Source organism: Bidens hawaiensis, unplaced genomic scaffold, assembly GCF_021521415.1.
Source record: "Bidens hawaiensis isolate Kalapana, Puna unplaced genomic scaffold, B.hawaiensis_p1.1 tig00025765_1, whole genome shotgun sequence".
Taxonomy (NCBI): domain Eukaryota; kingdom Viridiplantae; phylum Streptophyta; class Magnoliopsida; order Asterales; family Asteraceae; genus Bidens; species Bidens hawaiensis.
The window spans coordinates 200,390-321,734 of record NW_027494123.1 but is presented as its reverse complement, the minus strand read 5'-3'; the positions used below and the strand labels follow the sequence as shown (position 1 = coordinate 321,734).

At 35.6% G+C, this 121,345-nt stretch overlaps 11 protein-coding genes and 1 pseudogene across 13 annotated transcripts; 3 read left to right on the top strand and 9 right to left on the bottom strand.

Moving 5' to 3' along the window:
- Positions 1-1,297: 1,297 nt before the first annotated feature.
- LOC143572197 (GDSL esterase/lipase At5g45670-like) lies at positions 1,298-4,042 on the bottom strand. Its single transcript, XM_077057418.1, has 5 exons — positions 3,807-4,042; positions 3,578-3,702; positions 2,287-2,538; positions 1,967-2,192; positions 1,298-1,574 (listed from the first exon to the last, which is right to left on the bottom strand). The coding sequence occupies exons 1-5, from the start codon at positions 4,036-4,038 to the stop codon at positions 1,333-1,335; spliced, it is 1,077 nt and encodes a 358-aa protein (XP_076913533.1). The 5' UTR covers positions 4,039-4,042; the 3' UTR covers positions 1,298-1,332.
- A 13,173-nt stretch (positions 4,043-17,215) lies between these two features.
- LOC143572205 (uncharacterized) lies at positions 17,216-18,985 on the top strand. The gene is made up of 6 exons (XM_077057426.1): positions 17,216-17,364; positions 17,446-17,522; positions 17,635-17,674; positions 18,025-18,082; positions 18,172-18,241; positions 18,575-18,985. Exons 1-6 carry the CDS (start codon positions 17,256-17,258, stop codon positions 18,983-18,985), a joined length of 765 nt encoding a protein of 254 aa, XP_076913541.1. The 5' UTR covers positions 17,216-17,255.
- Positions 18,986-26,927: 7,942 nt separating this feature from the next.
- Positions 26,928-29,930, bottom strand: LOC143572204 (putative glycosyltransferase At5g03795; annotated as a pseudogene).
- A 6,169-nt stretch (positions 29,931-36,099) lies between these two features.
- On the bottom strand, positions 36,100-37,855 carry LOC143572203 (putative mannan endo-1,4-beta-mannosidase 9). The gene is made up of 5 exons (XM_077057424.1): positions 37,577-37,855; positions 37,209-37,406; positions 36,954-37,076; positions 36,642-36,844; positions 36,100-36,469 (listed from the first exon to the last, which is right to left on the bottom strand). Exons 1-5 carry the CDS (start codon positions 37,853-37,855, stop codon positions 36,100-36,102), a joined length of 1,173 nt encoding a protein of 390 aa, XP_076913539.1.
- Positions 37,856-41,784: 3,929 nt separating this feature from the next.
- On the bottom strand, positions 41,785-43,540 carry LOC143572202 (putative mannan endo-1,4-beta-mannosidase 9). The gene is made up of 5 exons (XM_077057423.1): positions 43,262-43,540; positions 42,894-43,091; positions 42,639-42,761; positions 42,327-42,529; positions 41,785-42,154 (listed from the first exon to the last, which is right to left on the bottom strand). Exons 1-5 carry the CDS (start codon positions 43,538-43,540, stop codon positions 41,785-41,787), a joined length of 1,173 nt encoding a protein of 390 aa, XP_076913538.1.
- A 3,799-nt stretch (positions 43,541-47,339) lies between these two features.
- On the bottom strand, positions 47,340-49,310 carry LOC143572196 (putative mannan endo-1,4-beta-mannosidase 9). Its single transcript, XM_077057417.1, has 5 exons — positions 48,951-49,310; positions 48,583-48,780; positions 48,332-48,454; positions 48,008-48,210; positions 47,340-47,835 (listed from the first exon to the last, which is right to left on the bottom strand). The coding sequence occupies exons 1-5, from the start codon at positions 49,227-49,229 to the stop codon at positions 47,466-47,468; spliced, it is 1,173 nt and encodes a 390-aa protein (XP_076913532.1). The 5' UTR covers positions 49,230-49,310; the 3' UTR covers positions 47,340-47,465.
- A 3,871-nt stretch (positions 49,311-53,181) lies between these two features.
- LOC143572195 (putative mannan endo-1,4-beta-mannosidase 9) lies at positions 53,182-55,267 on the bottom strand. The gene is made up of 5 exons (XM_077057416.1): positions 54,789-55,267; positions 54,421-54,618; positions 54,166-54,288; positions 53,850-54,052; positions 53,182-53,677 (listed from the first exon to the last, which is right to left on the bottom strand). The coding sequence occupies exons 1-5, from the start codon at positions 55,065-55,067 to the stop codon at positions 53,308-53,310; spliced, it is 1,173 nt and encodes a 390-aa protein (XP_076913531.1). The 5' UTR covers positions 55,068-55,267; the 3' UTR covers positions 53,182-53,307.
- Positions 55,268-59,151: 3,884 nt separating this feature from the next.
- Positions 59,152-60,911, bottom strand: LOC143572201 (putative mannan endo-1,4-beta-mannosidase 9). The gene is made up of 5 exons (XM_077057422.1): positions 60,633-60,911; positions 60,265-60,462; positions 60,010-60,132; positions 59,694-59,896; positions 59,152-59,521 (listed from the first exon to the last, which is right to left on the bottom strand). Exons 1-5 carry the CDS (start codon positions 60,909-60,911, stop codon positions 59,152-59,154), a joined length of 1,173 nt encoding a protein of 390 aa, XP_076913537.1.
- Positions 60,912-63,185: 2,274 nt separating this feature from the next.
- On the bottom strand, positions 63,186-74,990 carry LOC143572194 (protein SIEL-like). Its single transcript, XM_077057415.1, has 8 exons — positions 74,385-74,990; positions 73,934-74,014; positions 67,864-68,088; positions 67,058-67,249; positions 66,185-66,325; positions 66,005-66,094; positions 64,519-64,946; positions 63,186-64,105 (listed from the first exon to the last, which is right to left on the bottom strand). The coding sequence occupies exons 1-8, from the start codon at positions 74,988-74,990 to the stop codon at positions 63,226-63,228; spliced, it is 2,643 nt and encodes an 880-aa protein (XP_076913530.1). The 3' UTR covers positions 63,186-63,225.
- A 9,306-nt stretch (positions 74,991-84,296) lies between these two features.
- LOC143572193 (uncharacterized) lies at positions 84,297-93,345 on the top strand. Of its 3 annotated transcripts, none has more exons than XM_077057413.1 (11): positions 84,297-84,385; positions 85,291-85,432; positions 86,658-86,839; positions 87,957-88,397; positions 89,208-89,306; positions 89,389-89,773; positions 90,541-90,740; positions 90,846-90,922; positions 91,327-91,428; positions 92,100-92,286; positions 93,142-93,345. In XM_077057413.1, exons 2-11 carry the CDS (start codon positions 85,300-85,302, stop codon positions 93,232-93,234), a joined length of 1,899 nt encoding a protein of 632 aa, XP_076913528.1. In that variant the 5' UTR covers positions 84,297-84,385; positions 85,291-85,299; the 3' UTR covers positions 93,235-93,345. The 3 variants fall into 3 exon arrangements, with proteins under 3 accessions (XP_076913528.1, XP_076913527.1, XP_076913529.1); XM_077057412.1 differs by having other exon boundaries at positions 84,310-84,385; positions 85,287-85,432; XM_077057414.1 differs by lacking the exon at positions 93,142-93,345 and having other exon boundaries at positions 84,310-84,385; positions 85,287-85,432; positions 92,111-92,216.
- A 1,703-nt stretch (positions 93,346-95,048) lies between these two features.
- LOC143572192 (uncharacterized) lies at positions 95,049-96,606 on the bottom strand. The gene has a single exon (XM_077057411.1). It carries the CDS (start codon positions 96,601-96,603, stop codon positions 95,104-95,106), a length of 1,500 nt encoding a protein of 499 aa, XP_076913526.1. The 5' UTR covers positions 96,604-96,606; the 3' UTR covers positions 95,049-95,103.
- Positions 96,607-114,565: 17,959 nt separating this feature from the next.
- Positions 114,566-115,486, top strand: LOC143572200 (uncharacterized). The gene has a single exon (XM_077057421.1). It carries the CDS (start codon positions 114,566-114,568, stop codon positions 115,484-115,486), a length of 921 nt encoding a protein of 306 aa, XP_076913536.1.
- The last annotated feature ends 5,859 nt before the right edge of the window (positions 115,487-121,345 follow it).

The following is a 121,345-nucleotide window of genomic DNA, read 5'->3' as shown; positions in this document are numbered from 1 at the left end:
TGATCTTGTTTTGTTCCATAGCGGAACAGTGTTAGTACTGTCTCTGTTAGTCTATTTTGGCGCCATGGCCACTTAAGAACCATAGAAGTCTTATCCAAAATCTCACTCGGTTATAGATTAACTTTCTTCAGGTAAGCATTTTTAACATGTGAAATTCGTAGGGATATTATGATTTTTTTTCTTGAAACGACATTGTATTCCAGCCATGTACGTATAGGAGGAACCAATGATAGTCTGTATCTACCACTTGAAAAGTTTGAATGCTCATCATATTGTTATTTGATCCAAGAAACTGAGATGGCCTTATTAAAATTTTGGTAAAGTATTTGTATATGGGCTCATATTTTTTATTCGTACGGGGCATTCAAAATCATGGAGACCACCTTGTTTAGTAAAGACCTTGTATATAGCAATGCTTATGTGCAGCTTTTGATCTTTAAACAAACCTTATGCAAATAAAATTAAATAATTACCTTAAATTGTTTATTCCTATGTTTTAATGGTTTGTGTTAGTATAACAGTTGGGGTGAAGAGTTGCCGGCAACTCAAATGACTCTAATTCTCTCTACTACAGTTTTATTAAGAAACTTGATGATTGTTTAACTTGATTAATTACCGATTAAACAAGTTACTCATCACAAACAATCACTCGATCAAATTAGAGAATGTTGGAAATAACCCGTTAGTACGGCCTTATGACTTTAAACAAAACTTATGCAAATATAATTAAATAATTCCTAAAATTATTTATTCCTTTGTTTTAATGTTTTATGTTGGAATTTTAGTATAACTGTTGGGGGTCAAAGAGTTTCCAGCAACACGAATGATATCCAAAGATCATATTGATTCTCACAAGTATCCTAATTTATTGATCATGTTTATGCATGCGATTGGATAATTTTGATTGTAGTCTCAATTTGGCCCATGTTTAACGGACATCAAAATGTTTTATTTACTGGTTGAGGTTTAAAGGATATGTGAGCTAACCGCTCTAAATTTATATATATTAATAACGTTTTAAGGATATGTGAGCTAGCCGTTCTAAATTTATATATATTAATAAACAGTTAGCAAAAGAACATTTTACTAAACTTTTCAACAAACATCAAATACATAACCACACTCATATTACAAGATGATACGGCCCATTATATATCTCAATACTTACTAGTCCGGAAAGATTTATGAGGTGAAGGTTTTTATTACACAAGTTCACCTCAACCTGCCGCACATTAAATCTATACTACAACAATAAGTTCAGACTCTGCTTCATATATATATTTTTTATCCATATATGCAAATCAATACGAACCAATGCCTTTGATCGAACCCTTATGTATCACTGATGTAGCCAGTTTCTTTGTCATTCGATAATGCAATAGCCTTGGAACCGTAAAATGAAGAAAGTGTTTCATACGCCCTTTTCCCCGCAATAACATTAATCCTCTCTGTCGGATGAAACATGTCCCAGAAGTAATAGTTTTCCCTATTGCTACATGGAACTACATTTGGAGCACATTGACCTTTGCCAGCGGTGCTTGAAACCGGGCAACACGGTTCGATAATATTCATATCTGCAGATAAAGAAATTGTTTAACATGCCTAAAAACTTTAAACACTGATTTGAGATGATATATTAACGAAAATGATCATGGCGGCTCATCTATTTTGGAGGCTAAAAAAAATCAGGGATGCTTTTCCAAAAATTTGTATTTTTATTTAATAAAAAATGAACTTTTTATTAAAATTTGACCATAAACCATAACAAAATTATTTTTTAATTAAAAAGATCAAAGCAAACATAATATTTATTATTTATATATATTTTTTTAAACGAGTCACCTAAAATTTGAGGGCCCTTACTTTAGCCAATGGGCTGCGTACGGAGTACCCGGCGTTACTTAGTTGGTCGTTCCAAAAAAAAAATAAAAAATTGAGGGCCCTTAGCAATCATTTTTATACTTACCATTAGGATACTCTAGGGAAGTATCGAGGAAGATGAACTTTGCATCAAGGAGTTTATTGTTTAGATCATTTAGAGTGGCATTAAGACGGGAGTTAAATAATGTGACAACGCTATTAACCGAATCCACACAGGAATCCATGCCAAAATCGGCCATGATCCCTGGGGTACAACCCGAATAACCAGCTGCAAAAATCCCAAACATTCTAGCTCCACTTTTGTACAATTCCTATTGATCAATATTAGAGCTTGTTAATGTTGTTTTAATTTATGTTATGTTTTTATAAAACAACGATGTTTGTGATTGGGTATTGATGACGAACCTGAAGTTGTTGAGAATATTGTTTGACAAGAGCTTCGGCATATTGCTCAGGCGTGTAAACACTACTCGTGTTATAGTACGTAGGAAGGAAGTAGTTGTTAAGGTAGTCGTTGTTACCCATTCCAACCGTGTATATGCACTTTTTAAGGTACTTTTTTGTTTCAAAGAGGCTTCCCTTTCCAATCAAGTAAGAGAGCCGTAAAATTGTGATCCAGTGATTTTTGATTTGGTTATCCATGCTTATTCGAGCACCCTGCAATGACCAACCGTCGCTTATGTTTAGTATGATCATATGAGCAAATAATCAAGAACTGCATCCGGTGAACTTGGACCATTTTTTAAGGGTACGAACGAATTCAATGCATGGAGGGCCTAGGATGCAAGCACAACTGACCCGCTTTTAATTATTTTTTTATATGTAACATATAATTTATTTTCTATACGTTATGTGCATTATGGTTTTTCAACTGAACTAGAGGTTTTTGAAATTAGAAAACTTTAATCTATAGATATCATGCTAGAAAAACAAAGTGAAAAGCATAAAATAAAAATGAACATCTAATTTGCGCGATTACTTATTCAGTTATTCCTTTCTAAATGGTTATGGAAACATACATTACTTTTTCGTTGACCTAATTACCTCAAAAATCTAATTGTAGGTTTAGTGATACCAGTTGCAACTAGTTATTATTATTTATGTGACTAAACCGTCACGACCTAAAATTCCGGACTAATAATCAAGCATAATCAAGAAAAAAAAAGAAAAAATTATTAGCTAAACGGCTAAATTAAAATCTTAGTCTGTTAAATTGCTCAGATGAAATTTTTTTATACTTTGAAGATTATTCGAAGTATTATAATTAATAATACTAATATATATAAGTAAATAACAATATATGATATATCTCAGTTCACGTTAACTCGGGCATTGTTCGGTCATTGTCATACGTAATCAACTGTCCATTTGGTATTAGTGGTGGGTAGTCATACCCGTGTTTGCTCCTATTTATTAGAAAACGAGAAGTTTGTCCCACGTTATTATGTATTCTAAAATACATTTACCAAATGCTTGTATCTTGGGGTACGAATTGAAAAGGAAAAAAACTCTCTCTTGATTGGTTAAATTTTCTGTTTCCATTGTGACAAATGTTTTAAAAGTTGTTTTATAGCATAAGTTGGTCAGTTTTAACAATATAAATATACAAAGTAATTGTATAGAATCATATATAAAATTACTCATTTAGTCAATGTAGGGTCTATTTATTAAGATACCAAGAAAGAAAATTAAGTACCAAATGTTGTGCAGTTTCGGGTCGAATTCCGGCTGACCCAGACGCATAATTTACCCCGGTTACGATCTCCATGTCTTTTGCAGTTGCGAAAGGTGGGATGAAATTATCAAACCCAAGCAGTTGAGCTATTTAAAACAAAAGCATATAGTAACATGAAGTTAGCATACATGTAAATTGAATTTATATACACACTGAGGCTATAAGTATAATACAATACAATATAATATACCAATAACATCGGCAGTATTCCGGCCATTGGTAAACCGGCCGGTTGGACCGTCGGGGAAGTCGATCCCGTACGGTGGAAAGTTAACTTTTGCTTGAGTAAAAAGGTGGTTGTTGTTGCCGTTGTCCATTAAAGAATCACCGAAAATGAAGTAACAAGGGACTTGAGGGTTGCCATTGGCTAGTACTGTCGTGGTGAGCATCAACACCACCAAGGTTTGAGTGGTAGCCAACATGTTCACAGTCCTGCATAAGGCTCCAAGAGCGGTGGTAATTGTAGATGACTCACCACCTACCTTTTTTAATGTGTATGGTCCACTCATGTTGAAATGTGTATAATGTGACTGAGAAAACTGGTTTGTAATTTTGTGTAGTTGCATAATGTGATTGATAAAAAAAAAAAAAAAGAAGCAATTTGTATGGCTGGTAGTAATAATCCTGCCTGCCTGATAATATTTTTGCAGAAAGCTTTACATTTTAAACATTTTTGTTTCATTATTAAAAAAATTTTAAGTTTTATTCAAATTTTAGACTGATGTTTTAAGACTATTGATCGGAAAGAGGATACAAGTCGATTGATATAAAACCTACTTTCGGAAGGAGGATAGGATACATATTAGTGTAACAGCCCAGCTACCGCCGCACCATAATATTGTCTGCTTTGGCCGGGACGTACCGCCATCGCCTTACGAATTTGCTTTTGGTTGTCCAGGTGAAGACTTCCCAGGAGGTCACCCATCCTGATACTACTCCCACCTAAGCACGCTTAACTGTGGAATTCTCCTCTCATCTACTACCGTTAAGCGCCCAAAACGCGTTATGATGGGGAAGGTATCCACCTCCTTATAAAGAAGGCTTAGTTCTCCTCCCCAACTGATGTGGGATGTCACAATCCACCCCACTTAAGGGTCCAGCGTCCTCGCAGGACCTGGCACCACTGGTCCGGCCCTGGCTCTGATACCATCTGTAAGGCCCCCGACCCGGGAACCCTACTTTCGTGCTGGTTGGATTTACTCATTCACATAATTCATAAAATCAAAGTTAATTAAAACATTTCACGGAATTAAAAGTCATTCGTTCATACATAACATAAACATCTTGTCCTAAAATAACATAACATAAATCCATAAAACATAAAACATAAAACATAAAACGACACGGGTGTCTTCTTCATAGCGATGCCAATCTTCCTTTTATTGCCACGTTTCCTCATTAAGCAACTTGCCTCATTCTACTTGCCTGCGTGCATATTAAAAGTCAGCTACGCTGAGTGAGTTCTAGTTAATTAACATACATTACATTCACTTACTAATACGCGTCCGAAGATACGTATTAATACTTGCATGTTCGTCTATCATTCAACCATACATACATACTTCTTACTGAACACATACCTCGGATACTATAAAGATTCGGTCCTCACTTACCTTGGATATTATAAAGGTCCAGACCCTACATACCTCGGATACTAATAAGATCTTGTCCCCACATACCTTGGATATTATAAGGGTCCAGTGCCCTACATACCTCGGTTATTATTAGGGCCCAGTGCCCTCTAACATACCATACCATTCTAACTTCGTTACATTTCCTTTCTAATTCCTTCAATCATAATTAATATAACATTACGTGCATACTAGTTAAACAATCCATATCATTCACATTCATACGCAAACATGTATCTAATATACACTTACCATTTAAGTTAAGTGTATAAATCTAAACACATCGTAGTATGCACACAGCCCTGAAAACTCACCTGGATCCTGTTGCGTTCATCGTTAATAGTAATTCCTTTCTTCAATTGTGCCCGACTAACTCTAAGTGAAATCCGGTTTAGGGTTTAGTCTTGACACGAGCTAGATCTTGGTTCTTCTTGTTGTTTGGATGCGAGAATCACTAAAACAACTTGGATCTCGTTCTCGGGTTTCACGGTAGGGAGAGTGTGTGTTGGTAAAAATGGAAAGGTATGGAATTATGAGATCTATATATAGTTGATCAATAATATAATATACCTCACGGAGTTTTCATTATTTTACATTGTATCAGAGCCTTAGGGTTCTGCCCTGTTTCTCTCTTCTTCTCATTTTCGTCCTGCCCGGAGGACATTTACACACACACACACACATATATATAACGGTCTTCTCGTTGCTTCTTTTTCAGTTAGCCAAGTGTTGATTACGATCTACTCGATTAGCACCAAGTTTTTCATTTAATTTTCTCATCGTTTCATCTCTTATATGTTAAGAGTGGAATAGCGTGAGGGAGAAGAAATCTAAAAGGATGTTTGGGATTTCTTATTTTTGTCTTCTTGACTTATGAAAAAGTCATAAGTTACAATGTTGTAACTTATCCAACTTTCAACTTCCAACTTCTCACACCATAAACGCTTCCAAACTTCATTTAACATTTTAAAAAATAAAAAGTCACAAGATGGCAAATATAAGGAGTTCCAAACACCCTCTAAAAGTCTATTAACAATCTCCAAGACCATGAGAATGCGTTAACCCAATACACAAAGCTGTTTTTTACTTCCTCTCTCTCTTTTTTCTTTTATATATTTTGTCTTCTTATTTCATCTTATTCAAACTTAAAAAAGTAGTTTTTTTTTATTTAGTTTTATTCTTCGGAATATAAAAAAAATAAATTTGATGTCATGTGCCACCAAGTCGTTGCATTCTATAATATTTTCTAATAATACATGTAGGGATGAGATCGGTAATATACTGGTGCTGACCGGTCCCGGTCCCGAAAATTGCAAATTTTTGGTACCGTATCGAAAACTTTGGTTTGGTACCGGGACGGTACCGATACCAAAGGTAAAAAATTCGAGAAATACCGGTACCGGTCCTGGTACCGAAACTCAAAACTTTGGCAATGATTTGGTGCGGACGGGGCCAAACTGGTACCTGGTACCAGTACCGAATTTAGTCATCCCTAAATACATGTGTTTAAATTTCCAATTAACCAAGTCGATCATCGTTTGGAGCATCGTTTCGAGATAAATTTTACATCAATCGACTATAGTCTTTCCGATCAAAATCTCTAAAATATCAGTTTCAAATTCGGATAAAATTTAACACCATTAATTTTTTTTAATTGAGGTCCAGTGAGACAAAATTGTTTAAAAGGTGAGCTTTCAGCAGCAACATTCTTATGTGAGATTATTGTTGGTTAGCTGTAAAAATGTGAGATTATTAAATCTAATTTATCTAAAAAATAGTTTATAATTTTGTGTATTAATATTATGGGTCCTATTAGGGGCACCCTTATGTCCCATGTAGGGCCTATGTTGGGTGGGATATAGCATCCCATATAGTCCTATGCGGGGCGGCGTATAAGGGTTTTTTGTGTTTCTAGAAAGCCTGATATTTTATAGGCTTGGTTGACGTACTAGAAATTGAAAAATTGTGTGAAACTTACGGGTGAAGAGAGAAAATGCCGTGACGACAATTTGGTAATAATGTGAATAGAGTAATTTTATGACTGTAAAAATATATTTTCATTTACTTTTTATTTTTTAAATTTTATTTCTTTTGAATGACCGGCCACTCAAATATTAGAAAGAAACAAGAGGGTATGGTTAGGTTGGCCACTTGGCTGGCCTGTCTATGCCTTGTCTAATCAGATTACTTTGTTTTGTGTATATATATTTTTTGAACGGTAACAAAAATAGAAAGACTAGACGAGGTATTCCGTAACAGGTGGCCCAATAACAAAAGGTCACCGTCAGCTAACTTAATCCAGTTATATGAAGCTCTTAGCGCTTTCAAGTTATCTTTAGTTTTATAGAAAACCCATCTACTTGAAAACCCACTGATGGTAAAACTCAAACGTTCTCAGCATCAAACTAGGAATTACAAAGACCCCAAAGTCCGTTTGTCTTTTTGCATATCCAAGCTGAAGAGATAAATTAATTTCCATAGCGATTTGGCACCCGAAAATATGTATGGAAGATTACTGGAATTTGGCACCCGATAACATGTTGTGAAAATTACTAGAATGAATATCTTGGCCTAAAAATTTTTAAAATCATTTTCCATAGCAATTTGGCACCCGAAAATATATAGGGAAAATTACTAGAATTTGGCAAACATAAACTGAAATTACTAGACTGAATATCTTAGCCTAAAAATTTTAAAAATTAGACATTATTTTAGCCAACATCTTTTCAATCATTGAGTTTTGATACAACAAACAAGCAACACATCAGGGTAGCCAGTTAAATCTTAGCCAACACTTTTTAGACGCTAACATGTTTTAACATGTAAATAAGACTCACTTTCAACCAATACAAATTTGACACGTTTCAAACACCACTACATGACTAAACTTAGCCTACAACTCTAGGTTTTTAGCCGTCATCATTGACTCTTAGTCGGCTTCAGGATATGTGTTTATTCACTTAGTCGGCTCATTATTTTCCCTCTTTGCTGGTTTCAACTCGGCTCTAGCTCAACTCGCAGGCTAAACCACAAATAACGAAACAAAAAGGGTTATTTGCTTTTAATACTCACAATTTTCACTTATTAGCCAATAACACTTCAGGTAACTATTTGTTTCCATTGTCTCCAAACTTGTGACTTGTTTGCTTTATCACTTTTAATCCTAACAGACACTATCTCTGATAGTTTTTCTTGTTGACGTAGCTAGAATTGTAATTTTAAACCCCTTCTTATAACATACTAGAGAGTAAAACACCACCACCACCTTTGCAAACACCGTTGAAACCCCTACCCACCACCACGTTCATCCCCTTCAGCCACCGGCAGAACCCACAGCCTCAACGATTGTCTTCTTCTTCGGCCACGATTAACTTTCAGTGTGGTCTCCCATTCGTCTCTTTTATCCCGCTTCCAAATAAAAACCTTAATCAATGAAACTAAAGAGGAGTTTTGAATAAATATTGAAGCTCACCTAGAAGACCTCCTCCATCCATTCCTCTCTCTGTTTCCTTCATTGAAATTAATCAAAGCTTCAAGATTTTGGGGAAACCCTAAGGGTGGAATGAGTGGTCACCTAATGGTATTGAAAATATCAAAATATCCTTAGTATTGACCAATCCTGCACTGTCACATCATTTTTACCCTTAACTACCCGGACTATCCTAAGGGCTGGCAATGGTAGACGCAAACTAGCCTAAATAACTTTATTTTTTAATTTACAATAACTCAAAACTTATAATTTAAAAACTCAAAAATAGATAAAAATGCCAACGTCACGTTATATACCCTCGTCAGTCATGACGTCAACGGAGCATCAGTTTTCTCGTCGATTTTTGGACCGTTTCACCGATTTAATTTCATCTCTTTTGTTGCATATGGATATTTAACACATTTCAAGGTTCACAAATTTAATTTCTCTTAGTTCGCAAACTTTTAAAAAGAAAGACTAGTAATGTTGAGATTAAGGTTTTTTTTTTTTTTTTTTTTTTTTCTGGATATAAGATTTATTAAAAATGTAATTGTATTTGAAATAAATCATTTTTTACTATTGTGAATTGTATCGGGTGCTGAACCAACGGTTCCATGACAAACAAGACCACATTGACTGAAAAATGCATATGTGTCGTATAATTAAAAGCGATATTGGTACCATATTTTATGTTTTTTGACAATGATGACATACATCGATATCATTTTATTTTCGATATATCATAACTTTATTTTATGGTCGACGGTACACAACTTTTGCCTAATCAACTTTCCTTTAGATATAATTTTGTAAGAAATCAATATCTTTTCATCACCTCAATGCAATAACTCACAATTTTGTATTTCTAACATTCGTTTGATTGTGTTTTATAAGTATATTGAATTCTCCTTTGTAGCGAATTCCCGCAGCCAGTGCGCCAAAAAATCTTATTAGGGGGATGAGGTACTCCCCCATGAACCAATAACAATCTACAACACTAAACAATCAACATGTGCCACTTCATCTCAACCCTGTTACAATAATTAAATTTTTTTAAAAATAACCGAAAGTTGCATTCTCGACCATTTTTGTCGCTATGATTTTAATCGCAACTTTCGCCTCTACTTAATTTTGTTTCGGCTATCTATTGCAGAAACGTGTCTGTTTCCGTTTGCCAACACTTTATTTGTCTTGGATAAAAATTTATTTGATTTTTTTTGGAAATAAATGATAATCAAATAAAATATTCTTAAAAATATTCACTTTTAAACTAATATCATGTATCAATGATGTGGTGCTGCCCGTCAATTGACAAATATAAATTCTTTAGATATATGCGTCTTTAAACATTTACGTTTTGGAGAGCGAGATCTTAGATTCAAGTTTTACACACGATAATACTTAAAAAGAATTTTACCGTTAAAATCAAAAAAAGTTAGAAGCAATATGTAAAATAAAAAATAAAAATAATAAAATAATCACATTTCATTCTACCCATTCAACCAAATTTAATATCAAAAGAAGAAAATAAAACATATCATAATCATCATCACCATTCACCATCACCGTGTACCATCCATGGACCCATTTGAAGCTCTTTTCGATCTCATGTGAATTGTCCATTCCCAAAAAAAAAAAATATATCAGTGAACAGTACAATTACAACTTCAAAGCCCCTTCGCAACCGACAGCTACTGCCACTGTTCATAAATAGCATATTCTTTTAAATTATAGTAAAATAAAAGAATTCAACCGATAATTCCGATCAACAACCGCCATCACTTTTTTCTTATTTTATTATCTTTACTAGGTTAAAAACTCGTGTATACACGGGTTAAGTAAATAGAATACTTAAAAAACGTGTATTACACGAACTGAATAATGAACACGATATAATTTATAAATCTTAAAATACTTCATACAATTGAAATTAAGTTTAAGAATGAAAAAAGAAAAATAATCAATACTATATACAAGATTCAAATATAGATACACACAAATTAAATCAACAAAGATTTAGACTCTCAATAGCAAGCATGTCATATATCCGTTAAAACTCGAAAAACTAATCAATCATCGTTAGTAATCATCCTTGTCTAAGTAGTTAAATAAATTAGTCAATTATAGTTATAATAATTAAAAACAAAACAATTGAGTTCATGGCAAGTTAACAAGATGAACCCGTTAACTGAATGCGATCACCTAATCTAATGAGCTTGAATTGCCAATCCTTACTCCAAAACTACTCCCTTGATCCCTGGTAAAATCCTAGCCATCAACCTTCTTGTTCGCGAACCTCAAAAAGCCGTCTTCCTCTGATTCTTTCTTTTATGCGTTTTCTTCATACTCTTGTCGTCACCATCTTTTATTCTGTTATGTTTGCCTACTTTATTTGTGACGTGCTTAATATAGTATGTTTTACCTACATTATTTGTGACATGCTTAATATACCCCAACTTAATTACAACATTTGATAGCCCAGTGAATCATTCCTTTTATTTTTACCCTGTTGGAAATATTTGTGTGGCTTTTCACTTTTGATCATTTAGCATTTATATGGACTAAAAGTGTGCAGCTTCATAATTATGGTATCTAATTTGATGGAAGTTAATACCATAAGGGATCAATATGCAATGAATGGGATCAATCCATATTCAAGATTCGCGAAATGCAAACTCGAATACCTAGATCTCGATCTCGTATCAAGAAAGAAAAGGAGACAAGTAGAGAGACACAAAAAGTGTAAAATGAAAGATGTTATTTTCAAAAGCTTGGGTTTGTTTCATGGATACCTCCAAGGTATTTATAGCCCATGGTCCAAAATACACTAAAAAGTCCATAAAGGCGGCCCGTAGGGCGTTACAAAAGATAAACTGAAATGTGACAAAGTTAAACGAGTTCAATGCTAAACATAAATACATACACAAGCCTATTACAATATATTTTAACCTTACAATCTCTTTCTAGGCTTGAGTATGTCAATGCACCCTCATCAATCCAATCGTATCTTCTCTATGTCTTGAGGTAAAATAGATGTCTTTGTATCCAAGTTTTGAAATTACCGCCTTTAATGAACCAATTATTGTTACCTGCTTTTGTAATGAAGTTATTGAAGGCTATGAGCCTATGACAGTTCCTACGAAGCTTGACCGAGGCTCAACTCTGGGAAAGGGTAATGGATTTCGATATAGCTTCATAAGATCCTCTTTGTTGAATCGTATCAACTTAAACTCATCAAAGAAATGATATTCTCTTTCATCACACTTTATAATAACATTCACCGGTTGTTGTGTCAAGTTCCCATTCTTTAAACTCTACCAGGGTGTTATTTTGATATGACTTCATAAGATCCCCTTTGTTGTAAAGATTGACACAACACATGCAGTAACTCATTAAATTGTTCCATGGTTCATGGTTGCTATGGGTGCCCTTCTAGGCGGTGTTGGGGCGCGGAGGGCGCCGTACACCGCCGCGGGGGGGGGGGGGGGGAGTGGGTGGGGGCGCGGAGAGGGGGTGTGCGGAACTAACGACCGACGCCTTCTCTCTCGTTTTCTCTTCCTGTCATACACACACATACACATATACATATGCTTTTATATATATAATGGGACGCCCAAGGGGCTTTAAACCATAGTGGAGCGTTATGGAGAAGGGCTTTGAAGCCCCCGGTGCCCACGTGATGCTGATATGACATTGTGGAGGGGCTTTGATGCCCCCTACCATAGCGGAAAGTTTAATAGCCTCTTTTTTACCATCTTGTATGAATTAAAATTACTTAGCAAGAAATTTCTTACTTAATGCACTCTCTATCATGTATTTTGACTCAAGTGAGTCCCAAAGTTCCTTAGTAGATGCAGCCTCCTAGTAGTACACATCAATGTATAATCATCCCATCGCATTCATAATATGCCATCTATAGATATAATCATCATTTTCCACTTAAGTCTCCTCTGTTGATTTAAGTTTCGTTTTTCACTTCTTCCAGCATTAGTGTTGACGGAACATAAACAACTTTCAAAGTTGTTATCAGAATATGCATCTTTTTCTTCCAATGTCTAAAATCGTGACAATCAAATTTCTCTAACTTTGCAAACTTACTTGACATATCACAAACCGATTCTCCCGTTGGCATCTTCAATTAATTGCTTTTATCTTTGTTGATCTGTATCGCACTCTCAGATCAAAATTATTTGTGGTTCCCAAATGTTTTGATGTTAGATTGAATTTGTCAAGAATCATGTATAGATATTGAGAGAGTTTTTGAACTAGAGAGAAACATACGCATGATCAAGATGCAGTTATTAGGGTTAGGGTCAGTAACTTCAATTCCCGGGAGTATCTAAGGGTCGTGTTGGTAAATGTAAGGCCCCGGGGGCTGTTATGATTGAGTTTGATGGGGTCGAGGCTTTAGGTAACTCGAACCATGTTAGAACATCTCGTAGGGTAAAGGAGTCGATTCGAAACCGCTAGTAATTATTGTTCGTAATCCGGCAGGCTTTTGAGTTGTGGGAGTACTTAAGGGTCCTCTAGCCCGTTCTGATTGTGTGCCTCGTGTCAGGTGAGTTCATGATGCCCCTTTTCACTCTTTTCAAGTTTTGGGCTAGCATACACACCATATTACAACTTTACCCGACTTTACTCAGTTAAACTAATTGGATGGTATTACATGGCCTTGTGTTTGTGGGTTCATGAAAATATATGTGAATTATATTCTATGCCTTAGGATATTTGAGACTCGTTTATGGTCATATTTGAATTTCAAATCACACAAAATGCGCTCTTATTTTTGACACCAAAAATACATACGGAATTTAATAAAAAGGGGGTTGTAGCCCCTTGAACCCCAACTAGGGGCTCTGTCCGTCGACCCTTGAACCCTACTTCCAGGGGCGCTGCCTCTGCACCCTCGCCAAGAGGGCATTGCCTCATTGGAACCCTTATTGCTTAGGGGCTGTACCAATACGATTATTAAATCATAATAATATCAAATAAGTGTGCATGTCGCGTCCAACTTTTTTCGCTTTATATTACAATTAACTTGATTAACAAGTTATCAGTTACACTAAAATAGCCAACAATTTATTGATATATGATGTCTAACAAAATATTAGACTATGATTTTGGGAATATTGAATTAGATAATTCATGAGAGTGAAATGTGTGCAGTGTGTAGGGCTGTCATAACATGTCGGACACGACACGATAAGACACGATGACCTGTTGTGCTAAACACGAACACGACACGATAACTAACCGTGTCATTTTTTCCACACACGAACACAAACCTGTTTAGCAATAGGTTAACCTATTAAGATCTGTTAATGGACTTGTTTAAAGACACGATGAATAATACATGTGTAACGAAACCAAAATATTCAAAACGAGCATAAAAGTCTTAATTAAAAGATTATTCATAACATATTTGAATAAAAAAACCACAAATCCATAAGATACTTGAAACAAAAGACGACAAATTCATAGCATACTTGAAACAAAAAACCATATAAGCAAAGCATAACATTCATAAAAAACATAATATCGGGTTCTGACGGACATTAATGAAATTTCGTTTGTAAGTATGACTTTAGGTTTAAGAATTTAAGAGTGTATATATATTTATTTTTTAAAATAAAAATCTACACATGTTACTAACAGGTTAACAGGTCTTTAACCTGTTAGGACATGAATTTAAACATGTCTTAAACATGTCGACATGTTTAAGACACGAAACCTGTTAAACTCAAACCCAAACCTGTTAAAACCCGTGTCGTGTCATGTTAAAAGGTCCGTGTCATAAATTGACAGCCCTAATAGTGTGTTCCATATTTTAACCTTGTTTTGCTGGTTTCCTATTCGTCGACCGTCTCTCAAAACTGCCATTTAAGTTGGACTGGTTTTTTATTTTATCTCCATACCCTATGTATCTATAAATTGCAAACAAATCCTGATATAGTGAGATCCAGTTATCTCTATTAATTCTAATTGCAATGCTTTAACCGGCCCAAGCCCAAGCCCAAGTCCATGTCTATTAAATAAAAAACGCAACTAAAATATATAGCCCAAGTAGAGATATACTAAACTAACAAAACACGAAAAATTATAATTAAAGGAGCTTGCACTCTCGCATCTCTTAAATCGTTAACAATTAATAATATTTACCAGATTATCAAGTTAATCCAATAACATCAAAATCATGTCTTTAAATTTGTCCGATACGTATTCAGCTTGTTGTAAGCTTGGCATTATCATTCAATAATATAAAGGGAAGAAAATTCCAAAAATTTAATTTTAGCAAATACAAATTGTGAAATTTCTCCAAAAACCTTCTCTATTTTAACAAAGGAACACCTAATCAATATTGGTATACTTCATGTTAATTCACCGAATACATCTTCTAAATATTATCCTTGATCCAGAAATTTTTGTGAGTAGGAGGAAAATCGACAGGGTGAAAACAAGTCAGGTCTAAAATCTAAATGGATGAAGTCAAAATAAGTCGGATCTAAATGCTTTGGGTAAAAACAATTCATTAGTATTTATTTAACAATATTAAAAAAACTGTATAGGTGTACGCATATAATGCATATGTATGTGGGCCCTTAGGGGCAAAAATAAAATTGCACTAATTTTAAAGTTATTAGACTAACTTTGTGAAAATAACGTTAAAAGTGATGGAAAGTTAATCGTGCATCATGTGATGACGTTGATAGCCGAAATACAAAGGTACATGCACCAATTGGTTAAGATGGTTGAGTGTTATATGCTTTATGTCCAAGGCTTGACGCAAAACTGTTATCGAGCCAGGGGTCTCACTGGAAGCAGTCTCTCTATTCTTACAGGATAGAGGTAAGGTTGTTTACATCTTACCCTCCTCAGACTCTTCCATAGCTTTGCTATTGGTGGGATTTACTTGGTACGATGATGATGAAAATTGGATGATTAACGAATCGTCGTTGGTGTTTACTCGTTTTAATTTTATCCGCTAGTTTAAAAGTTATTTTAAGAAATACGGGCCGCAAACAAATATCAAAAAACTCTTGGGTTGAAAATCGGTATTTTTAAAAAAACGGGCAGTACAATGTTTAACAAACCGTCCAAAATACCGGGCTTTAAATACTGGTTGTCTCACCGAAATCCGGTATAACCGGTTCAACCGGTCAGCACGTACTGATTTTTAAAACACTGATTTGTTGTATAAGTTGTGTAATATATAACCCAAAATCAATCAATTAAACAAACAAACTTGGTAATCTTGTATGACATTGTAGATGAAGAAATTGCAACCTGGATTATTCTCTGAATCGTGTAATCACTTTCAGATAAACCAATTTGTGGGTTACACACAATAATTTATCGGATAAGACAGAGAATTTCTGCAGACGGAATTGGTTTTTGATGATTATGTGAATGTGATGAAGAACCAAAGAAGAAGTAACCGTCCTCTTCTGTTCTGTGTATTCGATAGAGTCACAAAAAATTCAGGGAATGAAAAGTATAGACTAATATAATCCAAATTCAATTCCCTTATGAGCCCAAATAAATTAATTAAAAGCCCATTTATCATTACACTTAAGCTCAAGTATAAAACCAAATAACAAAGCCCAAATAACATTATTGTTAAACAAGCCCAAATAACATTATTGTTAAACAAGCCCGCACTCCCGCGCCACCTAACTCGTTTAATCTCTAACGTTATTTCCTCCATCGGCAAGTTAATCCAGTAACACTAAAATAACCAACATGATTAATATGATTCAAGCACATCTTAACTTTTCCTTAACTTTTCTTTGAACTTGCAGCTCAAAATTTTTGAATAGTGATGCAGAATTTTGGGAGGGCGGCTTACAAGAAACTTTTATTAAAATTACCCATGCTTTGATTTATCCGGGGGAGCCTAGCCACCCCGTGGTGCATAAAAAACTGCCGCAATTTTACCCGATGCAAAACTGTTGCAACCTGGTGAGACCCCTTCGTGCCGCCAAAACCCCTTAACGTAATCACGAATTATTATCCTTCACAAAAGACCGTTACTAAACGAAAGAAAAATAATATTAATTATAACAAGAAAAAACATTAATTTATATTATAAAGAAAGGAAAATCTCAACTATTTAGTACGCAGGCTATAATGCAAGTCTCGAAATGGACAATAAGAGGAATATTTTTGTTAATGTGATTACAAGTCCATTTTATAAACCCAAGACATAATAGTCCACTTTTCACAAGGTCAACAACATCTGCATATTTATATTCACAAAGAAAACGACACTCAAGAAAAAAAACTAAAAACCATTTATAGCTTGTTTAGGTGGTCCATTAAGCTAATTAAACTGAAGCTTTTCATACATGTAATTATTGGGCAAGTCGCCAGTTGATGTAAACCAAGACCATGAATTTTACAACTTTCTGACATTACCAAAAATTGCGCTTAGTTTAATCCGAACTTTTACAATATTCAGACGATATATAGCATCTTCCTCCTTAGCCCAAAACATCTCCTTATTACATCCTTTGAACCACCTGTGTTTGGCTGGTGAAGCATGGGTTCGACTCGGTGTGATCAAGGGTCTGGGAAAGAGCGGTTAAAGTGGACTCAGGAACTCCATGATTTGTTTGAAAAGGCAGTTAATCAGCTTGGTGGTCCTGATAGTAAGTAAATAGATGTGTTATCTTATTATGTTCATCGGTCTCGGCTAGCCCGTCTTTGTTTAATGAAACTTGAAATCTCAGGGGCGACACCGAAAGGTATATTGAAGGCCATGGGGATTGACGGACTTACTATCTACCATGTTAAAAGCCACTTACAGGTACTGTGCGTGTATTGAACGATTTTATTAACGATTTTGTGTACATATGAATTGATATAATCATTCTAATCTGCGAAAATTAAATGTCTAATATTTTGTGTTTGTTATGCAGAAATACAGAATGTCCAAATTTATCCCTGAATCATCAAGAAGTAAAGCTCCAAAACTTTTAATCCTAGTACCAAAGATAGTTCATATATATCAATATTTTTCAGTAATAACTATAAATTAAGGGGCCTACTATTCTGTATGCACCGAAAGGCCGTTTGAAGGTTAGGGCTTAAATCATAGTCCCTAACATTTAAAACAGCCGTTTAAGGATTCGTGGAAGGCTTGAGTTTGAGGGTGGGGTATTTGAGTTTGGGGTGGCATAGAATAGCATGCTTCTGAATTAATTAATATTGTAATAGAACAATTTGATTGCTAAAATTAGTGTTTTTTTTTCTTTGCCTTTGCATGGAATTATTTATACTTGCCAACTGATGTTACATGTGACAAACAGGAGACAAGTTTGAGAAAAGAAGCATGTCCGACATGTTTCCAAACTTCAGTGTAACATCGTGAGTAATTTCGTGACAACTTTTAACGTCCATCATTAAAGTTTATTCAGTTTCACGTTTTAATCTTCTTATTATATTAACATTTTCAGCGGCGCTCAGCTAAATGAAGCATTACAAATGCAAATGGAAGTTCAAAAGAGATTAAATGATCAACTTGAGGTACGCTATTTCAACATACATAATTAGTTCCTAGCCCTGGAGGCTATGGAGTTTCTTAATAGGGTTCAGCGGATCAGGTGTATAGTAATTTTTCCACCCCTAACATGAAAGCTTTGTTTCTAGTATGATCGGTTTTGTTATCCAAAAGGGGTTGCAGTACAGCTTATTGCTCGATTACCCGTCATTTATTGTAATCGTTTGAATGGTTATAAGAAAGGGGAAAAAACCGGTTATTTTTTATAATTTTATTTTTATGATAAGAACAAAACATAAAAGATACTTAATTTATGAATTATAACAATGATCAATATAAAAATATTGTATATGTAACAGGTACAGAAGAACTTGAAGCTGAAAATTGAAGCACAATCAAAATTTCTTGAGAAACTCACAGAGGATCAAAAATTCAGGACGCACATTACCAAAACCAACAAGATGTCTCCAATATCTCTACCATCTCTGTGTGATGTGTCTGAATCAATCATGAAGGACTTCGAATCCGATTCTGAAGTTGACACAAACGAGATGAGATATCGACAAGATCAACGGTTGCCAAAGAGGGCTAGAATAGATGAACATGATCTTGCATCCACTCAGATATTTAAGCATCCTTCACTCGACACTCAAAGCATTCTCATTCCAAAAGGTGGCGATTCGTTTCCTTCACAAGACAACATATTTCCATGGGGTTTAGCCTTTTGCCAGTCGCCGCTGATTCCCACTACGTTTAATTCTTTTGGATAGAAGCAATTGCTCGTTCGCTCTTAAGAATTTGTGCATGTTGTATGGTATTGCACTTTAAATAAACTATCTTATAAATTTTGTTAATAAGCATGAATTTCAACAAGTCTTAGTTACCGATCAAGATGTGGTTTTTTTAGTACTTGCTATACTATTTTAAATAATGCAAATATGCAATATACTGGTGATATTGTGCTCACTGAGATTGGATGTAAACAAATTGGATTAGAATCGATGGACGCCGTTTTCAGACTCAACTATGTTGGCAAATAAGCAATTTTTTAGGTGTTTAAAGTGATGGTTGAGAGAATGCAAGAAAGGACATCATCATCATCATCATCATCATCGTACTCAGTATATCCCACCAATAGCAAAGCTATAGTAGGGTCTGAGGAGGGTAAGATGTAGACAGCCTTACCTCTACCCCATAAGGATAGAGAATGCAAGAAAGGACGTGAGTCAAAAACTTTTATTGTATACATTATTAGCGAATAAGGTTAATTCTATATAGCATGACAAATAAGGGTGAAGTGGTAGCATATTATCATGTGAGTTCTTGCCAGCTCACCCTTATTTGCGGAGACAGATATAGGGCTTTAAGAGGGTGAGCACTGGCCCATCATTCAGCCCATATCTATAGTCTAACTAATGGCCAGTTTTTCTTTTTTTGTCCAAGGCCCAAGGGGCAAACCATTTAAAGCATAATTCAATTTTAGTTTTAATTGTATACTGAACTAGTTTTTCACCCGGCGCAACGCCCAAGCAGGTCGGTAAAACTTGGACGGTAGTAAAAACCAAGCGTTGTCGGTCTCAAGCGTTGAGCCGGTAAGTCGACACGAATTCGGTCGGTTTCGATGACATGCGTTATTGTACCGTTTTCCCGTTGCAAAGCGCGTGCTCTTCCGCTAGTAATTATAAAAGCACCTTAAAAGTAAAAAACTAAAAAGGGAAGGAAAAAAATGGAATAAGAGGGATAAGTTTTGCTAATGGAAAGGCTTGAACTTGGATTGCAAGTATAGAACATGATCCTCTTACTATCAAAGCAAATCAAACTATGTTAGCAACTTCTATTTCTAATTTATTTAACAAAGAAAAACTAATTAAAAACAATAAACAAATAAGTCTTGTGACACCAAACTTCTCTTTTATACTTATTAGATAATAGATAATAAGAATTGTTCCCCAGTCTTCGGCAATCGCCTCCCATCGCCACAGCTGCTGCCCACCTGCCGCCGCTGCCTGAGTGCCCGCCAGTCGCTACAGTCGCCTACTTGCCCAAACCCGTCTACCCGTACTTAGAATTATTATGTTTACATAATCTTTCTTGTTTCAATTACCTACTCTCCATACATTTCGACTCTGCAATTACCATAAGAACTATGATAAAGGAACTTACATAACTTTGAGAATGTAAATTATATGTGACCAATTTTGATCTCTTGACATGTTGATTGCTTATAAGTTTGTTAAAGCTTAGGAAGGAAATTAGATAAAAGTATGTCGGTTCGAGGCATCTCGGAAGCAAAATTTCATTATATATATATAGGGGTGGGTTATTGTACAATAATGGCTTATCATACATTACGTACGCAACCTTCCAGAACGTTGGATTAAAAAACACGCGGTAGTAGTTTCGTAAAATAACCCAAACTAGTTCATGATCATATTCATCGATTACAAATCCATTCTGATCCAAATTCGATCTAAACTCATCGCTCTATCTCATCCAATTTCTAAACCCTAATAAGAGCTTCTAAAGTCAAAAACCAAAATTAAAATGAAACGTCGTTGAACATCAAGAATCTTCAAATTTGATAAAAAAAATTGATGATTTAATCAATCAAATTGTTGTGTAGAAGGATTTAGATTCATCAATCGATTATGAAATTGCATAATATTATACACAATTGAGCTCTTATTACGATTCAAAATATTACGCTTATACGCTCTGAACAAAAACTGAAGACGCTAAAACACTCTGACCAAAACGAACACCTTTAAACGTTCAAGTTAAACGTTCTGACAAAAAACGAACACCTTTAAACGTTCTAAACAAAACTGAAGACACTAAAACGTTCTGACCAAAACGAACACCTTTAAACGTTCAAGTTAAATGTTTAAGTTAAACATTCAAGTTCAGAACAAAAAGTTTAGAAGTTTAGAACCCTAATCAGAGCTCATGTATGAAATTAAACATTCTTCACAAACCTTTAAACGTTCAGAAGCTCATATCTGAAATTAAACTATCTGTAACATGAAATTGAACGCTGAAATCACTTCATATAATCTTGTAATCATCAAGAAATCATCAATCGACCATCGATTTCATCATATGAACAAATCTGGAACGCATTTATTTAGACTTCTATCAGTTGAAATCAATTTTCAGTTCAATTGAAGTGAAGACTGCAATGAAGTCAGTGACGATGGTTGAATGATCGTAACGGTTAATGATGTAAATGAATTGAAAGAATTTACAATATTGCCATCGCGTGTTTTTTGAAATCAAGGGTGTAAGGGTGTCGCGTACGTAATATACGATAAGATATTATTATATTGGATATTCTCTCTCTCTCTTTCTCTCTCTCTCTCTATATATATATAGGGTGGAGTTATAATAAGAAGTGTAAGAAGTAATCTAGTGCGTTAGATTTGACGATCTGATGGTCTAGATGGAAAATGTGTTTTTTAGGCGATGTGTTTTTTTTAATTCTTGTTTTATAACACTCTAAGGGCATATTCGTCTAGTGTGTTATATTATATATGGTAACAAAATTTAATTACAACACCAAAAACACATCGTAATCTATATTACAGTGTGTTAAAACAAAACACCAAATATTAATCCATATTTATAACACAACACCAAGAACAAAAACACACTTATATATATACCCATAAAAGATTAAAAAAACACGCACACACACACACACTCTCTCTCTCCCGTCAAACCCACCACCATTGTTACCACCCACCTCCACATTACCAGCCGCCACCGACCTCTAGCAACCATCATCACCAGGGTATTCACCGCCTATCACCACCCCTCACGCCTATCACCACCACCACCGCCACCACGTAAGTAACACACTGAAACCCATCAATTAACATATTATAACACATCACATCCCACGTCACTCCTCTCTCGGACATTTCATCGAACACCTGGCATGCACGACCCGTCTCACCGTTCTTCACCAACCCATTAATCAAAGTCCCATAACTAAACTCATCCAGTAGCATCCCTTTCCGAAACATCCAGTCCACCGTCTCCTTCGCCCGCACAAACTCCTTTCGTTTACACAAACCCTTAATCATAACATTATACGTTTCCAAATTCGGAACAGCCACCATAAAACCCATCGATTAACATATTATAACACATCACGTCCGGCGTCACTCCTCTCTCGGACATTTCATCGAACACCTGGCGTGCACGATCCGTCTCACTGTTCTTCGCCAACCCATTAATCAAAGTCCCATAACTAAAATTATCCAGTAGCATCCCTTTCCGAAACATCCAATCCACCGTCTCCTTCGCCCGCACAAACTCCTTCCGTTTACACAAACCCTTAATCATAACATTATACGTTTCCAAATTCGGAACAACCACCATAAGCCGCCACAGGTGAAGTAGCCGGCCACCGCCACCACAAAACACCTTACAACACAAATCCCATATTGCCACTGCCTTCGCCCTCACACGATACGACAGCCGCAACGGCCTTAGCGCAACCCATCAGATCCAAGATCTTGTCGCCGTCGCTGGTGCTGATGCTACCACAAACAACCGTTGCTCCTCCCTACGTCTAGCGGGTGAATGGTATTACGGAGGTGGTTCAAGAGAAAGAGTATTAAGGCATGATGGTGGTGATAGCCGGTGATTATGATGGTAAATGGATGAACACATAATTAAGAGAAAGAGAGAAGATATTTATAATAATTTCTAACTTATTTCCAAAAATAATAAAAAAAGATATGGACGAAAGTGCCCTTGTGTGTTATAATTAATCCAACGGTCCAGATCCCTTCCTACACTTATTAGGAAAAACTAACTTCTTATTCTAACCTTGCTATATATATGTATATATATATATGTGTGTGTGTGTGTGACATTTGTCAATTTCGGGTTATTTTATACTTGTATTCTTAATGTAAACCCGACCCGTTTTGTATCCCGAACCTTTCGATATTATCAAAATGATGAATTGCATGTTAAATATTTGTTTTATAGTTGTTGGATAAAAAAAACACCCTTTTCGGTTCTTAAAATTCCCCGAAAACGCTCAAAACAAACTCCATGGACTAAAACTACCAAAATGGAGACTTGAAGGACCCATTTGTAGTTTGTGCTTTCTTGGGTCTATAACCAACCCATTTTCATGAAACACCCTTTATGAAAGACCCATTCAACTTACCCTATATATACACACCCATCTTCTTCATTTGTGCTTGCTCATTTCTTCATTTCTCTCTCAAATTCTTGAATTCTAAGGTTGTTCTTCATAAGCTAATCTTTCATTTTAACTAACTTCTCAATACTTAAAGCTTGATGTTACAACATATATATAATATACACTCCTTGTTTACCTTCGGTCTTTCATTTCTCCGGTCTCGGCCGGTTGAAATGTCGGGCTAGTAAGGCAAGGTTACATGGAGGACTTTGTAGTCCTTGTTTATATATTTAACAAATCTAACCATATAACTTGTTATACTTGCTTAACTTCTACATATTTTAGTTTATTGTTCATATTTGTCAAGTTCCATGGTATTGGGTATGTGGTGACTAGCCTCGGTTTCATCCCGAGTTGAGAACCGAACCAAAAACCGAACTTTTGTTTAAAAGCGTTATTGTTAACTTTTTGAATGTAAAACTGGAGTATTATTATTTATAAGTTATTTTACAAGTTCCATGGTAATTGGGTATGTGGTAACCATCCTCGGTCTTATTCCGAGTCAAGGACCGAACCAAAAACCGAACTTTTGTTTAAAAGCTTTATTGTTAACTTTTTGAATGTAAAACTTGAGTATTATTATTTATAAGTTATTTTACAAGTTCCATGGTAATTGAGTATGTGGTAACCATCCTCGGTCTTATTCCGAGTCAAGGACCGAACCAAAAACCGAACTAAACCGAGTTCACTCGCTTAAGACACACAAGTGTGTTTTTAGCCACCAAAACTCATATTTTTCTTCAAGATTATATTTTAAATCAATTTTAGTTAATTTCTAAACATACTTGGCATGTCGGTAACCAACTTGATCTTATAACAAGTTCGAACCGATAAGGTCGTATACTCGCTTAACGAACGTTAAGGTTCTTCACAATAGAACTACATACTTGGTTAAGTCTATGTTGATTTTATTGAGTTATCTCATAACATTTGTTATTTTGGGAAGTTAACTGTGAGCTTGGTCAATTATCAAGTCTCGAACCGACAAACCCGAACACTCGTTTAAACCTCGTTTTGGTATTCTTATAACCAAGGGTTTTGCAATATCGCATTTTAACCCACATTATTACTTAACATAGGTTGAGTAAAAAAAAAGAAAAAAGACTAATGAATAGAATACCGAGACCCGGTTTCGAGTAAACTTATTTTACAAAACTCGTTTCTTTAGTTTCTCAAATATTTACATTTTAAATCCTAAACTTTATTTATTTACTTTATTTGTCATGTATTTTATTTTAAACTCTTCCAAGACTACCTACTAACACAAGACCTGCTTAATATAGGTCTTGCTCGTTAAACCGATCTCTCCGATTATTCACGACATTATCTTTCAAGTTACTTGTTAATGTGAGTACTTTTTCATCCCCCGTTTTCCATCTTTTGTTTTGGGGGTGGCATTGCATACTTATTCAAATTCAAATGATTTATACTTGGGTCTTAAACCACAACACGTATTGTATATGTTTACTTAAATAAATGCTCGATTTGGTGTTATATGCTTTACATGATTATGTGCAAATTCTTGAATGCTAAGGCGGGTAGCCTCTTGAATGCTAAGGCGGGTCGCCTCATCAAAGTATGATCACACGTTAATTCCGAGTATATATGGTATCCCCATATAGAAAGGTGTCGTCAATGTATTCTTATTGACGATTTCATTATTGTCGTCAATGTATTCTTATTGATGGTTCGTCAATGTATTCTTATTGACGGTTTTATTATCTAAATTGTTGCTATTATTTATTGTTTTCATATACTAGTTGTGGATTTCATACTATATAGTTATTGTCCAAAACAATGAAAATATTGCTCACCAACCTTCGTGTTGACAAACTCTATTTTATGCAATGTTACAGGTTTGATGTTAGCTTGATTGGATTACTTGAAGAAACTTATTATCTTGGCTTTAGGATATTAAAAAATAAAAAAACAAATTATTTGTTTATCTATCTATTTGGCATTTTGTATGAACAATTGTTGTGTTATTTATGATGATATGGATTTAAATGAGTTGTTTAAATATTGTAACTTTATAGTGTCATTGTGCAATGAGCAATCATATCGCGCCTCGACGTTTCCGCCTTCATTGGTCGGGTTGTGACAATATATATATATATATAGGGAGACCTCCATTCCAATATATTTCTTCTTTTTTATTTTGCCTTTTGTTTTTATTTGTTCTTTTGTTTAAATATGTTAATTTGTCGAAATATTCTTTAGGTTTATTTCATATACCGAAACGAACCTATTCGATACCTATCGAATTTACGTCGATTCGCTGTCGTAACGTCCGTACTTTATCGACCAAATAAACGTTGTTTTAAATACGCTATTTTTCGTATCGAATTCTATAGGAGTGCCACTATTATACATAATTGACGTAGGTTCGCCGCCTCGATGCATGTTTTTTTAAATAGGGGCATTTATATATTTCTCCTTCCTAAACTTTGAAATTACATATTTCCCCAAACCATGCTTAAAGAGCGTTGTACATTGTGCATTAAAAATTTGTATTTTGAGGAAATATGTAATTTCAAAGGTTTAAGAAGGGGAAATATATAAAAATCCCTTTTAAATATGTTAATTGGATGTATTTGGATGTTGAGGAACTAAATTTTCTTTTTGTTTAGTTCCAATAACATAACCCGATACTGATCGAATTCGCGTTGGCTCGCTGCTGCAACGCGTTTAGACGCCAACTGCATTCGCTACATATAACAGCCACCTAGTGTTTATATAAAATCAATTTAGTATGTTTGTTGAAATTAACAACAATTGAAAACCGCCACCCATCAAACCAATTTGTTCCACATATTAATTACTTAGTATATTCTTATGTTTAATATATACAAACCGGTTTTTTCTTTAGCTAATTTTTTATCTTTCCATTTGACCGGTAATACAAAATACAACCGAACTGAGTTGTTAGTAAGTTAAACGACCAAAATGTCTCATCACCTTATGCATGCAGATGAAGTTACGAATCAAATTTGCTTTGAACAATACTACTACAACATAAATATTAATATATATATATATATATATATATATATATATAAAGGTTCAAATAAGAATAAAGAGTTTTCTAGGAATGGTAAGAACCAATAGATTTTTGACATTTGGCATTAAAATCTATGGTAAAAGAATAATTCTAGAAAACTATGTTGGTTATAATGGTGAAAAAGTAATTCTAGGAAACTATGTCGGTTTTTTGTAATTTTAAATCTGAACCCTTGGATCCCCTAATCTAATGGCCCACAATTATTCTTACCATTCCTAGAAAACATTGTCTTTTTACAATAACTTATCCCTATATATATATATATATATATATATATATATTTGAAATGGCATAGATATTATTAAGCAAAACCCGCTAGTAAGAAACTAGATTGGACGAGACATATACATACCAACCTCTAAATGGTAAGTTGTTTCTCACTCATAAATACATAAAAATTTATCTTAAGCTTAATAGTTGATGATCATGGTTAGTGAGGATCATGATCATTAATACGAGTGTTCAATCTTCTTAGCCACATTGAGTGTAGAATCATATGAAAAACATCATATCTCTTGGGAGGATAATTCACCACAAAATGCTTTCTAACTTGAACACCATTTCTTTGCAATCTAATGTAGTTTCTTTGAGAAATTCCCTTTAGAATGGTTTTCAAATTAGGGATGTTTTCAAGTCCAATATCAAACGAAAACTTACGCCAATCCAATACGTCGTTGAGAGGCTTTGCATAATGACTCTTTATAAGGACGGGCACACAACCCATGTATAGCGCTTCCACCATTCTTGGGCTCGCCACTTCCCACCCACTCGCGCAAATGCAATACTTGCTTTTTCTTATCTGAAAACATATAGGGTCTTAGAAATAAAAACAAATTAACTTATTTGCATTATTAAAAAACAATTGTAATTGGTCACATGACTCATGTAACCAATTAGGACAAAAAGGATAGCCCGATTTTATTTATTTATTAATAAATATAGATTAAAGTTGTCACGTCTAAGTTTTAAATATAAAGCACTATGATTTTATTAAAACTTACATCGTCATAATAATTCTCGCCCTTTGGAAGGTATTTTTGAATTTTGACCCCATCTTCAGTCTTGTTTTCCCAATGATCAAGAAGCACTTGACGAATGTAGCCATGAACACCACCGGAGAAGAAGACTAGGGTGGTTCGTTTAGATGGGGATGGACCACCTAGCAACCCTTCGGTTGTACCATGAGGAAGATATATTTCTGGGATGGAGACGTCTCTTGTTAGGTTGAATCCTTCTGAGGTATTCGCGTTACAAAGAGCTCGAATTGAGTTCTTGTATAAGGTAGGAATCGCAGATGAGATGATAGGTCCCAACATCATGCCAAAATTAGGGTCATATTTAGTGTATGCAACATACTTATATTCAGCGATAAAAATATCTTAACCCCCCCTCCATCCGTCATGCTATTAGTGAGACTTTATCGAATATGTTGACTTGTTGGCATTAGCCAACTCTATATAAAATTATATACATATATTTTCGCTATGTTAATCAATAGAATCAATAAAATGTATTTAAAAATACCCAATCATGACAGGCAAGCATGAAGTGGTCAGCTCCAAGACTTCGATTCCAATATGGATGTTTCTCGGCGATGACATTGACATAGTCGACAACCGTGTTCATCATGTCACTCCAAAGTCGTGTTTCTCTAACAAAAACATACTGAACAATCGACACAATGCTAAACGGGAGGAAGAAAAGATGAGCATCTTCAGGATCTCTCGTGCGAAACCGGCTAATTTCTATGTCGTTTATGAAGATTCCTTCCATTCCCAGAATCCCATCGCTAAGGTGCATTGTGGAAAACTGGTGGGTCGCCTTCTTCATAAACATATATTTTCAATTCTTTCTCCATCACTAGGTAACTCCTGTGGTAAAAGAATTAGCAAAATAAAATCGCTATTTTTAATTACCATTGTATAAAATATATGTAACAATATCAAATATTTAATTAATTAAGAGTAAAAGATTCAATAATTAATACATATTTTTTTCCCTAAAAATTTAAGGGTTAATTAGACTCTTGAAATTGTTATTGCGTCCATTATATATATATTTTTTATTTTTTGAATGGCAGGCGGTGTTCGAGTAATGTGGTAGTTTTAAAATTTTAATTATATTTATACCCTTTTGTTACAGACATAATTTGTTTTTAGCATATTATCATTATCATATAATAGGTCGCGTAGACTCGAATGTTCTTGGGTGGATTGAAGCGGATTTCAAGTGAAGCGAAAGTGTGTAGTGGCCGGTTTTTTTGGGTCTTGGCCATTCTGTTTAGGCTAGCTGTTTGTGTTTATTTTTGTTTGTTGGCCATGCTTTTGTGTTTTTTGCTTGATGCTGTAGTTTTGTGGTGGTGTATTGGTGAATCTAGCATTTTGTTAGCATTTCTTGTTATGATATTTCTTTCTTTGTTTTTCAAAAACAAAATATAATAATAAATAAACTTAACTACACCGTCGGGATTTGATAAAACGTTACATTAATATGTGTGCAAAAGTACTTTTATGATACCTAAAATCTAGCATTAAAATACTATCTTTGAAAACATCTAAACACCAACATTTAATCTTACTAGGAGAAGTAGTTAATACATGTATTTCTTGTTTGTACATATTTTTAAAATATTTTTAACAGCCATTCGAATAATTGACGGACCATACCGACCTATCCATTCATCTTTATTCCACAATTATGAGGAAGACCATCATGGATGGGAAAAAACCCTGACCCGGCCAACATGAAACTCATTATTACAAGTGAGACTTGAATATAATATCTTCTTTTTTTAATGAAGTCTTTGAGTGTCGTGATCGTTTGAAAATATGTAACTTTATTTAATGATTCTTTTAATTTTATTTAATAATACAATAACCGAGTTATATAAACTCAGTGACTTACACCATACTTATTTGCTGTTTTATCTTTACCACATATAAACTACTTTTATTACTTACCAAAATTGCAATAAGCAATGATTCCTTAAAAGATTTAAAGGCACAAAAGGAAAATATATCAGAATTTTTTTTCTTTTCTTTAAGTAAGACAATTATTATTTTCTAATATTAGTATGAAAATAACAACCTTTCTTTTATCATAAATTATTGCTTTCCGCCAATTCAAGCAATGATTCATCAGAAACGAATAATCTACAGAAGAATACCAAAACTGAAATTAAAAGTTACCTATGAAATGAATTTGGGTTCCAATAAACTGAACCAGAAGGCACATCATCATCATCATCATCATCTTCCATCGTCTGATTTGCGTAGTTTTTGATCAAAGCTTGAGATTTGGCTAACCGAGCTTCAATTTTCTCCAAATTGCTAGTTTTTTTCATCTTAGTTTCAATATCAGCAACAACATGATCAATTGAGATGATCAAGGATAGGATAATAATAATAATAAGTGCTCTATTCTGCATTTTCATTGTCTCTTGTTGAAACCTGTGTGTATGTTCTCTCTCAATAAAATGTAGTTTCTATTACTGGAATTTGGCTATATTGATTTACAATATGTGATTTGCTTCCATAGCAATTCTTTCTTAAACTAGGGGAATCTATTTGGTTACTGTTTTACATAGATGCATTGTCACTTGTACTTTGTAGATATAAAGATGAATTTGTGGGATTTTAGAGAAAAAAACGTACAATTTTCATGTTACAAGATTTATATCTTTATAGGGTCTTCAAAGTAGGGATTTTACGCAATAATTTGTGATTGCTATTTTGTATTTTAAATATATTACAAATATGGAAAAACTACATACATAAATTAAATAGATAATAGTTTAAATTACGTACACAGAGAGTTTCAAATTCTGCTGACTTAACCGTTAAAACCATCACCATCAAACTGAAACTTCAGAATTAAACCATATAAATATCTAACCAGCATACTTACTTTAAGTTTTGACTTCGGTCAGATTTAGTAGTTTATAATGTCGTTTATACATTGTATATACATCAATTTAGTTTTTTTTTGAAAATTGACTTTCATTAAAAACAAACACAACCAACGACTATCACCAAGACGGAGAAAGACGCTGAAATCCAAAAACCAAAACCAACAACCACGTTACATCAAATAAACACCAACTTTTCCAATTCACTACCCCTATCTTAGATCTATTTTTGTACCAAAGAAAACCCAAAGATTTTATATCCGCAACCATTTCTGCCACCTTAGTGTTCTTGCCCGAAAAAATCTTTTCATTCCTAGCCCGCCAAATCCTCCAACAAGTAATGATGACAATTCCATGAATAATCAATCTCTTATTCCCCGTCGCACCACAAACCTTATGCACCACAAACCTTATACATCAATTTAGTTAACGGAGTGAATTGCATTTTTTTGTTCTATTGTCGTTTAAATAAGGGATTTAAAGTGATCGGCCTTTATGTTTTGGTTTCTAGAGTTAGGTTTAAATAAGAAGTATTAATTTTCTAAGAAGGAGGGCAATTTGGTCCACACCGTACATTTTCAAAAACCCATTTCTTATATCTCAAAGTCCTATATCTCAAAAAACCATCACCAATCAACAGCCCAGCGCCACCACCATAGCCACAACCAGTTTCGACACCCACCGTCGCCGGAAAAAAGAAAATTTCAATAACTGCCACCACCCGACCTCCGCCGCCCAGTGTCGCCTCGTCATTCCGACCACCTGCAACCACCACACATCAACCATTGTTGCCGCTACCTGCAACCATCGCCAGCTGTAACTACCGGCACCGCCACTGTCCACCGCCGGTGTCGGCTCTCCTCCGTCATCATCTACTGCCATCATTCCACCGCTCACCGCCATGACAACCGCCGTCACCGAGCTCCTACATCTCCACACACTCGCCCCGTTTTTCCGGCGAAATCACTAACACCAATGTGCAGATATGTATCTACACCTCCACGACGACCATTATTTCTGGTGGCCGCCCTTTTCTCCACCTGTAACCATCGCTGCCCACATTTATATGTTGAATTTGATATGATATTTAAGGTCCATATAATAAAAGACAAACTTTGTAAAACACAATGGAAAAAAAAAGAGCAACACAAAACACAGTGAAGATAGAAGAAACATATAAAACACAATGAAAAAAATATGATTCGTAAAACACAATGAAAAACATAAAGTAAAAAACTAAAATTGTAAAACACAATGGAAAAACACAATTTGTTAAAACATAATGATCAAGCACTTGGATAAAACACAATTTGGTAAAACACAATGGTCATACCTATAACACAATGTATTAAAGAACCCACTAATTTTTTTTAATTTTTATATAACAATAGGGTACTCAAATTAAAGATAAAAAAACGCTCGTTATTAAGGTGCTTTATTTAGTAAAAAAAGATATCGTATAAAAAGGTTATGAGCGTTTTAAAACAATGGGGGAATTGACATTTGCCTTGCATATGAGGAGAGAAAGACAACATTTATGTGTTCTTCCTTTTTTTCCCTTCCCTTTGTTTTTTACCTAATCTTTCCCCAAATTAATCTCAATCCTTCAAATTCAAAATGAATGATCTAGATTACTTCTTAACCTTCTTATAAAGTTCATACTTCTTATTTTAACTTGACCATTTGGTTTCTATACATGCGATCTCCTTTTGCCCCACCCTCATTTACTTTTTTTGTTAAGTTTGTTCATGTGCATGGTATATGAAGGCATTTTGATCATTTTGTTCACATAAAAAATGTAAGGACAAGACAAAAGGTAGATTTTGTAGAAGTTCACCAAAAGCGATTCATTTTGATAAATTTAGTTCACATAAAAAATTTAAGGACAAGGCAAAAGGTGGATTTTGTGAGAAGTTCACCAAAAGCGAAAACTTCATCGAGACAAAAGGAAAAGAGATAAATTTAATGAAGTTTTCGCAAAAGCTTGTTTTAGTATAAATAGTAGTTTCTTTGTAAGAGTTTCGTATGTGTGTTCATTTGTGTGTGTTTCGAGAGGTGTGAGATTAGTCATGAGGGGAGCTCACTTTGGGTTGGGATTTGTATTCGATTATAATATACTACATGCAAGTTCTTATTCGTTTGTTGTTTGATGTATCACAAATGCACATCCGTCTCAAAGTAATTCACTAACAATCCAGATCCATTAGGATTCTAGGCCCCGTTTTATTATATAGTTTTTTGTACCTTCTATTCACGATGTAACTTATTAGCTTTTGTTTTGTTGTAATAACGTTTGGGTCTGAGGCCATTTACTGTGAGCCCAATGGGCCGGTTCTAATGAAAGAAGGCATGGCATGCTCACACGTATATAAGGTGGAGCATATCCATGCACAAACAATCTTTTAGCAATATCTTATCCATACTTTCTCACCAACTCTCTCTTTTCTCTCTTTCTTTACCAGAACCAAAAATAAACCAAACACCAACAAGATCTGAGATCTCGGTTAATTATAAGTAGTTTCCGCTAGCTTTCAAGAAGATTGATTGAAGAACATTGTTGTTTGATCCCGTCTCTAGGACCTAGAAGGACTTTATAAGTGGTATTAGAGCCCGACTTGATTAAGAGTCGCTCAGCTCGATCAAGAAGCATTTGTGATCAACGGAACAAAATTGATTCAAATCATATCAAACATGGTTTTCGGACTTTTGGTTGAGTTTGGGAGCAATTTGATGGGTTTGGAGAACATATTGGAGTTTTATTTTATAAAAGTGTGCTATTGGAGTGTGTAGACTGATTCGGTGATCAATTTGATGGATTATTCATGTAATTTTATTTGATTTTCTGTTTTGAGGTTTGAAGATCAACAATGGTCGCTTGAAGGTTTCCCCGCGAACTTGGGATTCGACCTGTTGAATTTGTGAAAACTGTCTGATAGTTTTCGCTTTATTAGTGGGATATTAGAATGGCTTTCACTTCTGAATATTATTATACTAGTTTTTTCATTCAGTACATCTTTTAGATAGTTTTGTTTTTTTTCAAATGAAAACTCTGTCCGCTTGTATCTTGAAAAGCGACAACTTAGTATTTGTTATTTATAGATGGTTTCGTTTTCCATTTGCAAAAACTTGTTGGCTTATACAGAAAAGCGAAAACTTGCTGAGGTTAGATATTTGCACATTGTGTGCGAAGACTTGGTAATTTGCAAAAACTCTCTATTTTTGCTTTAAGTATTGGTATTTGCGACTGAAACATTGTTTGATAATTTTTAGATGGCTATTCAACCACACATAAAAATTCTATGCATTATTGTATGGGCGAACCTTGAATAAACGGCAAGATCGTTTCCTTGTGACCCCCAGAGGTCATAGGTTTGAGTCGTGAAATCCTACTTTTACATAAATTCTTGGCAAGAATGTGTAAATTATTAGGCCCAAGTAACATCCTTGGACCCGCGTATACGGAGACTTGTGCACAAGCTTTCTCTTCCCCGTCAATGTCAATTCACCCACTGCTAAATGAAAAGTAGAAACCACATAAATAAGATAAACTGTTTTTTGAGATTAAACATTCTACCCTAGGGGAGCTCACCTTAGGTGGGGTCGGTTCGTTTATTATATTAATATTTTTACCGATTACGGGATCATTCGTTATCTATATTATCATTGTATTATTCATTCGATCGTATGATTTCACCACACCCGTCTCGATCGTTTATCAGGAACAGATCCGTTCGTTTGTAGGATCCGGTTTCGGGACCTAAACTTTTTTTTTCAGTAAAGTAATTGCTACGGTACTCGACTCGATTTGCTAAAGTAACACGTCTCGATTTGCTACAGTACTCGATTAGATTTGCTAAAGTAACTCGATTCGATTAGCTACAGTAACCCGACTCGATTTGCTACAGTACTCCACTCGATTGCTACAGTACTCGGCTCGATTTGCTACAGTGATTTTTTTAAGATGGCGCCTAAACTACCAATAGAGTAAAAAAGACTGTAGTCTAACAACCACTAAATCGGCCTAGATCTAAGTTTTTCAACCAAATCTGAACCAGACTAAAAAACTCAAAAACACAGATTTGATGATTTTCGTGTAGATCAAAGGTGTAAGGTACTCCAAAAGTAGTTGATAACACGAAAAACAACCTCAAATCCAACAAAAACTAAGATCAAAATCCGAAAACTACGATCTGAAAACCACAAAAGGTTGAACCGAAAGCTCTGATAGCAATTGTAGGTACCTAGAACGGATCAAACAACAATGTTCTTTGATAAATCTCACTCGTGAGCTAGCGGAAATCACTCACAAGGAACCGAGATCTCTGATCTTGTTGTGTTCGGTTCACTGTCGAAAAGGGAAAGAAAAGAGAGAGTTGGTAGAAAGATAAGATAGAGTTTTCAAAAGGTTGGTTTAGCATGTGCATGCTTTACCTTTTATAGGTGAAGCAATATCATGCTCCCATCTATTATACCAGCCAGTGTTTAAAAACTCGCTAGGCGATCCCTAGGCAGCTGTCCCGGCCCCTTGTAGGGAGTACTCGGGGAGAACTCGGCCTGTACTCGAACAAGATAAATATAACATAAAATAATTATTGGATATTATATATATGTGTTAAGACAAGCGTAATTCACGTCAAAATAAACATTATTTATATGAAAAAAAAACTTAATTCAAAATATTCATCTTTTGTTGTTATTTTTAACTTTTTAATAAAAAGAAATGGTGGCCGGGTTGACCTTGGAGGCCGAGTAATCCCGGGTACTCCGACTTTTGACGGAGTTGGACCTTGGCAAGTAATGGTGGCCGAGTTGGGAAAACGACGGCAAGGTTGATGTCCGAGGACCTTGGAATCGACATGGCCTTGTAATCCGACTTTTACAACACAATGTCAGCCCAAAGGGCTCTAAAATACAAGGTCTAGGGCTCAAACATACAGAAATGAAACCGAAAGCTAATAAATTACATCGTGAGCTGTATGAGTTAATACAAAAGACTACATCACAAAATAGGGCCCAACATATATTCTCCGATCTCTAGTTTCGCGACATTGTTAAGTTGTTTACGCGGTATTTGTTGAAGCTCTATATAAATTTATTTATTTTTTGTCAAAAACATTATTATTTTTTACTTTTATTTGCCTTGTTGGTGGTTGTAAAGGTACACAAGCTGCTATCGTTTTAGGCGGAGAATATTTGGGAGATCACTGCGCATGTAAAGTTTTTTGTTTTTTGTTTTTTTTTTTTTAATTTCTAACTTGAATCATTAGTATTTCTTTGGGTGTAAGTGTCAGGTTACAATTTGTTTAAGACAACGTGTTTTAAATGGACAACGGATTTTAGTCTTTGTTATCAAGGTGTTGAATTTTCAACCTGTTTGGTTAGCAAAAGTACTCAATAAATATAAACGGATAGTGTCATATTATTTAGATTTAAAATAATATTCATTACTTATCATGCATTAATCCAACCAGCAAATTCATTCATCCATCCATGGTTTAGGGATGTTGCATTACACTGTGAATTTCAGTCTTTAAATAATAAAGTGTTCCTAGATTCAACTTATTTTTAAATTCAAATTTTAAAGGTATGTAAGCTTCAAATCAAAGGTGGCGGCTAGTGTTGCCGCACAAAGATATTTATTTTAAACGAATCCAATTTCATCGGCCATCGCTCTTCTTGTGTGGTAAGCATAGAACTATATGTTCATCGTCGAGTTGAGTGAAGAAATCTTTTGTGATTGTTGTGCAATCACGGCAGCAGTTGAGGGGCTTTGCTCCAACACAACTTGGTATCCGTCGCCCCAATTATCCATTCCTTCAGCCATGACTTGCCAAAACGTTGTGCCCGAACAAGACCCGTCGTTTCTTGCACTTTCGTAAGCCATGTTGAATATGTTTTGAAAGTAATCGTCCCTTGCCTTGACGGTGTAGCCTGATGACCACGAGGACTTACCAAATTCCGCAATGAGTAATGGTTTTCGCAGGACGACTTTACTATCCTCAATATGGGCTTTAATCCATTTTTCTACAAACTCGGCTTGAGCTTCAGCGCTTCCTCCCGAAACCCTGTGAATCAGAATACGTGTATGTATGTCAATCAATCTAACAAAATGACATAAAAACGCTATAACTATAGCCAGGTGTTGGAGTTGGCTGGTGGTGTACGTTTCAGATTATATACATGACAAAATGAACAAACTTGTGTTTGAGTTAGATGGCGGTAAGGAACAGATGGTACCATTGATCCGGATAGAGATGGATGGTAGCGAAATCTACGTCATTGATCTTGTTGTTTGAAATAAAGTCAGTCCCAACTTCATAGCCTGGATTGATTTGTTTCCTATCAGGCATCGACTCTCCATAAAACCCTTCCAGCCCAATTTCAAGAAGATGATTCCTGTCAATTGATTTGACTTCAGCGGCCATTTCTACGGTCCATTCCTACAGGAAGAAGAGCGATCGAGGCGTTATTTATATATGTGTGTGCGTGCGTGCGTGCGTGTGTGTGTTAGCGGTTAGCTAGCTGGAGAACAAGCTAGCATAGATGAACCTGAAGCGTCTTTCCCGACAGATCAGACTGGCAACGGGGCTCATTCATCAGCTCCCATGCGAAGATGGTGGGATCGTCCTTATAGGCAACACCGGTGATTGAGTTGAGTCTCGTAAGAATGCTCTGTAAGTAAGTTGCACATATTAATTAGCATGCTCAAGAATAGCAACAACATATATACAACCAATTATGGATGCTGTAGAAAATATATAATTAATGTGACTGAAGACCAACATGCAGATCATATGTATATACCTTCACATGATTCTTATAATATCCTTTAACGACAGCGTTAGAAAAGAATTCGTCGTCGCTGTTAACGTACTGCCCTCCATGATCCCTGGCCCATTGAACGTATTGTTTTTTACCTCCAAAATCGTCCCAGTTATTGACCAAGCTTAGAATTAAGCGAAGGTTATGTTTTTTGGCTTCTGATATCACAAAATCCAGCCCCTGTAAAGACAATGAAGCCAGGATTAGATGTTTGATATCCTAGCTACTCCTAGGAGTATATATATTTGTTTGATATCTGATTATAGTTGAGTTTAAATAAAATCAATGACAAGCACATATAAAAAAAACTGAAAGAAATGAAATTGATATCCATCAGATTATTGGAGAACCTTAAACATGTCCTCATTGTAAACACCGGGAGAGGTTTGTAGGGGTTTGCTGCCACCATCACTAAAAGCCCAGGTCCTAACGATGTTCATTCCAACTTTTGAAGCTTCTTGAAAAGCATCTGAGACCTTGGTTTTCGTGGATGGATCAGCAGCCATACACATTAGCCAGTAGGCGTTAAACCCGTTAAAATACATCGGCTTTCCATTAACCTCGAAACGATGTTTCCTTGTCTCTGCAAAACTGCCATTAACGGAATGATCTCCATTGGGTGATGACATGGTTGATTAGATTTCAGTAGAAGTTGATATACGAAATGAGTATGAGCAATGGATGGAATGCAGAGTGTGTGTTCCGGTGTCCTAACTCCCTCTGTATTTATACTACGGATCGGTAACTAACTGGAAACGAGACCTCTTCATCTTGCTTGTGTAACTCAAGAACGCCCATGCATGGCTCCATACGGTTGGTTGCATGAACAGCTTTAACTCCAAACATAAAGTAGTTGCATAAGGCGTCATCACAATTCAGTTGGTGTCAACTGCGAAACACAAAGCGTTTGGTAGTCGTTTGCTAGCTTGTGTGCAATTTGTTCGTTTGAAGCTTCTATTTCTGGTCAATATATATTATTTCTCTATGTGCGTGGATCTTGTAAGTAACATCTGGTGAGGTGAGGTGACGCATGTTGCATGAGCTTCAATTTGCATGTGATGTCACTTTCTGTTTCATCTTAGAAGCATATAACATCAAGTGGATCGATATATATATATAGCAAATTACATATGACTAGCTGATGACTTTTTTACCTTGCCTGATTTGTGGCCGGATTAACATCACGCAAGACAAACACGACCGTCGTACTCTTTAATGATTAGAAAACTCATTCCACGGTTCCGATTCTAGCTAGTTACAGGATTTTTGTATTAGGTACTTGTACATAATGTTGGAAAACATGGTGAATGGATATTTGGTGGTTTTATTATACGTGACTCTTTAAGCGGTAAATTGAATTATGTCTCTTAACTAAGGTGAAGGACACATAGAGAGACCGTTAGATATTAAAACAGTGGATATTTGCATTTTATTTAAATTTGGATTATTATTGTCATATATTGAAACTTGTGCACTTTATTTGAATTTTGAAATAAATAAATTAATTAGATATTGCCATATTTTATATTGCATGATAGTACCTTGTGAGCTGTGAACCACGGTTCGCGTCCCGGCATTTCCGCCTTAGGTTTGACAGTTGGGCTAATATAATATATCAAGAAATGGCCCGGCAAGAATGTTCACTATTGGGCTGCCTGTTTTATTTCAGTTTTGGGCCAGAATGATGGATCAGTCTCATATTTTAATTAGGCCTGCTCGCACAAATTTGATTCAACTACAAGAAATAATGAGCCAAGCCACATGTTTGCAAGATGTTTTTGGGCCGAGAAATAATTATATGTTCTCATTGACCAAACTTAAGAAAGTCAAAATTGGTCGGGTTTTCGTCATTGTTTAACCGTGTTCAAAGCTTTTTATTTTTATATTGTTTTCAAGGTGTTCGAGAAGTTGGATCCGTGTGGTGAACTTTGAACAAATTGGATACGGATTTGGATTTAAAGAAGAAATAATAAGTTTTGTTATTTGATCATTGAACCCGGTAATTCGAAATCGATTTGTGGATATTCGAGCTCTTCTCAACCTATATTGCTTAATACCTAAGAGAATGGATAAAGAAGCGAGAACTCCTCCATGAATGAAATTAGGCGGGTCATACCTTGAGGGGGTGAATTGAAACGAAGAGGCTTCGGTTTATCGGGTGATTTGTGAAGATGCGAGACACGGGTTGTCAAACTTTTGATATCACAGGCCGAGGGGGTGATTGTTTTGCCAATAATTTGTGACTTGCGATATAAATACGGCGAAACACGTAATATATTTATGGTCAGGCTAATAATTAAAGTGGGCGTGAATTCCGGATCCGAGATGAGAGCTTCGGTGCACGCGTTTAGATTCAACGGGAAAAATGCTTCTAAAATATTGTTTTTTTTTCTCTATATATGTCACATGTTGTCTTTTTATGTGTGTGTTTTTATGGTGTTTTCACCCACCCTAGGGGAACTCACCTTGGGTGGGGTCGGTTCGTTTATTATATTAATATTTTTACCGATTACGGGATCATTCGTTATCTATATTATCATTGTATTATTCATTCGATCGTATGATTTCACCACACCCGTCTCGATCGTTTATCAGGAACAGATCCGTTCGTTTGTCGGATCCGGTTTCGGGACCTAAACTTTTTTTTCAGTAAAGTAATTGCGACGGTACTCGACTCGATTTGCTAAAGTAACTCGTCTCGATTTGCTACAGTACTCGACTAGATTTGCTAAAGTAACCCGACTCGATTTGCTACAGTACTCCACTCGATTTGCTACAGTAACTCTGCTCGATTTGCTACAGTGATTTTTTTAAGATGGCGCCTAAACTACCAATAGAGTAAAAAAGACTGTAGTCTAACAACCACTAAATCGGCCTAGATCTAAGTTTTTCAACCAAATCTGAACCAGACTAAAAAACTCAAAAACACAAAAAACACAGATTTGATGATTTTCGTGTAGATCAAAGGTGTAAGGTACTCCAAAAGTAGTTGATAACACGAAAAACAACCTCAAATCCAACAAAAACTAAGATCAAAATCCGAAAACTACGATCTGAAAACCACAAAAGGTTGAACCGAAAGCTCTGATAGCAATTGTAGGTACCTAGAACGGATCAAACAACAATGTTCTTTGATAAATCTCACTCGTGAGCTAGCGGAAATCACTCACAAGGACCCGAGATCTCTGATCTTGTTGTGTTCGGTTCACTGTCGAAAAGGGAAAGAAAAGAGAGAGTTGGTAGAAAGATAAGATAGAGTTTTCAAAAGGTTGGTTTAGCTTGTGCATGCTTCACCTTTTATAGGTGAAGCCATGCCATGCTCCCATCTATTATACCAGCCAGTGTTTAAAAACTCGCTAGGCGATCCCTAGGCAGCTGTCCCGGCCCCTTGTAGGGAGTACTCGGGGAGAACTCGGCCTGTACTCGAACAAGATAAATATAACATAAAATAATTATTGGATATTATATATATGTGTTAAGACAAGCGTAATTCACGTCAAAATAAACATTATTTATTTGAAAAAAAAACTTAATTCAAAATATTCATCTTTTGTTGTTATTTTTAACTTTTTAATAAAAAGAAATGGTGGCCGGGTTGACCTTGGAGGCCGAGTAATCCCGGGTACTCCGACTTTTGACGGAGTTGGACCTTGGCAAGTAATGGTGGCCGAGTTGGGAAAACGACGGCAAGGTTGATGTCCGAGGACCTTGGAATCGACATGGCCTTGTAATCCGACTTTTACAACACAATGTCAGCCCAAAGGGCTCTAAAATACAAGGTCTCGGGCTCAAACATACAGAAATGAAACCGAAAGCTAATAAATTACATCGTGAGCTGTATGAGTTAATACAAAAGACTACATCACAAAATAGGGCCCAACATATATTCTCCGATCTCTAGTTTCGCGACATTGTTAAGTTGTTTACGCGGTATTTGTTGAAGCTCTATATAAATTTATTTATTTTTTGTCAAAAACATTATTATTTTTTACTTTTATTTGCCTTGTTGGTGGTTGTAAAGGTACACAAGCTGCTATCGTTTTAGGCGGAGAATATTTGGGAGATCACTGCGCATGTAAAGTTTTTTGTTTTTTGTTTTTTTTTTTTTAATTTCTAACTTGAATCATTAGTATTTCTTTGGGTGTAAGTGTCAGGTTACAATTTGTTTAAGACAACGTGTTTTAAATGGACAACGGATTTTAGTCTTTGTTATCAAGGTGTTGAATTTTCAACCTGTTTGGTTAGCAAAAGTACTCAATAAATATAAACGGATAGTGTCATATTATTTAGATTTAAAATAATATTCATTACTTATCATGCATTAATCCAACCAGCAAATTCATTCATCCATCCATGGTTTAGGGATGTTGCATTACACTGTGAATTTCAGTCTTTAAATAATAAAGTGTTCCTAGATTCAACTTATTTTTAAATTCAAATTTTAAAGGTATGTAAGCTTCAAATCAAAGGTGGCGGCTAGTGTTGCCGCACAAAGATATTTATTTTAAACGAATCCAATTTCATCGGCCATCGCTCTTCTTGTGTGGTAAGCATAGAACTATATGTTCATCGTCGAGTTGAGTGAAGAAATCTTTTGTGATTGTTGTGCAATCACGGCAGCAGTTGAGGGGCTTTGCTCCAACACAACTTGGTATCCGTCGCCCCAATTATCCATTCCTTCAGCCATGACTTGCCAAAACGTTGTGCCCGAACAAGACCCGTCGTTTCTTGCACTTTCGTAAGCCATGTTGAATATGTTTTGAAAGTAATCGTCCCTTGCCTTGACGGTGTAGCCTGATGACCACGAGGACTTACCAAATTCCGCAATGAGTAATGGTTTTCGCAGGACGACTTTACTATCCTCAATATGGGCTTTAATCCATTTTTCTACAAACTCGGCTTGAGCTTCAGCGCTTCCTCCCGAAACCCTGTGAATCAGAATACGTGTATGTATGTCAATCAATCTAACAAAATGACATAAAAACGCTATAACTATAGCCAGGTGTTGGAGTTGGCTGGTGGTGTACGTTTCAGATTATATACATGACAAAATGAACAAACTTGTGTTTGAGTTAGATGGCGGTAAGGAACAGATGGTACCATTGATCCGGATAGAGATGGATGGTAGCGAAATCTACGTCATTGATCTTGTTGTTTGAAATAAAGTCAGTCCCAACTTCATAGCCTGGATTGATTTGTTTCCTATCAGGCATCGACTCTCCATAAAACCCTTCCAGCCCAATTTCAAGAAGATGATTCCTGTCAATTGATTTGACTTCAGCGGCCATTTCTACGGTCCATTCCTACAGGAAGAAGAGCGATCGAGGCGTTATTTATATATGTGTGTGCGTGCGTGCGTGCGTGTGTGTGTTAGCGGTTAGCTAGCTGGAGAACAAGCTAGCATAGATGAACCTGAAGCGTCTTTCCCGACAGATCAGACTGGCAACGGGGCTCATTCATCAGCTCCCATGCGAAGATGGTGGGATCGTCCTTATAGGCAACACCGGTGATTGAGTTGAGTCTCGTAAGAATGCTCTGTAAGTAAGTTGCACATATTAATTAGCATGCTCAAGAATAGCAACAACATATATACAACCAATTATGGATGCTGTAGAAAATATATAATTAATGTGACTGAAGACCAACATGCAGATCATATGTATATACCTTCACATGATTCTTATAATATCCTTTAACGACAGCGTTAGAAAAGAATTCGTCGTCGCTGTTAACGTACTGCCCTCCATGATCCCTGGCCCATTGAACGTATTGTTTTTTACCTCCAAAATCGTCCCAGTTATTGACCAAGCTTAGAATTAAGCGAAGGTTATGTTTTTTGGCTTCTGATATCACAAAATCCAGCCCCTGTAAAGACAATGAAGCCAGGATTAGATGTTTGATATCCTAGCTACTCCTAGGAGTATATATATTTGTTTGATATCTGATTATAGTTGAGTTTAAATAAAATCAATGACAAGCACATATAAAAAAAACTGAAAGAAATGAAATTGATATCCATCAGATTATTGGAGAACCTTAAACATGTCCTCATTGTAAACACCGGGAGAGGTTTGTAGGGGTTTGCTGCCACCATCACTAAAAGCCCAGGTCCTAACGATGTTCATTCCAACTTTTGAAGCTTCTTGAAAAGCATCTGAGACCTTGGTTTTCGTGGATGGATCAGCAGCCATACACATTAGCCAGTAGGCGTTAAACCCGTTAAAATACATCGGCTTTCCATTAACCTCGAAACGATGTTTCCTTGTCTCTGCAAAACTGCCATTAACGGAATGATCTCCATTGGGTGATGACATGGTTGATTAGATTTCAGTAGAAGTTGATATACGAAATGAGTATGAGCAATGGATGGAATGCAGAGTGTGTGTTCCGGTGTCCTAACTCCCTCTGTATTTATACTACGGATCTGTAACTAACTGGAAACGAGACCTCTTCATCTTGCTTGTGTAACTCAAGAACGCCCATGCATGGCTCCATACGGTTGGTTGCATGAACAGCTTTAACTCCAAACATAAAGTAGTTGCATAAGGCGTCATCACAATTCAGTTGGTGTCAACTGCGAAACACAAAGCGTTTGGTAGTCGTTTGCTAGCTTGTGTGCAATTTGTTCGTTTGAAGCTTCTATTTCTGGTCAATATATATTATTTCTCTATGTGCGTGGATCTTGTAAGTAACATCTGTTGAGGTGAGGTGAGGTGACGCATGTTGCATGAGCTTCAATTTGCATGTGATGTCACTTTCTGTTTCATCTTAGAAGCATATAACATCAAGTGGATCGATATATATATATAGCAAATTACATATGACTAGCTGATGACTTTTTTACCTTGCCTGATTTGTGGCCGGATTAACATCACGCAAGACAAACACGACCGTCGTACTCTTTAATGATTAGAAAACTCATTCCACGGTTCCGATTCTAGCTAGTTACAGGATTTTTGTATTAGGTACTTGTACATAATGTTGGAAAACATGGTGAATGGATATTTGGTGGTTTTATTATACGTGACTCTTTAAGCGGTAAATTGAATTATGTCTCTTAACTAAGGTGAAGGACACATAGAGAGACCGTTAGATATTAAAACAGTGGATATTTGCATTTTATTTAAATTTGGATTATTATTGTCATATATTGAAACTTGTGCACTTTATTTGAATTTTGAAATAAATAAATTAATTAGATATTGCCATATTTTATATTGCATGATTGTACCTTGTGAGCTGTGAACCACGGTTCGCGTCCCGGCATTTCCGCCTTAGGTTTGACAGTTGGGCTGATATAATATATCAAGAAATGGCCCGGCAAGAATGTTCACTATTGGGCTGCCTGTTTTATTTCAGTTTTGGGCCAGAATGATGGATCAGTCTCATATTTTAATTAGGCCTGCTCGCACAAATTTGATTCAACTACAAGAAATAATGAGCCAAGCCACATGTTTGCAAGATGTTTTTGGGCCGAGAAATAATTATATGTTCTCATTGACCAAACTTAAGAAAGTCAAAATTGGTCGGGTTTTCGTCATTGTTTAACCGTGTTCAAAGCTTTTTATTTTTATATTGTTTTCAAGGTGTTCGAGAAGTTGGATCCGTGTGGTGAACTTTGAACAAATTGGATACGGATTTGGATTTAAAGAAGAAATAATAAGTTTTGTTATTTGATCATTGAACCCGGTAATTCGAAATCGATTTGTGGATATTCGAGCTCTTCTCAACCTATATTGCTTAATACCTAAGAGAATGGATAAAGAAGCGAGAACTCCTCCATGAATGAAATTAGGCGGGTCATACCTTGAGGGGGTGAATTGAAACGAAGAGGCTTCGGTTTATCGGGTGATTTGTGAAGATGCGAGACACGGGTTGTCAAACTTTTGATATCACAGGCCGAGGGGGTGATTGTTTTGCCAATAATTTGTGACTTGCGATATAAATACGGCGAAACTCGTAATATATTTATGGTCAGGCTAATAATTAAAGTGGGCGTGAATTCCGGATCCGAGATGAGAGCTTCGGTGCACGCGTTTAGATTCAACGGGAAAAATGCTTCTAAAATATTATTGTTTTTTCTCTATATATGTCACATGTTGTCTTTTTATGTGTGTGTTTTTATGGTGTTTTCACCCACCCTAGGGGAACTCACCTTGGGTGGGGTCGGTTCGTTTATTATATTAATATTTTTACCGATTACGGGATCATTCGTTATCTATATTATCATTGTATTATTCATTCGATCGTATGATTTCACCACACCCGTCTCGATCGTTTATCAGGAACAGATCCGTTCGTTTGTCGGATCCGGTTTCGGGACCTAAACTTTTTTTTCAGTAAAGTAATTGCGACGGTACTCGACTCGATTTGCTAAAGTAACTCGTCTCGATTTGCTACAGTACTCGACTAGATTTGCTAAAGTAACCCGACTCGATTTGCTACAGTACTCCACTCGATTTGCTACAGTAACTCGGCTCGATTTGCTACAGTGATTTTTTTAAGATGGCGCCTAAACTACCAATAGAGTAAAAAAGACTGTAGTCTAACAACCACTAAATCGGCCTAGATCTAAGTTTTTCAACCAAATCTGAACCAGACTAAAAAACTCAAAAACACAGATTTGATGATTTTCGTGTAGATCAAAGGTGTAAGGTACTCCAAAAGTAGTTGATAACACGAAAAACAACCTCAAATCCAACAAAAACTAAGATCAAAATCCGAAAACTACGATCTGAAAACCACAAAAGGTTGAACCGAAAGCTCTGATAGCAATTGTAGGTACCTAGAACGGATCAAACAACAATGTTCTTTGATAAATCTCACTCGTGAGCTAGCGGAAATCACTCACAAGGAACCGAGATCTCTGATCTTGTTGTGTTCGGTTCACTGTCGAAAAGGGAAAGAAAAGAGAGAGTTGGTAGAAAGATAAGATAGAGTTTTCAAAAGGTTGGTTTAGCATGTGCATGCTTGACCTTTTATAGGTGAAGCCATGCCATGCTCCCATCTATTATACCAGCCAGTGTTTAAAAACTCGCTAGGCGATCCCTAGGCAGCTGTCCCGGCCCCTTGTAGGGAGTACTCGGGGAGAACTCGGCCTGTACTCGAACAAGATAAATATAACATAAAATAATTATTGGATATTATATATATGTGTTAAGACAAGCGTAATTCACGTCAAAATAAACATTATTTATATGAAAAAAAAACTTAATTCAAAATATTCATCTTTTGTTGTTATTTTTAACTTTTTAATAAAAAGAAATGGTGGCCGGGTTGACCTTGGAGGCCGAGTAATCCCGGGTACTCCGACTTTTGACGGAGTTGGACCTTGGCAAGTAATGGTGGCCGAGTTGGGAAAACGACGGCAAGGTTGATGTCCGAGGACCTTGGAATCGACATGGCCTTGTAATCCGACTTTTACAACACAATGTCAGCCCAAAGGGCTCTAAAATACAAGGTCTAGGGCTCAAACATACAGAAATGAAACCGAAAGCTAATAAATTACATCGTGAGCTGTATGAGTTAATACAAAAGACTACATCACAAAATAGGGCCCAACATATATTCTCCGATCTCTAGTTTCGCGACATTGTTAAGTTGTTTACGCGGTATTTGTTGAAGCTCTATATAAATTTATTTATTTTTTGTCAAAAACATTATTATTTTTTACTTTTATTTGCCTTGTTGGTGGTTGTAAAGGTACACAAGCTGCTATCGTTTTAGGCGGAGAATATTTGGGAGATCACTGCGCATGTAAAGTTTTTTGTTTTTTGTTTTTTTTTTTTTAATTTCTAACTTGAATCATTAGTATTTCTTTGGGTGTAAGTGTCAGGTTACAATTTGTTTAAGACAACGTGTTTTAAATGGACAACGGATTTTAGTCTTTGTTATCAAGGTGTTGAATTTTCAACCTGTTTGGTTAGCAAAAGTACTCAATAAATATAAACGGATAGTGTCATATTATTTAGATTTAAAATAATATTCATTACTTATCATGCATTAATCCAACCAGCAAATTCATTCATCCATCCATGGTTTAGGGATGTTGCATTACACTGTGAATTTCAGTCTTTAAATAATAAAGTGTTCCTAGATTCAACTTATTTTTAAATTCAAATTTTAAAGGTATGTAAGCTTCAAATCAAAGGTGGCGGCTAGTGTTGCCGCACAAAGATATTTATTTTAAACGAATCCAATTTCATCGGCCATCGCTCTTCTTGTGTGGTAAGCATAGAACTATATGTTCATCGTCGAGTTGAGTGAAGAAATCTTTTGTGATTGTTGTGCAATCACGGCAGCAGTTGAGGGGCTTTGCTCCAACACAACTTGGTATCCGTCGCCCCAATTATCCATTCCTTCAGCCATGACTTGCCAAAACGTTGTGCCCGAACAAGACCCGTCGTTTCTTGCACTTTCGTAAGCCATGTTGAATATGTTTTGAAAGTAATCGTCCCTTGCCTTGACGGTGTAGCCTGATGACCACGAGGACTTACCAAATTCCGCAATGAGTAATGGTTTTCGCAGGACGACTTTACTATCCTCAATATGGGCTTTAATCCATTTTTCTACAAACTCGGCTTGAGCTTCAGCGCTTCCTCCCGAAACCCTGTGAATCAGAATACGTGTATGTATGTCAATCAATCTAACAAAATGACATAAAAACGCTATAACTATAGCCAGGTGTTGGAGTTGGCTGGTGGTGTACGTTTCAGATTATATACATGACAAAATGAACAAACTTGTGTTTGAGTTAGATGGCGGTAAGGAACAGATGGTACCATTGATCCGGATAGAGATGGATGGTAGCGAAATCTACGTCATTGATCTTGTTGTTTGAAATAAAGTCAGTCCCAACTTCATAGCCTGGATTGATTTGTTTCCTATCAGGCATCGACTCTCCATAAAACCCTTCAAGCCCAATTTCAAGAAGATGATTCCTGTCAATTGATTTGACTTCAGCGGCCATTTCTACGGTCCATTCCTACAGGAAGAAGAGCGATCGAGGCGTTATTTATATATGTGTGTGCGTGCGTGCGTGCGTGCGCGTGTGTGTGTGTGTGTTAGCGGTTAGCTAGCTGGAGAACAAGCTAGCATAGATGAACCTGAAGCGTCTTTCCCGTCAGATCAGACTGGCAACGGGGCTCATTCATCAGCTCCCATGCGAAGATGGTGGGACCGTCCTTATAGGCAACACCGGTGATTGAGTTGAGTCTCGTAAGAATGCTCTGTAAGTTGCACATATTAATTAGCATGCTCAAGAATAGCAACAACATATATACAACCAATTATGGATGCTGTAGAAAATATATAATTAATGTGACTGAAGACCAACACGCAGATCATATGTATATACCTTCACATGATTCTTATAATATCCTTTAACGACAGCGTTAGAAAAGAATTCGTCGTCGCTGTTAACGTACTGCCCTCCATGATCCCTGGCCCATTGAACGTATTGTTTTTTACCTCCAAAATCGTCCCAGTTATTGACCAAGCTTAGAATTAAGGGAAGGTTATGTTTTTTGGCTTCTGATATCACAAAATCCAGCCCCTGTAAAGACAATGAAGCCAGGATTAGATGTTTGATATCCTAGCTACTCCTAGGAGTATATATATTTGTTTGATATCTGATTATAGTTGAGTTTAAATAAAATCAATGACAAGCACATATAAAAAAAACTGAAAGAAATGAAATTGATATCCATCAGATTATTGGAGAACCTTAAACATGTCCTCATTGTAAACACCGGGAGAGGTTTGTAGGGGTTTGCTGCCACCATCACTAAAAGCCCAGGTCCTAACGATGTTCATTCCAACTTTTGAAGCTTCTTGAAATGCATCTGAGACCTTGGTTTTCGTGGATGGATCAGCAGCCATACACATTAGCCAGTAGGCGTTAAACCCGTTAAAATACATCGGCTTTCCATTAACCTCGAAACGATGTTTCCTTGTCTCTGCAAAACTGCCATTAACGGAATGATCTCCATTGGGTGATGACATGGTTGATTAGATTTCAGTAGAAGTTGATATACGAAATGAGTATGAGCAATGGATGGAATGCAGAGTGTGTGTTCCGGTGTCCTAACTCCCTCTGTATTTATACTACGGATCGGTAACTAACTGGAAACGAGACCTCTTCATCTTGCTTGTGTAACTCAAGAACGCCCATGCATGGCTCCATACGGTTGGTTGCATGAACAGCTTTAACTCCAAACATAAAGTAGTTGCATAAGGCGTCATCACAATTCAGTTGGTGTCAACTGCGAAACACAAAGCGTTTGGTAGTCGTTTGCTAGCTTGTGTGCAATTTGTTCGTTTGAAGCTTCTATTTCTGGTCAATATATATTATTTCTCTATGTGCGTGGATCTTGTAAGTAACATCTGGTGAGGTGAGGTGACGCATGTTGCATGAGCTTCAATTTGCATGTGATGTCACTTTCTGTTTCATCTTAGAAGCATATAACATCAAGTGGATCGATATATATATATAGCAAATTACATATGACTAGCTGATGACTTTTTTACCTTGCCTGATTTGTGGCCGGATTAACATCACGCAAGACAAACACGACCGTCGTACTCTTTAATGATTAGAAAACTCATTCCACGGTTCCGATTCTAGCTAGTTATAGGATTTTTGTATTAGGTACTTGTACATAATGTTGGAAAACATGGTGAATGGATATTTGGTGGTTTTATTATACGTGACTCTTTAAGCGGTAAATTGAATTATGTCTCTTAACTAAGGTGAAGGACACATAGAGAGACCGTTAGATATTAAAACAGTACCCATGACCTAATGGTCTAGTGGTATGGTGTCCACCTTTTAAAGTGGAGGTGGTGGGTTCAAATCCTTGCAAGTGCAAGGTTAGAGGGATTTTAGGTGAAAAAATTTGTTGTTTCAAAAAAAAAAAAAAAAAAAGATATTAAAACAGTGGATATTTGCATTTTATTTAAATTTGGATTATTATTGTCATATATTGAAACTTGTGCACTTTATTTGAATTTTGAAATAAATAAATTAATTAGATATTGCCATATTTTATATTGCATGATAGTACCTTGTGAGCTGTGAACCACGGTTCGCGTCCCGGCATTTCCGCCTTAGGTTTAACAGTTGGGCTGATATAATATATCAAGAAATGGCCCGGCAAGAATGTTCACTATTGGGCTGCCTGTTTTATTTCAGTTTTGGGCCAGAATGATGGATCAGTCTCATATTTTAATTAGGCCTGCTCGCACAAATTTGATTCAACTACAAGAAATAATGAGCCAAGCCACATGTTTGCAAGATGTTTTTGGGCCGAGAAATAATTATATGTTCTCATTGACCAAACTTAAGAAAGTCAAAATTGGTCGGGTTTTCATCATTGTTTAACCGTGTTCAAAGCTTTTTATTTTTATATTGTTTTCAAGGTGTTCGAGAAGTTGGATCCGTGTGGTGAACTTTGAACAAATTGGATACGGATTTGGATTTAAAGAAGAAATAATAAGTTTTGTTATTTGATCATTGAACCCGGTAATTCGAAATCGATTTGTGGATATTCGAGCTCTTCTCAACCTATATTGCTTAATACCTAAGAGAATGGATAAAGAAGCGAGAACTCCTCCATGAATGAAATTAGGCGGGTCATACCTTGAGGGGGTGAATTGAAACGAAGAGGCTTCGGTTTATCGGGTGATTTGTGAAGATGCGAGACACGGGTTGTCAAACTTTTGATATCACAGGCCGAGGGGGTGATTGTTTTGCCAATAATTTGTGACTTGCGATATAAATACGGCAAAACTCGTAATATATTTATGGTCAGGCTAATAATTAAAGTGGGCGTGAATTCCGGATCCGAGATGAGAGCTTCGGTGCACGCGTTTAGATTCAACGGGAAAAATGCTTCTAAAATATTGTTGTTTTTTCTCTGTATATGTCACATGTTGTCTTTTTATCTGTGTGTTTTTATGGTGTTTTCACCCACCCTAGGGGAACTCACCTTGGGTGGGGTCGGTTCGTTTATTATATTAATATTTTTACCGATTACGGGATCATTCGTTATCTATATTATCATTGTATTATTCATTCGATCGTATGATTTCACCACACCCGTCTCGATCGTTTATCAGGAACAGATCCGTTCGTTTGTCGGATCCGGTTTCGGGACCTAAACTTTTTTTTCAGTAAAGTAATTGCGACGGTACTCGACTCGATTTGCTAAAGTAACTCGTCTCGATTTGCTACAGTACTCGACTAGATTTGCTAAAGTAACCCGACTCGATTTGCTACAGTACTCCACTCGATTTGCTACAGTAACTCTGCTCGATTTGCTACAGTGATTTTTTTAAGATGGCGCCTAAACTACCAATAGAGTAAAAAAGACTGTAGTCTAACAACCACTAAATCGGCCTAGATCTAAGTTTTTCAACCAAATCTGAACCAGACTAAAAAACTCAAAAACACAAAAAACACAGATTTGATGATTTTCGTGTAGATCAAAGGTGTAAGGTACTCCAAAAGTAGTTGATAACACGAAAAACAACCTCAAATCCAACAAAAACTAAGATCAAAATCCGAAAACTACGATCTGAAAACCACAAAAGGTTGAACCGAAAGCTCTGATAGCAATTGTAGGTACCTAGAACGGATCAAACAACAATGTTCTTTGATAAATCTCACTCGTGAGCTAGCGGAAATCACTCACAAGGACCCGAGATCTCTGATCTTGTTGTGTTCGGTTCACTGTCGAAAAGGGAAAGAAAAGAGAGAGTTGGTAGAAAGATAAGATAGAGTTTTCAAAAGGTTGGTTTAGCTTGTGCATGCTTCACCTTTTATAGGTGAAGCCATGCCATGCTCCCATCTATTATACCAGCCAGTGTTTAAAAACTCGCTAGGCGATTCCTAGGCAGCTGTCCCGGCCCCTTGTAGGGAGTACTCGGGGAGAACTCGGCCTGTACTCGAACAAGATAAATATAACATAAAATAATTATTGGATATTATATATATGTGTTAAGACAAGCGTAATTCACGTCAAAATAAACATTATTTATTTGAAAAAAAAACTTAATTCAAAATATTCATCTTTTGTTGTTATTTTTAACTTTTTAATAAAAAGAAATGGTGGCCGGGTTGACCTTGGAGGCCGAGTAATCCCGGGTACTCCGACTTTTGACGGAGTTGGACCTTGGCAAGTAATGGTGGCCGAGTTGGGAAAACGACGGCAAGGTTGATGTCCGAGGACCTTGGAATCGACATGGCCTTGTAATCCGACTTTTACAACACAATGTCAGCCCAAAGGGCTCTAAAATACAAGGTCTCGGGCTCAAACATACAGAAATGAAACCGAAAGCTAATAAATTACATCGTGAGCTGTATGAGTTAATACAAAAGACTACATCACAAAATAGGGCCCAACATATATTCTCCGATCTCTAGTTTCGCGACATTGTTAAGTTGTTTACGCGGTATTTGTTGAAGCTCTATATAAATTTATTTATTTTTTGTCAAAAACATTATTATTTTTTACTTTTATTTGCCTTGTTGGTGGTTGTAAAGGTACACAAGCTGCTATCGTTTTAGGCGGAGAATATTTGGGAGATCACTGCGCATGTAAAGTTTTTTGTTTTTTGTTTTTTTTTTTTTAATTTCTAACTTGATTCATTAGTATTTCTTTGGGTGTAAGTGTCAGGTTACAATTTGTTTAAGACAACGTGTTTTAAATGGACAACGGATTTTAGTCTTTGTTATCAAGGTGTTGAATTTTCAACCTGTTTGGTTAGCAAAAGTACTCAATAAATATAAACGGATAGTGTCATATTATTTAGATTTAAAATAATATTCATTACTTATCATGCATTAATCCAACCAGCAAATTCATTCATCCATCCATGGTTTAGGGATGTTGCATTACACTGTGAATTTCAGTCTTTAAATAATAAAGTGTTCCTAGATTCAACTTATTTTTAAATTCAAATTTTAAAGGTATGTAAGCTTCAAATCAAAGGTGGCGGCTAGTGTTGCCGCACAAAGATATTTATTTTAAACGAATCCAATTTCATCGGCCATCGCTCTTCTTGTGTGGTAAGCATAGAACTATATGTTCATCGTCGAGTTGAGTGAAGAAATCTTTTGTGATTGTTGTGCAATCACGGCAGCAGTTGAGGGGCTTTGCTCCAACACAACTTGGTATCCGTCGCCCCAATTATCCATTCCTTCAGCCATGACTTGCCAAAACGTTGTGCCCGAACAAGACCCGTCGTTTCTTGCACTTTCGTAAGCCATGTTGAATATGTTTTGAAAGTAATCGTCCCTTGCCTTGACGGTGTAGCCTGATGACCACGAGGACTTACCAAATTCCGTAATGAGTAATGGTTTTCGCAGGACGACTTTACTATCCTCAATATGGGCTTTAATCCATTTTTCTACAAACTCGGCTTGAGCTTCAGCGCTTCCTCCCGAAACCCTGTGAATCAGAATACGTGTATGTATGTCAATCAATCTAACAAAATGACATAAAAACGCTATAACTATAGCCAGGTGTTGGAGTTGGCTGGTGGTGTACGTTTCAGATTATATACATGACAAAATGAACAAACTTGTGTTTGAGTTAGATGGCGGTAAGGAACAGATGGTACCATTGATCCGGATAGAGATGGATGGTAGCGAAATCTACGTCATTGATCTTGTTGTTTGAAATAAAGTCAGTCCCAACTTCATAGCCTGGATTGATTTGTTTCCTATCAGGCATCGACTCTCCATAAAACCCTTCAAGCCCAATTTCAAGAAGATGATTCCTGTCAATTGATTTGACTTCAGCGGCCATTTCTACGGTCCATTCCTACAGGAAGAAGAGCGATCGAGGCGTTATTTATATATGTGCGTGCGTGCGTGCGTGTGTGTGTGTGTGTGTTAGCGGTTAGCTAGCTGGAGAACAAGCTAGCATAGATGAACCTGAAGCGTCTTTCCCGACAGATCAGACTGGCAACGGGGCTCATTCATCAGCTCCCATGCGAAGATGGTGGGATCGTCCTTATAGGCAACACCGGTGATTGAGTTGAGTCTCGTAAGAATGCTCTGTAAGTAAGTTGCGCATATTAATTAGCATGCTCAAGAATAGCAACAACATATATACAACCAATTATGGATGCTGTAGAAAATATATAATTAATGTGACTGAAGACCAACATGCAGATCATATGTATATACCTTCACATGATTCTTATAATATCCTTTAACGACAGCGTTAGAAAAGAATTCGTCGTCGCTGTTAACGTACTGCCCTCCATGATCCCTGGCCCATTGAACGTATTGTTTTTTACCTCCAAAATCGTCCCAGTTATTGACCAAGCTTAGAATTAAGCGAAGGTTATGTTTTTTGGCTTCTGATATCACAAAATCCAGCCCCTGTAAAGACAATGAAGCCAGGATTAGATGTTTGATATCCTAGCTACTCCTAGGAGTATATATATTTGTTTGATATCTGATTATAGTTGAGTTTAAATAAAATCAATGACAAGCACATATAAAAAAAACGGAAAGAAATGAAATTGATATCCATCAGATTATTGGAGAACCTTAAACATGTCCTCATTGTAAACACCGGGAGAGGTTTGTAGGGGTTTGCTGCCACCATCACTAAAAGCCCAGGTCCTAACGATGTTCATTCCAACTTTTGAAGCTTCTTGAAAAGCATCTGAGACCTTGGTTTTCGTGGATGGATCAGCAGCCATACACATTAGCCAGTAGGCGTTAAACCCGTTAAAATACATCGGCTTTCCATTAACCTCGAAACGATGTTTCCTTGTCTCTGCAAAACTGCCATTAACGGAATGATCTCCATTGGGTGATGACATGGTTGATTAGATTTCAGTAGAAGTTGATATACGAAATGAGTATGAGCAATGGATGGAATGCAGAGTGTGTGTTCCGGTGTCCTAACTCCCTCTGTATTTATACTACGGATCAGTAACTAACTGGAAACGAGACCTCTTCATCTTGCTTGTGTAACTCAAGAACGCCCATGCATGGCTCCATACGGTTGGTTGCATGAACAGCTTTAACTCCAAACATAAAGTAGTTGCATAAGGCGTCATCACAATTCAGTTGGTGTCAACTGCGAAACACAAAGCGTTTGGTAGTCGTTTGCTAGCTTGTGTGCAATTTGTTCGTTTGAAGCTTCTATTTCTGGTCAATATATATTATTTCTCTATGTGCGTGGATCTTGTAAGTAACATCTGGTGAGGTGAGGTGACGCATGTTGCATGAGCTTCAATTTGCATGTGATGTCACTTTCTGTTTCATCTTAGAAGCATATAACATCAAGTGGATCGATATATATATATATATATAGCAAATTACATATGACTAGCTGATGACTTTTTTACCTTGCCTGATTTGTGGCCGGATTAACATCACGCAAGACAAACACGACCGTCGTACTCTTTAATGATTAGAAAACTCATTCCACGGTTCCGATTCTAGCTAGTTATAGGATTTTTGTATTAGGTACTTGTACATAATGTTGGAAAACATGGTGAATGGATATTTGGTGGTTTTATTATACGTGACTCTTTAAGCGGTAAATTGAATTATGTCTCTTAACTAAGGTGAAGGACACATAGAGAGACCGTTAGATATTAAAACAGTACCCATGACCTAATGGTCTAGTGGTATGGTGTCCACCTTTTAAAGTGGAGGTGGTGGGTTCAAATCCTTGCAAGTGCAAGGTTAGAGGGATTTTAGGTGAAAAATTTGTTGTTTCAAAAAAAAAAAAAAAAAAAAGATATTAAAACAGTGGATATTTGCATTTTATTTAAATTTGGATTATTATTGTCATATATTGAAACTTGTGCACTTTATTTGAATTTTGAAATAAATAAATTAATTAGATATTGCCATATTTTATATTGCATGATAGTACCTTGTGAGCTGTGAACCACGGTTCGCGTCCCGGCATTTCCGCCTTAGGTTTGACAGTTGGGCTGATATAATATATCAAGAAATGGCCCGGCAAGAATGTTCACTATTGGGCTGCCTGTTTTATTTCAGTTTTGGGCCAGAATGATGGATCAGTCTCATATTTTAATTAGGCCTGCTCGCACAAATTTGATTCAACTACAAGAAATAATGAGCCAAGCCACATGTTTGCAAGATGTTTTTGGGCCGAGAAATAATTATATGTTCTCATTGACCAAACTTAAGAAAGTCAAAATTGGTCGGGTTTTCGTCATTGTTTAACCGTGTTCAAAGCTTTTTATTTTTATATTGTTTTCAAGGTGTTCGAGAAGTTGGATCCGTGTGGTGAACTTTGAACAAATTGGATACGGATTTGGATTTAAAGAAGAAATAATAAGTTTTGTTATTTGATCATTGAACCCGGTAATTCGAAATCGATTTGTGGATATTCGAGCTCTTCTCAACCTATATTGCTTAATACCTAAGAGAATGGATAAAGAAGCGAGAACTCCTCCATGAATGAAATTAGGCGGGTCATACCTTGAGGGGGTGAATTGAAACGAAGAGGCTTCGGTTTATCGGGTGATTTGTGAAGATGCGAGACACGGGTTGTCAAACTTTTGATATCACAGGCCGAGGGGGTGATTGTTTTGCCAATAATTTGTGACTTGCGATATAAATACGGCAAAACTCGTAATATATTTATGGTCAGGCTAATAATTAAAGTGGGCGTGAATTCCGGATCCGAGATGAGAGCTTCGGTGCACGCGTTTAGATTCAACGGGAAAAATGCTTCTAAAATATTGTTGTTTTTTCTCTGTATATGTCACATGTTGTCTTTTTATCTGTGTGTTTTTATGGTGTTTTCACCCACCCTAGGGGAACTCACCTTGGGTGGGGTCGGTTCGTTTATTATATTAATATTTTTACCGATTACGGGATCATTCGTTATCTATATTATCATTGTATTATTCATTCGATCGTATGATTTCACCACACCCGTCTCGATCGTTTATCAGGAACAGATCCGTTCGTTTGTCGGATCCGGTTTCGGGACCTAAACTTTTTTTTCAGTAAAGTAATTGCGACGGTACTCGACTCGATTTGCTAAAGTAACTCGTCTCGATTTGCTACAGTACTCGACTAGATTTGCTAAAGTAACCCGACTCGATTTGCTACAGTACTCCACTCGATTTGCTACAGTAACTCGGCTCGATTTGCTACAGTGATTTTTTTAAGATGGCGCCTAAACTACCAATAGAGTAAAAAAGACTGTAGTCTAACAACCACTAAATCGGCCTAGATCTAAGTTTTTCAACCAAATCTGAACCAGACTAAAAAACTCAAAAACACAAAAAACACAGATTTGATGATTTTCGTGTAGATCAAAGGTGTAAGGTACTCCAAAAGTAGTTGATAACACGAAAAACAACCTCAAATCCAACAAAAACTAAGATCAAAATCCGAAAACTACGATCTGAAAACCACAAAAGGTTGAACCGAAAGCTCTGATAGCAATTGTAGGTACCTAGAACGGATCAAACAACAATGTTCTTTGATAAATCTCACTCGTGAGCTAGTGGAAATCACTCACAAGGAACCGAGATCTCTGATCTTGTTGTGTTCGGTTCACTGTCGAAAAGGGAAAGAAAAGAGAGAGTTGGTAGAAAGATAAGATAGAGTTTTCAAAAGGTTGGTTTAGCATGTGCATGCTTCACCTTTTATAGGTGAAGCCATGCCATGCTCCCATCTATTATACCAGCCAGTGTTTAAAAACTCGCTAGTCGATCCCTAGGCAGCTGTCCCGGCCCCTTGTAGGGAGTACTCGGGGAGAACTCGGCCTGTACTCGAACAAGATAAATATAACATAAAATAATTATTGGATATTATATATATGTGTTAAGACAAGCGTAATTCACGTCAAAATAAACATTATTTATATGAAAAAAAAACTTAATTCAAAATATTCATCTTTTGTTGTTATTTTTAACTTTTTAATAAAAAGAAATGGTGGCCGGGTTGACCTTGGAGGCCGAGTAATCCCGGGTACTCCGACTTTTGACGGAGTTGGACCTTGGCAAGTAATGGTGGCCGAGTTGGGAAAACGACGGCAAGGTTGATGTCCGAGGACCTTGGAATCGACATGGCCTTGTAATCCGACTTTTACAACACAATGTCAGCCCAAAGGGCTCTAAAATACAAGGTCTAGGGCTCAAACATACAGAAATGAAACCGAAAGCTAATAAATTACATCGTGAGCTGTATGAGTTAATACAAAAGACTACATCACAAAATAGGGCCCAACATATATTCTCCGATCTCTAGTTTCGCGACATTGTTAAGTTGTTTACGCGGTATTTGTTGAAGCTCTATATAAATTTATTTATTTTTTGTCAAAAACATTATTATTTTTTACTTTTATTTGCCTTGTTGGTGGTTGTAAAGGTACACAAGCTGCTATCGTTTTAGGCGGAGAATATTTGGGAGATCACTGCGCATGTAAAGTTTTTTGTTTTTTGTTTTTTTTTTTTTAATTTCTAACTTGAATCATTAGTATTTCTTTGGGTGTAAGTGTCAGGTTACAATTTGTTTAAGACAACGTGTTTTAAATGGACAACGGATTTTAGTCTTTGTTATCAAGGTGTTGAATTTTCAACCTGTTTGGTTAGCAAAAGTACTCAATAAATATAAACGGATAGTGTCATATTATTTAGATTTAAAATAATATTCATTACTTATCATGCATTAATCCAACCAGCAAATTCATTCATCCATCCATGGTTTAGGGATGTTGCATTACACTGTGAATTTCAGTCTTTAAATAATAAAGTGTTCCTAGATTCAACTTATTTTTAAATTCAAATTTTAAAGGTATGTAAGCTTCAAATCAAAGGTGGCGGCTAGTGTTGCCGCACAAAGATATTTATTTTAAACGAATCCAATTTCATCGGCCATCGCTCTTCTTGTGTGGTAAGCATAGAACTATATGTTCATCGTCGAGTTGAGTGAAGAAATCTTTTGTGATTGTTGTGCAATCACGGCAGCAGTTGAGGGGCTTTGCTCCAACACAACTTGGTATCCGTCGCCCCAATTATCCATTCCTTCAGCCATGACTTGCCAAAACGTTGTGCCCGAACAAGACCCGTCGTTTCTTGCACTTTCGTAAGCCATGTTGAATATGTTTTGAAAGTAATCGTCCCTTGCCTTGACGGTGTAGCCTGATGACCACGAGGACTTACCAAATTCCGCAATGAGTAATGGTTTTCGCAGGACGACTTTACTATCCTCAATATGGGCTTTAATCCATTTTTCTACAAACTCGGCTTGAGCTTCAGCGCTTCCTCCCGAAACCCTGTGAATCAGAATACGTGTATGTATGTCAATCAATCTAACAAAATGACATAAAAACGCTATAACTATAGCCAGGTGTTGGAGTTGGCTGGTGGTGTACGTTTCAGATTATATACATGACAAAATGAACAAACTTGTGTTTGAGTTAGATGGCGGTAAGGAACAGATGGTACCATTGATCCGGATAGAGATGGATGGTAGCGAAATCTACGTCATTGATCTTGTTGTTTGAAATAAAGTCAGTCCCAACTTCATAGCCTGGATTGATTTGTTTCCTATCAGGCATCGACTCTCCATAAAACCCTTCCAGCCCAATTTCAAGAAGATGATTCCTGTCAATTGATTTGACTTCAGCGGCCATTTCTACGGTCCATTCCTACAGGAAGAAGAGCGATCGAGGCGTTATTTATATATGTGTGTGCGTGCGTGCGTGCGTGCGTGTGTGTGTTAGCGGTTAGCTAGCTGGAGAACAAGCTAGCATAGATGAACCTGAAGCGTCTTTCCCGACAGATCAGACTGGCAACGGGGCTCATTCATCAGCTCCCATGCGAAGATGGTGGGATCGTCCTTATAGGCAACACCGGTGATTGAGTTGAGTCTCGTAAGAATGCTCTGTAAGTAAGTTGCACATATTAATTAGCATGCTCAAGAATAGCAACAACATATATACAACCAATTATGGATGCTGTAGAAAATATATAATTAATGTGACTGAAGACCAACATGCAGATCATATGTATATACCTTCACATGATTCTTATAATATCCTTTAACGACAGCGTTAGAAAAGAATTCGTCGTCGCTGTTAACGTACTGCCCTCCATGATCCCTGGCCCATTGAACGTATTGTTTTTTACCTCCAAAATCGTCCCAGTTATTGACCAAGCTTAGAATTAAGCGAAGGTTATGTTTTTTGGCTTCTGATATCACAAAATCCAGCCCCTGTAAAGACAATGAAGCCAGGATTAGATGTTTGATATCCTAGCTACTCCTAGGAGTATATATATTTGTTTGATATCTGATTATAGTTGAGTTTAAATAAAATCAATGACAAGCACATATAAAAAAAACTGAAAGAAATGAAATTGATATCCATCAGATTATTGGAGAACCTTAAACATGTCCTCATTGTAAACACCGGGAGAGGTTTGTAGGGGTTTGCTGCCACCATCACTAAAAGCCCAGGTCCTAACGATGTTCATTCCAACTTTTGAAGCTTCTTGAAAAGCATCTGAGACCTTGGTTTTCGTGGATGGATCAGCAGCCATACACATTAGCCAGTAGGCGTTAAACCCGTTAAAATACATCGGCTTTCCATTAACCTCGAAACGATGTTTCCTTGTCTCTGCAAAACTGCCATTAACGGAATGATCTCCATTGGGTGATGACATGGTTGATTAGATTTCAGTAGAAGTTGATATACGAAATGAGTATGAGCAATGGATGGAATGCAGAGTGTGTGTTCCGGTGTCCTAACTCCCTCTGTATTTATACTACGGATCGGTAACTAACTGGAAACGAGACCTCTTCATCTTGCTTGTGTAACTCAAGAACGCCCATGCATGGCTCCATACGGTTGGTTGCATGAACAGCTTTAACTCCAAACATAAAGTAGTTGCATAAGGCGTCATCACAATTCAGTTGGTGTCAACTGCGAAACACAAAGCGTTTGGTAGTCGTTTGCTAGCTTGTGTGCAATTTGTTCGTTTGAAGCTTCTATTTCTGGTCAATATATATTATTTCTCTATGTGCGTGGATCTTGTAAGTAACATCTGGTGAGGTGAGGTGACGCATGTTGCATGAGCTTCAATTTGCATGTGATGTCACTTTCTGTTTCATCTTAGAAGCATATAACATCAAGTGGATCGATATATATATATAGCAAATTACATATGACTAGCTGATGACTTTTTTACCTTGCCTGATTTGTGGCCGGATTAACATCACGCAAGACAAACACGACCGTCGTACTCTTTAATGATTAGAAAACTCATTCCACGGTTCCGATTCTAGCTAGTTACAGGATTTTTGTATTAGGTACTTGTACATAATGTTGGAAAACATGGTGAATGGATATTTGGTGGTTTTATTATACGTGACTCTTTAAGCGGTAAATTGAATTATGTCTCTTAACTAAGGTGAAGGACACATAGAGAGACCGTTAGATATTAAAACAGTGGATATTTGCATTTTATTTAAATTTGGATTATTATTGTCATATATTGAAACTTGTGCACTTTATTTGAATTTTGAAATAAATAAATTAATTAGATATTGCCATATTTTATATTGCATGATAGTACCTTGTGAGCTGTGAACCACGGTTCGCGTCCCGGCATTTCCGCCTTAGGTTTGACAGTTGGGCTAATATAATATATCAAGAAATGGCCCGGCAAGAATGTTCACTATTGGGCTGCCTGTTTTATTTCAGTTTTGGGCCAGAATGATGGATCAGTCTCATATTTTAATTAGGCCTGCTCGCACAAATTTGATTCAACTACAAGAAATAATGAGCCAAGCCACATGTTTGCAAGATGTTTTTTGGCCGAGAAATAATTATATGTTCTGATTGACCAAACTTAAGAAAGTCAAAATTGGTCGGGTTTTCGTCATTGTTTAACCGTGTTCAAAGCTTGTTATTTTTATATTGTTTTCAAGGTGTTCGAGAAGTTGGATCCGTGTGGTGAACTTTGAACAAATTGGATACGGATTTGGATTTAAAGAAGAAATAATAAGTTTTGTCATTTGATCATTGAACCCGGTAATTCGAAATCGATTTGTGGATATTCGAGCTCTTCTCAACCTATATTGCTTAATACCTAAGAGAATGGATAAAGAAGCGAGAACTCCTCCATGAATGAAATTAGGCGGGTCATATATTTGTATAATTAATATGTTGTTTTGAAATTCAAGATCTTGCACAAAGGGCATCCTGATGTGAAAGCTGTTTTCTCCTTTAAGTGATTGCGGGTTGAATCCTGTTAAATGCATGTGTGAAGGTTTTAGCAATAAAGTCGGTTTAAGCTCAGAGTGTATTTCTTCGCCGATAAAAAGCATATGTTGGTCTCATGCGGTCATGCCAAATTAATTAGTGCATCAGTTTTGTCTTTGTTGGATTGTTGTTGCGAATCAGAAAATAGTTTTTGTATGAATGTTGTAGAAAGTTTGAGACGGTGTATTTTTGTAGCAATTTTGTAAGAAAAGTTGTTGGAAAACGGTTGAAAACAATTTTCAAGCATGTGTTTTTTCAACACAACTTTTTTGTTGGAAAATTGTTAGAAAGTGGGTTTTCCAACAAATTTCCTACAAAAGCAGTCCTAGAAAAATGTCTCTTTTTCTAGTAGTGTCGCCTTTCCTCACTTGTAATTCGGTAAACGATATTCTATTTGTTCCGAATCAAACCCATTTGTCTTCAATAAACAATATTACAAACCATCTTCTTGAGAGTTATTTGACTATAATGGTTCACTTGAATTAATTTTAATTTCTTATCCCTCCTTGAATTACATGCATCTTTTTACCTCTAGCTTATGGTAGACAAACATATAATATAATTCGTTCAAATTAAAAACAATAAAAAATAAAAATAAAAAGCACTCTTCATAGGTCATAGCTTTTCCTTTAGAAAGAACTTTGAAATTACTTTCCCAAAACTTAACCATAAAATATTGCATCTCCTTGTTCATATTAGTATAACCAAATAATTTAATATTGTTTACCTTTAGACAAGAACACTTGTTTTTCTTTGCAAAGGTAAACAAGGTCATGATTTGGCCCACCATAGCCATGACCTCTAATACATGACACTTCCTCACATTCTATACCTATACATAACAACAATACAAAAGAATCAACTTTTGGGGTCTTATAGAAAGGGGCTATAACTCTAAACTCTCTCATCTCATCACAACCTTCAAACTCTTTCAAATCAATAAACACATAATCAACAGCGTCTTTCGATCGCGACATCGTTAGCCACAACTTGGCATCAAACGGCGTGTTATGTAGCTTCATCTTTAACGGTATTCCAGCGGGTAGTCCCGCCACAAAAGGAACAGGTTTTAACCAAGCATTGTCATCAATTTCAAGTTCCGCCCTCATGTATCTCAACTCTCTAGATGACACAAGTTGTGTTAACGAGAACAACTTGAGTGGTTCACGAAAACTGAATATATCACTCTCGTCTTTTTGCAATGTTTTCATTAGTTCAGTCAAGAATCTAGAAGGTTCCATTGATGTTTCTTTGTAAGCCAGCAATTTCTTTAAAGCAAGTTCGTGAATACGGGGATCAAAAGTGGATAATTTGAGGGTACACGCGACGAGTGCGAGCTCAATAATATGCTGCTCGCCTTCTTCACTCAGCCCGATAAAACGGTATCTTAATTCTTTGAGTTTTGTGTCTAATTTCTGTAAAATATATCCCAAGTCCCCGACCTCGTTGTACATGAAGTCTAACGGGCACATAACGTGGCACCATGCTTTTGAAAGCAGTTTAATGGCGTCAAGATACTGTAAAGTAAACGTTAAAACAGAATCGGATTGCCGTGAGTCGGTAATATGGGCTGCTAGCTCTTCCTTCCAGCGCCTGTGTAAACATATTAATAGATTTAGTGTAGCAATATTAAGTCATGATATAAATAATATGAAATAGACGAAATAAGATTTTACAATTATATGGTTAGTGGATAAGATATAAGAAACTAATCTACAAATAAATTATGAAACTTAAGATGGACATATTTTAAAACTAATACGTGATATTAATGTTTTAAATAATACTTTTTTATTAACCTATGGTCTTAGTCCTTGTGGTTTGGCTAAAATAACCATTTCAGACCACAAGTTAAAATTTATCTTTTTCAATCAATGTAATTTCATTCTTGTTTCAATTAACTATATGTTTCTAACATGGTCTGTTTTTCTATCAATCTTTGTTAATTGACCATATTACCCTTATAAATAAAAATAAAATTTAAAAAGGAATAAACGCAAACTAACCTTAAAGCCGTAAGCAATTCACTGATGCATCCGAGCTTCATCAAAGGCTGCCATATTTCTGCAACATTAGCGAGAACAAACTTCACACAGTTATATTCTTTATCATGTAGTTCAAGCGGATCAACCACACGGGAAACCGATATTTGACCGCTGACCTCTGTTGCCACATCATCTTCGATCTCTATATGGTGGGGCCCAGTTGACATACTACAATGTGACAAATAAGACAAAAGTGTGGCCCAGTCCATTACTTCAGTCAACCCATTAGATATTCTTCCGAGCATTGTAGCCGCGTAAGAAAATATTGTTGATGGTATTATGTGAAAATGTTGTCTTTCATGGGAGAGTGGAGCAGAGATCGCTAACGTGATCATTGAAGCAGTTTTTGAGCTGTTGAAGTCCCAGTCGCTTGCGGAACAAGGTTCCATCTAAAACACGTTTACAGATTAAAAGACATATGGATTTACTCATTTAAGAAAAAGGGGGTGGGTTAAAGTAAAAAAGACAGTTTTCTATGAAGAGTAAGGATAGATCTAGGCCCTTAGATCTAGGATCTTGTGGTTGGTTGAGATTAGTAGTTTCCAAATTACAAAATAGTTTCTTAAGTCTTAACTAACCCACCCCTACATAGTTTCAAGCCCACATAGTTTTCTAACTCCAAATTTTATGCCCTTCTTATCATTCTTGGGAAACTATTTATTTTTATTTGAATCCTCCTCTTAAGAAAAGAAAAGTTTAAAAGGCAAGTAATAAAAAATGATGCGTAGATAGTCCCTGTAGTTTGACCATATTGAAACTTTAGTACCCAAGTTTCAAAAATCACAACTTCAGACAACTAAGCTCGGCTCATTTATTATTTATTTATCAGTTTATATATATATTTTTGAAATATTTTTTACGTATATTTATAATTATATTTATATATATTTAGATATACAAACTTTTATTACAACACATGTATAAATTATTTAGTTATTTTTGTTATAATTTGATATATAATAATAAATATTGTGTAAATATATATTTGATATGTTAATAAACTATATAACAGAAAAGATCGTTTGGGCTCACTAGCCTACTTGAGCTCGATAAGTGAAACTCGGGCTCATTTAATAAACGAGCTTACTTTTAGGCTCGGGCTTGGGCTCATTTAAGCTCAGCTCGATTCGAGCTTTTAGTGAGCCAAGTAGCTCGCACGGACGATAAGTTTTTTATTTAAGTGCATGTAAAATGACCAAGCTACCCTTTAGTAATAGAATGGTGGGGTCTATTATATTCTTTTAAAAAACTACAACTTTAGATCTTTTACTTTTTTTATACTAAAGGGTAATTTTGTCAATTTACATGTACACTTAGCGTCCATCACTTTTAAGGTCAATGGTGTTACGTTCATGCATCTAAAGTTGTACTTTTTGAAACTTGAGGACTAACGTTGCAACTCCGTGTTAAAAATTCTGATAGATAAAAAAGAATAAAAGTATTCAACCTCTAAAAAGGTTTCCTCTGTGATGCTTACAGCAAAATTTCCATGATTTCGGCCAATTTCAAATATAACAGAGAGAACATCTGGTTCATCCTGAAACAACCAGAATCAAAATCTTGATCAACAAAAAAATTACTTTTTGTAAAAAACAAAATTAAAATGAGAAGAATTATAGCACCTTACCTGTGGATAGATTTCTAGACTGTTGATTAGACTGTCAGCAGCTAATTTAAACATAGGCATCTTATCAAACTTGGTTAATCGAAGAACTTTTCTTGCTGTGAATCTTACAGATGAGTTCATGTCAACTAGAGTTCCAAGAAACTGCATATCAAAACAATAAAAAAAACAGTGAGCTTGATATAATTACAACATCTAAATTATTCCAATAACATTTTTTGATAAAAATGATCTGGCGAGTCTTTTGCATAGTTGTAAACGATCAAAGCCGCTTATGAGCTACTTGAGATCGGCTCGCAAAAAGCTCGAATAAGGCCCATCTTAAAAGAGCTCAAGCATAAACGAGCCCGAGCACAAGCTTCACCTATCTAGTAAGCTCACGAGTCTAAACAAACCTGTTATTTATATAAATCTATTTAATATTAAATACGCACACACACACACATAATAAATATCATGCATAAATTTATGATAAAATAACTAAACAATATATATTTTGTTTATATACAAAAGTTATGATTGTAAATATATATATAAAATAAATGTATATAAAAATAATAATTAATAAAAAACGAGTCGAACTCAAACACCCTTAAGTTAAACATGCCGAGCTCGAAATTTGACAAGCTCAGGCTCAGGAAAAACACTTTCAACGCATTTGGCCTGTTTCTTTTCAAGCTAACTCCTTTTATTTCACCTGTTTGGTTACAGCACATAACCCAAACCAAATCATTCATATTTTAGTGTGTTGAAATCGCCAATTCTACTGAGAATTCACATTGAATCATTCATTTTTTAAACTATTTTTAATCAGAATCCAGATTCTATCAAACATGATTATCAATACAATATATCAATCAACGAACAGAAACTTACCATGTGCATGTGCATGTCTTGCACTTTTAGGTGACCAAAAACCGCCATGTGATGCATGGTTTCCAAAGCTTTCAATCTAACGACTGTTGAATCATCATTCAACACATCCATCAATAAACCTAAAACTTTTTCAGCTAAATCACCACAAAGAATGGCAGGGATCCTCAAAGAATAACACGCAGAACTCCGTACCTTCAAATTAAAAACAAGCGTATGCAGTTAAATATATGATAAAAAAATAAATAAACTATTTTAATAATAATAAATCATTTTAATCTAAAAAGATCTGGGAGGCTTTCGGCATTAGAAAACACCCTTTTGGGAGACTTATAACTCGTTTCACCCTTTTAATCTGATTCCTAAATGAACTAATTTGTTTAGTTTTACCTAGGGCTGTGCATGAAACCAAAAAAAAAAAAACCGATACGTAACCGGAAAAAATGACTCGTAATCGAAAAAACCGAGCCCAAACAAAAACCAACAGTTTTGATTTTAAGTTTTCATACAACCTGAACTTTCAGTTTGGTTTCAGCTTTGCATGTAATTGAAACTGAATTTATGGATAGTCATATTTAGTTATGAATATCAAGTAAGTTTAAACAATATTATTAAAAGATGGTACCCGAATATTTTCGCCCAAATGAATAATAATCAATCAATAATTAATTAACAAAAGATTAAGACCCATTTTACCCATACACACCCGTTTGAGATAAAACCATAATCCAAATTGACTCATTCTTAAGTAAATGGATGGAAATTGTGACATCTAGAATATAATAATAATTGCAGTGCGTCAGGGGTACCTCATAAAACTCATCTTCTAGCCCATGTAAAAAGGCACCAGCAGCGGTTAATGCTCTTAAACGAAGATGTTTGACTGAGGGTTGACCATTAAATTTATTTTCCTCTAGAACTCTCTTAGAAAGTGTTTGCATCAGAAGATATTGGGACACTTTTCCTGCTTTACCGAGGGCGTTAAAAGCTTCCATTCTAACTTTCATACTCATGTCTCTCACCATTGAACAGAGCTGAAAATACATTCAAATCAATTGATACCGGAAAATCAAAATGCGATGGGATACACTAGAGAGTTATAGAATAACTCGTTTCAGTTGTGCTTTTTTGCTGTTAATCAGTTATTACTCATGTACAATAGTTTTGACATGACATTGTTTTTTCTATACACATTCTTAAATTAATGTTTTTTTCAGTTATAATGTTTTGTATTGAATATGTAATATTATTTATTTTATTATCATTAACATATTATCAATTCAGTCAAGTAGAGAAGAAAGAGAGAGAGAAAATGGTGGTGGTTGTCAAATTACCACCGAAAAAAAAAAGAGGTAGGTCGCACATCCGTTTGATTTTTGTCTAATAAGGGTATTTTGGGAATATGCAGCTTGTGAATCACATATCAGCACCCATTTCATAGCAGAATAATAGTACCAAAAAAACCTTAAGTTTATTGCTATTCTACAGCAGGGGCGGACCTGCTTAACAAGCAGGGGTAGCCTCCGCTACCCCTCAACTTTTAGCCGCAAATGCAAATTTTATTTATTTTTTGAAGGTTTTTGTATTTCGCTACCTCTAAAAAAAATATATGTTACCCCTCATCAATATCCAAACACCTTATACTCTCAAAGTTTAATTAAAAGCCCAAGCACATTAAAGCTTAAACTAATTAAAAGCCCACACCTACTCCAATTAAAAGCCCAAACTAATTCAAAGGTCCACTGCCACACCATTTGTTCTTTGTTTTTTGAAGGCCCGACAATGAAACAAAACAACAACAATCTCCACTGTTAGAAAAACCATCGACGCACACGCATACCCTATTATACCCTCCGACCTCCACTGCTGCAGTCGTCCAGCCGCTGCTCTGGCCTCCGACAGTTACACTTTAGGTATTTTTCCACTTCTATTAGAAAAATCAAATCAATCAATCATGCCCAGTAAAATCCCACAGACAGCAAAGCTATAAGTAGGGTCTGGGGAGGGTGGGATGTAGGCACACCGTACCTCTATCCAAAGGAATAAAGAGGTGGCTTCCAGAGAGACCCTCGGCTCTAAGTACATGTGTATGAAGCAAAATAAAGGAAATCAAAGTTTAACAGTTATATAAAAACTACTACTAATTATAATAATATTAATAATAAGATCACAGTTTAACAGCTATATAAAAGCTAATAATAATTATAATAATAATAATTATAATAATAATAATAATATATGTAAGGGAAATACCATTATGGTATGTGACCTAAATAAGTTAAGTCTAAGCCCTAAGGTATTCAATTCTCTCTAAAAATCCTTAACTTTAATTCTACTTCTCCACAAATTCCTATCCTCAACCATGTCCTCGGAGAGGTTTAGCTCTATCAAATCATGCCTAATCCTCTCATCCCAAGTCAATTTCGGTCGTCCTCTACCCCTCCTCCCCTCTATAGTAATGTTTTCTACGGATCTAACAGGATTCGTCGTCTGTCTTCTCTTTACATGTCCAAACCATCTCAATCTCCACTCTCTTATCTTGTCTGCTATGTTCGCCACCCCTAATCTCTCGCGAAACACAACGTTTCTTATTCGGTCTAGCCTTGTGTGCCCACACATCCAACGTAGCATTCTCATTTCTGCTACCTCCATCTTCCGCACTTGTGCCTTCTTGATGGCCCAACAATCTGTTCCATATAGCATTGCAGGTCTAACTGCCACCCTATAGAATTTTCCCTTTAGTTTAGTCGGGAAACTCTTGTCGCACAATATACCTGTGGCTGCTTTCCATCTACACCATCCTACCTGAACTCGGTGGGTCACATCACTGTCTAATTCCCCATCGCTCTGTACAAATGATCTTAAATACTTGAACTTCGTTACCTGCGGGACCACCTGCCCTTCAATTGTGATCTGTGCGTCTTCATTGTCGTTTATCCCACCAAAATCACAGTGGAGGTACTCCGTCTTAGATCGGCTAATCTTTAAACCTTTTGTCTCTAAGGTTGTTCGCCACTCCTCAAGCCTCATGTTTAGATCTTGTTTTTTCTCAGCAAGTAACACAATATCGTCTGCGAACATCATGCACCACGGGAGAGTCCCCTGAATCGACTTTGACAACTCATCCAAAACTACCGCAAAAAGAAACGGGCTCAACGCTGACCCCTGGTGAAGACTTATCTCTACAGGAAAGAATTCAGTATCCCCCACTGGCGCACGGACACTTGTTTCACTCCTGGTATACATATCCATAATTATCTCTATGTATTTCCTGGGCACTCTTCTACCCTCCAAGCACTCCCAGAGCACCTGTCGTGGCACACTGTCGTAGGCCTTTTCTAGGTCAATAAACACCATATGTAGATCACGCTTCTTCTCCCTATACTTTTCCATTAATCTTCTTATAAGGTGTATTGCCTCTGTGGTGGAACGCCCCGGCATGAAGCCAAATTGGTTGGCCGTAACCTGAGTTTCTCGTCTAAGTCTAACCTCAATCACTCTTTCCCATAGCTTCATAGTATGACTTAGTAGTTTGATTCCTCGGTAGTTACCACAACATTGGGCGTCTCCTTTGTTCTTATAGATAGGAACTACAACGCTGCTCCTCCACTGGTCTGGCATCTTACCTGATTTGAGAATACTATTGAACAGAGTAGTTAACCACATGACTCCTTCCTCCCCCAGACACTTCCACACCTCGATGGGTATGTTGTCTGGGCCAACCGCCTTAGACCTTCCCATCCTCCTAAGTGCATCCTTCACCTCTTCTCGTGTGATCCGTCGGCAGTAGCAGTTATTCGATTGTTGTCGTTGAAAGTTTGTGTTGTCATGTTCTTCTTGGTAAGCTCTCCCATTGTTAAAAAGATTGTGGAAGTAGGTTTGCCATCTTAGTTTGATGTCCTGCTCCTTGACCAGTACATGCCCATCTGTATCCTTTATGAACTTCACCGGTCCTAGATCTTGCCTTCTACGCTCCCTGGCTTTGGCAATCTTAAACATAGCATGTTCCCCCTCTTTTGTTTCTAGACTTTCATACATCCGTTTAAAGGCCGCCTTCTTTGCTTCCGCCAACTGCCTTCTTCGCCTCTATCTTGGCCGTTTTGTAGTTGTCCCTCAATTCCACTCGCTCCTCCTCATTCGTGCACCTCATTAGCTCCCTAAAACATCCTTGTTTGTCCCTTATCTTGTCTTGCACTGCGTCATTCCACCACCAAGACTCCTTATGCCCACTTGTCTTTCCTGTTGTGACCCCGAGAGTCTCCTTTGCTACTTGGATGATCTTTGTCTCCATAGCTTCCCATATATGAGTTGAGTCCCCATTTAGTCGAGCCCGCGTATGCAGTATGAGTTTATCCTTAAACAGTAGGAGATTTTCGTCCTTCAAATTTCCCCATCGAATTCTCGGTGTACCTTTCTTCTCTCGAACAGTCAGCTTATTTCTGAAGGCTATATCTGTCACTAGTAGTCGATGTTGAGTCACAACTGCCTCCTCAGGTATGACTTTGCAGTCCTTCCACCAACGTCGGTCTCCTTGCCTCATCAAAAGGTAGTCAATTTGCGTGTCGCGTCCGCCACTGCTAAAAGTGATTAAATGAGAATCTTGTTTCCTAAAATAAGAATTTATAATACCTAGGTCATGTGCCACAGCAAACTCTAGAAGATCTGTTCCGGTCTCATTCCTATCACCAAAACCGAAACCCCCATGTACGGCTTGAAAACCATCGTTAGCCTTACCAATGTGTCCATTAAAATCACCTCCTATGCAAATCCTCTCCCCCCTAGGTATGCCCCCTACCACTGCGTCTAGACAATCTCAAAATTCTCTCTTTTCCTGATCCCCTAGGCCTACATGAGGCGCGTAGGCGGAGACTACTGCCACTACTTCCTCTCCTAGTACTAATTTCAACACCATAATCCTGTCATTATGTCTTATCACCTCCACCACACTAGTGTGTATTTCCTTAGCCACTAGAAACCCCACTCCATTTCTAGCTCCATCAGACCCCGAGTACCACAGCTTATACCCATTACACTCAGCCCCTCTATGTCCTTTCCACTTAGTCTCCTGGAGGCATGCTATCTGAACCCTACGTCTTTTAAGCACATCTACCAATTCTAGCAACTTACCATTTAATGTTCCTACATTCCAAGAAGCCAAACGCAATATACGCTCCCTATCTTTACTCTTTCCTACACCCCTCGTTTCAGGACATGGTCTCAAGTAATAGTCATGGTTCCTACGCTCTATGGTTGCAACTAATCACACAAACACAAGCAATAGAACACCAAATCAATAATAATAATAATAATAGTAACAAAAACTAATAATAATAATAATAATAATAATAATAATGTGTAGCAATAACAATAATAGTCGAGAGATCTTAAAATGAAAATAAACTCCAAAGATCCGGATCACGTATGTTCTAATGATAATAATAATAATAATACTAATAATAATAATAATAGTGAGAAAGGAACGAGTATACCGTGAAGATGATGAAGGCAGATACAGCTCAACGGCAGCCAGGTTACAAGAAGCTCACTCTTTTGCTTTGGGACCCCCAATGGCAGCAAAAAATAATAATAATTGCGCACACAAAAATAATAATAATAATAATAATAATACCAACAATGATAATAATAATAATAATACCCACAATAATAATAATAATAATGCTACAAGTTACAGATCTGGTTTATTCAATATTAACAAAAAAAACGAAAATTAATAAAAAAATCTTAATTAAACAAATTTTCGGAGAAAACAATAAAAATAAATTAAAAGATCAATAATAAAACTGTTTAAAAAAATCTAAAATTGGCTGCAAAATGGGTGTATGTACACTGTACAGTATGTGAAATTTTGTCTACAATCAAAGTGGTTTTAGGGGAAAAACGAAAATCAAACCTTTCTGATATGGAGGAGCACAACGGTGGAGAAGAGTGACGGTGGTGGAGGAGAGTGACGGTGGTGGAGCACGGCGACGGAGGATGGTGGTGAAGGAGAGTGACGGGTGGTGGAGCACGGCGGCGACGGAGGATGACGGTGGAGGCGGATCTTGTAGCAGATCGCTTGAAAATCAATGTGAGCCGCACAAACTGCGAAGTGAGATCAATCCGTCGATCGAGCTTGGAGACGATCAGATCGGAACTTGGTTGATAAATTGTTAAATTAAGGAACTTGGTTGATAAAAAACCAGTCTTATTAACAATCTTTTTTAAACGAGAATTTCAAAAACATGATGATATCATCTCAAACCGTTGAAAGATGTTTTTTATAAAATGAAGCTTATCGAAACGGATTTGTGCAATCAAGCTTGGAAATACCGAAGTTGTGAAATCTATTAGGTATGTGCATAAATTTATTTAGTATCGTGTTTCGTTTACATTATATGAAACACGGTAAAAAAAAATTAAACGTTACCCCTAAAATTTTGTTCTAGATCCGCCACTGTTCTACAGCATTTGCCAATGTCACTAAAGCGAAGTGATGGTGAACCATCAGCTTTTTAAATGTATGTGCTCTCATTAAAGCTAATTCACAGTATAAACTTGGCTATTAAAACCATTCTTTATACAAAAACAACGATTATGAACCATAGTACCAGAAAGAAGGTAACTTTTTCAATAATATCCATAATTTGGTATGAATGAACCTTGAGCTCGTTTAACTCGGTTTGATTCGAGCTTTTAGCGAGCCAATTTTGAGTTGCTCACGAGCGGCTTGCCTCATTTACACCCCTAGTTCTACCATTACCATGCCTCGCAACTACAAGACTAACTGTCATATAGGTGCATTGTCAAAGAACATTCTAATATCCATATTGCATCTTCACGACTAATAATTCAATTAAAAATGACATTTGAAATTGATACCTGTACATACAATGCATCTGACAAGTCTCTTTTGCTTTCATCGTCACTATTTTCCACAAGCAGTTTCCCCCACTCACTCACCTGCAACACATTTGCACTGGTGGTGAGCAATAATCGATTCAAAATTAACCGAAAAACAAATTAGCCGAAAATCGGCTATCAGCTATTTTATGCACCCCCGGTTAAGCGAATTTAATCTAACCGAACCATCCATATTTTCACATAATTCTAGCTTTTGTGCCTCCGTTTCATGTATTTATACATCCATATCATGTAATTTTAAGTAAAAATTTCATAGCCAAAATTTGATTATGGTTATTAACCGAATAAACCGAACCAATTAGCCGAAAACCGTTTAGCTACTTTAGTTTTGGCTGATAACCGAACCGTACACACCCCTAATTTGCACACATGAACTCAATTCAATTAACAAAAATCCCCAAACAATTACCATATTCACAGCTGAGCATCTCACACATTCATCCGCATCACTCAACAAATCAACACCACGCAAGTAACATCCTTCAATCACACCACGATCCTCAGCAACAACTTGATCACACAACCGAATCAACCCATCCAACGCCGCTTTCCGCACATACGGATACGGATCCTTCGTAAACCCTAAATACACCGTCAGCAGAACCGACGGCCAGACGTTAAACTTCTCAGCCTCCGGTAGCAGCCTCTGACGGACCGCCACGGATGAACCAAAGCATAGAGATAAAAACAATCCCTCCGAGTGTTCAGAGAGTGTGGAGAGTGAGAGTGTGAGTGCGGCGGCACGTGGTGGCGCGTGGGGGAGGAGAGAGTGGAGTGCGGTGGTGACGGTGGGTGATAATTGGGGGCGGATGGTGGAGATTTCGGTTAAGAGAGTGATGATGTGGTGAAGGTGGGATTGGGGGTTGGATGTTAGGGTTTGGATGATGGTGGAGATTGTTTGATCGGTGGTGGCGGGGTTTATGATTAGAGACCTAGCGATGGAGAAGGGTTTTAAGGAAGGTGTTGTTTGGGTTTTGAGGGTTTCGTTGAAATCGGAGACGAGGTTTTGTTCCATGGAAATGAAAGTGAAGAAACGGTTACTAACGGTTTGGTTTCACGGTTTAGAATTGTTAAACATCTGTAAAAGATTATAAACTATCAGAAACCATATAACACAAGTATTAAACCAGCATACAATCTAGAAACCCAGAAAGAAACATACAACCGGAAATACAAGGCAATTCTATTCATTACCAATTCTAAATTCGCATCAAATTCGGGTTTACGTTGACTAAGGCATGATCTTGATTTAGTTACAAAATATCAACATAGAAATTCGGACAGCATCATCTGGGTTTCAGTTAAGTCAGGTATTGTTGACTCAGGTTTTGGGTCGGTTTTAGTAATTGATTACGGTTGAAAACAGCACCCCTAATACAGTGAATGCGTACATACCACCAAGAGTTATAATGCAATTTTACTCGGTGAAGCCTTTATTGTATTAGGGGTTTTGTTTTAAACCGTAATCGATTACTGAAACAACCCGACCCGAACTCAATTACCGAACCCAACCCAAAGCCACCCGAAACCTGTATAAACAACAGCCAACAAGTTACCCGAAGCAACCTGAACACCGATTAAACATATAAAACGGATACCATTCGGTTAATGAATGGTTGGGTTATTAAATTGGGGAAAAGTTGTAAAATAAAAAAAAAAAATAGGGTGAACTCATCAGCTACCAATTATCAGAATATATACAAGTAATTAAGAATAAATCCGGTTGAGATTGAATGCAAAACCATTATCAAGTCAAATTAAGATAAATGGTTTTGGCCTAAATACACTCAAAGCTGACAGATGTTTAAAGCAGCAGGCATATGAAATTGAAAATGAAAAGGATGATGATGATGTACCGATTGTGTCAAGGAGAATAAGCAGCTGATTATTATTAAAATTAATCAAACGCATTTCCATCGGAGGAGTTGAGGGGTTAGAAGCAGAGACTATGTCCGGCGAGACGGTTAAATTGGTCGTGGAAGCCAAAACTCGTTTCAAGCACGGCCCGCAGCCATCTCTAGAAAAAAAGGTTATTGGGCCGGCCCTAAGAGCATTCTCATCCCGTCCGTACGGCCTTGGCTTCGAACCAAAAATTACACTAAACGTCACTTTATTTTCTTTATTTATTTTAAGTAAATAATATTTTTTATACCTTTTATCATTACATTTTCTCTTTTTTTTACTCTCAACCAATTTCAAAATATATTAAAAAATTATAGGTGATGAACAGTAACTTTTTAAATATACAGAAAAATCACTACTTTTTCTAAAATATAAAAACTTTTCACTCACAGCACCCTGAATCACTCTCTAATTTATAAAAACACCCCTCACATAACATAAGGGGTTGGATGAGAATGCTCTAATATATCATACTCATATAATATAAATGAGCATCACCTCATTTGGCCCGTATAAACATTATGGTGCGTATCATGTGTTATTACAACACGTCATACAAGCTCGTAGTTACCAACTTTTGCCTTTCATACAGTTGTATGACCATACAGCCCATATGGCACGTTAGTGTGTGTGGGTACTACGTCAATATTGTTATTTAGCTTTGTCCAACTTAATTTTTTCTAAAGTTTTGACTAAGAATTGTAATACGCTCAAAATATCGTCGTCATTTTGTTAAGGACTAAGTAGAGTATCTTGGTATCTTTATAAAGAAGTTGATCTGTCTCATTTACTTTGGGAAATATTGAAGATTAATGTACTAAATACCAAAGATAAAGACCTGTGTGAAAGATACGAATAATGACGAAGTTATTTATGTATGTACTTATTAAGGATATTGGCATATTGTTTCGATTTGATTGGTCGTGTCCTTAGGTATCTTTGTAATTGTGTATCTTTTGCATAATTGTCGCCTGGTTTGGTCAGTTGGATAGGTACATTTAGTATATCATTGTAAATATCACTTGCATTACCAATTGTTTGTGTGTATTTGAATATACATAGGTTGATAGATTCTTATTCGTGATTCATTTGTTGTGTGTGGTATGTGATTAAATCATTTCCGTTGGTTTGTCATATTCTTATGAACCATCTTAATCATCCTAGCATGTACTATTCTGTTGTTCTACCACTTTAAAGATTTAGAAAAAAAAGTTCGGAGTCCGTAAAAAATAATTGATACGCAACGCAAAGAACATGGATACTTTTTTTCTAACTGATTATGGCCCTAAATGTTTGCATTCCTTAACCAAGCATGGTAGCATGACCGTTTGAAAACGTCTAAGTCATGTCATGCCTTTTATAGCACTACAATGAGAGTTTTTCCTATATGCTTGTATTCTTTTCCCCTAGCGGTGTTACCCGAAAGTTCATATGCTTTGAAAATAGAGTTTGTTTAAGTAATAAGGCAAAAGTTGAAAGCCATAAAAGAAACAAAACTTTTTACTATGACCATTTCTAGGGAAGCTCAGAAGCTCATGATCGGTTACTACAATAACGAGTCGTATTATGATTGAGCCTCATGAGTTCACACATTTACGACTCCATGAGGCGAAAACGTTATGTTATCACATGGAAACATGCTACCAGCTAAAGGACACACCGTCACCCTCCCCCCCCCCTCTCTCTCTCATTTACTATCAGTGATGGATCTCGACCAAAACCTCAGGGGCAACATTCAAAAAAAAAATTTACCGTATCTCATATAATGTAAATGAAATTTTTTCTTGTCGGATTTCATACAATAATTGGTTTTTTTATCGTATTTCATACAATAATTTTTTTTTGTTACTATCATTATTTTCTTAGAATTTTCATTTAAAAATATCGCTAATATGACTTTGTCGTTTCATCTTCCAAATTCCCTAATTTTAGAAGAAACAAGATTTAAACCACAAACTTATAATTCCACTTTACACATAAACTATAAATCCCTAGTCAATTATAGTTTAGACATAAACCTAAATCCCTGATCAATACAATTTCCAATTTACATTATATATCCAAATATCCAATAGATCATAATCAATCATTCAAATATTTAATTGTCCAAAAAACAATTCCAAATTAATAACTTATATAAACAAATTAACAATTACATTTTAGATAAAAGCAGAAGAATACCTAAATTGAACAAATAGAAATCGAACTATGGAAGAGGGACTGGGTGAATGAATACCAACCGGTAGCTACTTGGCTACAGCGTGGAGGTCCGGTGACTGAGGGAACAATGAACAATGGTTTTATTTGGTTTGGGCTTTAATCTGGTCAGGCTTTAATTGATTTTAGCTTTTAATTTGGTTGGGTTTTAAACAAACATGGGTAGCGTTATATTTTTCCAGGGGTAGCAAAATACGAAAACCGATTAAAAAATAATTTTGAACTACCGATGAAAAGTTGAGAAGTTGCGAAGACTACCCTAATTACTAACTGCGTCCGTCCCTAACATTTAGCTTTCATGCATGTTCAATTCATCATCGTTCACAATTAAATAGAATCTCTCATCGTCACGATCTAAAAAAAACTAGGTTCTAACAAAAAAAACATACGTAAAAACATTAAACCACAAACGTGCTACGAGATGACGCGAAATCATCATGTATCAGGTTACAACATCGGAACTAAACAAAAGAAATAAACCTGTCAATGCCAAAATACAACAAATAATCATATGTAAAATAAAAAGAAGGCATATTATAGTTGCTAATCGATGCAAATTCTGTTAGTAGGCGGCAACGACACAAATTCGTAAACATATATACTAACTAACTTTTGGACTCGTGTATTACACAGGATTTGTCAGATGAAAAATAAATGAAAGTCCATTATTTAAAAAAAATAACCACAAAATTAAAGGCAAAAAAGAAATTATTAAATATATAATACAAAGAAATGAAGAATCTCAAATTTACATTAATATGGAAAACATAGAAATAGATTAAATATTGCTATGAGTTTAATATTTCTATGAGTTTGAAGAAGCAGTAAAAACCGATTTAAATAGACTCATAACAATAATAAACCAAAAATAGAAGTACATATAATGATTTGATGCATGTCATATGAAAGTAATTGCGAGGAAACGTTTTTTTATATGATCCTATTTCTTTTGTTGAAATTGAATATATGATAAAAGTTTATAAAATCAAAAAACCGGAATTGACGGTTTCCAAAAAAACAAACAACTCGCATTTATAATTTTTCATCAAAAAACATGAATTGAATTATGGTTTTAATGTTTAGAAGGTTTTTAGAAATTATGTTTAGAAAATTAAATTAAAGATTGAAAATTAAATAATCATATTAATTGAAAATTTAAATTAAATAGTATGTATGGGTATTGCTAAACTTTTCTTCGGTTTGAGAACATGCCAACCTGTACACATGATGGAGGCAGCGGTGTTTTTTGACAAGGGATTGCGTGAGGCGATCGAGGACATTGTAGTTTGTGGAGGTCCTTTCTTCGGAGACCTCCAATGGCGACTTGCTTCCTTACCCATTAAGAATGGGGGTTTGGGGTTGTATTCGGCAGTAGAGGCTTCCTCTTATGCGTTTGTGGCCTCGAGAGCCCAATCGTGGGTGCTTCAGGATCACATTTTGCGAGACAGTGGTATATGTGGGATGGATTCTGATTATTCTTGTGCTCTGGCTTGTCTTCGTGATATGATTCCAAGCTTCTATTTTAGCAGTTTCTCTAACAAAGAGACCGCCCCCTCTAAAGCCCAGCATGCATTGGCGAGCACTCTTTTTAGTAAAATTGTTCACGATATGGAGTCACGCTTTAACATGACAAGCAGACAAAAAGCCATTTTTGAGTGTCTACAAGCACCACATGCTCAAGATTTTCTTCTTGCTATCCCTATAGATGGGTTAGGTCAGCATATGTCTCCAGTGGAGTATCGTAGTATCCTTAAGTATCGCCTTATGATTCCTCTATTTCCGGTTGATGAGATATGTCCTGTTTGTCGTAAAGCGTGTTTAGACTCATATGGGGAGCACGCGGTGCACTGTAAAGAGCTCACGGGGTTCAAGTACCGACACAATCTGGTTAGGGATGTGCTCTTTGATATATTCAGGCGAGCTGGAATTTCTGTTAAGAAAGAAGCACCTGTGAATTTCCTGACTGACCCGTCGGAGGGAAGATCATCTCTTCGACCGGCTGACATTTTGGTGTTTGGATGGATAGGAGGGAAACACGTGTGTGTGGATTTAACAGGGGTTTCTCCTTTGGTGGGCTTAGGGAGTAGTGGTTTCGCGGTCGGTCAAGCCGCATTAAAAGCTGCTTCAGGTAAGGTGGCAAAACATGAAAAGGCATGTCTTGACAACCAACATGTATTTATTCCTTTTGCTTTTGACACTTTTGGTTTCCTCGCGCCTGAAGCTGTGGAGCTACTTACCCGTGTTCAACGAGTCATGTATAGTAATGTTATGACTCCAAGATCAGCAAATATAGTTTTTAAAAGATTGGGTTTTGCGATTCAAAAAGGGGTAGCGGCGCAGCTTGTTGCCCGCTTGCCTTCTGTTTCGATGTAATCCAATAAACAATTTATAAAAATAATTTTGTGATGTCAAAAAAAAATAGCATAGTTAAAACTTTATATACAAAGAAGAAACTCTACATAATTCAAATTGAATTCACAAGTTCTTATTATTAAAAAAATGTTCGACTTCTTTAATAAAAAGTAAGATATACATTCAGCACTATTATATTTTAAGCATTAAACTGTTGTAAATTGTCATTAATGTTTACATAATATCTTGAAATATATTTAAAATGTTGTAACTAATAGCTCAAATCATTTTCATCCATAGCCCATGGATAGCATGGATTAAGGAGAAGAAAGATTAGAAAGAAATTATGCTATGATTGAATGTGGTTAGGATAATTAAATATCATTATTTTTTTTAACGATACAGTAAGATTAGCATGGAGGTTTATTTTGGGCTTTTGATTACTATATTGATTTTCATTCTTATTCATATACATTTTTCCTTTCAAACTTTTTATTGGTTTTCTTGTAAAATGAACTTCAATGGTTTAATGGATTTTGATACATGGGTATGTTTGGTAAGGAGTTTTTAGGAGTTTTTAGGGGCTTCAAGCTTCAAGCTTTTTAAAAAAAACTCATATCTAATAAAAAGCCTTTAGTTCAATGAGCTTGAAGCTTTTACAATTTTGGTACTTAAACTTTCATCAACTTTTGTTAATTTATATAATATTTATATATTTTACCCTTATTCAAAACTAACCACCCCATGACTCTTTAAAGGTCCATAACTTTTTTCATACGTTAATATTTTTTTAAACACATTACATCATAAAAAAGTGCATTTTATTCTCTTTAATTTGAGTATGATATTGATATACTTCTTTACCGGTTATGATTGGCAACAAGTCGAGTCAGACGAGCTCGGTCATGTGTAAGACCAAATTAGGGTCGGAACGAGTCGATAAAAATGGTTAATTTAGTTCGGTTCGTGTCGGTACGGTTTTGGGTCGAAAGTGGCCAGGTCAGAACATGTTTCAGATTAAAACGGTGTCGGGTCGGAAAGGGTTTCAAATAAAAAAAAGATTGGTTTAAAAAACTATCTATTTGAAATTACTGTATATTTTAGCTTTGTTTATTGATTTTCGTCACGATTACACGCTTGCTGCCTTTGCACGAAGTATACGTCTGCATTCAGGTTATGTGTGCACTAGTATCAAGTGAATCGCGTACCGGCACTGATTATGCGGTTGATCTCAGGTTGTGCGCGCACCGCGCTGGCACCCAATTAGTTTTATTAAAAGCTCCAGCTAATCTGCCAAATACCTAAATATATCTAAAAAGCTCCAGCTACTCTGCCAAACACCTAAATATATCTAAAAAGTTACAGCTAACAGCTAGAAACTTCTAGCTTTTAAATACCAGCTTTCAGCTTACAGCTAGTTTTGACAAAATGCATTCACCAACATACCATACGTGGGGGGGACCATGCATCCTATGTGGACCATCACTATAGAATGGAACCTCATAATTGGTTACTGCCATAATGCTTGTCACATCCTAATTGGATCTCATGAGTTCACACTAGACTCATGTTATTACATGTCAACATCTTACTAGCTAAGAATCACGCGCATTTCAACCCCCAGTATATAATACAAATTGAATCAAACTAGTGCTTTGTCCCCCAAAGTTGTTGGGGGTTGTGAAAATATAGCCTAAGCTCAGATATAGTAACAGAGAGAGAGAGAGAGAGTCATGGCTTATTTGGAGCCATGAGAGAGAACGGATGGGTAGACATTGTTTATGACAACAAGGAAAAACAGGGACACGTGTAGGCTTTCAATTAACACGTGGAGACTACAAATTACAAAATGTACAACCACAAAGGTACAACATACAAAACACTTAACTTATTAGCACAAAGATACAACATAGAAAGCACATATATAATACATGCTATAACGCATTAACTTTGAAAAAAAGTTGTAAATTCACTTAAATAGGATTATAACATCCATATGTACATTTTTGAACACAATCATTTCAAAACTTACAAAAAAAATGCGTGAAAAAAAATAATACTTTTCCTTAGCTGTCGACTTGCAACGCGTGAGATCTAAACAACCCACAAAATACACAACAAATCATGATTCTACACATTTGAGCGTTATCAATTATCTTTAACGCCACTAAAAACCATCAAAAATATTCCATATATATATATGTCAACATATATCGCATTTAATACTCAATCTTCAAGCTTATGATGCAAACATTGCATTAGACCATGTGGTATACATTCAAGCTTCTTAACTCTATATAGGCATCACATCACATACTTTAATTGTTTAACCCACCTTTACCTCTCTTTATTTAATGAAAATTGATTCTTAAATTACTTTGGTTGTGTGTGTAGAATTTTAAAGCCCGTTAACAATTTAACCCATATTGCATTCAACGCCCTTTAAACTATGAAGGGAGTGGTATGTCATTGTTAACCTTATCAACTCGGCTTTAACTCCCAAGACGTTAAGGTATACCCATAGGCCTTAACTACATTAACTTAACGTACCTGTTTTATTCATTAATTAAATAAAATAAATAAAACAGGTATTTAATAAACCCGGGTCAAGTTATTCTACAAATAAGGACAAAAACAAAAAGGATGAGAATGATTTATTGCCACACAAAAAAAACCCATAAAAAATCATAACTCAAAATTTAATAAAAAATAAAAAAAATATTTCAACCGCATTCCTCGTTTAGAAAAAGAAAAATACAATGCTGAAGAAAAAAGATACATTAATATTTTTCTTCCTTTCATTTGTTAACATTTCCTTAATAAACCCATCAATTAATATTTCTTCACTTCATATCTATAATATATATAAACCAAAACCCTAAAATCCTACGTGTCGCGATGTGGTCGCTCCCCCTTTTATGGAAGCCACCAGATTACTTAATTTTTAAATGAATGTCTCTCATTGATTTAACCCAAATTTGGGTATGGGTCTTACCAAAACCATATAGCTCTTAAACGGGTTATAACATCTCATTAAATTAAAAATTAATCTTACCAATTATTTGATGTAAAAATCCTATAAAATAGGGATATACTAAAATTTAATATCCAAATTAAAAAGAAAAAGATATTATCTATAATTACTAAACAAGTTTATAGTAAAAAACATAAGCGAGTCATGGGTCACCAAATCCAAATAACTTTTAAACAGGTTATAACATATTATTTATTTATGAAACTCTTTCATCATCAAACTCTAAGTATATTATTAACTTTCTTACAATAAAGAAAATTAAAATCCAAAAAATAAATATTAAAAAACAAAAAATGTAAAACAATCATTATCTAAAGCCATCAGATTGCTTTATTTGTAAATGAAGGTTTTCACGCATTTGATATGAATTCACGGGTAAAGGTCTCACCAAACCCAGATAGCTCTTTAAGGGTTATAACATCTCATTATATTAAAAATTAATCTCATAGAATATTTGATATGAAAATCATATAAAATATGGATATACTAAAAATTAATATCCTATTTTATTTAAAAAAAAAGATATTATCTATAATTAAGAAACAATTTTAGAATAAAGAAAATAAACGGGTAATGAATATAACCAAACCCAAATAGCTATTAAACCGGATTATAACATATCATTTATTTGTGAAACCATTTTATCATCAAAACTCAAGTATATTAATTATTAACTTTCTTATAATAAATAAAAATTAAAATCCAAATATACATATGTAAATATTAAAAACGAATCATGTAAAACACCCCGTAACACGGGGGATAAAATATAGTTAATAATAAATAATAATAGTCCTCATTTCCTGATGGCTTGCATGATACGCTTGCGTACTTAACATCACAATGCCGATCATATAATCTTACTTAATCACACGTTCACCTTTCACGGCGATTCAATTGCATAGGTTCTTTCTCTTTCCCACATGATTATAACAAATGGGTTTTGATTTTTGGGGTTTACATGGTTTTAATCACTTTAAAATATTGATTTTTGGGGGTTTTAGGGTTTTAATTTGAAGGGTTTTTATTTACTGTTGAGTTTGTTATTATTGCTATGAGTTTATGTTGTGATCAGCAAGATTTTGGTTTTTCAAGAAACCAGCATTAGGGTTTCATTTTAACCTTCAATTGATGCTCAAATTAATAAATTGGTTCAGGTTGATCTGGGTTTTGATTTGTTGCATTATATTATATTGATATATTGATTGATCTTGTATTAAGACCATGTATTAATAGGTATTATTATAATTTATACACACACACACACACACTAAATTTTTTATATATATAGTTTTTTCAATTAACTATAATTTTTCATGTACTTCAAAGATTTTGACCAGTTTTGACTGATTTTGACCGGTACCATTTTGACCCTAAACCCTAATTTATTGGCGTCTAATCGCGTTTATATTTAGTGTATGTTCTCGTTATATCATGTGCTTGTTATGTGTTCACTATTGGTGTGGATATTGCTGAATAATAAGTGAAGGAATATACACTTTTTTGTTTTTAGTGTCTAACTTGCTCTTCTCAGATTTGAAAATAATGCATTTTTTGTTTTATGTTTTGAGTATCTGTCTATTTTGTAATAGAGATTGCAGTGCTTCTTACACGGATTAAAGTGGTTACAACATGCTAAAAAGACTTAATAAACTATGCCAATTTTATATGTGCACAAAAGCTTGTTTGACTCTCAAAAGTCAAATCAGCATTTTATACTCATGTTTACAGTTTAAACTCTCTTAACAACTTAATATTATATTATAATGCTTTTATTCTAAATCTTTTTGCTTGATATTTTTGAAGCCAGAGATCGAAGATGGGGGCAAAAAAGAAAGAGTCAATTTACGCTTGGTCAACAAATCGAAATTTAGGGAAAACTCAACTTGGTAGTGTAATTTTTGGTGTGACAAATCTCACAATCAACGAATGCCTTTCTAAGCAACTCTTTGGTTAGTCCTGTAATTTGACCTGTAATTATTATTTTAGTAATAATTTATTTTGTATGCCTCCTAGAGTATTTTATTTAATTTTTTTGTTAATGAAACAATTTAATTTAGTAATAATTAGTTTCGGGCATAGTTATCAAATGCGCTAGGCGCACTCAAGGCGCATAGGCCTTGCCTGGGGCGTAGGTGCAAGGCGCAAAAAAAGCGAGGGCCCGAGAAAAAAAAGCGCACAATGAAAAATAAATAAAAGATATATTTATGTATTCCAAAACTTGAATCACATAGTTCCAATGCCAAAATTTATCCAATATCAAAAGTTCAAAACCCCAAAATTATCCAATACCGAAAGCTAAAGTTTAATAGCATCAACAGCCAACATAACTTCTGTAGTCCCAAACTAATTGAAGTGAGCTCTACACATTTTAGATTAAGTCAGACTTTATGCTCTGAAATTTCTAGAACAAATAATAATATTCTAGACTAAAAAGCTCGTTTAACTCTTTAGTTAAAAGGGTCGTGTTCGCGTCAACCCGGCAGGTTCGTGGGTTGGCCCGTTTAACCCTTTAGTTTATTTCTTTAGTTATTTAAAATGTTTCCTGTATAATAATGTAAGCTATTAGTGTGTTTCTTATGCCAAAGTATCAGTTTTGGGTCGAGCCCGCAAACACGTATTGCTAAAAGGGTTGTGTTCATGTCAATCTGACGGGCTCGCTAGTCAACGCGTTTGTTATTTCATTAATTTCTTAAAATGTTTTCACATAATAACTTAAGCTGTTAGTGTATTTCTTATGCCAAAATTTATTTCTTTTAAAAAATAATATGGCATATTTTGAACATAATTGCCTTAAAACAAGAATGTAAATTTAGAATTTTAATGGGCCGCGTTCGTGTCACTCCGCGAATACACATGTCGTGTTGGGGTTCATATGGGTGACACGATTAGGTATGTGGTCGACTTGTCAACCACGAAAACAACCCGTTTAGCAGCCCTATTTATAACGAATTAAAACTTTTAGATAAAGTTGTTTTACGTCAATTCAACCACGAACACAACCTGTTTAGCAGCCCTAATTATAACGAATAAAAACTCTTGATATTTTGTTTTAGGTCAATTTGACTTGTATTCAAAATGACCCATTTGAACCATTGTGGCCCATTAACCCCACCCCCTTCTCTCTCAAGGAAATGGTAATTTTGAACTTTTAAGTATTGCTTGAAATTGTATTAGGTTTACCAAAGGAGCACCTTGAATATGTTGAAAAAGTTGGTCCCGGTCTGCCATTGTTTCTATTCAACTACACGGATAAAAAACTGCACGGTGTTTTTGAAGCCGCAAGCCGTGGCAAAAAAGATATAGACCCATACGCATGGACTAGTGAAGGCAAACAAAAAACACCTTTTGCTGCTCAGGTATCTTGATGCTTGTTTCGCTTTTCATTCGAGATTTTGATTTTTGAATGTCTTTTAAAGTTGCAATAATCAGTGCATGGTTCTCGCAGTTCTCAACACACACACGCACACACACCACAGAGGGGAGTGCTCAAATCCGAGCCAAGAAATTTGTTAGAGAACTGCGAGAACCGCATAATGCATTTGTTCCTTTTGCTTAAGTGTTATACAAAAGACACTGTCTCTTTAAATCATTATGCACCACGTACAAGTGCTTTATGCAGTTCTCAACATAAAGCTGGTTATATATGTGTTTAGGAGAGTATTTATTTTAAAAAAATATAAATTTGATAGTATTTTATTTAAATGCGTGTATGCACACTTATCTGCGTATGTGCACATTCTTTTTTCTTTTTAAATTCAGGAGAGAGGAGATAAATCAAAGAAAGAATGTAGAGAGATACATAAACATTTATATTTTAGTTTTACACTTTTATGCGCCCTGCTTGTGGTCCGCGCATATAAGGTATATATGTGTGAACCCTTGGACGGGCAAAAGTGAAATTGCACTAATTTTGGCGTTATTTTACTAATCTCGTGAAAATAAGGTTAAAAGTGGCGGAAGGTTAATCAGGCATCATGTGGTGGCGTTGATAGTCGAAAGACAAGGGTACATGCACCAATCGGCCAGTGTCCCGATGGTTGAGTGTTATGTGCCTTAGTTCAAGGCTTGATGCAAAACTACTATCGAGCCGGGGGTCTCACTGGAAGCAGCCTCTCTATTCCTACAGGGTAGAGGCAAGGCTGTCTACATCTTACCCTCCTCAGACCCTACCATAGCTTTGCTATTGGTGGGATTTACTGAGTACGGTGATGATGATGATGAGGATTTTACACTTTTTCGGTTCTCGCTGATCTCAACATATTATTTGTATGCAACTTGATAAAGTATTGCCTTTTCTTTTCTCGGAAGATAATTATTAAGAATAAAAAATTGTTGGTAAATGAAATAGGTAATTATGTATTTTTTTTAAATAATCATTTCTTGAAATACTATTATTAAGAAACTGATAGCTGGCATTCGACCAAGATAATCATACTCAAAATTATTCAAACACTAAAACTTATTATTATATAGGTTCAAGTACGCGTACGGTCACCACGCCAACCACTAACCGAGGATCAGTTTAAACCTGCAATTATGGACAATTATTATAATCGAACCCATTTCTGGTTTGAGTTAGATCACGCTCAAACAAACAGATTATTATCTTTGTTTTCATCTCAACCTGTTGTTGCTTCACTTTTCACAACTAATTTCCAATTTGTACCTAAAAGAGTGGAAAGTGGGCCTAAAGAGAAAAAAGCGAGTGCGGGTTTCAGTGGCAAGAATGTACTGCATTCGGATACAATACGGAAAGAAGATGAAATGGGAAATGTGAACATGAAGCTTAAAGGACCCGCGCTAAACCGCAAATTCTTTGACCCGTTTACTGGAGGCCCGTTTGCTGCAGCCAGTGAAGATGATACGACTGTCAGAGCCAATACTTCTTCAATGGAAGATTCTGTTATAGCTCAGGTCTTTATCTGCAAGTGGTTTATTTAGAGGTGGTGGGTTGGGTGGGTTATGCGACGGGCCAAAATGGCTACTGCTTGGGTTGACTTAACACTCGTCATCGAGTCGAGCCGAGTTGGGCTCGGCTTAACGAGCTGTAATGTTGAGCCTGTGATTGGCTCGTAAACAGCTCGACCCAACTTGTTTGTCTAATTTATATATGTGTGTCAGTGTGTGTAGGTGTGTGGGTGTGTGTGTGTGTAGTACATTATGGGATTTAATTTAAGCGGGCAAACGAGCCAGCTCACTTATTTAAAAAAAAGTTAATTTTATGTTTTTACACCTATTGATTATGTAAAAAGAAAAATAATATTTTTTGCATGCACGTAATGCATAATTAATAAATTACAAAAACTATAATTTATATATATATTAAAATTGGGTGATATTTTTTATATATTAAAATATGAGATTTAAATTAGACGAGGCATTACCTTGGCTCGGGCTCAGCTTGGCTCTTTTACAAACCGACCTATTTTGAGCGAGCTGTAAGCTTTTTGGACAACGCTTCCGAATTCAAGATTTTTCTACAATAATTAGTGTGTGAATATGATCACAAAAAGAATACTATTTTAGTGATTAATAACAATCTAATTGTTCTTAATACGACGATTTAGGAGCTTTTATAAATTACAAGTACATTTTGGGCAGCTTCTGACCCGTTAGAGAGAAATAAAAGAAAATCGCCACATTAACCCTTTCTGTTATTTATTCTTCTCATTATCTATAAGTAACATGTAATTTTTCTAAACATCACTCTGTGGATATTATTAGTTGGCCCAGAAGGTGGAATATCTGATGGCGTTTACAGCCGAGCAAGCTAACAGAATTGAATGTTTGGAACAGAATATCATTTTCTTGAACCAGCATCTGGTATTCTTAATAGATCACATAATGATTTCCTTTTTATCAACTAAATTATTTTCTTAATATTTTTTCATGTTTAAAATATCAGACTGATGCACAAAACGAGAATTGGCATCTAAAAGACCGCTGTATGATGTTAGAAAGTAAAGCGGGCCCCTCTGAGGCAAATCATGGTCCACATAATATCAATTCAGATGATTCACCTGATGTTGGTTTGGATAAATTATCAAACGAGTGCCCTTCAGATGATTCCCATTTTATAAATTTGGACAGTTGTGATGACTTGATATATCTAGTTGGTGGATACGATGGCACATCATGGTTCTCGTCCCTCGATGCGTATTCACCTTCAAACAATAATATTAAATCACTTAAACCGATGAATGTTGCTCAATGTTACACTCCTGTTTCAGTATTAAACGGTGAACTTTATGTGTTTGGTGGTAGCACTGGTGGTGAATGGTTTGACACAGGTAATTATGTGTTTTTATTTTTGCAGTAAGGTTATTTTGGTCATTTCACACACACACACGCACGCACGCACATATATATCTGTTTGTGTTTGCTTGTTTTGTTTTTATTTTAGTATTAAGGGTATTTTGGTAATTTCACATGCATTTAACTGGAAAAACTGACGCTTTTCTGTTCCAATGACCATCTGTGTTACACTTTCAAAAAAGTTGCATATTTTTTGCTTTGTTTTAAGGGTATTTTAGTCATTTCACATGCACTTAACTGGAAAATTAATGCCCAAGGGTATTTTAGTCATTTCACATGCACTTAACTGGAAAATTAATTCCGATTTCGGTGTTATATATATGTGTGTGTCTGTGTGTGTGTGTTTGTGTGTTTCTGTTTTGTTTTTATTTTTAGCGTTTGGGTATTTTAGTCAACACATGCACATAACCGGAAAACTGACGTCTATCCATTCCAGGGACCATTGTGTTACACTTTTTGAATAGTTCTAGATATATATGCATGTTTTTTTATGTTTTGTTTTTTATTTTAGCAATAAGGGTATTTTAGTCATTTCACATACACTTAACCGGAAAACGAACAACCATCCGTGTTACATTTTCAAAATAGTTGGGACTATACGTGAATTTTTCTAACTTAATGACTAAACTTGCAATATGGGTATATCCTAGGGACCACCCAAGTAATTAATTCTTTTAGTAGTATGTGTGTGCATGTATAATACTAACATTTGTTTTTGCTTTAATTTGTTATTCGTTTAAAGTTGAATCATACAATCCGGTTGTGAACGAGTGGACTAGTAGGCCTGCTCTAAATGCAAAAAAGGGAAGTCTAGCTGGTGCTACGTTGGATGACAAGATTTATGCGATTGGCGGTGGCAAAGATACCGAATTTTATTCGGCGGTTGAGATGTTAGATCTTGATATTGGAGCTTGGGTTCCATCACGATCGATGCTTGAAAAAGTAAATATACATATATGTAATATTTATGTACATGAATTTTAAGAAATGTATTGTTATTTTTAATTTACTGCAATATGTTGACCAAAATGGTGGACTTTCTTCCAGCGTTTTTCTCTGGCTGCAGCGGAACTTAACGGGGCGATTTATGCTGTTGGTGGTTATGATGGAAAAAACTATTTGAAGTATGTTTATCCGCTCTTTTAATTTTTTTAAAAGTTTTTTTGTCCAACTTTTTACAAATACTTTTGTAAGAAAGGGTAACTTCTCTTTCCTGTATTTATTATTACTACAAAAAGTGTATATTGTTAATGGATTAGAAATGGCACATTGGGTGAATTTCAACTCGTTTGACCTATTTACATTTTGGCTATTTATTTTTATTTTTACCTATTTGACCCAAATTGATCATTTGATAGTAAACGGGTCAAAGTTGCCACCTTTATCGTTCATCAAATACTCTCAAGATGATTTCTTCTTTTGCCTAAATCTTACGGATTTACAGAGTTATTATTATTATTGTTATCATCAATAGTGTTGTTATTATTATCATTCTTATTTTATTATTATTATCGTTATTATTTGTTAGGTCTGCTGAGAGATATGATCCACGAGAACATTCGTGGACAAGAATTGAGAGCATGAATACAGTGAGGGGCTGCCCTTGTTTGGTCATTCTTAATGAAAAATTGTAAGAGACTCATATCTATTTTGTTTTGTTTAGTTTTGTTTTGAGGGGGTTAACATGGGTGAATTTTGGTTAAAATAACAAGGAGTTGCTCACACTCTGGTAAAATGGGCTATTTTCGTACAAGTCATTTTTTTTTACTGAAACGGGACATTTTGGGTTGACTTAAAGAGGGGGTTGCCCACTTTCTGCTTAAAATAGGTCATTTTTTGTATGGGTAATATTTTGGTTGAGTAGGTCCTTCATTGTTTAAACAGTGAGTTTGCGCATGTTCTGGTTTAAACGGGTCATTATTTTATACGGCCAGAGGGCCAACACGAAACTAATTTTTTATAATATTTGGATAAAAATATAATCCAAACTAACCCGTTATTTTAACCATAATATTCTGAATATTTGGATAAACATCTGATGTTTTATTTTCCCATTTTTAACGAAAAATGAAATTTCATAATATTCTGAATATTTGGATAAACATCTGATGCTTTATTTTCCCATTTTTAACGAAAAATTGTTAAAACTCGTGACGGGTTTCCTTGTTAGCTATTTTTTTGCTGGTTGCTGATAAAAATATAATCCAAAACTAACCCGTTCTGAAGTAAACGGGCCAAAATTACCACCTCAATTTGCTATACGGATTTGTGTACAACTTGTTGATATATTTTTATTTACAGGTATGTTATAGGTGGTTTTAATGGAAATGAAATGGTTCCAAGCGTAGAAATATACGATCCTAGACGTGGGTCGTGGATGATTGGAGAGCCCATGAAGTGTTCCCGGGGATTTGCAGCTGCAGCAGTTGTTAAAGAATCCATTTACGTAATTGGCGGGCTAAAATCCGGTGGTGAAATTAATCACACTGTAAGTTCTAACGTGTTGGGTTGAGCTGCAAACATTATGTTTTCTATTTTTTGTTTAAAAGTTCTTTTGGTAAATAGTTAATCTCTATTAATTTTTTTTAAATTGGTAAACATAATAATCTTAGGCAAATTGGATTTAATAATCTTAAATCCAAACTTTGACACGTTAGCTGTTAATAATCTATATTGACAATTAACTTATGGCATTTTTAACTTTCACAGTTTCACTTTTGTTTAAGGATGTTCACTGTCGGTTCGGTTGGTTTTGACGAAAGTTACGGACCAAACCGTGAAATACGGTTTTGAAAAAAGACAAATTCATGGTTTGACGGTTTGGTTTTGGTAGTTTAGCGGTTTTAGACAAAACAAATTATTTTTTTCAAAAGCATAAATTTTGTTTTAAAATTTAAAAATAAGGATTGTTCATGAATAAAAAGGTAGTACAATTAATTATATTTACTAAAATGAAAAAAAAAGAGTTAAACAGTAAATTTTAAATGGCTGGTTTCAAGTCTCAAACCATAAACCACCAAACCGTGAACCTGACGATACATATTTCAAACTGGCTTGACTTTCTCTGGTTTGGGCACTTTTCAGTTTTGATGGTTTAAAAAAGACCCTCTTTTGTTGTGAAAGGCAATCTCACTCGCATAATCATGGATGATTATGACTGATGAGCGAAATGGGGAAACGCAGCATCTGTGTGAAACAAAATCGAGTGGAAATTTATAGGATTCTTTTTTGACATTGAAAGTGAAAGTTAGACCGGTGTAACTCATAGCGATTGTCATAAATAAATCCATTGGTCAAACTGCTAGTATAGATTATGCGGGTGTAACTCATAGCAATGCCACAGGTTGAGTGCTACAAGGAAGGAGAAGGCTGGGAAAGTCTTGACACAAATGCTTGTGGCCGAAGATCCTTTTTCTCGGCGGTTGCTGGTTTTTGAAGTTGCATATGGCGGGTGGTTTTAGCTTGGAATATTAAGACAAGAAAATATATTGATATAATGTCTTGTACTTGTGGATCTCCACATTAAATTTTGGTGTGTATGAGTTTGGATTTGTGCTCATGTTTGCTATTGGTAATTTTGCAACCAAAAATTTTTTTTGATTTGATGCAACTATATTATCATTCGGGGCATTTACATATTTCCCCTTTCTACACTTTGAAATTACATATTTCCTCAAACCATGCTTAAAGAGCATTGTACATTTTGCATTAAAAACTTGTATTTAAGAGAAATATGTAATTTCAAAGAGTTAGGAATGAAAAATATGTAAAAATTCTATCTTTCCTGTTGGAATGATTTGAATTAAAAGTCATGGTTAACACTAGTATCAACTTCCTTCAAATGTGCCCACAAAACACAATTCCCATAACTAATAACACAACCATGCAGAGGTGCACAAATCGGGTTTTCTATACCCGTTCCATAAATCAGGTTTTCTAAATACCCAGTTATGGAACCGGGTTCGGGTATGACAGGGTATTAGAAAATCGGGTATTGGCAATATCCGGATTGGGTTCGGGTCCGGGTGGTGTCTCTAAAAATCATACCCCATGCATTGGGTTCGGGTTGGGTATAGAACCGAGTATATTCTAAAACTGGGTATTTGAATAATCTATTTTTGGGTATTGAAAAGAAACCACTATTTTTGGGTATTGCGGGCTTTTTTTTCCATCAATTTTTCGGATATAGATTGGATTTTTTAAGAGGCTGCACTTTTTAAGAGTATTTTACGGGTATTTTTTAGGTATTTTCCGGATATAGATTGGGTATTTGAAAAACCCGGTTCCGGGTATGAAACTGGTTCTGGTTTTCGGGTATTATCGGGTATAAATAGGGTATGGTTCGAGTACAGATTTTGGTATTGAAATGGATATCCTATCCGTATCCTAATTCCTACGGGTATGGTTAAATACGGATTCGAGTACTAGAAACCCGGGTATAAAAAATCCCGATTCTGGATTTTTATTCAGGTCCAGTTCCAGATTCATTTTTTTCCGCCTCTACTGAACCATGTCCCAACTACAAAATGCACGTTGCAATAAATAATGAGTTGTCACAAAGTCAATAAACACATATAACGCATCACATGGCCATACTTTACAACCATCCCTGTGCCAATATACACCCAACCCCTTGCATACGTACCACATGAAATGTGGGACCTATTTTTCAAATTATCAAATGATAAGACATATAAAATTCCCCATACTGCCAATGTGGGACCCCACTCCAAGTATCAAAGCTAGGGAAAAAAACAAAAATCACATTCTAGATTAAGACTAAAAAAAGAGAAGCAATATTGGCAACCCAAATTTGCAAATTGATAACACCCTAGTTATCAATTATTAGGTTTTTAGTGCATGACTATGATACTCCTATGTCATTTGGTTCTCATGAAAGGATTATCACAATTTAAAATATTTAAGGGGTGGTGCTATAGAAAGCACATTCTGAGATTTAACCAATTCGGTATTGACGAGTTCTGTAAATTTTTCGATAATAAACTCTCATGGTTAAAGAAAGCGTTAAATGACTATTGTACCCTCATCATAAAATGAGTATCATACCTTAGTCCAAAATCACAACTACAAGCAGGAATGTATATAAAACATCCTATCTAAGTTTATAAAACATAAGTAATCAATATGTAACTAATGAACCAATTTATCCATGTATATAATTTTCTAACCAATGTGGAAACAAATTTACCTTCCATTCCCATAATAAAACTTTAACTTGTTGAAAAATCATATAAAAACAAGATTAAAACTACAACATTTTTGTGTTTGTGTACCAGTTACCGCATCACCACCATTGATGAACAAGAACACCGCGCCGTCTCAACGATGTAAACAAATCTAAACACTCCCCGTAACTCTTCTCATATTTCGGACTCCTCACACCAGGACAACACTTTTGCCACCGATTATAATGGCATTCAAGAAACACTTCATCGATCAAACAAATCGCACCCGTCTCAATTAACCGAGGAATCAAATCAAACTCAGTCCCTTCAACATCCATCTTCATCACAACAAAATCTTCCTCGCTTACCGTGTTCTTCAACCAGTCAGCAAAGTCAAACCCTTGTATCACATCAGTGGACCCCACAATCCCGCCACCGGGCCTCACGGGCTGGATCCGGCCCATACCGTGACCCGTTTCCACGTTTTCATCGCCGGGGGTTTTGTTAATCTCAAACACTAAACTCTCGTTTTTCACCCACGCCGCGTATGGCAACAATGTGACCCCTTTTTTCAACTTGTACTGCTCGTGAAAGTGCGTGTCGGCTTCTATCGCGTATATATCAAACGTCTTATTTTGCTTTGGGTATTGTTTCTTAAACCAGCTCACAATGCTCGACCCGTAGCTGCGGGCCCCAACATCGATATAAACATACCGACGCTTAAAACTAATATCCGCCATCGAAGGTAAATACTTAACGTTCTCAATATTTCGTTTCAATGTGATCCACGGTTTTAACGGCTCGGTCTCAATCAACGGCTCGGCTTTCTTTAACAAAGCTTGTTTATACCCCGGGACCGAACACTGGTCCATCAAACTCACCGAACTTTTTTCCTTTATTTTCATATCGAATCGTTTCTTTAACACGATTTCGTGAACGGGTGACATATCAGGGGTAAAACCGTCGAATTTACGGGATTTTACAAAATCGCAACAATTGAATAAACGAATAAAAGAATTGAAGCTATACGTATCTACCGAAGAAGTGTGAATGACTACGAACCCTTCGGGTTTTATCGTCCGACAAATTTCGGACACAAACGACGCCGGTTTGGTCGATTTGTCCAACGCGCCGGAAAATATGAAATCAAAGGTGTTGTTTTTGAACGGAAAACTGGGTTTCGCCGGTTTTTGGAATATTCTGGCGGAATCTTGAACTCCGATTTCTTTTAAAGCGTAGATGTCTTCACCGGCCGGCGTTCCTACGGCGAGTGATTTCGAATTGGTTGACAGAAACCCATCAACGATGAGATCTTGAAACACGGTGATGTAAAACATCACGCGTTTTTGAAACTCCGGCGAGGCTACGGCGGCGGTGGGGTTGAGTTTAACGGCGGAGGAAATGGAAACGGAGCCCACGTGGCCGGCGGCGGCGGTGACGAGGTTTTGATTGTTTGAGGATTCGCCGGAGAAGAAACAGAAGTCGTCGCCGGAGCGGCAAGATTCGCCGCGGATGGTGATGACGTAAGCGAATCGGACGGCGATGATGAGAAGGGAGAATAGTAAGAAGCGAACGACGACGTTTCGGAAGAAACCCGGTTTTCCGGTGACCAGTTCCATTAAAAAAATATGATATTAGGGTTTGAGCAGATGGGTATTATGAAAAACCCGGTTAAATCAAAAAAAATATAAAATTGAATAAAATGGGGTGAAATTGAATATGATTATGATTATGATTATCGGGAGCAGAATCTGGCGGAGGTGTGGTTAGCTCCGGTGAGGATGGATAGATTTATGTGATTAGAGATGAGATAAGGATGGAATTGGATCATTTGATTCATGGGCGGGTGTTCTTCATTACAGAGGAATGAGAATGAATTTGATGATGGGTTTAACGGACGGATGGAGATGATGAAGAAGAAAGAGGGTTTTGGAGAGATGGAAATGGAAATGATGAGTGGGACCATAACAAACGGTGTCAACGCAGATTTCTATTATTATTATTATTATTATTATTATTATTTCATTATGCACGGAGTTATTTTATTATTATTTTAATGACCCGATCATCTTCGTTTCCAGAGTATCGGAGAGTCTCAGAGCATTTTCATCCAATCCCTCATTTTATGTGAGAGGTGTTTTTATAATTTAGAAAGTGATTAGGGTGTTGTGAGTGAAGAGTTTATATATTTTAAAAAAGTAGTGATTTTTCTGTACATTTGAAAAGTTACTGTTCACCCCCTAAATTTTTTTAATATATTTTGAAAGTGGTTATGAGTGAAGAAAAAAATAAGGTAATGATAAAAGGTATAAAAAGTGTTATTTAATTGAAATAGAGAAGGAAAATATAGTGAGTTATAGTGTAATTTTTTGTTTAGGAATAAGAGATGGGATGAGAATGCTCTTAGAAGAAAACCCACTAGAGATAGAATAACCCATTCGCCTAACCTGAAGCCCTTTATTTTTTTGTTATGTAAAAAACTTAAGCTCAAAAACTTATCGTTTTTAAATTCAAGTTATTGGGTGCCCCATCAAAATTAGTTAAGGGTTGTAATCAATGGATTATGAGCTATGCACCGAGTGATTGTTCTCAATTATTTGAAATGAATATTTTTTTTAGAAAATAATATGTGTCTAAATATTTAAAAGTAATATGGATGAGTTTGTTTGTTGATATACGGCTTTAATTGTTTCTTTAGTGACACGTATAGGTTTGTAAATATTCGTCTTAAAAGAAAAGATAGATTATAGTGTACTCAAGGTGTTAATACTTAATAGTGTGCTGGACTTTTTAAATAAGTTTTAAACGCTCCCTTAATTTATTATTATATTTTTCATCAAGATCGTTCTCTTTCGTTTTGGCCTGAAAAGATAATCTCGTTAAATTTTGGCGTTAGTCCCAAATGAAACTATCCTTTAATCCTCTTTGTTTAAAAAATAAAATATAAAAAACGAGAGTTCCAGAATAAGAACGTAGTATAAAGTTAAAATGCATGGGAAGACGACAACAAGAAATTATGAGAATATTTATTATGTGAAATGCATGGGAAGGCTTTAAGCCCTTCCATAGTGAATAGCCTTATCGAATGCCCCCCCCTCCCCCCCAACTCCAACTAACTTATCAAATCAAATACGTATTATTTTTTTTAACATAGTTTATATACATATTAGTCTCTTCAACATATTTTCACTTAACAGTCTCTACTAAATATATCAAATTAAAAACTATTAAGTTATTATTAAATTATTAACATTTTTTTTTATTTTTAATAGTGTTAATATTAGTATCAGTCACACACACGTAGCTTTATAAATATAATAATACATCGATTGTGATATTAATAAATATTATTGTTATAATTAAGGACAATAAACTTAGAAAAAGAGAGAAACGAGGAAAAAAAAAACAAACTTCATAGGTTTTGATTAAATATTTCAAAGGAAGACCATAAAATAATAATAAAAAATGTTAGATAGAAGTAAAATGTTAAATAAAGTTGTTAATTGACTTGAAAGATTAGGGGATGGAGTATGACAAGTAACGAAGAGATGTACGTCTAGCGTAACTCTTTTGAAAAATGACAACAAAATAAGTCGAATTGGCTCAGGTTATCGTAATGGTTTAGCAGAAACTTCATTTGTTTAGCGGTTTAAGAGCATACACTCGTCTATCAATCCGGTAAAAACCCTCACCTAAGGCTAGCGGTTTAAGAGTTTTCTTTAATCATATTATTGTATTTCTTTAAGATAATAATGATGTTCTCTTAATAAATACAAACAAAATGCATATTTCAAAAATTAAGGCGTATGGTATGGAGTAATGATAGTGGGAATGGAATGATTCATTACGTGGGAATGAAAAAAGTGGTGTTTGGTTGCTCAATAAAATGGAATTATTCATTACACATGGAATCCCGTTCCATCAAAACCATTCCTTCTCATCCCCCCCCCCCCCCTTTTTTTTTCATTCATTCCTTATTTACCCTACTTTCTCAACATCACCACCACCACCTAACAACAACAACAACCACCACTATCGTCGCCATCATCAACACCTGACCACCACCGTCGCCACCACCACCTCCTCCGCCACCACCACCAACGTAACCACCGCCACCCCCGTCACCACCATCGTCGCTGTAACCACCGCAAACATTGTCACAACGCCACCTGACCATCACCGCCACCCTACCATCTCCATCACTACCAATGCTACCACCGCTTGACACCGCCACCCCCACCACCACCGTCGCCATTGCCACCACCATTTTCGTCGCCAAAGCTAACACCACCGCCGTCGTCACTGCATTTTTTTTTGTGAAAAAATTATTTTGAGATGCGAGGGTTTTTATTATTTTTATTTCATTCATACAATTTTTTTGGATAACAAACAAAATAAAGTAATAATTCATTTCATTCCCATAAGTTAACCAAACAAGACAAAGAAATGATAATGATCCATTTTATTTCTTTTTTCATTCCATTCCTTCTCTTATTCTATTCCTCCTTCATTCTATTACCTTCAACTAGACATACCCTAAGTGACAAATACATAGAAAGTTAAGCATTTCGTTAAGTTTACAAGACCTGTTCCAAGTTCCAAACAGTTGACCTTCTTGCTCTGTGAAATCTATACAATATGGCTGAAAAATAAACCAACAACTTTATTTTTGTCCACTTCTTGAAGATGCTTTCATTGTAATTGAATATATATTTATCGTGTAGTTAACATTGGGTATTAATAGTTGTAGTATGACTAGTATCATCACAAGAAGAAATAGGAGATTCTTTATGTTTTATGTGATTGAACTCTTGCGTGAGAGAATCTCTTTAGTGAGAAAATGCAAGAGTAAAAGTACATAAACAGAAAGTCGGGTGGTCGAGTGGGTATTCAATGCCTTTGCAATTGAGGAGTTTATATAGTTTAGTGGTTTTGGCTACCCGCTACCAATGCTCTTGTATCCTAATTGGCTGCCGTCTTGCCACCGACTAGTTTGATCAGAATATAGAATATTACTTGTAGGCAATGTTGTAAAACTCCCGAGTAGGCGGCCGAGTACTCCCCGATTACTCCCCGCCTAGATCGAGTACTCCCCGCCTCGGCCGAGTACTCCTTAGGTATTTTCCGAGTAATCCCCGACTACTCCCGGGTACTCGCAACTCCCCAGTCGACCGCATAACGACTTTTACAACATTGCTTGTAGGTTTGTTGTTTTATTTGTGGACAAAATTATTCGTAGGTCATCATGTAGCGGTTGTGGCATTCGTGATCCGTTTAACGTGGAAATATTCGGTTGTTGATAGGACATTTAGTACTTAGTTGACTGGCATTGAATTTGATTTTAGAAGTCTTGTCGGGTGTTGAGATGAGTTTAGATGGGACCGATATTGTCTGGGTTTTTCTTGTACTTTGTCCAATTTAGCCGACCCTTTTCTATATGCCAAGCATGACCATTTCTTATTTTGGTCCATACTCAGGTGTCCAAAGGGGACTTTGTATGTTTCTTGGCGGAATTGGAAATATCAAACTTGGTGGTGTTTGGATAGTTCCGACTTCTTAAGTTTTGATGTCGAATTGAACGAGGGTGGATACTTTATATTGTATCAAGGCTCTGAGTTGATGTACTTCAACAATGTCAATAAGTTAAGGGAGAGGTTAACACTTGTTAAACAACTTTGATGATAAGGGAAAGCGGTACTGTCAAAGAGAAGTTTCTGACAAAAATTACCTTGAATTTATGAGTACACGATCATCGATGTTCGAGCATGTGTCCTTATATTTATACACCAAAACCTCTTTCTCAAATGAAAATACTGTGGGATGAAACTCCAAATCAAACCAATACATAGGCTTTGGAATGCCTCTTTTATATTTAAAAAAGATAATAGAGGAATACCTAAGCCACATCCATGTCTACATATCAAAACTCTATTGTTTCTTGGTCTTTGAAAGGCTATGAGTTGTGGCTCATGAGACAGGGTGCTAAGCTCTACCATGTTTGGCAGCTACGCCACGTGAAGGGGCTAGGGAATACCCGGGGGGGGGGGGGGGGGTGTTTAGTGGTGTGGCATTGTGGCTATTTGTGTTGAGAGGAGATGTTTCATTTTTTTAAATTTATAATTGTTATACAAACCAGTTTATTAGCTCTATCTCATTAATTTTATTGTTTTACTTTTTTTTACTCATCCTACCACATTTACATTACCATAACATATCTAGGTGAAAGGTGAAATCACCTCTAAACACGTCACTTACATGGTAACATTGTTTTCATTTTACATTTTACCCCACTACACATACATAATCTAATAGTAGTTCATCATTGTATACCAGTATTGTGACGTTACTATAATTGTAGTGCACCATTTATCATTTGAACCCACCCACTAACAAGCTTTAGGGATTTGTTGCTATAAAACAGACATTTAACATGCGAATTGTACAAAACATTCTGGAATTGACGTTTGTATATGCAATGTGTTTTAAGGCGGTACCATGTTCGTTCATTTAGGTACATGCAGTTTTAGATGAACTCTTATAATTAATTAAGACATGTCGCTATAACTAGCTTAGACTCTATACTTAAAAATAATAATATGTAATATTGTGAATAATACACATACTAGTTTTTATCTCACATAGTACGGAGATTGTTTTACATTTTTCGTCTATAATATTGTGAATATATTTTTTTGGATTTTAATTTTATTTATTATAAGGAAGTTAATAATATATTTGAACCTATTTTGATCGATTTATGTTAAGTTATGTTCATTTTTAATGATATATTAAATAAATTATCTACCTAATTTTTATATATGTTTGTTTATGTTCATTTGTTATAATTTGGATATTATTTGTGAAACGTTTTAAAAAAAATAACTAATATAACTAAATTCATACTGAGAAATTAAATTAGAATTTGATGATCATGAAAGAGTTACATAAATAAATGAGATGCTATAACCCGTTTAAAGTTATTTGGTTTGGTGAGACCCATGACCTGGTTATTTTTTTACTATAAAATTGTTTCGTAATTACAAATAATATCATTTTTTTAATCGGATATTAAGTTTTAGTATACACACACATATTCAAACCCTATTTTATAGGATTTGCATATCAAATCTTTGGTGTTGTAATTTTTAATTTAATGAGATGTTTTAACCCGTTTAAGGCTATCTGGGTTTGGTGAGACTCATACTTGTGAATTCGGGTCAAACGTATGATAGGCCTCCGTTTACAAATTAACAATATGGTGGTTTGAGAGTTAGTGGGGAGCGACCCGAGAACTTTCAAATATTTTGTTTATATGTATTTAAAATATATATGCTTATTAAGAACTTAGATGCTTAATTATCGATCAAATAGTGTTTTTTAAGTTGATCAAAACATCAACCATCTTCAACACTTTGACACAAGTTTAAAATAAAAAAAAATGAATTATCAGCCTTTCCATGTATCACTTGAAGAAATTTGTGATTTACTTCATTATATTAAAATATTATAATTTTATACAGGATATATATTTGGATCTTGTGAAGTAGATTTATTACTAGTACGTGTCCATGTGAGTGCCATCGTTGGGATACAAAATCATAATAATTGCATATGTTTTCAATCTCAAGACAAATTAACATTTACGTAGCATCCTCTTCCTACGCCTTAAAAAGAGGATTGACAAGTTTATTTATAAACACAATTCTTTATGATATTTAGTTTGTTTTAATATCCATAAAATGAAATGCTTTTAAGATTTTGCAAGAAGATATGAGCATTGTCCAATCCAAGTACATAATAAAAGTGTTAATGCGGTTTGCCAACTTTTAGAACAAATTCAGACTATGTTTAATTCGGACTCTAGTCTTCCTCTCCGATCACAATCTCCATGCTCTCAATCTCTTGAATTTTGTGTTTTGATGCACTTTAGGAATCATATAAAAATGTGTGTCATCATATTCACACGCGTTAGGATCTTAATAAAAAAAAAAAAAATACTATTTTACAAAAAAAGTCTCAATTTTAGAATCCGCTTCCCCAAAAGGTATAGCTAACCATGAGCCTATTCGTTGCCCGTTGGTATTTGATAAAGACTTTTAATCACTCCAAAGTTAAACTAAATAAAATTGAAGCTAAACCAGTTTAGATTTTCGTTTGAAAGGTCAAATTTAACAAAAAAAAAACAACTCGTTAAAGAAAATGAATAGTGCAAAATAACAAGGAGAATACGTAATTAAAATATAGAGAATCAGCTAAAAGATAAGCTCAACTAGGGACCAATTACATGATTTTAGTGTAGTATGTGAATGTGACATAACGATACTAATGACTAGATTCCAAGGTTTTATGGACACGTACTATTATCAATTAATATAACGATAATCAATTATCTATACTATATATAATATACTACTAATGGGTTTAAGTAGTTCATAAAATTTAATCTATTAGATACAACATATAATAGGGGCAAAAATGTCATTGTTATATAGAATCCCACGTCCAATTGAAATTTATTCAAAACATTTACAATTTTAATCCCTTAAATTTATATCATTAGTCCTAATCTTTTACTTATATATTCTTTTATTTTCACTTTTAACCCAATTACTCCCACGATTTTTAAACGATCATAAACGTTAATATTTTTTAAAATAAATGGCAACATAAAAACGAGCATTTATTATCTTTAATTTGAGTATGATATTGTTATAGTTTTCGAAGTAAAGAAAAACATTTTATGCAGATGTGTTGTGGTTCGGTTTTGATGGCTTTATATTAAACCATGAGCCAACTTTACAGGGTTTTTTTTTTTTTTTGTCGTCGAAAACCAAAACTGAACTGTTTAAAATTATAACCCAACTAAGCCGAACATTACCAACGACTAGGTTCCGATAGAGTTTGTGCTTGGATAATAAATTGAGTTTAGAATAAGAATTATTAATCTGCCTATACATTCACTTCAAACTAAACACCAATTAATATGTTATTTAAGAGAATCATTATATGCAAAGATAACTTTGGTCATATAAATGATAAATCTTATTGCAACAAATAGAAGACGAATTCATAACAAAAACAGTTTACTCATATCAAATAAAACTTTGTTTAACTATATTTTAACGATATCTAATATATATTATAAAACATATCTAATATTAAATATGTAAATAATTAACATTTCAATATGTACGATCAGCTTCGGTTTCAATCGTGAAACCAAATTGATGAACGGTTTCATAATTTACGGAAGAATGAACACCTATAAATTTATTACATGATTATCAAAGTATGTGTTTCCCGCTGCATCGCGCGGGCACTCTTCTAGTAGAAATAATAAGTGTGGCTCATACTTTTGTCTATTGAAGATATAAAATCATTTTCCACTTTTATAGAACTAGAAATGCTGTGCTTTAAGTTTTATTAAAACCGAAAAGTTTTGCTAAGATAAAAATTGTTTGTAATTGTCATAGAAATATGAAGAAAAAAAAGGTGGGTGTGTGTGTGTATTGAGGGGGGGGGGGGGATATAAGTTGTTTATTATAATATGCCACTGATATCAAGATTGAAGACGCACTACAACTGATGGATCAAACTACTACTAATTATTTCCATATGTTGTTTTGTTTCAATTATTTACTTTAGTTATTTGTATTTGTACTTTAGGGTTTTGGGTCTTGTGTATATATAGATGGTAGCCTCCTAAATGGAGGGTGTGTGTACATAATGTTGATGAAACCTTATTGTAATACCCCGTGGATTGTTCATACATAGAGGTTGGATGCTAAAGCTATGATGATGTATTAATTTCTTCTTTTATATATATACATATATATATATATATATATATCCTGTTTATCACCAAAATACTTTCTCATATCTATGATTTTTCTCATTATTTATTATTACACGCTCATCTTTTGTTCTTTGTTCCATCTTCAAATTGGTTTCACAATCATTGAGATTTCAATCTGTATAATAATAAAATAATTTTCTATATTTTATAGAACTCTTAACAAGCAATCAGCAAACAATGAAAACGGAGGCACATATGTAAGTTGAACATTAGAAGTAGCAGGTTGCCCTTTACTCAATAAATTCATTTCGAATCCTTGAGAATACTCGAACCATCTGGGGCTCATTGATTAAGAGAGTTAAAAACAGGATTAAAATTGAAGTTTTTTTTTCCTTCCAATTTACAGTAACTAATAATCGTTAGATCCTAAACCTCCGATTTCAATACTCTCTATTTGCTAAGCACTTGTCAACGCCAATGTTAGAGAAACCTTAGTGTCCATCAGGAGCACCAACAATCTATTTTATGTTATACTATGAAATAAATCAAAATACGAGAAAAATATAGGGAGAAACTTTATTCCAAATGATAATTTGTGGGTCGTTATATTCAAACACTATCCCCATGGTGTATTAACAACTTTATATGGCTCGTATAGGGCTATACGAGCCGTATAACCCTCACATAATGTAAGGAGGGAACATGATGACGATTTTTCAATCTATACGGGTCGTATAGCCTTCCTTGGCTCTTATAGGCTCGCATACCACATCTGACCTATACGAGTCGTCTATGGGCTATACGACCCGTATAGACAGAGATTTTGCGAGAAAAGTTCATCATGTCAGTTTGTATTTTGGCCAGTAATATGTATTTATTTTCTTGTCTATATGAGTCGTACAGAGGCTATACGACCCGTAAAGGTGTCAACCAGAACGAAACGCATATCGATATTTTAAACACTAACTCATATAGCTAACTCATAAAGTTCTAAATATGTATGTTTAAATTATGTGTTTTTTATTTTATAACCAACTCTACTGTTATTTCCAATATTTTGTATTTTAAAAGCAATTCAAAGAAAAAAAAGTAGCCTATACGAGCCAAATAGGTGCTAATTGATATATAAGTCATATAACCCTATACGACTTGTATAGGGGATATATGATACAAGAAAACAACACCTGACACACTTCAGCACAAACTGATATAATTCTGAGCATATATGACTCGTATAGCCCCTATATGAGTCATATATATGCACAGTAAATCTATGTGGTGTGGGAATAACATATGCCTAATTTTTTATTATCCCCGGTATTCATTTGGAATCCAACACAACTGAAAAACATATGGAGATGGAAGTTATTGATCCACAAAGTAAAAACGTGAAACTTTTTACTCGTGTCACACGTCAAAATCGTAAAAAACTAGTGGTACTGTGAATGTGATAAATTTCTCTCTTTCTGAACGGGGCAGCCATGCCAACTATATTAACATACTAACATTTACTTTACAAATTGTTTATTAATTAACAATAACTCTAGCTCATCTATCTGACATTGAAGAGAAAGTTAAGTTTTGGGCTGCAAGTTGCAATGTCTTAAGTTCAAATCCGATTCTAACCGATTTTCACCATAGTGGGCCTTTGGACGGTGGGTTCTCCCTGGAATAGGATATGGTAGGCTTTGGCTACCTAGCTACTCGTAATCACAAACGTATGAATCACCTTTTGTCATTAGGTTAACCCGGGTAACAAGACTTTATCTGTTCAGAAAAAAAAAAGTAATATTTTTTAAAATAGTTATAATCAAACAAAAACAAAAAAAAAGGTATATTGGTTTTTAATGATCCCAACTATTGCCTTTTGGTCACTACTGGTCCCAACTAATGAATTGGCTACTAATGGTTCCAACTTTTAAAGTATTTGTTCATAACGGTCCGCGACTAACAGAATCCTAACATCGTTAGTTTCAGGTCGCCGGAAAAATGATTTTGGCCGGAAAACTCAATTTTTTTCCCGAAAACTCAACATTTTCGTCCCAAACATCTTGGTAACTTCGTATCGGACCTTTAGGAACCTTTTTCTAGTAAAAGCTCAAATTATCGAGGTCGTCGGAAACCTTAGAACCATCGTCGGAATCGGTTGATGGTGCTCAAGTGGTAGTAATTGGTTAGTGGTGAGTCAATTGGCGGTGGTTGCGGTGTTCAGGTGGTGTTTTCCAGCAACAAATTTGAATTTTCCGGCCAAAAGCATTTTCCCGACGACCTGAAACTAACGACGTTAGGATTCTGTTAGTCACGGACCATTAGGAACAAATACTTTAAAAGTTGGGACCATCAGTAGCCAATTTATTAGTTGAGACCAGCAGTGACCAAAATACAATAATTGGGACCATTAAAAACCAATATACAAAAAAAACAAAAAAGGTGAGCTGCTAGAATATGGATATGTTGGTAATTGAGTTGGTCTGGTTGCATCGGGTTCTGTTGGGCAGCTTTTGATGGCCCGTGACCCTACCAACCTAAACAAAATTCCAACTGCTCGATATGGCTACCGTTACACCCGTTGGGGTGGGCCCAAACCTTTTAATTTTTTTGCTTCCCAATTTTACGGCACTTTTATGCCAATTTTACGAACAAAGAAATAAATATTTTTGAAAACACATTGCATCGACCCTATAAAATTTTGGCATCGGCCTCCATGTAAAATTAGTTTTAAAATTGTAAAATTATATAATATATTTATATACAACTATTATAATAAAGTAATTAACAATATAAAACAATCAAGCTCATTTTCAGAATAAAAATATAATCGGTGACTCTGTCGAGATGTCTACTACTGTTGGTTGTCTACATTACGTTTTATAAGTATTAGAGTTTATCTACACAACTGATGAGATATTTTAGCCTGAAAACTCAAAGTTATGTAATTTATAAGTATATTAGAACATTTGAGATTAAAACTGTTGTTTGCTCGATTATTTGTTTTTTATATATTTTTTAAACTTTTTAGGCAACTTTGGAATATTTTCTTAATGTTAGTTGCAAAAACAATTGTTTGATCAGGGTTTAAATTCGTAAATAATGGGAACATGAATATAATGGAACGAGTTTCAAAACTAAAGTTGGGCTAGAATTTTGATTTTTATCCTATTATCATGTTACCCGATCGATCCCATCAGGATAAAAGATTTAATATGTAGGGATTAACGGATCCTCAAAAAGTTCCAGTTCCAACTGCATGAAAAAGGTTTATGAGTCTGTTATTGTATGAGTGAGAATTACATTGTTCTTTATTGTAATATTAACTTAAGAAAGAATACTTCGTGGGTCAAATAAAATATTATCGGTGGTTAGATATCAAAGTTTATTGGTTAAAGAAGATTGACTTGTAATCTCCGCTTCTTCTGTCTAAAGCTGCAAAAATGGCGCATGTTAAGGAGTGCTTATTTAACTCCAAAAGCACTGTGTTATGTTAAAGGTGTTTATTGATTTATGGTTTTTCAAAATTTTTTTTTTAAAAAGGGTTTGGGTTAACTTTTGTTGCGAGAAAAAGTCAACAAGTCAATGAGTTGTTTTTTAAAAAACATTTAGCTTAGCTTATTAAGGTAAAATGACCAAAAGGACAAAGGTAGGTTGGTGAGTAATGAATGTAAAGGGAAGGGTGTGTATATTTGTAATTTGGTATTTTAAAAGTCAAAAGGCAAAACTAAAGGTCAGGATTTGTGGCTTCTCAAACCAAATTTTTAACCCATACCAAAAAGTAAAAAAGCACTTCCCCGATACCCAAACAACTTATTAGGCTTATTGGTTTTTTTGAAAAGGCAATAAGCAAATAAACACTTTCTAAAAGCAATCCCAAACACCCGCAAATTCACCAAAACCGTGTAAAAGCATATTTTTAAAGCTAAAGTCATTTGCAATTGTAGAAGTCTGTGAGGTCTAGCTTCTTTTTAATTTTCATTTTCTTTTCTTTTTTTTTTTTTTGAAATAGGCAGGTGTTAAGTGAGATCTTTTGGATTATAGTTTCATGTAACACAACGGTTAAATAGAAATATTTTAGTTTTAAAAGTTAAGATTAAATTGCTTTTAATTGAAAAGTTTTTTGTTTGTTGGCTATGGCGACTTGCTTGGACTTTGGTGTGTTTTATAAAAGTTGCTATTATAAAAAAGGTGATGAATTAAAGCATATTATTTATTTTGCATGCTTACTTAAAGGTGTTTGTTAGAAAGTACCCAGTCTTTTATTAAATTCAACCCAAATATCAGGCTTAATGGGCCCTCACGAACCCTTTTTAGGCCCGGCTCATATCCTCAAACCACCGCGTGTACAACCATTAAGATAACATATCAGTAAAAAAATGGGCTACAAAGAACACAAAAGCCCGGATTATCAACACAAAGTCATAAACGTGTTCTTGATGACATTGCGTAACTTCAAAAGAGCATCAAAATCTTCGCCATAAACATTTTAATCAATGTCATGATTATCAGGGCTAGTTTGGTATGGGGTAATGAAATAGACAAGGAATTGAAATGGGTGGTGGTGGTGCTGATGGCGTTAGCGATGGCGCATCATGGCGGTGGTGGTGAGAATAATGCTATTTGATATATAATTTTACTATCCCCTTTAAAACTTTTAATATAATGGTTTTTCAAATAAATTCGAATATTAGGTGGTGATTTGTTTATTTTATCTATATATAAGTTATATAAACCACTTAGATGTATCAAATATAAAATTTAACATACCACATTAAACTATTTATAGACAAGGTGTAAACGAGACTGAGTTATGATCGAAACTGCTAAAGCTTGAGCTGGGCTTATATCCAATTTTCCAAGCTCCACATTATATATATATATATATATATATATATATATATATATATATATATCAAATGATTATTTTTTCATAATTTTACTAAACAAAATTTGTATAAAAACTTGATTCCATTAAACTCACAAGACTAGTCAAATTTGACGTGTAAAGCTCACTTTCGATCTTGTTTATCATAGAATCTCCAATATAAACAGAGCCCATGCTTAATCTCGAGCACATTTAAGCTTGACATAGTTTTAGCTTTTAATGATCTACCAATGCACTATTGATCTAGTGGTGTGGCATGCACTCCTTATCAATGTGCGGTTGTAGGTTCAAATCCTTGAAAGTTCAAGATAAAGGTAAAAATATTGCCATTCATAAAAGAAAAAGAAAAAAAAACATTTAATGATCTGATCTAAAACATTTGCACCCGTTTAAACCTTAATTTGAGAAAATAAATGTAAGAGGCTAGATCGATAAATATGGTGTAGTGGTAGAGAGTTTGGGTTTCTTAATGGAGACCCAAGTTCAATTCTCACTTACAACGTTTTTGGGTGACATGGATGGCTCAATGAAGGAAGACTGGGATCTTTGTGATCTCCAGTTCGATCCTAAGGGCATCCGAGTTTTACCACCAGTGGGCCTTGGGCAGGTGGGTTTTCTTCGGAACTGAAGATAACTTGGAGGCACTTAAGGGCTCCGTACGTCTAGGTTGGGCCAGCTGGCGGTGGCCTTTAGCCATTGGGTCACTCCGTACGAAGTACCTAGGCATTCTATATTTGTTGGCCGTTCAAAAAAAAAAAGTCAATAAAAGTCTCTTCTTATTAAAAACTGTAAAGCAAATTAGGGATGAGCTCGGTAACGTACCGGTACCGAAAATCCCGATCCCGAAAATCGCAATTTTTTGGTACTGGTACCGGTACCGAAATGTTCGGTTCGGTACCGGTACGATATCGGTACCGATACCGGGACGATACTGGTATTTAAGGTAAAATAATACCGGTACCGTACTGTACCGGTCCCGAAAACTCAAAATCTTGGTACCGATTCGGTACCGACGGTACCAATCGGTATCTTACCCATTTTTGCTCATTGTTAAACCAAATTATATAAAAGGTGTGGGACTGAGGGGAATGAGGATTGTTGGTAAAATGCATCAAGCTTGGGGCCCAAGTCTTCATCATAAACTGAAGTCGTTTAAGCTCGATCGGCTCACTTCCAGGCTTTAGTAAATTTATCTCAAATAGCTAATGAGTGGTTTGATTACCTTGATATATATATGGTATGATAAAGTTTGAAGGTTTTATATTTGTTGGATTTATATACTCTGCTTTGTATCTATGAAGATATGCCCACCACGGGATGCCAGATGTGTCCATAATTACAAATTATTCTTTATGTGTGTTTATATTGTCAATCATGATTTGTTGCAAGAATTATTGAAAACGTGGTCGGTCTCTGTTAGTTACATATTTAGTTGGCCATAAAAATATTACGGAGAGTAACAAACACTTGAAATAAAGAATGATATGAAAGCCTGGCATTTCGATGATTTGTGGCAACAAACAATGTGCTACATAAAAATAAATCAAAAAATAGCCACATGGATATAAAGATACGCATATAGAATTATGATAACGCACAAAATGTGTGAAGTGAGAGAAGAAAACACGGTGACATTTTAATAAATAATACGTGTAATTAAGCAATATAAAAACTAACTAGCGTAATTTTATTACACTATAACTTTACAAGTTTATGCTTTTTCTTTCTCAAATATATCATTCAACAACCCGATTTACACAACCACGGACACCATGCTAGGAAATTTTAACTTTCACGGTCGCCTACATACAAGATGTAGATTAACTAGAAAGGGAGGGTGATTAGAATTTCTTAAATATACTTGATCCAGATGCTAATTTTGTTTGTTAAACCCTTTTTACAACTTTAATATGTAAGATATGCAATAGAAGAGTTTAAGGGATAGAGATGACATTTATGGAGGTTCAAGTGGCTGTTAACTAATCCATTCTACATCGTCTCCTCGATTTTCCAATTGGAGTTGCTCCACTAACATTTCTCTTAACCGGAAAGACTTAGCCAATACACCAGGCGTTTCACTAGTTCATGGGCAGTGATCCCTTGTGCAAATGTTTCACTAATCCAAGGTAGTGATAACCTCTTCAGCTCACTAATCTCAAAGTAGTAATCACCCCACTCAAATAACCAACCCAAATGGTGAACCCCTCACAAACTAGTCACTTGAACACACTAGTGGATATCTCACAAATACAATACAAGTAGGAATAAGAATTTAGTTGTTAAAACTCTTGATCTTCTCTTCTTCGAAGGATGTATGAAATATGAAGGAATCAATAGAGATAATATTTAGACATGTATATTTAATTGTCACAGAAGAATTGTTGAGGTTACAGATTACATAAGACATCTAGTTATAATCCGAAACACAATATAAGAAAATTATATGATGGATGATCCATGGTTGATATCATCGGCATGGACTCATCAGTGTTACCGTCTTACTAACATTCATAATTTATATTAACTTCTATAGTTGAAGAGTGAGAGAGAGTTTGATTACTTTCAAAAGCCTTTTTACAATATTGTTTAGACAAATTGGATTTTAATGCTTCAAATTATGATTTGTTGTTGATAATAATCCATACCAATATCTTGGTCAATGTAATTCTAACTTTAGTTTTCGTTATCAAAGGCAATTTAATTAACATAATTATTATTGATTTACAGTTGATTTCGTAGCACAAAGGATTTGAAAGTAAAACAATATATACTTTCTTTTTTCCAGGAAAAAAAAGAAAAACATTTATCCAAGTAACTAGATCACTTAATGCCAAAAATACTTTATGTAGTTAGTTATCATAAAGTATGGTCTATGATAGCCAGGACTCAGGAGATATCATCCAGCCCGATTAAAAGACAAAAGCATAGTTATGTTATCTTGAAGTGTGGGTCACAATCCCCATAAGGCTGAGGGGTGTGGGGGGCGCGAGTGGGGGCGCCAGCTAATAATATTGTGACTTGTGGCAGAGAGAGAAACTTGATAAGATGGGTGTTGGAGCCCCCGCTCGCGCCCCTGGCCCTGGTGTGGAGGGGCGCGAGAGGGGGCGCGAGCGGTTTTTTTTTATTTTTTTATAAATGTATTAAAAAAACGTATATTAAAAAATCTGATCGGAGTTATTTTTTGTTTTAGTTCCGCTACCTTAACGAATATGACTAAAACTCACTGAATTTGCGTAGACTCGACGCGTTTTGTTTTAATTCCGGTACTATAACGAACATAACAAAAACGATCATACCAATTTTTTTTCGTTCTTTGTTTTTGTTCCGTTACCATAACAAACATGACATAAAACCGACCGAATTTGTATACACTCGCCGCTTCAACGCCCAAGTTTTACCGACCGACTCCACTCCATCAGTCCACCTCAATTTTTATAACTTTTTTGTTTTAGTTAGTTTCAATATTATAATACACTTACCGTCCTAACACTTGGGTTTTACCGATCTATCCGTCGCGCTAGATAAAACACCCTAAGCCGTTTAAAAGTAACTCACTTTACAACCTAACAAGCAAAGTGTACAACCTCATAATGCACAACTTAAACAAGAGGTCGGTTACCACAAGCATATCAGCCCATAACACACAAATATAAACAAACAAATATCTCAAACCCTAATTCCGCTACTTCGCCTAATCCACTCTCATCACCACCGGCGACTCAACGCCGCCGTGAACCACCGCCGGAGTCATACCGCCGTACACAACTAACTCCGATCAGATTGTTATTCACCATCAGGTAACAAATCGAATCAATTTATAAAATTTTTTTTTTTTTTTAATAAACATAAAGAGCCCAACGGCTCTATTTACGTATTCCCAGGCTCCCTCACGCGCATTCCCAGCCGCGAGACCCCTTGCGCCCGCCTGGATTTCCGCGCTCGCGCCCCTCTCGCGCCTCGGTGGTGTGGTGCTCGCGCCCCGGGGCGCGAGCGGATGGGCTCACGCGCCCCCCCTCGCGCTCCACACCCCTCAGCCTAACTTGTGTTTGAAATAAAAAGAAGTATTTTATTCACACAATTTTGATTTTTTTAATAAGCTTTTATAGTTTTGACCATTTTGTTTAAAATTTAAAATTATTATTTAACAAACACTGCATAATTTTTAGCAAATTAATTAACAAAAATAGATATTTAATTGGTGCTTATAATAGTGAATTAATCTATTGATAATTTGAGGGCGTAAAGCAGATCGTAAAATTAGGGTCCTTCTCTAAAAGAAATATTTTTTTACTTAAACTATTATATCTTAGGAATATGATGACACCATTTTTTTCTTACAAGTGATTTCTAAAAGACACCCAATGAATTGGGTGAGTTTTCCTAATCAACTAGTCAAAGAGACAAGTCAAAAGTCATCAGGTCGAGCAAGCAGATGTTCAACCTTTAAAATCAACGGTTGTCTTCTGATGATTTTTGTAAGATGAATTGACGTTATTGGTCAATGTCCAGTCTTCAGAATTAACGGTTGTCTTTTGATGGTTTTTGTAAGAGACCCTATTGGTCATCTGGTGATAGCATTTCCAACACAAATTCAAGTGGCTGAGAGTCGAATGAATTTTATGTGGGTGGAATAATCGAATCCGTATAAACCTAATTACAAAAAATTAATAATAGATCAACATCTGAAACACATACCTAAGTCTAGACATGAAAGAATATCACCATGATACTATAGTGTTTACTCATTGTGGTGTCAATGCGGCTGAACACATGGCCACGTCATTCAAAACTTTTATGGCTGATGAGCTGGACAAATATTATCCATATAAATATGGATATATACTTCAACCACGACAATTTTTTAAACTGACCATCCCTCTAAAATTAATACTACCATCTTTATGCACAAATGGACCCATACACCCTTCACCGATCTCTGTTAGATACCACCACCACCACCGCCATCGCATATGATGTTCATAATCACACACTTACATCTTTGCCACCAAAAGTGGACCCTAAACCTATACCTAATGTTCCAAACATCATTTTACGTGTGATGATATTATCAGTCGTTGCAACAGTTGCAATATGGGCAAACCACGAGGGGTCAAAGGGGTTCTCCATCGTGACAATTAACGAGGCAGGTAAATACTCATCACCCGGAAAGCGGTTTTCAATCTTTTATGAATCAAACGATAAAGCGACACGAATAGTTCTCAACACAAGTAGTTTTGTGGAACATCTTCTTTACCCTAATCAAGACTTGCAACATACAAAGAAACAAATTAATAGTGTCACTCTTAGACTTGCCCCAACGAGCTTTCCAGAGATCGTATCGGTTTATTCACGAAAACCATATGAATATGTAATCAAACTAAATCCGTCATTAATGGAAAGGTCATCCAGCCATGATGAATTTGTATTAGCCGTGCTACAAGGCATGGCTCGGGTATGGCTTTGGGACGGCAGAGGTGCTACTCCATCAATGCTGTTACACGGCATGGTGGAGTATATAAGCACCTTAGCCGGCTTCAGTAACACCAAAGTCTTGAACTCTGGTACTGGCGTCAGCATCATGACACTGACGCCACCACCATATGAGATTTGCTGGAAAGATGAGGACCCGAGAAAGGTGGCAGGGTTTTTGAGATATCATGACCAACGACAACAAGCGGGTGGTGGGGAGGTGATCCGGCGGTTGAACAAACGGATGATCGAAGGATGGAATGATCAGATGATGGATGATGCATTAGGTATGGCAGGTCAGCATGCATGTGCAACTTACAACATATTAACTAGGCATCACCATCCATCCAGCTCAATTTGAATTCTTTCATCAGTATAAATGGATACGAAATAATTATGGTGGCCTCAATATTTTGATCTTGAAATTATTGTTGTTTCTTGTTCCATTATTGTTTAAGGGCCCCTTGATTACCTTTGTTAATTACAGTTGAAACATATTAATTATTTATTCATTGAATAAACCATCTTACCAAACAAGGGTTTGTTTCACATAATAAAGTTGTATTTAATAAATTAAATTCTCCTTGAGTTTTTTTTTTCCTTTTTCTTGTGTACCTCTAATTATATAAAAGGTATAATTAATAGTGCAAAAACATTTAAAATGATATTCTTATAAATAATAGAACTTATTTAAATGTTTGTAGAGGCTGATTTAAACTTAAATAGAAATCCGCCAATTAACTAATCATTTATATTATAATCTAAACTAACATATAAATGACAATTGAAATAGGTATCTATAATTAAGTCTATTTATTAATAATATAGATGGACTCATAGATTTTTATCGATATACATTCGGTACTTAATAATTTGTTAGTGTTTGTATATTATGTATACATGAGTTGAATAAAATATAATGTAATATGTTAACATATATTTGAAAAAATGAACTTTGATGGACATTTATAAGATCTGTTAACTTTTACAAACATTTTTTTTAGTCACTCTTAAAAAACAATTATTATTTTTACCTTTTATATATATATATTTTTAAGAACATAATTTTGAACTTGGTAAATTGATGCTAAAAACCTGTCATAAATATACTTTAACAAATGTCGAGCAAAACCGTCGTTAATACTATTGCGATGGGATATTTTTAACGACTGGTTTAGCTATGAAAATTGCGACTCCAAGGAAATTACGTACACTTGCCAAGGTTTTCTGGTGGATTCTGATACCATTTAGAGACAGATTTTGTGATGGTTTCTGGTGGATTCTGTACCATTTAGAATATCAATGATTAGGCTTTTAGAGAAAAAACCTGCCACATATTTTATATCGGGAAAATTCTTAAAATAGTCCAAAGTTAGAGAGATATTCTGAAAATAGTCCATGAAATTTTATTATTTCAGAAATAGTCCAAGTAAATCTATCGGGCTCGATAGATTTCCAAAAATTCCGATTGATTTTCAAGGTCCAGTTAAAACGTTCCAAGTGTCTCACTCTCACCTACCCCCATTGCTTTTCACCTCAAAATCATCTTTCCAGATGGTTTTCCTCTTAAAACCATCTCCCCACATTGCTTTCCTCTTTCTTTCATCTCCAAAGTTGGTTATCAACCAATCTATTATCCGGCCACCATATTATCCGGCCACCATGGGTGATAATAAGCTCAGCCGCCTCTTCTTGTGCTTGACCACGGCGGCAGAAGTGACATCTGTTTCAGATAATCTGAAAGGAGTGGTTGAAAACCAACTTTCTTCAAGAAACCATACTTTCGATCTGATGATAATATGGTGAAAAGCGACAAAAACCGACGCTTACATATCCGGATTAAAATGAAGTCATTATCCGACCACCAACTTTCCGACCACCATATTATCTGGTGACACTTACATATCCGGATTAAAATGAAGTCATTATCCGACACTTACAAATCTGGATTATCCGGCCACCATTCTTTCATCTCGTCTGCGAAGAAATCGATCTCCCCACAAGCACCATACTTTCTTCAAGAAAGCGATAAAATGATTAAATTTCACAAGAAACATGGTGGCCGGATAATAGATTGGTTGAAAAACTTTGGAGATGAAAGAAGGAGGAAAGCAATGTGGGGAGATTGTTTTGAGAGTAAAACCATTTGGAAAAATGATTTTGAGGTGAAAAGCAATGGGGGTAGGTGGGAGTGGGACACTTGGCACGTTTTAACTGGACCTTGAAAATCAATCGGATTTTTTGAAAATCTATCGGGCCCGATAGATTTACTTAGACTGTTTCTTGAATAATGAAATTTCATGGACTATTTTCGGAATCTCTCTCTAACTTTGGACTATTTTGAAAATTTTCCCTCTTATATTTATATCCAATTTTTGTGACAGATTTTGGTCACAAAATGTTCTAACTATTTTATTTTTTTCTGTTAATATTACAACTCCCATAACCACATATCAAACCATAACTTTGTATACATACGTTTGTAGCTATTAATCACTGTGTAGTTAAATAGCATTTAAATACAAATTTATGTAAATAGACATAACACATTGTTGCTAGCTACCAGGTAAGGGTTTGACCGGTTTGTGCCGATAAAGAAATCAAATAAAGACCTGATAAGAATCTTGTAATCTTTTGTTGGTATTTATTTCATATAACTTCTTATATATTTGTATATATATTTATAGATTTTTATAAATATTTTGTTAAGTAGTATATAATTTAGAATTTGTAATAAAACAATTGTAGTGATCTATCGCTTATAATTTTAATTAAGTGTGCTACGGCTCTGAAGATTGGTCAAAAAATGCTCTTGATTATAACTAATCTAAGGTCATGCCGTTGAAGATAAGCTAACAAGTGATATTAGAGCCATGTTTTAAAACCATCCAAACAGTTTTCCTTTTTTTATTTAATTTTTCATTTAACATATGCTATTTGTTTTCTTTTTTGATCAAGAATTAGACCAAAAGTCTCTCTCTGGAATCATTAAATAGTCAACAAGATTAATATAAACATATAGACATAACTGATATATCATATATAGATACGATCATTCAAGTTGTCATGAATTAATATAAAACTTATTTAGTATTCTGATTGTACTCACCTTAAAGCAATAGGCAAGCAGTTGTGAGTACTTTGTGCGCTACGATTTTATAGAGATAGCTTGCGAGCCTCGTTTTGATAACGTGCTATGAGGCTAGCATAAAAGCAAGTACGTGGCAATAATTATATAGAGATCTACTGTTTCATTGATAAAATATCTAGTACAAAGAAATGCAATATAAGAGTAAAAAACCAAATCAATATAAAGGTTCTTTAGCAGTTTTCTGCTAAATCATTAAGAGCTCTGACTGATTAAGAGTACATAGCATTTAAATCATTCAGCATGTTTTTGAAAGGTACCCATTAAGAAGCTTCACAAACCATTAAGATATGTTTTTTAAGTGAATTTAACATATTTGACCAATTTAGAGGTGACCTCTTAATAGAATTATTATTAAAAGGCTACCAGACAGCCTACATGTGTTAAGCAAGCAACCATCTAAATGAGACGTATATCTATATTAGAATAAAGCTTATTTATTTAATTGTTTTTAACCACCATAAGACTATATATCTGCTATGGTGGGGGGCATTGAAGCCCCTACATAGTGCCACGTCATCGTCACTGGGCTTCAAAGCCCGCCCCGCTATGGTTTAAAGCCCCTTGGTGCCCCTATATATATATATATATATATATATATATATAGGGTAAGGTTAAAATGAAAACCCACTTAAGTTGTGAAAACCCACGAAAACCATATGTAACATCGTTTTCTTTTTCTTTTTTTTGTTACATGTAATATATGTTGTAACATTTAACACAAAACATCGAAACATCAAAAAAAAAAATGTTTTGCTATTTTTTAACAAATTTTTAATAATTTTTATATATGTTTTCAGGAGATAGAAAAAGTTATATTTATATTTACATTTTTTATTCACTTTAATTATGGACCACAAGATTTAAAACATTAATTAAAAACATGTGGTTGAGAATGAGTTTCTAGAGTTTTCACAACTCAAGTGGGTTTTCATTTTATACTTAGCCTATATACACACACACATGTATGTACGTATGTGTGTGTGAGAGATGGAGAAAGAGGAGGCCCACCCCACTCTCTTCCGCTATAGATCTCCCGCTCCATAGCGGGAGATCTAATAAATGACTCAATTCTAGCATTATCTCTCTCTGTTTTTTTTTTCTTTTTTCTTCTTTTTTTCTAAACGAGCAGCCAACAAAAACTTTATCGTCCCTAGATGGACATATTATAAATTTTGGTGGCTATATATTGTATCTTGCAGATTTTATCTATTTCTTTATCAAATCATACATCAAGGCTACACGTAATCTGTTTGGTTTCAGAAATTAATGCACGCGGCTTTAATATAATCTTGTCATTTTAGAGGACATACATGTGGCCCCGATGAATTCATAATATCTTCCACATGGTTTATAGTTTAATGCTCGTTACCAACAATTTGGTACCACCAAATTTCCAATGGGAAATGGTGGTTTTGATGTGCGGTGCCTATTATTTCTTTAGATTTTGTCAATTATACTCGCATTAATCCCTAACTAATCCGTACAAAATCCTAACAATTTATTCTTTGCAATATGTGAAGAACGATCACAAATACAAAGAACAATAGCTATTGAGATTAGCACGATATTAACTCAATCTAAACTATACAAGACTGGTTTCAACGAACAAACATGAAACTGAACGAATCGAGAGAGAAAACAACTCGTACGAAGATGGACGAGTTTGAGAATGAGATATTGATTAACCCTCTCAAACTCATTAATCAAGTATATAACCAATGTTGTAAAACTCCCGAGTAGGCGGCCGAGTACTCCCCGATTACTCCCCGCCTAGATCGAGTACTCTCCGCCTCGGCCGAGTACTCCTTAGGTATTTTCCGAGCAATCCCCGACTACTCCCAAGTACTCGCAACTCCCCATTCGACCGCCTAGAACCGCTTAACGACTTTTACAACATTGTATATAACAAGGTCGCAGACTCTGCAGGTATGTTGTGAGTCTTAAGCCCAAAACTGATCCATTAAGCCCAAACGTGTCCAAGCCTCCAAGCCCATCCAACTAACTCCAGGCCCATCCAGCTAATAGCTTCCTTAGTTCCAATTTCGATGATTGATTTTGTTTGGAAAGAAATATTTTAATATAAAAGTGAATTCCATACATGTTTTTGAAAATCTAACCCATGACCTATTTGTAATTTGCCCATTCATATGGTGGCTTCCATTACAAATGTAAAAGATTATATTTTAAATCCTTACAAGTGCAACATGAAGATAAAGGTTGAATTTTAGGAAAAAAAATATAAAAGAAAAAATGAAAACTGCCGAGTCATATACGAAATCTACGGAAATTTTGACAAATGCAAATATAAAAACATACCTAAATTCACAATATATTGTCATGTGAACTACTATGATGGCTTACAAGTGAGCTAAACGATATTTCGTAGTATGGGGGGTAGAGGTGGCAAATAAACCAGTTAACCGAACTGACCTGAAACCTGAACCGACCGAACCGGTTTGATACCGATTATGTAGAAACCGGTTTGGAACCGATTGAAACTGTATGTTCGGAACCGGTTTGTAATTTTCTCCACCAAAACCGGTTCCAAACCGGTTAACCGAATTGAAACCGGCCAAAACTGGGCAAAAACCGGTATAAAACCGAACCGAAACCGACTATACCATGGTAATAAACCGGTTTTAACCCGAACCGAAACCGAGCATAAACCGGTTCTGACTTTTGTTGACCAAACCGAACCGGTTTTAACCCAAGCGGTTTTGAGTTTTAAACCGGTTTATGCACCTCCAATGGGTGGTGTGAGATTAGGTGATACTTGAATTCGTATAGACGTTTACCCAAACGATATACCATTTTTCTTAATTTCAAGTTTTTTTTCCAACGCTTTTCCAGTAATTATATCATTTTCATTTCGTATAAAATGAAACTATGCTTTATTGTTGTTATTATTAGTTATGATTAAACGCCTACAATTATATAGAAATAAGATTGAACAAATATATTTAAAAATTCTAACGGGTATTTTTTAATAAACTAACATATATACATTATACTCACAAATATGCCCAACAGCCGACAAATACCCAATAAGTATTAGACTAGGTATGAGAC

Bases quoted from the DNA above. Each gene is read 5' to 3' on its own strand.
- LOC143572197 (XM_077057418.1), bottom strand. From the start codon at position 4,038: ATGTTGGCTACCACTCAAACCTTGGTGGTGTTGATGCTCACCACGACA. The intron at 3,703-3,806 runs GTATATTATATT...TGTTTTAAATAG, and splicing joins GAATACTGCCGATGTTATTG to CTCAACTGCTTGGGTTTGAT. The intron at 2,193-2,286 runs GTTCGTCATCAA...ATTGATCAATAG, and splicing joins AATATTCTCAACAACTTCAG to GAATTGTACAAAAGTGGAGC.
- LOC143572205 (XM_077057426.1), top strand. From the start codon at position 17,256: ATGGGTTCGACTCGGTGTGATCAAGGGTCTGGGAAAGAGCGGTTAAAG. The intron at 17,523-17,634 runs GTACTGTGCGTG...TTTGTTATGCAG, and splicing joins ATGTTAAAAGCCACTTACAG to AAATACAGAATGTCCAAATT. The intron at 17,675-18,024 runs GTAAAGCTCCAA...TGTGACAAACAG, and splicing joins TATCCCTGAATCATCAAGAA to GAGACAAGTTTGAGAAAAGA.
- LOC143572203 (XM_077057424.1), bottom strand. From the start codon at position 37,855: ATGTCATCACCCAATGGAGATCATTCCGTTAATGGCAGTTTTGCAGAG. The intron at 37,077-37,208 runs GTATATACATAT...ACTTACTTACAG, and splicing joins ATTATAAGAATCATGTGAAG to AGCATTCTTACGAGACTCAA. The intron at 36,845-36,953 runs GTTCATCTATGC...TTCTTCCTGTAG, and splicing joins TGTCGGGAAAGACGCTTCAG to GAATGGACCGTAGAAATGGC.
- LOC143572202 (XM_077057423.1), bottom strand. From the start codon at position 43,540: ATGTCATCACCCAATGGAGATCATTCCGTTAATGGCAGTTTTGCAGAG. The intron at 43,092-43,261 runs GTTCTCCAATAA...TTGTCTTTACAG, and splicing joins ACAATGAGGACATGTTTAAG to GGGCTGGATTTTGTGATATC. The intron at 42,155-42,326 runs GTACCATCTGTT...TCTGATTCACAG, and splicing joins CATCTCTATCCGGATCAATG to GGTTTCGGGAGGAAGCGCTG.
- LOC143572196 (XM_077057417.1), bottom strand. From the start codon at position 49,229: ATGTCATCACCCAATGGAGATCATTCCGTTAATGGCAGTTTTGCAGAG. The intron at 48,781-48,950 runs GTTCTCCAATAA...TTGTCTTTACAG, and splicing joins ACAATGAGGACATGTTTAAG to GGGCTGGATTTTGTGATATC. The intron at 48,211-48,331 runs GTTCATCTATGC...TTCTTCCTGTAG, and splicing joins TGACGGGAAAGACGCTTCAG to GAATGGACCGTAGAAATGGC.
- LOC143572195 (XM_077057416.1), bottom strand. From the start codon at position 55,067: ATGTCATCACCCAATGGAGATCATTCCGTTAATGGCAGTTTTGCAGAG. The intron at 54,619-54,788 runs GTTCTCCAATAA...TTGTCTTTACAG, and splicing joins ACAATGAGGACATGTTTAAG to GGGCTGGATTTTGTGATATC. The intron at 54,053-54,165 runs GTTCATCTATGC...TTCTTCCTGTAG, and splicing joins TGTCGGGAAAGACGCTTCAG to GAATGGACCGTAGAAATGGC.
- LOC143572201 (XM_077057422.1), bottom strand. From the start codon at position 60,911: ATGTCATCACCCAATGGAGATCATTCCGTTAATGGCAGTTTTGCAGAG. The intron at 60,463-60,632 runs GTTCTCCAATAA...TTGTCTTTACAG, and splicing joins ACAATGAGGACATGTTTAAG to GGGCTGGATTTTGTGATATC. The intron at 59,522-59,693 runs GTACCATCTGTT...TCTGATTCACAG, and splicing joins CATCTCTATCCGGATCAATG to GGTTTCGGGAGGAAGCGCTG.
- LOC143572194 (XM_077057415.1), bottom strand. From the start codon at position 74,990: ATGGAACAAAACCTCGTCTCCGATTTCAACGAAACCCTCAAAACCCAA. The intron at 66,326-67,057 runs GTAAGTTTCTGT...TTTGATATGCAG, and splicing joins AAGACATGCACATGCACATG to TTTCTTGGAACTCTAGTTGA. The intron at 66,095-66,184 runs GTAAGGTGCTAT...TGGTTGTTTCAG, and splicing joins GTCTAGAAATCTATCCACAG to GATGAACCAGATGTTCTCTC.
- LOC143572193 (XM_077057413.1), top strand. From the start codon at position 85,300: ATGGGGGCAAAAAAGAAAGAGTCAATTTACGCTTGGTCAACAAATCGA. The intron at 89,774-90,540 runs GTAATTATGTGT...ATTCGTTTAAAG, and splicing joins TGGTGAATGGTTTGACACAG to TTGAATCATACAATCCGGTT. The intron at 90,741-90,845 runs GTAAATATACAT...ACTTTCTTCCAG, and splicing joins CACGATCGATGCTTGAAAAA to CGTTTTTCTCTGGCTGCAGC.
- LOC143572192 (XM_077057411.1), bottom strand. From the start codon at position 96,603: ATGGAACTGGTCACCGGAAAACCGGGTTTCTTCCGAAACGTCGTCGTT.
- LOC143572200 (XM_077057421.1), top strand. From the start codon at position 114,566: ATGGACCCATACACCCTTCACCGATCTCTGTTAGATACCACCACCACC.